We start from the raw sequence: 144,179 nt of genomic DNA, 5'->3' as shown, positions 1-144,179 counted from the left end.
GGCATACCAACATACATACATACAAGTGTGGCTGCGCCTGGTACTGCCGTTCAGCTTCAGATAATGACTTTTGGCCAGATTTATGGAACTCTAGATACTCCCAAAGTCTAATTTACCTGCAGAATTCTGTTCCAGACAGGGGCAACTGAGTATTTAATCAGTTGGTATCTTAGGATTAATCCAATAGATAATGGCTGGCAGTGGCTTTGGCTAAATGTTATTTAGGGGTCTGTATTTAGTTTAGGGTATAAATATATTTTGAGGTTCTGTCTAGGGTCTGAATGTATTAAGAGTTCTGGTTTTGGGTTTTAATTTATGATGAGTCTGGTCTAGGGTCTAAATAAATTTAAAGGTCTTGTCTAGGGTTGGAACTAATTTAGGAGTTTACACGGGCAAACACAGGATAATTTAATTCTGAAGCTATGGCCAGATTCAAACAGTTGCGCATACTGCACTCCCTCCACTCCCATTCTTATAGTTCCTACTACAGCAGGCTGAGCAGAGGATGTGGCTGCTGCTTATTAGGGAGAAAGAAGACTGGGAAAGGAGACAGTATTAGTAGCCAACAAGTGTCCACTCCTGCACAAGGTCCAACAGGGAAAGCTGTGCAATACAATATACCCCGTTAATAGAGAATTAGTCTGCCAGTGTTTGTAAAGAATAGCAGGCACCGAGCCTTCTGTACTGTACTCAGCCTCTAAATAATAATCATACAGTTACCAGAAAATACCACTAAACAAGGGCCAACTAATACCTCAACACTTTGACCAACAAACAGTGACTGAATAAGACCACCATAATGTTACTGAATAGAAACCACTATACATAGACCAATATTACTACCATACAGTGACCCTATAGTGGTGGATATCAGATCTACACTGTTGCTATTCATACCGTACTATTGAATACAGTTAAATCCATTGACTGACAGGTGACATCTTCTCTAACTGTAGCTGTTTACTTTCTCATTTCTTCTCCATCTGGCCTAGACCACCACTCCTTCCAGCCACTACTTCTCTGCAGAGATTGCTTATCAGACATCTATGGCATCTCACTTTTCAAGCACCCTCTCCATCTATTTACCCTCTACACAAATTAGTGATTCTGCATAATACAATGCCCCCTTACTGCCTCCACACTTTGATGTATGCACTGATGTACTGCTTCCTCTACACAGTAAAGAGTGCTCTTCAGTCTCTTAGTGCCCCACACACATGCTAAAAGTCCTTCATTAGTGCCCCCACACAGTGAAAGTACCCTTGTAATCTAGTAATATATTAAGTACTTACCTAAACCCGTTCCTATGATGAACAGAGTGATAGTACAGGGTTTTATTTATTTTTGTCTCCAGTCTGGGTCTGAATTTATTTGCAGGATCTGAATTAATTTATGGTCTGGTCTCGGGTCTGTATTTATTTTGAGCTTTAGTCTCAGATTTGAGATTGTTAATGGCTCTCTTTGGGGTCTGAATTTAATTTAGAGGTCTTGTCTGGACTCTGGACAAAAACACTTATTGGACCCAGATAGGTAGAGGGTATCGGTAAATGCAAATACACCAAGCCACCTAGTCTCCAGTTTGGGGGGTTCTGATTAGGACTTACTGTGTTGTGCTCTAACTCCATAGCTGAAGAACCTGTGATGAGAGTAGTCGGAAAAGACCTGTGAAGACATCATGCCATGGAATGAATATGAGAGAGTCAGCGAAATGCGGCGAGATATCGTTCTCCCCTATTATACCTCCTCCCTGCTTAATGGGAGGGAAGTATGTTGCTGTAACTGGGATTCTGTTAGAAGGGCTGAAGGGAGGGGAGGGGTGTTATTTATATGGAACTGTATGTTACAAAAGACTTTAAGGAAGAGATGTTATTTACATGGGACTGTATGTTATAGAAGACTGGAGGGAGATGACTGGTGTTATTTACATGGGACTGGATATTTTAAAAGACTGGATGGTAAGGAGTGATGTTATATACATGGGACTATGTGTGGGACAGGGCTGAAGGAGGGGATTTAAGTTATTTACATGGAACTGTATGTTATAGGAGACTGTATGGAAGATATGTTATTTACATGGGACTGTATGGTATCAAAGATTAGAGGGAGAGGGCTGGTGTTATTTACATGGGACTGCATGGTGTAGAAGACTGGAGAAGGAGGATGGAAGTTATTTACATGGGACTGCCTGGTATAGAAGACTGGAGGAAGATGAATTATTTTATTTATATGGGACTGCATGGTATAGAAGACTGGGGTGAGAGGAGTGATGTTATTTAAATGGGACTGTATGGTATAGAAGACTGAAGATTATAACACCTGAGGGTACTGCAGGGGGCATTATAATTACAAGGGGCACTGCAGGGAACATTATAAATACTGTGGGCAATGGTGGGAGGCATTACGACTACTGAGGGCTTTATAGGAGTGCCTTATAGATTGGCCTTATTTCTATTAGAGGTGACCTATAGGGGGGCTTATTAGTACTGAGGGCACTATAGGGAGCGTTCTTACCACTAGTGGTACTATGGGGGGTAATTTATACTGATGGTTCAATGGGGGCATTATTATTATTATTGGGCTCAATATGGAGAGCATTAATACTAAAGGAGACACTGTTGGGGAGCATTATCACTATTGGGAGCACTGTAGGGGCTCCATTACTAATACAGCCACTCTGGGAGGGAATGACTATTGGTAGGATTTTAAAGACCACTTTTACAGTATTACATTATTGACAGCAATATGAGAGGACTATTACTATGGGGAGACTATATGTATGGCACTATTATTTCTGCAGTATAGTGTATGTGAGCATTGGGGAGCACAGCAGGCACAGTATTGGGGGTAGTAGCTGGATAACCATGTCAGGGCACCAGGAGGGGGGTTGAAATTGAGGAATCTAAGATGTCTGTGTTGCAAACTCTGCAGAGACAAGACGTGGCTGAAAGATGTAGTCATGGCAGTGTTGGCTGAATGGAGAAGATGAGGAAAGGTAATGTCTGCAGTAGAGGAGACATCACTGAATGTAAGAGGTATGTGGTGCTAAGTGTTAAGCTGAATAGTTGAGCAGCAGTGAGTGAAGGATGTGGGAAGCCGATGTATGAGGTGACACAGTGGTGGGGGGCACATGTATGGGCAGCATAACTACTGTGAAGGGGGCACATATCTGGGCATAATTACTGTGAAGGGTGCACATATCTGGCATAGCTACTGTGAAGGGGGCACAGATCTGTGCATAACTGCTGTGAAGGGGGAGCATATTTGGGCATAACTGCTGTGAAAGGGGCACATATCTGGGCATAACCTCTGTGAAGGGGGCATCTCTGGGCATAACTGCTGTGAAGGGGGCATATCTGGGCATAGTTACTGTGAAGGGGGCACAGTGTGGGCATTACTATTGTATGAAGTGGGAATAATTCCTATGTGGGGACATTAACCCTTTCAACCCTGGGCCAGATTTCACCTTCCTGCCCAGGCCATTTTATGTGGTAATAATAAACGCTTTTACTTATACAGGTCATTGAGAGATTGTTTTCTCTTCACATATTGTACTTCATGGCAGTGGTAAAAATGAGTCAAAATATTTTCATTTTTATTTATATAAAAAATACCAAATTTACAAAACATTTGGAAAAATTGGCAAATTTCCAAATTTTTATTTCTCTACTTTTATAATAGATAGTAATACCTCCAAAAATATTAATTAATTTACATTCCCCATTTGTCTACTTCATGTTTGGATCATTTTAAAAATGACATTTTATTTTTTTGGAATGGAGTAAATCCCAGCGAGTGCTTGTAACAGTCTTCAATTCTTTATTTTATGTCAAAATAATACATATTAAATGGACGCATTTTAGCCCGTCCAGCCTTCGTCAGCATGAATGCATAAAATAAGTCTACATTCTTATATAGCAATTCAAATCACACATGCAATGACGTCAGACGCCCATCTAGGGCGGTAAACCACATGATATCAATAAAGCAATAACCACACGTCATGTCTTAGTTACAAATCAACAACTAACTCCATAAATGATAATAAACAAATAGCAAAACTTGATCTAACACATATTTGCCATGTGTCATCTTTGATTCGCTATGTGCAAGACAAATGGAAAAATAGTAAAAAATCAACATTCATTGCAATCTACATCCGCATAATCTCATACTCTCTATTGAGTCCCTTAGGTTGTAAAATACTAAGGGTTTGTATCCAATATGCCTCTCCAATATCCCCACTTCTCCTGTCGCTTAACTTGTTCCAACACCTGAAAACTTAGTTGGGAGATTGAATAATGGGATTTGCTGAAATGTGGGGGCAATCTCCCAACTAAGGTTTCAGGCTTTTGGAGGACAGATTTTGCAGGATTGGCTTTTTGGAGCTATGTCGCATTTTGTGAAAAGTGATTCATGTAATTGACTGTGAAAATTAAAAAAAATTCCATGAAAAATGGACTTTAGGCCCAAATTTTTCACTTTCACAAGGGGGAACTGGAGAAAATGAACCCTCTAATGTATTGCCCATTTTCTCCTAATTACAGCAATACCTACATATGTGCTTGTATACTGCTATATGGGCGTACCACAGGGGTCAGAAGGAAAGGATTACCAAATGGCTTCTGGGAGGCAGATTTCACTGGAATAATTCACAGGCGTGGGGAGAGAAAGGCAATTCCAAAGAAAAAAAGGAGAGTGTTAGTTAGAGAACTCCCTGGAAAAAAGACAGGAAGGTCAGAGAATAACCACAGGGCACCAGAGGAAGGAGAGACAGTGTTGGGAAGGTGAGGGAGGAAACAGAGTTTTAGAAAAGAGATAAAGGCTGCCGTTCGTGGCTGTATATGTGGAGTGCACTCCTACATACGTGTTTGCAATTCAGGGAAGAAAAAGAAGAAAAAAAAAAACACGATATAGACTCCAACCAAATGTACAATGTTGATAATCCGTGAAGGACAGGTGGGAACAGAAATAAACAAGGATATATATGTTGTGGTAAGGTGTACAGTGCTGGAGGGCATGTTGTCCCACTCGGTACCTCAGATGGGTGAGACAGATAAAATCCAGAGACTGGCAGTGGTGTCAGCAAAAGCATAGTTTGCTGAGACAGTTTTGTATATATTTTCTGGCCTGGATTTTACTTGGACTGGCAGTTAGGCTTGGTAGAGGGAGCTTCCAGTCCACACTCTTCCGGCACGGATATTCCTTTTCACCTGAGGTGATCGCAGGCAGGGGCGGACTGAAAACCCTCAGGACCCCCGGGCAAAATAGATCAAGGGCCCCCTTCCAGGCCCCACCCATGTTCCGCCTCTAGCCATGCCCATGTTCCGCCTCCAGCCACACCCATATCCCACCTCTACCCCCCAGTCGCGGTCGCACCGCGATCATTATGCCCCTGATCCCATCACTACAGAAATACAGCGCCCCATACCTCTTACATCCAGTGACGTCTCCTTTGATGTAGATGTTCTCTGTCCTCGTCTTCTCCTTTCAGACAAGACCACCATTTTGTTGCCATTTTCCGTCTCTGCAGTTTGACAACTAAAAAATTTTTTTGTTTACTACTTTTTCATCATCCTCGCATCTTCTGGACAAATCATCCTACTACCCCCAATACTGTGCCACTGTACTCCCCAATGCTATACTGCAGAAACAGATAATACCCCTGATAATACTAGTAGCACACAGAGCCCCCCATTTAAAATACCCCTTCTTTGTGGCCTCAGTAGAAGCCCCCATAGTGCTCCATAATAATGTGCCAGTAACATGTGCCCCCCATAGATGACCCCCAATCATGTGCCAGTCACAAGTGCCTCTCTTCCCCCCATGTGCCAGTAAAAAGTGCCTCTCCCCCCCCCCCCCAATATACCAGTAACAAGTCATTGCGCCGCCTGCACCGGCCTCTGATCGGCTGCAGGCCTTGTGCCAGCAGCCTATCAGAGGAACAGGGAAGGAAGACGCCTCTCCCTCCCCTGCCCCACAGCACAGCCATCTGTATCGCTGTCTGAAGACGGCGATACAGATGACTATGGAGATGAACGATTCCACAATGGAAGCGTTCATCTCCCTGTGACCTGCCGCCACAGGCCCCCTTCCTGGCCGGGCCCTCGTACCACGTCCGAAGTGCCCGACCGCTCAGTCTGCCCCTGATCGCAGGTGAGGCCTGCTCTAATTAGGCTGCGATAAAGCACCTCCCAGTGTGTCAGTCAGAGGAGTGTGTATTATCAGAGATTCATTGTGCAACAGAGGCCTGCTGGAGTCTTTGGGAGAGTGGTCTCAGCTGGGCTGGCTGAGGAACCACGGGGATAGGTGTTAGCCGGAACATTGGGGGACTCTGCGAAGGACCGGGAACCGCGAGGTCCGGGAAGTGATTGTTGCAAGGCCAGAGACAGGCGGACTTCTGGGCCACAATCCCCCAAAAGGACTGGACTTTGTTACAGCCTAAGAAGTGCTGGAGCACAGGCTGGAAAATACATTTCTACTGAAGAGATGTTCGTGGCTAGTAGTTAACATATTCAAGAGATTTGTTTAATCCGAAAGGAGAGAGAGTATTCAACCGGTAAATCCAGTATATTTCCTTCCTAGATAACTGTTGGTAAGGCTACTTTCACACTTGAGACAAGACGGATCCGCCAGGCTGTTCACCCTGTCGGATCCGTCCTTCCACTGATTCGCCGTGCCGCCGGACCCCACTATAATGGGGAAGGGGCGGCGCTCCGGCGCAGTACGGCAGTGCACGGCGAAAGGTCGCCAGCCTAAAAGTCCTGCATGTCCAACTTTTTAGTCCGGCTGCCTTTGACCACGAACTGCCGTACTGCGCCGGAGCGCCGCCCCCTTCCCCATTATAGTCAATGGGGACGGAGCAGCGGTCCGGCAGCACGGCGAAACAGCGGAAGGACGGATCCGACAGGGTGAACAGCCTACCAGATCCGTCCTGCCGCAAGTGTGAAAGTACCCTTAGAATGTGGGATCCACTCTAGGGGGGTGATTTTCAGGTGAGAGGGATTTTTGTCGTGGTGTTCTGAAAAGTGCCAGGAGACGCTATGCGTCAGTACTCGACGGTTGATATTGGAGCAATGTTTGTTCATCCTCTCTCGGAGGGTTTGGGTTGTTCTGCCCACATACTGTAAATTACACGAACATTGTAACAGATAAATGACATTCCTAGTGCCACGATTAATTTCATGTTTTAAGGTAAATACTTCCTTAGTAGAGGGAATGTCAACATCTTTTCTATTATGGGTGATCATATTGCAACACTTACATCTTTTAATGCCACATTTAAAAGCCTCTTTTCTAAAATTAACCTTCACCTCCATGGAGGAGTTTTTATATTTTTTATCCTTTTTGTTCTTGGGGCAGGAAGGTGCAATAAAGTTCTTCTGTAGATGATTGAAGGGGTATTGTATCTTTCAAAATGGGGTATTTTTGTAATATCCCCCAGTGTTTCTTTAATACCTGTCTGATCTCTGTATGTTTAACATTATATCTGGTGATTAGATTAAATTGGGGGACTTTCAGGCTTTTCTGTTTTTTTGGGTCTGCCAATTTTGGTTTGAGTGAGTCTTTTTGGCTCTCTTTCATGGTTCTTTGTATAGGGTCACTGATGAGTACTACATGGCTGAAGCAAATAGAATACTTTCCGATCTTGAATATTATAGGGTACTTGACGATGATCCCACTGGGCTTTTTAGAAAATCCCTTACAGAACTCATTGATTTTGGGTACACATCCAGTATTATTAACAAGACAGAGAAACAGTTCCTTTCGACACCACATCTATCCTTGTCCCGTTTCTATTTTTTTACCCAAGATCCATAAGTCCGTAGACAACCACCCAGGGAGACCCATTATATCCTGCATTGATTCGCTCACATCAAATCTCTCAGCATACGTTGACAAATTTCTCAAAAAATATGTCCTACTACTTCCATCACATCTTAAGGACACCTCCCACCTTATTGATCTTCTAGATTCATTCCAATGGCAAGAGGAGTTTCTATGGGTGACTTTAGAAGTATCCTCCCTATATAGCAACATCAAACACGATCTAGGCCTCCCAGCTATAAAATACTTCCTGGAGACTGATCCTATCATGCCCTTCCTCCAAAAAGAATTAATTTTGAGAGCCATTGAATTCATATTATACCATAACTATTTTATTTTTAACAAGTTTTTAGAGGTGGGACGAATCCAATTTTTTTCGAATCCAAAAAGGTAAAATATATTGAATCTTTCAAATCTCAAATCCTATGAATCCTGTACATAAGAATTGTGTGAATGTTGTAAGAAACAACTTTTTTAATAAAGCATTTGTCAACACAGAAAGAAAGTAACCTTAAGGACAACTGAAATGAGAGTTTTATGGAGGCTGCCATTACTTGAGCAATAACAGTTGCCTTGCTGTCCAGCTGATCCTCTACCTCGAAAACATTAGCCATAGGCCTGAACAAGCATGCAGCAGATCAGGTGTTTATCAGACATTTTTGTCAAATCAGATAAGATTACCTGCATGTCTGTTTCTGGTGTGATTCATACACTACTGGAGCCAAATAGACAAGCAGGGCTGCCAGGCAACTGGTATTGTTTAAAAAAGGAAAAACATGGCAGCATCCATATACCTCTCACTTCAGTTGTCCTTTAAAGCATCTGAAGTGAGGGGGATTTGGAGGCTGACATGTTTTCTAAACAATACCAGTTGCCTGGCTGTCCAGCTGATCCTCTGTCTGTGATGCTTCTGTGAGCAACTATACCAGGCTACCTAATACTGTAGGCTACTATACCTGGCTACCTATCCTGGGGGCAACTGTACCTAGCTACCTACAAATGGCTGAAGAGGCTCAAACTGCGTCAGTTTGTCTGAACCTCCTCCCCCTCCCTCTTTTGTGGTCGGAGAAAAAAAACTTGGCAGGAGAGCTGTGCAAACAAGTCCAGAGAGTGTCACCCGCTGCCCGGGCACGGCAGAGGCGGCAGCCCTGGACCTGAGGTGAGTGCAATGCTTGCTTAGGGTTTTACTACGAAAAGTTCACAGGTAGGGAAATAGCAGGCGTCTTGGGAGGCAAGGGGACGTGAAGTAGCGGCGGGATTCGTCGGATTTTAATTTCATAAATTACGTCTGGATTCGAGTCCACGAATCCCACAAATCCAGTAAAATACGAGGAATTCATGGATTCGTTGTCCCACCTCTAGTTTTCTACATTCAGAACAAGGGAACCGAGATGGGGACAAAATTTTACCCTTCATACGCTAATCTCTTCATGGGGCTTTTTGAAGAGAAACATGGCCTACTATCCCACCCCCTCAGTCTCCTTCATGGTCACATAGCCCTTACACAACCTGGAGGTGTGTTTGGGGTCATTGTCCTGTTGAAAAATAAATGATGGTCCAACTAAACGCAAACCGGATGGAATAGCATGCCGCTGCAAGATGCTGTGGTAGCTATGCTGGTTCAGTATGCCTTCAATTTTGAATAAATCCCCAACAGTGTCACCAGCAAAACACCCCCACACCATCACACCTCCTCCTCCATGCTTCACGTTGGGAACCAGGCATGTAGAGTCCATCCGTTCACCTTTACTGCGTCGCACAAAGACACGTTGGTTGGAACCAAAGAGCTCAAATTTGGACTCATCAGACCAAAGCACAGATTTCTACTGGTCTAATGTCTATTCCTTGTGTTCTTTAGCCCAAACAAGTCTCTTCTGCTTGTTGCCTGTCCTTAGCAGTGGTTTCCTAGCAGATATTCTACCATTAAGGCCTGATTCACACAGTCTCCTCTTAACAGTTGTTCTAGAGATGTGTCTGCTGCTAGAACTCTGTGTGGCATTGACCTGGTCTCTAATCTGAGCTGCTGTTAACCTGCGATTTCTGAGGCTGGTGACTCGGATGAACTTATCCTCCGCAGCAGAGGTGACTCTTGGTCTTCCTTTCCTGGGGCAGTCCGCATGTGAGCCAGTTTCTTTGTAGCGCTTAATGATTTTTGTGACTGCACTTGGGGACACTTTCAAAGTTTTCACAATTTTTCGGACTGACTGACCTTCATTTCTTAAAGTAATGATGGCCACTCGTTTTTCTTTACTTAGCTGCTTTTTTCTTGCCATAATACAAATTCTAACAGTCTATTCAGTAGGACTATCAGCTGTGTATCCACCTGACTTCTCCACAACGCAACTGATGGTCTCAACCCCATTTATAAGGCAAGAAATCCCACTTATTAAACCTGACAGGGCACACCTGTGAAGTGAAAACCATTTCAGGTGACTACCCCTTGAAGCTCATCAAGAGAATGCCAAGAGTGTGCAAAGCAGTAATCAAAGCAAAAGATGGCTACTTTGAAGAACATAGAATATGACATATTTTCAGTTGTTTCACACTTTTTTGTTATGTATATAATTCCACATGTGTTAATTCATAGTTTTGATGCCTTCAGTGTGAATCTACAATTTTCATAGTCATGAAAATAAAGAAAACTCTTTGAATGAGAAGGTGTGTCCAAACTTTTGGTCTGTACTGTATATAGTGGGGATTCGCTCTGGTAGGCAGGGTAAGCGGACGCAGAACAGCGGCAAAAAACTGTTTGTAAAACAAAACTTCAGTGTTTATTCACACTCGAGGCAAAAACAAAGCGACATTTTTCAGTCTTAGTGGTAACTAAGTCCAAAGAGCAAAACAATCACCTTGTTAGTAGCTTTTTTTACCCAGCGGTCCACGACAGGCTTTAAGGGGCCTGTTTCCCCGCATGATGCTCTCAGCACCATGCCTCAGATCCCAAAGCAGACACCTTGCTGCTGAACTAAGCTGCCCTTTAAGGACAGCTAGGTGTTGTCAAAACCCGGACCGCACTTAAAGGGAGTCTTTCACGCAGATTTACCCTATTAACCTAATAACAGTGTTAAGTCCACTGCATTCCCCCTATTAAAACGGTGCTTACCGTTTGTTCCTTGCTAGCATCGTTGTGGAGAAAAACACTTTTAATCCACATGCAAATGAGTCTGTGAAGGTGCCCAGAGGCTGCGTTACAACGGCCGGTGACCAGGTCCCTGGGTCATTTTCTTACGAAGGCACTCCCCCTCTGCCGCGTCTGCCCACTCTTAGTCTGTTCTAACCTCCCTTCTCCCATCCGTAATCCCGCGCACGATAAACTGCGATGCCCTGGCCCAACAGTGCTCATTCAATGCGCACACGCCGATATCGCTGTCATCGGTGCATGCGCGGGTGCAAGTGCGGATGCGGTGCGATTTTCACGCATGGTTGCTAGGAGACGATCGGGATGGGGACCCGATCTTTATTATTTTCCCTTATAGCATAGTTATAAGGGAAAATAATAGAATTCTGAATACAGAATGCATAGTACAATAGGGCTGGAGGGGTTAAATAAAAATTAAAAAAATTTAACTCACCTTAATCCACTTGTTCGCGCAGCCGGCATCTCTTCTGTCTTCTTCTTTGAGGAATAGGACCTTTGATGACGTCACTGCGCTCATCACATGGTCTGCCACAAGATCAATCACCATGGCAAAAGATCGTGTGATGGACCATGTGATGAGTGCAGTGACGTCATCAAAGGTCCTTTTCCTCAAAGAAGAAGACAGAAGAGATGCCGGCTGCGCAAACAAGTGGATTAAGGTGAGTTAAACATTTTTATTTTTTTTTAACCCCTCCAGCCCTATTGTACTATGCATTCTGTATTCAGAATGCTATTATTTTCCCTTAAAACCATGTTATGAGGGGAAATAATACAATCTACACAACCTTGAACCCAAACCTGAACTTCTGTGAAGAAGTTCGGGTCTGGGTACCACATTCAGTTTTTTATCACGCATCCGGACCTACCTAGAATTGATTTCTATGTAAGGGTGGTTTCACACTAGTGTTATGGAGTCCGTTATGGCTTTCCGTTATAACAGGGTTATAACGGAACATAACAGAATTCATAAGACAGAAGGACGGCTCCGCTTTGCTGCCCATAGACTTTCATTATGACGGAATGCAAAATGGACGCCTTTAAAAGGCATTCTGTTTGCTCTCCGTCCTAATAGAAGTCTATGGGAATCAAAACGCATGTGTTTGGTTCCCGTTATGCAAGACGGAAAACAAAGTCCTGTCGAGAGAACTTTGTTTTCTGTCTTGCATAACAGGATCCAGACAGACACGTTATGTTTTCCCATAGACTTCTTTAAGGACGGAGCAAAACGGAATGCCTCTTAAAGGCCTCTGTTTTGCATTCTATCCTACGGATTCCGTTATGTTCCGTTATAAGCCTGTTATACCGGAAAGCCATAACGGACTCCATAACGCTAGTGTGAACCCACCCTAAGGCTAATTTTTTTTTTTCACACAAAAAAATTAAATAAAACTGAGCACAAAAGCAACCAGTAGAATTTTTATTTATTTATTGGTGCTCAGGGCTGCAGAACGCACGCAAGCTGACGTTTGGTGCGTCCGTGCAGACGCTGCAGTATGAAAAAAGAACACTAGCTAAAATTAACATATATATCTATATATATCTATCTATCTATATATATATATATATGCTTCTAACTATTACTTCTAAAAAAAAAAACTGCATAAATATCTGTACCCCAAAAATTTGCCCAGGTCTGAACAGTGAATTACGGACTGATCAGCGCTTGGCGTTCACAGTTCGCACACAGAAAAAGTGGTGCAGTACAGGAAAACAAGATACCCAGATAAAAGTGACAAAAAAAGTCACAATTTGCTTCCGGCGCTGCAGGGGGCAATGACCGGCCAATAGCAGCGCTTGGAGCTGCAGGGGGGCGGAAATGCGCGATGCTGCTCTTGCTTGGCATGGATGCCTGCCATCTGAATTGAAGGAAACACGGCAAATCTCGGGCACGCTGACGTGTGACATCAGCACGCTGGCCTGGCGCGGTGGCGTCATCAGTCAATCAAGATGGGCGTGACTGCCTCTCTGTGATCAAATGGATGAGGTATGCTTCTTTTTGGCTTTGGTTTTTTAGCCCCTGATTAACCCCTGAAGGGCCTCAATGTGACTCTCAGATGCGCCTGTTACATACAATGGAATGCAATTTGTGACAAAGTACTTCGAAGAAGCAGCCAAATTGAATTTCATCACTAGTGACTATACCACAAATTCACAGCTTTCATAAAGCCTTGTTGCCTTTGGAGACTGAACTTTTACTTCTGCAGATGGAGACAGACACCTTGTCTGCTAAGGGGATTTAATGTATAACAGTACTTCTTACATCTCCAGGGCGTCCTGAAGCCCAGAACTGAGCTGTATATTCCACTATTATTTTGTACTGTAGAAATATGCCATCACCATTGAAGTCATTGCCTGTAGCTGCCTAGGTGACTATGCCCATGCCCTGGCCAGAAGTAAACAAGCTCGGACCCAGAGTATGAAGAAACAGGAGCTATCGTAGTATGCAGGACTGGAGCAGTGGGAGTATGTGAATAAGTACGAATAGTTCAATAGGTGAGGCAGACTAGGGACTTTCAGTTAATACTCTTTTAAAGGAGCATTCCAGTTAAAAATATAAAAAATTATACATCACATGGTATACGTGTTCCCTACTTTTACATTTGTTCAAGTTTTGTGCTCCTTTTATTTCCCGTTACTGCATCAAGTGGCTGCTAACTCCATGACTCATGTATGTCAATGGGCAGCTGCACACAAATAAGTCCCTCTCATGGAGGTAAAAGTGTGAAAATGGATGTGTCAAGGAGCCTGAGAAACATAAGTCTGAGGTAATTTTTCATCTTAAAGTTATCAAAGCCCCACCATCACTGCTGTTCTGCTAGTATCCCGCAGGGGAGCCTATATTTCTTATACTAATTCTGAGGTGACTTCTGTTGTTATGTGAGGCGTCAGCTTCGGCCTAGTAGAGAACAGCAAGGGATATCTGTAATGGTACCATTCAGGTGAATTAAACTTTGGGAGCATGCACAGCTCCATGACTTTAGCCAAATAATTAATTTTAGTTTTTTGCCTGGAGTGACCCTTTAAGGTAAAGTACTCCAGTATATAGTCCCTTATGAGTGCTTTCAAGGGCATCTGTCAGCAGGTTTGTACCTATAAAACTGGCTGACCTGTTATATGTGCGCTTGGCAGCTGAAGACATCTGTGTTGGTCTCATTGTTATATGTGCCCGCAGTGCTGAGAAAAATGAAGTTTTAATAGATGTAAATGAGCCTCTAGGAGCAACGAGGGTGTTGTCATTATATCTGCAACTGCTGCACTCTCTCCACTTTGATTCACAGGACCAGGAGCAACGCCGTTTACACTGTCTGGCCTATCAATCAAAGTGCAGAGGGCGCAGCAGTTACAGAGATAACTAAGCATCTAGATGTAACAGCAATGCCCCTGTTGCTCCTAGAGGCTCATTTATTTATACAAAAAAACTTGTTTTCAGCAATGTGGGCACATATGAACATGGGACCAAACAGATGCCTACTGCTGCCAAGCCCTCATACAACAGGTCAGCCAGTTTCACAGGCACAAATCTGCTGACAGATGCCCTTTAAACATTTCTTTCAGAATGGAAGTTAAAGGGGTTGTCTCACTTCAGCAAGTGGCATTTGTTATGTAGAGAAAGTTAATACAAGGCACTTACTAATGTATTGTTATTGTCCATATTGCTTCCTTCGCTGGCAAAATTCATTTTTCCATCACATTATACACGGCCCATTTCCATGGTTACGACCAGGACTATCAGAAACTGGTGCTGTTTCCATGGAAATGAGCAGTGTATAATATGATGAAAAAATGAATCCAACCAGCGAAGGAAGCAATGTGAATAACAACAATACATTAGTAAGTGCCTTATTTTCCCTACATGATAAATGCAATTTGCTGAAGAGACACAACCCCGTTAAGCTATCTGGTCTATAATTTACACTGCAGCAGTCACTAGAGAATCTCTTAAAGATTAAGAATAGGGGTACATCAACAACTAAACTCAGCACTAAATTCATCTGGACTAGAGTTGCCACCTAGATGGAATTCTACTCAGACTGCCGGTACCATTGACTTGCCAGCGCTGCTTGGGAGTCCTTATTCTGTGTCTATATGGAGTCAGTGCTATGACCGTGGAGGGAGTATTCCCCTATCCATGGGACACCCCTGTGTATTTCACTTTCATTCAATGTCTATTTTTAAATGGTCTCAGCCAGAGACAAGGTCACTGATGATGATGATGATGATGATGTATCTGCAGGAAAGAACCTTACAAGACTTGCCACGCCTCAGATGTAGACATGATGTCATCGAGAAACAATACAGTGGAAAATGTCCCATGACCATGGTGGAGTGCAGGAAAACGGGGCATTACAGATAAACAATCACTATTAGTAAGTGATAGTATGTGTTGTTTCCTGTCAATTAAAGCTGAAAATTGCTAAACCAGAATAACCCTTTAAGAAATGTTAAATACACAAGACGTCCCCAACAGCAAAACAATTTTGTTTTATTTATAAAAAATATGTATATATGATCAAACATTGATGCCAAATAACACACTGTGTCAATCCACGCCCCAAACCATGCCCCCTTTTACCCTTGTAAACTTGGCAGGTATTTTTTGTTGGGAAAGGTGGCAACCCAAATCTGGACCTGAAGCCTTGTTCACATTTACTGTATGTAGCTTAGTTTAGACCATATGTACAGCATTTAAGTATATTATTGGATGTAACAGCCCTGGCACTCTCTTCTTCTGCATATACTGAGCATTAATATATTTAAAGGGCATCTGTCAGGAGATTTGTACCTATGAAACTGGCTGACCTGTTACATGTGCACTTGGCAGCTGAAGGCATCTGTGGTCTCATGTTCATATGTGTCCGCATTGCTGAGAAAAATATACAAATTAAACTCTAGGAGCAATAGGGGTGTTGCCATTACACCTAGAGACTCTGATCTGTAACTGCTGCGCCCTCTCTACTTTGACTGACAGAGCTAGGCAATGAAAATATCAAAGTGCAGAGCGCGTGCAGAGGTGTAACGGCAACGCCCTCATTGCTCTTAGAGGCTCATTTGCATATATTAAAACATAATTTTTCTCAGCAATGCAGGCAGATATGAACATGGGACAGATGTCTTCAACTGCCAAGCGCACGTGTAACAGGTCAGCCAGTATCATAGGTACAAACCTGCTGACAGATGCCTTTAAAAAAAAAATGGATTTGTTTGGCACTCTGGCCACCTGTCATTTATTTTGTATTTTGCAGATTTGTATTTTTAAACTGCCCTTTTTTGTCCTTTATTACCCTTTTTTTTACAATAACTGTAAGCCATGTGGAGTTTAATTTAGCCATTTATACTAGTTTACTGATGAGTGGATTGGGTTTGTTATGTTTTGGACGAACCCGATTCGTTCAGATCAATAACAGCATTTCATTAAAATTTCTCAGTATATGCAGTAAAATGTACTGGATCCGATGAGGCTGTTTAAAGATGGCTACCAATTTTGCTAGACTATCTTCTTCTCAGGCATCCAATGTTACTGTGAGTAGCGTCGCATGCATGAATATTTTTCATAATGAATCCAAAACCCAATTTGTAGCACTTGCCACAATCATTAAAAAAATCTGGGTTTGGATTTGCTGTGAAATACATTTATGCATGTGCTGCTACTCACAATAACCAGACATGCAACAAAATAAGAATAAAATATACCAAACTCAGGACGCACTCCAAGAGTTCAAACTTTATTGGGTCAATTTAAAAACGCTACAAATATTCCACGGGGGGAGGGGAGGGAGCGGGGTACCCTGGTGTGGAACCCCCCCCCCCCCCTTCCTTCCCACACACAAAATGCAGCAACAATCAAATCCAGTGAAAGGGAAAGCCCAAATCAGATTACCTTAAGGCTGGGTTGACACCTGAGCGTTTTACAGCGCGTTCCTACGCGCTGTAAAACGCACAACAGGCAAGAACCAATGATTCCCTATGGGAATGGTTCTCACCTGGGCGTTTTACAGCGCGTACGATCGCGCTGTAAAACGCCCGACGCTCAAACAAGTGCTTGAGCTTTTTTTTGGGCGTTTGTCGCGCGTTCCCGCACATAGAAATTCGGGAACGCGCGACAATGTGTGAACGCCAGTCTCTGTATGCGCGATTGTAAACGCCCGTACAATCGCGCATACAGAGCGCTCGTTTCAGAACGCTCAGGTCTGAACCCAGCGTAACACTGGTGAAATAAAGAAAACATGATTATAATATGCACAATTCAATCAATATGGAACCATAATAAGCCATCAGTATGCACTTAAAAAAAGTGGATGGAAAACGTATCTTTATGGCAAATAAATCAAAGGCACCTGATCAAATAGTGATGTAACCCTCAAAATAGGTATAAGCATCTATCAATAAATAACCATGATAAAACATCAAGTGCAAACTATAAAAAAAAAACGCACCAAACCCCGCAGCACAGCAAGGACAGCTGAACTTTGTACACATGGGAAGCACTCCAGGTTGTATTTAGTACTTATTGCCACACTCCTTAGTAGCTAAGATAGTCGGCCATTAATGGCGATAACGGTGGCCATTGAAGCCTCATTGAAGCCAATACATTTTACTGCATGTGTGGAGGGTTTTTATGACATTCAGTTCAGACAATATGGGTCTCTTGATAAGTTAGGCATATCTCTGACTCTCTATGCACCAGAAAGTCACATCTAGACCTGCTATGAGCTGGCATAGATTTAAACCATAATTTAGACCAGTTTCTGAAGGCCATGCCACACCTACTAAAAAAAATTATGATCACAGAGTAAACTTTGTGATTTTGCTTTTCTGGAAAAAGGGGGTGGGGAGGTTAAAAATTCCATCTCTGTCTTGTATTGAGTCTCATTCACACGTCAGTGTTTAGTCAGTGATTTCCATCAGTGATTGTGAGCCAAAACCAGGTGCGGCTCTAAACACAGAACAGGTGCAGATCTTTCCCTTATACCTTATGTCTGTGAAGGCTCCAGTCCTGGTTTTGACTCACAATCACTGATGGAAATCACTGACCAAAACACTGACATGTAAATGAGGCTTTGGTCAGAAATCTGCTGGATGCCACTGGAATCATTCAAAAATTTTTGTGCTTGCGTTTTCTGCATTAAAATAGTGAACAGTGCCTGTGGTAAAGATTCAACGCTACAAGTCAGCAACATGCTGTTTACAGACTTTGAATCTCCAAGAAAAGGTTAGAACTAGGAAACTCTTATTGTAACTGTAAATGTAGCTCTGGGTGAAGCTGGTGATGATTAGAGTTGAGCGAACACCTGGATGTTCGGGTTCGAGAAGTTCGGCCGAACTTCCCGAAAATGTTCGGGTTCGGGATCCGAACCCGATCCGAACTTCGTCCCGAACCCGAACCCCATTGAAGTCAATGGGGACCCGAACTTTTCGGCACTAAAAAGGCTGTAAAACAGCCCAGGAAAGGGCTAGAGGGCTGCAAAAGGCAGCAACATGTAGGTAAATCCCCTGCAAACAAATGTGGATAGGGAAATGAATTAAAATAAAAATTAAATAAATAAAAATTAACCAAAATCAATTGGAGAGAGGTCCCATAGCAGAGAATCTGGCTTCCCGTCACCCACCACTGGAACAGTCCATTCTCAGATATTTAGGCCCCGGAACCCAGGCAGAGGAGAGAGGTCCCGTAACAGAGAATCTGGCTTCATGTCAGCAGAGAATTAGTCTGCATGTCATAGCAGAGAATGAGGCTTCACGTCAGCCACCACTGCAACAGTCCATTGGCATATATTTAGGCCCAGCACCCAGGCAGAGGAGAGAGGTCCCGTAACAGACAATCTGGCTTCATGTCAGCAGAGAATTAGTCTGCATGTCATAGCAGAGAATGAGGCTTCACGTCAGCCACCACTGCAACAGTCCATTGTCATAAATTTAGGCCCAGCACCCAGGCAGAGGAGAGAGGTCCCGTAACAGACAATCTGGCTTCATGTCAGCAGAGAATTAGTCTGCATGTCGTAGCAGAGAATGAGGCTTCACGTCAGCCACCACTGCAACAGTCTATTGGCATATATTTAGGCCCAGCACCCAGGCAGAGGAGAGAGGTCCCGTAACAGACAATCTGGCTTCATGTCAGCAGAGAATCAGTCTTCATGTCATAGCAGAGAATCAAGCTTCACGTCACCCACCACTGTAAGAGTCCATTTTCATAAATTTAGGCCCAGCACCCAGGCAGAGGAGAGAGGTCCCGTAACAGAGGATCTGGCTTCATGTCAGCAGAGAATTAGTCTGCATGTCATAGCAGAGAATGAGGCTTCACGTCAGCCACCACTGCAACAGTCCATTGGCATATATTTAGGCCCAGCACCCAGGCAGAGGAGAGAGGTCCCGTAACAGACAATCTGGCTTCATGTCAGCAGAGAATCAGTCTGCATGTCATAGCAGAGAATGAGGCTTCACGTCACCCACCACTACAACAGTCCATTGTCATAAATTTAGGCCCAGCACCCAGGCAGAGGAGAGAGGTCCCGTAACAGACAATCTGGCTTCATGTCAGCAGAGAATTAGTCTGCATGTCATAGCAGAGAATGAGGCTTCACGTCAGCCACCACTGCAACAGTCCATTGGCATATATTTAGGCCCAGCACCCAGGCAGAGGAGAGAGGTCCCGTAACAGACAATCTGGCTTCATGTCAGCAGAGAATCAGTCTTCATGTCATAGCAGAGAATCAGGCTTCACGTCACCCACCACTGTAAGAGTCCATTTTCATAAATTTAGGCCCAGCACCCAGGCAGAGGAGAGAGGTCCCGTAACAGAGGATCTGGCTTCATGTCAGCAGAGAATTAGTCTGCATGTCATAGCAGAGAATGAGGCTTCACGTCAGCCACCACTGCAACAGTCCATTGTCATAAATTTAGGCCCAGCACCCAGGCAGAGGAGAGAGGTCCCGTAACAGACAATCTGGCTTCATGTCAGCAGAGAATTAGTCTGCATGTCATAGCAGAGAATGAGCTTCACGTCAGCCACCACTGCAACAGTCCATTGGCATAAATTTAGGCCCAGCACCCAGGCAGAGGAGAGAGGTCCCGTAACAGACAATCTGGCTTCATGTCAGCAGAGAATTAGTCTGCATGTCATAGCAGAGAATGAGGCTTCACGTCAGCCACCTACTGCAACAGTCCATTGTCATATATTTAGGCCCAGCACCCAGGCAGAGGAGAGAGGTCCCGTAACAGACAATCTGGCTTCATGTCAGCAGAGAATCAGTCTGCATGTCATAGCAGAGAATCAGGCTTCACGTCACCCACCACTGTAACAGTCCATTGTCATAAATTTAGGCCCAGCACCCAGGCAGAGGAGAGAGGTCCCGTAACAGAGCAATCTGGCTTCATGTCAGCAGAGAATTAGTCTGCATGTCATAGCAGAGAATGAGGCTTCACGTCAGCCACCACTGCAACAGTCCATTGGCATATATTTAGGCCCAGCACCCAGGCAGAGGAGAGAGGTCCCGTAACAGACAATCTGGCTTCATGTCAGCAGAGAATCAGTCTGCATGTCATAGCAGAGAATGAGGCTTCACGTCAGCCCACCACTGCAACAGTCCATTGTCATAATTTAGGCCCAGCACCCAGGCAGAGGAGAGAGGTCCCGTAACAGACAATCTGGCTTCATGTCAGCAGAGAATTAGTCTGCATGTCATAGCAGAGAATGAGGCTTCACGTCAGCCACCACTGCAACAGTCCATTGGCATATATTTAGGCCCAGCACCCAGGCAGAGGAGAGAGGTCCCGTAACAGACAATCTGGCTTCATGTCAGCAGAGAATTAGTCTGCATGTCATAGCAGAGAATGAGGCTTCACGTCAGCCACCACTGCAACAGTCCATTGGCATATATTTAGGCCCAGCACCCAGGCAGAGGAGAGAGGTCCCGTAACAGAGCAATCTGGCTTCATGTCAGCAGAGAATTAGTCTGCATGTCATAGCAGAGAATGAGGCTTCACGTCAGCCACCACTGCAACAGTCCATTGTCATATATTTAGGCCCAGCACCCAGGCAGAGGAGAGAGGTCCCGTAACAGACAATCTGGCTTCATGTCAGCAGAGAATTAGTCTGCATGTCATAGCAGAGAATGAGGCTTCACGTCAGCCCACCACTGCAACAGTCCATTGTCATAATTTAGGCCCAGCACCCAGGCAGAGGAGAGAGGTCCCGTAACAGACAATCTGGCTTCATGTCAGCAGAGAATTAGTCTGCATGTCATAGCAGAGAATGAGGCTTCACGTCAGCCACCACTGCAACAGTCCATTGGCATATATTTAGGCCCAGCACCCAGGCAGAGGAGAGAGGTCCCGTAACAGAGCAATCTGGCTTCATGTCAGCAGAGAATCAGTCTGCATGTCATAGCAGAGAATGAGGCTTCACGTCACCCACCACTGCAACAGTCCATTGTCATATATTTAGGCCCAGCACCCAGGCAGAGGAGAGAGGTCCCGTAACAGACAATCTGGCTTCATGTCAGCAGAGAATTAGTCTGCATGTCATAGCAGAGAATGAGGCTTCACGTCAGCCACCACTGCAACAGTCCATTGGCATATATTTAGGCCCAGCACCCAGGCAGAGGAGAGAGGTCCCGTAACAGACAATCTGGCTTCATGTCAGCAGAGAATCAGTCTGCATGTCATAGCAGAGAATGAGGCTTCACGTCACCCACCACTGCAACAGTCCATTGTCATAAATTTAGGCCCAGCACCCAGGCAGAGGAGAGAGGTCCCGTAACAGACAATCTGGCTTCATGTCAGCAGAGAATCAGTCTGCATGTCATAGCAGAGAATGAGGCTTCACGTCAGCCACCACTGCAACAGTCCATTGGCATATATTTAGGCCCAGCACCCAGGCAGAGGAGAGAGGTCCCGTAACAGACAATCTGGCTTCATGTCAGCAGAGAATCAGTCTTCATGTCATAGCAGAGAATCAGGCTTCACGTCACCCACCACTGTAAGAGTCCATTTTCATAAATTTAGGCCCAGCACCCAGGCAGAGGAGAGAGGTCCCGTAACAGAGGAATCTGGCTTCATGTCAGCAGAGAATTAGTCTGCATGTCATAGCAGAGAATGAGGCTTCACGTCAGCCACCACTGCAACAGTCCATTGGCATATATTTAGGCCCAGCACCCAGGCAGAGGAGAGAGGTCCCGTAACAGACAATCTGGCTTCAGTGTCAGCAGAGAATCAGTCTTCATGTCATAGCAGAGAATCAGGCTTCACGTCACCCACCACTGTAAGAGTCCATTTTCATAAATTTAGGCCCAGCACCCAGGCAGAGGAGAGAGGTCCCGTAACAGAGGATCTGGCTTCATGTCAGCAGAGAATTAGTCTGCATGTCATAGCAGAGAATGAGGCTTCACGTCAGCCACCACTGCAACAGTCCATTGGCATATATTTAGGCCCAGCACCCAGGGAGAGGAGAGAGGTCCCGTAACAGACAATCTGGCTTCATGTCAGCAGAGAATCAGTCTGCATGTCATAGCAGAGACTGAGGCTTCACGTCACCCACCACTGCAACAGTCCATTGTCATAAATTTAGGCCCAGCACCCAGGCAGAGGAGAGAGGTCCCGTAACAGACAATCTGGCTTCATGTCAGCAGAGAATTAGTCTGCATGTCAAAGCAGAGAATGAGGCTTCACGTCAGCCACCACTGCAACAGTCCATTGGCATATATTTAGGCCCAGCACCCAGGCAGAGGAGAGAGGTCCCGTAACAGACAATCTGGCTTCATGTCAGCAGAGAATCAGTCTTCATGTCATAGCAGAGAATCAGGCTTCACGTCACCCACCACTGTAAGAGTCCATTTTCATAAATTTAGGCCCAGCACCCAGGCAGAGGAGAGAGGTCCCGTAACAGAGGATCTGGCTTCATGTCAGCAGAGAATTAGTCTGCATGTCATAGCAGAGAATGAGGCTTCACGTCAGCCACCACTGCAACAGTCCATTGGCATATATTTAGGCCCAGCACCCAGGCAGAGGAGAGAGGTCCCGTAACAGACAATCTGGCTTCGTGTCAGCAGAGAATCAGTCTTCATGTCATAGCAGAGAATCAGGCTTCACGTCACCCACCACTGTAAGAGTCCATTTTCATAAATTTAGGCCCAGCACCCAGGCAGAGGAGAGAGGTCCCGTAACAGAGGATCTGGCTTCATGTCAGCAGAGAATTAGTCTGCATGTCATAGCAGAGAATGAGGCTTCACGTCAGCCACCACTGCAACAGTCCATTGGCATATATTTAGGCCCAGCACCCAGGGAGAGGAGAGAGGTCCCGTAACAGACAATCTGGCTTCATGTCAGCAGAGAATCAGTCTGCATGTCATAGCAGAGAATGAGGCTTCACGTCACCCACCACTGCAACAGTCCATTGTCATAAATTTAGGCCCAGCACCCAGGCAGAGGAGAGAGGTCCCGTAACAGACAATCTGGCTTCATGTCAGCAGAGAATTAGTCTTCATGTCATAGCAGAGAATCAGGCTTCACGTCACCCACCACTGTAAGAGTCCATTTTCATAAATTTAGGCCCAGCACCCAGGCAGAGGAGAGAGGTCCCGTAACAGAGGATCTGGCTTCATGTCAGCAGAGAATTAGTCTGCATGTCATAGCAGAGAATGAGGCTTCACGTCAGCCACCACTGCAACAGTACATTGGCATATATTTAGGCCCAGCACCCAGGCAGAGGAGAGAGGTCCCGTAACAGACAATCTGGCTTCATGTCAGCAGAGAATCAGTCTGCATGTCATAGCAGAGAATGAGGCTTCACGTCACCCACCACTGCAACAGTCCATTGTCATAAATTTAGGCCCAGCACCCAGGCAGAGGAGAGAGGTCCCGTAACAGACAATCTGGCTTCATGTCAGCAGAGAATTAGTCTGCATGTCATAGCAGAGAATGAAGCTTCACGTCAGCCACCACTGCAACAGTCCATTGGCATATATTTAGGCCCAGCACCCAGGCAGAGGAGAGAGGTCCCGTAACAGACAATCTGGCTTCATGTCAGCAGAGAATCAGTCTTCATGTCATAGCAGAGAATCAGGCTTCACGTCACCCACCACTGTAAGAGTCCATTTTCATAAATTTAGGCCCAGCACCCAGGCAGAGGAGAGAGGTCCCGTAACAGAGGATCTGGCTTCATGTTAGCAGAGAATTAGTCTGCATGTCATAGCAGAGAATGAGGCTTCACGTCAGCCACCACTGCAACAGTCCATTGGCATATATTTAGGCCCAGCACCCAGGCAGAGGAGAGAGGTCCCGTAACAGACAATCTGGCTTCATGTCAGCAGAGAATCAGTCTTCATGTCATAGCAGAGAATCAGGCTTCACGTCACCCACCACTGTAAGAGTCCATTTTCATAAATTTAGGCCCAGCACCCAGGCAGAGGAGAGAGGTCCCGTAACAGAGGATCTGGCTTCATGTCAGCAGAGAATTAGTCTGCATGTCATAGCAGAGAATGAGGCTTCACGTCAGCCACCACTGCAACAGTCCATTGGCATATATTTAGGCCCAGCACCCAGGCAGAGGAGAGAGGTCCCGTAACAGACAATCTGGCTTCATGTCAGCAGAGAATCAGTCTGCATGTCATAGCAGAGAATGAGGCTTCACGTCAGCCACCACTGCAACAGTCCATTGGCATATATTTAGGCCCAGCACCCAGGCAGAGGAGAGAGGTCCCGTAACAGACAATCTGGCTTCATGTCAGCAGAGAATCAGTCTTCATGTCATAGCAGAGAATCAGGCTTCACGTCAGCCACCACTGCAACAGTCCATTGGCATATATTTAGGCCCAGCACCCAGGCAGAGGAGAGAGGTCCCATAACAGACAATCTGGCTTCATGTCAGCAGAGAATCAGTCTTCATATCATAGCAGAGAATCAGGCTTCACGTCACCCACCACTGTAAGAGTCCATTTTCATAAATTTAGGCCCAGCACCCAGGCAGAGGAGAGAGGTCCCGTAACAGAGGATCTGGCTTCATGTCAGCAGAGAATCAGTCTGCATGTCATAGCAGAGAATCAGGCTTCACGTCACCCAACATTGGAACAGTCCATTGGCATATATTTAGGCCCCGGCACCCAGACAGAGGAGAGGTTCATTCAACTTTGGGTAGCCTCGCAATATAATGGTAAAATGAAAATAAAAATAGGATTGAATGAGGAAGTGCCCTGGAGTCCAATAATATATGGTTAAGGGGAGGTAGTTAATGTCTAATCTGGACAAGGGACGGACAGATCCTGTGGGATCCATGCCTGGTTCATTTTTATAAACGTCAGCTTGTCCACATTGGCTGTAGACAGGCGGCTGCGTTATTCTGTAATGACGCCCCCTGCCGTGCTGAATACACGTTCAGACAAAACGCTGGCCGCCGGGCAGGCCAGCACCTCCAAGGCATAAAAGGCTAGCTCTGGCCACGTGGACAATTTAGAGACCCAGAAGTTGAATGGGGCCGAACCATCAGTCAGTACGTGGAGGGGTGTGCACATGTACTGTTCCACCATGTTAGTGAAATGTTGCCTCCTGCTAACACGTTGCGTATCAGGTGGTGGTGCAGTTAGCTGTGGCGTGTTGACAAAAGTTTTCCACATCTCTGCCATGCTAACCCTGCCCTCAGAGTAGCTGGCATTGACACAGCTGCCTTGGCGACCTCTTGCTCCTCCTCTGCCTTGGCCTTGGGCTTCCACTTGTTCCCCTGTGACATTTGGGAATGCTCTCAGTAGCGCGTCTACCAACGTGCGCTTGTACTCGCGCATCTTCCTATCACGCTCCAGTGCAGGAAGTAAGGTGGGCACATTGTCTTTGTAGCGTGGATCCAGCAGGGTGGCAACCCAGTAGTCCGCACAGGTTAAAATGTGGGCAACTCTGCTGTCGTTGCGCAGGCACTGCAGCATGTAGTCGCTCATGTGTGCCAGGCTGCCCAGGGGTAAGGACAAGCTGTCCTCTGTGGGAGGCGTATCGTCATCGTCCTGCCTTTCCCCCCAGCCACGCACCAGTGATGGACCCGAGCTGCGTTGGGTGCCACCCCGCTGTGACCATGCTTCATCCTCATCCTCCTCCACCTCCTCCTCATCCTCGTCCTCCTCGTCCTCCAGTAGTGGGCCCTGGCTGGCCACATTTGTACCTGGCCTCTGCTGTTGCCAAAAACCTCCCTCTGAGTCACTTCGAAGAGACTGGCCTGAAAGTGCTAAAAATGACCCCTCTTCCTCCTCCTCCTCCTCCTCCTCCTCCTGGGCCACCTCCTCTTCCATCATCGCCCTAAGTGTTTTCTCAAGGAGACATAGAAGTGGTATTGTAACGCTGATAACGGCGTCATCGCCACTGGCCATGTTGGTGGAGTACTCGAAACAGCGCAACAGGGCACACAGGTCTCGCATGGAGGCCCAGTCATTGGTGGTGAAGTGGTGCTGTTCTGTAGTGCGACTGACCCGTGCGTGCTGCAGCTGAAACTCCACTATGGCCTGCTGCTGCTCGCACAGTCTGTCCAGCATGTGCAAGGTGGAGTTCCACCTGGTGGGCACGTCGCATATGAGGTGGTGAGCGGGAAGGCCGAAGTTACGCTGTAGCGCAGACAGGCGAGCAGCAGCAGGATGTGAACGCCGGAAGCGCGAACAGACGGCCCGCACTTTATGCAGCAGCTCTGACATGTCGGGGTAGTTGTGTATGAACTTCTGCACCACCAAATTCAGCACATGCGCCAAGCAAGGGATGTGCGTCAAATTGGCTAGTCCCAGAGCTGCAACGAGATTTCGCCCATTATCACACACCACCAGGCCGGGCTTGAGGCTCACCGGCAGCAACCACTCGTCGGTCTGTTGTTCTATACCCCGCCACAACTCCTGTGCGGTGTGGGGCCTGTCCCCCAAACATATGAGTTTCAGAATGGCCTGCTGATGTTTACCCCGGGCTGTGCTGAAGTTGGTGGTGAAGGTGTGTGGCTGACTGGATGAGCAGGTGGAAGAAGAGGAGGAGGAAGCCGAGAAGGAGGAGGTGGCAACAGGAGGCAAAGAATGTTGCCCTGCGATCCTTGGCGGCGGAAGGACGTGCGCCAAACAGCTCTCCGCCTGGGGCCCAGCTGCCACTACATTTACCCAGTGTGCAGTTAGGGAGATATAGCGTCCCTGGCCGTGCTTACTGGTCCACGTATCTGTGGTTAGGTGGACCTTGCTACAGATGGCGTTGCGCAGTGCACACTTGATTTTATCGGATACTTGGTTGTGCAGGGAAGGCACGGCTCTCTTGGAGAAGTAGTGGCGGCTGGGAACAACATACTGTGGGACAGCAAGCGACATGAGCTGTTTGAAGCTGTCTGTGTCCACCAGCCTAAATGACAGCATTTCATAGGCCAGTAGTTTAGAAATGCTGGCATTCAGGGCCAGGGATCGAGGGTGGCTAGGTGGGAATTTACGCTTTCTCTCAAATGTTTGTGAGATGGAGAGCTGAACGCTGCCGTGTGACATGGTTGAGACGCTTGGTGACGGAGGTGGTGGTGGTGGTGTGGTGGTACATCCCCTGTTTGCTGGGCGGCAGGTGCCAACGTTCCTCCAGAGGCAGAGGAAGAGGCCGAGGCGGCAGCGGCAGAAGAGGTAGCAGGGGGAGCCTGAGTGACTTCCTTGGTTTTAAGGTGTTTACTCCACTGCAGTTCATGCTTTGCATGCAGGTGCCTGGTCATGCAGGTTGTGCTCAGGTTCAGAACGTTAATGCCTCGCTTCAGGCTCTGATGGCACAGCGTGCAAACCACTCGGGTCTTGTTGTCAGCACATTGTTTGAAGAAGTGCCATGCCAGGGAACTCCTTGAAGCTGCCTTTGGGGTGCTCGGTCCCAGATGGTGGCGGTCAGTAGCAGGCGGAGTCTCTTGGCGGCGGGTGTTCTGCTTTTGCCCACTGCTCCCTCTTTTACTACGCTGTTGGCTCGGTCTCACCACTGCCTCTTCCTCCGAACTGTGAAAGTCAGTGGCACGACCTTCATTCCATGTGGGGTCTAGGACCTCATCGTCCCCTGCATCGTCTTCCACCCAGTCTTGATCCCTGACCTCCTGTTCAGTCTGCACACTGCAGAAAGACGCAGCAGTTGGCACCTGTGTTTCGTCATCATCGGAGACATGCTGAGGTGGTATTCCCATGTCCTCATCATCAGGAAACATAAGTGGTTGTGCGTCAGTGCATTCTATGTCTTTCACCGCTGGGGAAGGGCTAGGTGGATGCCCTTGGGAAACCCTGCCAGCGGAGTCTTCAAACAGCATAAGAGACTGCTGCATAACTTGAGGCTGAGACAGTTTCCCTGGTATGCATGGGGGTGATGTGACAGACTGATGGGGTTGGTTTTCAGGCGCCATCTGTGCGCTTTCTGCAGAAGACTGGGTGGGAGATAATGTGAACGTGCTGGATCCACTGTCGGCCACCCAATTGACTAATGCCTGTACCTGCTCAGGCCTTACCATCCTTAGAACGGCATTGGGCCCCACCATATATCGCTGTAAATTCTGGCGGCTACTGGGACCTGAGGTAGTTGGTACACTAGGACGTGTGGATGTGGCAGAACGGCCACGTCCTCTCCCAGCACCAGAGGGTCCACTAACACCACCACGACCATGTCCACGTCCGCGTCCCTTACTAGATGTTTTCCTCATTGTTATGGTTCACCACAACAACAAAAATATTATTTGGCCCAATGTATTGTATTCAAATTCAGCGGGATATAAATTTGAGGCCTAGTATTTAGGCGCTGGGTGACCGGTATGGATTTAGTGACAGAATTAGACTTGGAAATGCACAGTAGCGTGTGTGTGAAGTTATTCTGAATGACCCTATGTGCACCTTGAATATTATATACCCTTTTAGGGATAGATTTCAAATAGCTCTGATATAGCAGAAACCACTAAATTATGAAATTGCTAAATTGGGAATTGTATTTCAACCCAGAACAAAAAATGTGCTTTGACGGACACTAAATAACTTTCCCAGCCACAACAGGACAGCGGTAACGAGAGATTTAGCGGGATATAAATTTGAGGCCTAGTATTTAGGCGCTGGGTGACCGGTATGGATTTAGTGACAGAATTAGACTTGGAAATGCACAGTAGCGTGTGTGTGAAGTTATTCTGAATGACCCTATGTGCACCTTGAATATTATATACCCTTTTAGGGATAGATTTCAAATAGCTCTGATATAGCAGAAACCACTAAATTATGAAATTGCTAAATTGGGAATTGTATTTCAACCCAGAACAAAAAATGTGCTTTGACGGACACTAAATAACTTGCCCAGCCACAACAGTACAGCGGTAACGACAGATTTAGCGGGATATAAATTTGAGGCCTAGTATTTAGGCGCTGGGTGACCGGTATGGATTTAGTGACAGAATTAGACTGGGATATGGCCAAAAAATAACCACACTATTGCTGGTTAAATGCACTTGGTGACGGGCGCAGCTTGCCCCTGATGTAGTATATGGCCAAAAAATGAACAGACTATTGCTGGTTAAATGCACTTGGTGTGATAGCTTGACGAACCACACTACTGAGGGTTAAATGCACTTGGTGACGGGCGCAGCTTGCCCCTGATGTAGTATATGGCCAAAAAATGAACAGACTATTGCTGGTTAAATGCACTTGGTGACGGGCGCAGCTTGCCCCTGATTTAGTATATGGCCAAAAAATGAACAGACTATTGCTGGTTAAATGCACTTGGTGTCACAGCTTGACCAACCACACTACTGAGGGTTAAATGCACTTGGTGACGGGCGCAGCTTGCCCCTGATGTAGTATATGGCCAAAAAATGAACAGACTATTGCTGGTTAAATGCACTTGGTGACGGGCGCAGCTTGCCCCTGATTTAGTATATGGCCAAAAAATGAACAGACTATTGCTGGTTAAATGCACTTGGTGTCACAGCTTGACCAACCACACTACTGAGGGTTAAATGCACTTGGTGACGGGCGCAGCTTGCCCCTGATGTAGTATATGGCCAAAAAATGAACAGACTATTGCTGGTTAAATGCACTTGGTGACAGGCGCAGCTTGCCCCTGATTTAGTATATGGCCAAAAAATGAACAGACTATTGCTGGTTAAATACACTTGGTGTGATAGCTTGACCAACCACACTACTGAGGGTTAAATGCACTTGGTGACGGGCGCAGCTTGCCCCTGATGTAGTATATGGCCAAAAAATGAACAGACTATTGCTGGTTAAATGCACTTGGTGTCACAGCTTGACCAACCACACTACTGAGGGTTAAATGCACTTGGTGACGGGCGCAGCTTGCCCCTGATGTAGTATATGGCCAAAAAATGAACAGACTATTGCTGGTTAAATGCACTTGGTGACAGGCGCAGCTTGCCCCTGATTTAGTATATGGCCAAAAAATGAACAGACTATTGCTGGTTAAATACACTTGGTGTGATAGCTTGACCAACCACACTACTGAGGGTTAAATGCACTTGGTGACGGGTGCAGCTTGCCCCTGATGTAGTATATGGCCAAAAAATGAACAGACTATTGCTGGTTAAATGCACTTGGTGACGGGCGCAGCTTGCCCCTGATTTAGTATATGGCCAAAAAATGAACAGACTATTGCTGGTTAAATGCACTTGGTGTGATAGCTTGACCAACCACACTACTGAGGGTTAAATGCACTTGGTGACGGGCGCAGCTTGCCCCTGATGTAGTATATGGCCAAAAAATGAACAGACTATTGCTGGTTAAATGCACTTGGTGTGATAGCTTGACCAACCACACTACTGAGGGTTAAATGCACTTGGTGACGGGCGCAGCTTGCCCCTGATGTAGTATATGGCCAAAAAATAAACAGACTATTGCTGGTTAAATGCACTTGGTGTGACAGCTTCACCCTGATGTAGGCTTTAGCCAAAAAACAACCACACCATTGAGGGTTAAATGCACTTGGTGACAAGCGCAGCTTGCCCCTGATGTAGTATATGGCCAAAAAATAAACAGACTATTGCTGGTTAAATGCACTTGGTGTGACAGCTTCACCCTGATGTAGGCTTTAGCCAAAAAACAACCACACCATTGAGGGTTAAATGCACTTGGTCGCAGCTTGTGCTGGCCGCCGATCACCCCAGAAAAATGTGACTGACAAACGGTCTGGGCAGCCTAAAAACAGTGAGCAATTGAGTATCAGCAGCTCAATGACCCACAGCTGCAGATCGATCAATAATCAAGTCCTTTGGAGGAGTTAATCTGCCTAATCTCGCCCTACTGTCGCAGCCGCAACCTCTCCCTACGCTAATCAGAGCAGAGTGACGGGCGGCGCTATGTGACTCCAGCTTAAATAGAGGCTGGGTCACATGGTGCTCTGGCCAATCACAGCCATGCCAATAGTAGGCATGGCTGTGATGGCCTCTTGGGGCAAGTAGTATGACGCTTGTTGATTGGCTGCTTTGCAGCCTTTCAAAAAGCGCCAAGAAAGCGTCACAAAAGCGCCAAGAAAGCGAAGAACACCGAACCCGAACTTTTACGAAAATGTCCGGGTTCGGGTCCGTGTCACGGACACCCCAAAATTATACAGTTCGAGTTCGCTCATCCCTAGTGATGATACCACTTAAGATTATTACAAACTAAGACAACAATTTTTCAACATTTTCAACATTTTATTTCCATTCTCTACATCACTGGTCCGAAGCCTGTAGCTTTGCAACATTTAGAAAGCTAGAACTTTCAGATGTTTGGAGTTTCCTAACAGTTGGAGAGCCATAGGCTATAGACCATTGCTTTGTGTTATAGCCACTAGGTCTACTGGAATATCATAAAATAGATCTGCACATCCAATTCAAATATTTTTCGTATAGATTAACACACATAAACCTCTTTTCATACTGTGTTTTGCAGTGCCATCCAACGTTTCCATTGGGAGGATTCTACACAGACTCTTCAGACGTATACCTCTGACAGATGTTACTGTATGGCATCCATCATACACAGGCTCCCATACTAAAGAAAAAAAGCCTCTGTATGGAACAGCTCAGTCCATACAGTATAGTAAAATGGTATCCTTGATGTATACCAACTAGAGATGAGCGAATCGAAGCTGTAGAAAAAGAAAAATATATAAACACTTCACTGTTGCACTTATTTGTGGTGAAAGCGTTTAGTGGAGTATTTCAGTAGAAAAATATAAATATATTCTCAGTTCACTTTTGCAGTTATATGTGTTAAAATCCTTTAGTGGCCTATTTCAGTACAAAAAGAAAAATATATACGCACTTCACTGTTGCAGTTATTTGTGGTGAAAGCGTTTAGTGGCCTATTTCAGTACAAAAAGAAAAATATATTCTCAGTTCACTTTTGCAGTTATATGTGTTAAAATCCTTTAGTGGCCTATATCAGTACAAAAAGAAAAATATATACGCACTTCACTGTTGCAGTTATTTGTGGTGAAAGCGTTTAGTGGCCTTAAAGGGACAAAAATAAAAATATATTCTCAGTTCACTTCTGCAGTTATATGTGGTGTTTCTGCAGTTATATGTTGAAAGTGTTTAGTGGCCTATTTCAGTACAGAAAGAAAAATATATACGCAATTCACTGTTGCAGTTATTTGTGGCAAAAGCGTTTAGTGGCCTATTTCAGTACAGAAAGAAAAATATATACGCACTTCACTGTTGCAGTTATTTGTGGCAAAAGCATTTAGTGGCCTATTTCAGTACAGAAAGAAAAATATATTCTCAGTTCACTTCTGTGGTTAGATGTGTTGAAAGCGTTTAGTGGCCTATTTCAGTACAAAAAGAAAAATATATACGCATTTCACTGTTGCAGTTATTTGTGGTTAAAGCCTTTAGTGGCCTATTTTAGTACAAAAAGAAAAATATATACGCACTTCACTGTTGCACTTATTTGTGGTGAAAGCGTTTAGTGGCCTATTTGAGTACAAAAAGAAAAATATATACGCACTTCACTGTTGCAGTTATTTGTGGTGAAAGCGTTTAGTGGCCTATTTCAGTACAAAAATAAAAATATAGTCATCACTTTTAGGGGAGTCCTATCGTGATGGCGTCCTCACACACCTCTGATGCCATATATTTTTCAATGTTGACTCTAAGCTTTTTCCATGATGACTGGGAACTCGTGATGTTTTCCCTGACAAAGAGACCAGGGGCTGGTAGTTATGGTTTGAATCTTAATGAACTTCGTGACTCTTCTGGGCTCCAACCAATCTTGACGCTTTGTCTTCTCATTGTCTGTAGCTACTAGAGGCCTGTTCATGCCAGGCAGGTTCCCCCAGACGTGTCTGGCTTGATGAGCAGCCGATACCGCACTTGCATCAATCTTGACAGGATTTGTCTCCAGGTGGAGAGAAATGTTTTTTTGGAATGCTTTCTCCATCGCAACCATGTCGTCGAATAACCAGAAGACTGGCTGATTCTCTCCTGTCTTAGGCAACACTTCATTTTTTTATTACATTTATTAAATATTTAATATTAAATGGAACCAAAACTTGATCAAAATTATATCAAACTAAACTTAAATTCGGCAATATATTATCCCAATCTTCAATGGAAATTGCCAGAGAACGTGTATTATTAAATTGTGCAGAGCCAAAGTGACCCCCTCATGCTGCTGACACCTCCACAATCTCTCGTCGTCATGCCACTCTGTGGCTTCCTCATGCTGCTGCCACCTCCACAATCTCTCGTCAATGTGATACTCTGTGGCCTACTCATGCTGCTGACACCTTCACAGTCTCTCGTCGTCGTGCCACTCTATGGCCTCCTCATGCTGCTGACACCTTCACAGTCTCTCGTCGTCGTGCCACTCTATGGCCTCCTCATGCTGCTGACACCTCCACAATCTCTCATCGTCGTGCTACTCTGGCCTCCTCATGCTTCTGCCACCTCCACAGTCTCTCGTTGTTGTGTTACTCTGTGACTTATTCATGTTGCTGCCACCTTCACAATCTGTCATCGTGCCACTCTGTGGCCTCTTGATGTTGCCGCCACCTCCAGACTCTGTCATTGGGCCATTCTGTGGTCTCCTCATGCTGCTTCCACCTCACCACTATGTCATAGGTCCACTCTGTGGACTTCTCATGCTGTTCCCACCCTCCCCACTTTATGACTGGTCCACTATTTTGGCTTTTGGCCTGGCTGAAATCATTTATTTGACCTTTCTTCTGATCTGTCAGAAGGAAGGAAAAATGAGACGCACAACGGAATCCTGTCTGTGTAGCAGCTGTAAGGCCTGTATGGTCCCATCAGAATTGGCTTATGATTTGGTAGCAAAAAGCAGGAGTGGGTACAATACACAGAAGACATGCAAATATTCCATTAATGTGTCATCTCTGTTTTAGATCCACTCCAGTTTTTTTTGCATTAGGAATACTGATGGATTACTGAGCAAATGCTTACCGAGTGAAGGAGTATGCTCCACAGACAGGATCCGGTTTTTGTGGGTTATTGCTCTGACGGATCAGAGGAAGGGCAAATTAATCAGTGACGTCAACACAAACTTACTGCTGACACCCTCTCCACTCTGTCCAGGGGGGGGGCTCTACTTGTATACGCGCTTAATAGAACAGGTTCTGTACACATCTATGTGGAATTAGCTGACGACGGTGTAAAAGGAGTGCGCTTCTTCTTGGCGTTAAAATTGACCTGTAAGGCTGAGTTCATATTTGAGCTATTTGGTCAGTTTTGGCCCCGTCACTACCCAAATAAGTTAAGTATGCAGTGATTCTAAGAGCGACGCCTGTCATCTGCATGTCATACAAACTCACAGTATTATTTCACTACCAAAACAGACTTCCTATGCGTGTTACTGCAAGGCACAGTGTTCTATACCACTATAATGGTTCTCTGCAGCCAGGAAATAGCCGTATTTTAACGTAATATGAATCAAATTTTTGAAAAATTCTCTCATCTCTAATACCAATGCAACGAAAGCCAAAAAGACACTCGTATGCATGTTATTGAGAGCCTATGGGTATTATTGACATATCTAGCAGGAGCTTTCCTGTGCAAATATCAACTTGGTACTGTGAAAGTAGTATAATAGATAACAGATGTAACAGAAATACTGTATGTTCATGAGACAGTGCAACATTTTTTTATCTAGGACAATACATCACTTCTCAGATTGGAGGAGTGTTAAAATATGTGAACTTTTATACTTATTTTGTTATATGTTCACTTTATGGTACTATGCTTAACCTGCGCCAGGTAAGTAAGCTTCCTTTACCAGGTCTGGTAAAGTGGGGGGTTTGCCAAAACTCCCCCCCCCCATACTTGCACAGGCCCTTTATGATGGCATCTCTTTACACCTTTCTTTTCCTTTAGCCTACTGTGTTGCATTTCTGTGTTCCATAAAGTGCCACTGCATCTATTTCTGTGGTCTGATTAATTTTAAGAGTCCTAGTACTGATCAATGTCAGGGACTAGTTTGGAATGTGAATTATTTAGGATGCTGTTCTGGAATCTGATTAATAGTATGGCTCTGGTCTCAGCTCTGATTAAAGGGAACCTGTCATCTGGATTTTGGGTATAGAGCTGAGGACATGGGTTGCTAGATGGCCACTAGCACATCTGCAATACCCAGTCCCCATAGCTCTGTGTGCTTTTATTGTGTACAAAAACGGATTTGATACATATGCAAATTAACCTGAGAAGAGTCCTGTCCCTGACTCATCTCAGGATAATTTGAATATGTTTCAAATCGTTTTTTTTACACAATAAAAGCACACAAAGCTATGGGGACTGGGTATTGCGGATGTTCTAGCGGCGATCTAGCAACCCATGTCCTCAGCTCCATACACAAAATCCCGGTGACAGGTTCCCTTTAATTTTAGGGGCTGGATTGGAGTCTAATTAAGTTTTGTGGTTTGTCCTGGGGTATGAGTTAAATGTAGAGGTCTGTTGTGGATTTGATTAACTTTAGTGGTACCGTTATATGCAAAAGCTTTAGGCAATTATGGAAGAAATCTAAATAAAATCAATATTTGGTTTGACCACCCTGTGCCTTCAAAAAAGCATAAATTCCTCTAGGTATACTTGCACATAGTTTTTAAAGGAAAGAAAAAGGGAGGTTGTTCCAAACATCTTGGAGAACTAACCACAGATCTTCTGTGGATGTAGGTTTGGTCAAATCCCTCTCTTCATATAAATCCAGACTTGTTAATGTTGAGATGAGGGCATTGTGGGGGCCATATTTTAGGGCTCAAAGTGTAGGGATAGTTATGTGCCTTTTGCAACTCCCTGGGAAGTCAGAGGCTGCTGTATAGGCGATCAATCCCAAAACACACTAGGGTCAATTTCATGGGAAGTCAACTTGCCTATTTGTATATTTTTGGAGTGTGGGAGTAAACTGGAGTACCTTGAGGAAACCCACGCAAACACAGGGTGAATATACAAACTCCATGCAGATGTTGTTCCTGATTGGATGGAAACTCAGGACCCCAGTGCTGCAAAACACCAGTGGTAACCACTGAGCGACCGTGCTGCCCTTTACTAAGAATAATTTATTATCTCTGGTCTAGTGGTTTTCAATAAAAATTGCAGTCCTGAAACATGCCCGTTTCCATGATCGCATCTTCTCTTACATTTCTCAAGTTCTGAGAACCTCCAGAGCTAGTTACCCATGAGTTAATGATCTTAGAAGCTCTCTTGTCAGATTTATAGTGTTCCTTTAAACTTCTTGAATACATTACCATTACCAGTGTGTGAGCACTGCGTAGAAAGTAAGTCTTCTTCACTATGCATCCTATAATACATTTCATATATCCAACATCTTCATTGCTATTTCAGAGAGCTGTTGGATTTTCCAAAATCATGAACCCTTGAAGTGTTTTAAATAATGTTTTATTCAATATATGGCTTTGGATTCGATAAGTTGGTCTGTTTTGATGACTTGTGACAAAGCAGTCTTTTGTTCTTCCCAGCTATACAGATTTGGATGCTTATCTTCTGATGATGGGGCTTCCCAAAATGTTATAAAAGAATATGCTGCTCCACCTGCCATGCTGAAACATAAGAGAAATAAAACCCAAATTAACTGTTGTTATTCTCACAACATTCTATTTATGTGTACAAAAATGGACCTGTCCTAATTGATGCAATATATTATTGAAAAAATTTGAATAAACGGAAAAAGAAAAAATGAGTGCAACACTGTACTAATTCATAACTTCAGAAAAATGCATAGGGATACTTTTTGGGTCAGTAGCATCGCTGATTATATATAAAAAAAAAGTTTAACATGTTCTATATGTCTGCATAAATTTAACCTAAAACTACATCAGATAAGTCCTGAAAGTAGATAAAGATGACCAAATCAAACAAATGATTTGAAAATATTAGCTATGATCTTTTATTTATTGAGGAAAATTGTATCACACCTGTGATTGGCAGAAGTATGTGAACCTTTCGTATTACCAGATAATTTGAAGTTGAGAATAGAGTCAGGTGTTTTCAATCAATGGAATGATAGGTGAGAGTGGGCGATTTGATTTATTTAAAGAACTGGGATCTATTAAAGTCTGATCTTTACAACACATGCTTATGGAAGTGTATCATGGCATGAATAAACGAGATTTCTGAGGACCTCAAAGGAAGAGTTGTTGATGCTCATCAGCCTGGAAAAGGTTACTAAATTATCTCTAAAGAGTTTGGACTACAACTAGAGAAAATTCAAGACTACTATTACCCTCCCCAGAATGATCATCCAACAAAGATCATGCCATCAGCAAGGCATGTAATAGTCTGCAAGGTCAAAAAGGAATACAAGGCAACAATTAAGCAACAAAAGACCATTCTCACTAATGTTAATGTTCATGAGTCCAATATCACCCGATGGCTGGAATGGCAGCCCAATGGCCTACACAGACATTGGGGCTTGCCTCCTACAGAAGTCTGTGAGACCCAGCTTCCAGGCTGGGTCTCATGTGCAGGCTATGAATGTATTACACTGACAGTCAATGCATTACAATACACATGTATTGTAATGCATTGTACAGGGGATCATACCCCTAAAAGTTTAAGTCTCATAGTGGGACAAAAATAAAAAGTAAAAAAAAAGTGTTTTACATAATAAAAATATAAAAGTTTAAATGTTATATAAAATTGCAAAAAAAAAATAAAAAATTTAAAATAGACATATTACGTTTCACTGCGTTCATAACGACAGGCTCTATTGAAATATTACATGACCTACCCTGTCAGGGGAACATCGTATAAAAAAAAAAGTGTAACACCAATTAAAAAAAAAGTCCCCAAAACGGTACCAATCAAACCGTCATCTCATCACACAGAAAATGAGCCCCTACATAAGACAATTACTCAATAAAATTTTAAAGTGTACCAAGCAATCAAAAAGTTATATGCACCCCAAAAATCAAGCCCCCACATAAGACAATCGGCCGGAAAAAATTGAAAAAAAAATAAGTCTCTCAGAAAACTGCAACACAAAAGGATTTTTTTCTTTTAAAAAATGCTTTTACTATGTAAAACTTAACAAAAATACACTTTGGGTATTGCCGCATCTATAACAACCTGCTCTATAAAAATATCACATGATCGACCCCATCAGGTGATGAAAGCTGTAAAAGAAATAAATAAAAGCAGTGCCAGAACAGTCATTTTTTGTCACCTCGCCTTACAAAATGCGTAATATTGAGCGATCAAAAAGTCGTATGTACTCCAAAATAAGCCCACACATATAAAAAAAATGTGCTGAAAATTGCAATGCAAAAACATGCTTTTCTTTATAAAAATGTTTTGGGTAAAAGTGGTAAACGTAATATATATATACAAACCGGATTCCCAAAAAGTTGGGACACTATACAAATCGTGAATAAAAACTGAATGCAATGATGTGGAGGTGCCAACTTCTAATATTTTATTCAGAATAGAACATACATCACGGAACAAAAGTTTAAACTGAGAAAATTTACAATTTTAAGGGAAAAATATGTTGAATCAGAATTTCATGGTGTCAACAAATCCCCAAAAAGTTGGGACAAGGCCATTTTCACCACTGTGTGGCATCTCCCCTTCTTCTTACAACACTCAACAGACGTCTGGGGACCGAGGAGACCAGTTTCTCAAGTTTAGAAATAGAAATGCACTCCCATTCTTGTCTAATACAGGCCTCTAACTGTTCAATCGTCTTGGGCCTTCTTTGCTGCACCTTCCTCTTTATGATGCGCCAAATGTTCTCTATAGGTGAAAGATCTGGACTGCAGACTGGCCATTTCAGTACCCGGATCCTTCTCCTACGCAGCCATGATGTTGTGATTGATGCAGAATGTGGTCTGGCATTATCTTGTTGAAAAATGCAGGGTCTTCCCTGAAAGAGATGACGTCTGGATGGGAGCATATGTTGTTCTAGAACCTGAATATATTTTTCTGCATTGATGGTGCCTTTCCAGACATGCAAGCTGCCCATGCCACACGCACTCATGCAACCCCATACCATCAGAGATGCAGGCTTCTGAACTGAGCGTTGATAACAACTTGGGTTGTCCTTGTCCTCTTTGGTCCAGATGACATGGCGTCCCAGATTTCCAAAAAGAACTTCGAATCGTGACTCGTCTGACCACAGAACAGTCTTCCATTTTGCCACACTCCATTTTAAATGATCGCTGGCCCAGTGAAAACGCCTGAGCTTGTGGATCTTGCTTAGAAATGGCTTCTTCTTTGCACTGTAGAGTTTCAGCTGGCAACGGCGGATGGCACGGTGGATTGTGTTCACTGACAATGGTTTCTGGAAGTATTCCTGAGCCCATTCTGTGATTTCCTTTACAGTAGCATTCCTGTTTGTGGTGCAGTGTCATTTAAGGGCCCGGAGATCACGGGCATCCAGTATGGTTTTACGGCCTTGACCCTTACGCACAGAGATTGTTCCAGATTCTCTGAATCTTCGGATGATGTTATGCACAGTTGATGATGATAGATGCAAAGTCTTTGCAATTTTTCGCTGGGTAACACCTTTCTGATATTGCTCCACTATCTTTCTGCGCAACATTGTGGGAATTGGTGATCCTCTACCCATCTTGGCTTCAGAGAGACACTGCCACTCTGAGAAGCTCTTTTTATACCCAATCATGTTGCCAATTGACCTAATTAGTGTTAATTGGTCTTCCAGCTCTTCGTTATGCTCAAATTTACTTTTTCCAGCCTCTTATTGCTACTTGTCCCAACTTTTTGGGGATTTGTTGACACCGTGAAAATTTGAATCAACGTATTTTTCCTTTAAAATGATACATTTACTCGGATTAAACGTTTGATCTGTCATCTACGTTCTATTACAAATAAAATATTGACATTTGCCATCTCCACATCATTGCATTCAGTTTTTATTCACAATTTGTTTAGTGTCCCAACTTTTTTGGAATCCGGTTTGTATATATATATATATATATATATATATATATATATATATATATATAAACTTGGTATCTATGTAATCGTACTGACCAGCAGAATAAATATAACATGTCATTTTTCCCGCACAGTATACACCACAATAACAAAACCCCAAAAGAAATGGCAGAATTGTTGCATTTCTTTATTCTGCTTATTATAAGGTTTTTTTTCTCCTGTTACCCTTGGGTAACCCTTTGGGGCTAAAGCAACATTTTATTGGAAGAAATGCATTTTTTCATTTTCACAGCCTAGTATTTCTAAATTCCGTAAAACACCTTTGGGGTCAAACTGCCAAGTACACCCCTTACTAAATTCCATGAGGGGTGTAGTTTCCAAAATGGGGTCATTTTTTGAATATTTTCACTGTAGGAGTACCTCAGGGTCTCTTCAAATACAACATGGTGCCCAAAAACCATTTCAACAAAATCTACCCTCCAAAAACCATATAGGCGCTCCTTCCCTTCTGACCACTGTCATGTGCCCATAGAGCAGTTTACAACCACATATGGGGTGTTTCTGTAAACTGCAGAGTAATAAATATTGAGGTTTCTTTTGCTATTAACCCTTGCTGTGTTGCAAAAAAAAATGCATCAACATAAAAAAAAACAGCAGAAGAAAATGACTTTTTAAATTTCACCTCCATTTTTCTTTAACTTTTGTGGAACATCTCAAGGGTTAACAAAGTTTGTAAATCAGTTTTGAATAATTTTAAGGGTGTAGTTTCTAAAATTGGGTAATTTATGGGTGGTCTCTATTATGTAAGCAATTCACAATACATTATAACTGAATTGGTGCTTTAAAAAAAAGGTTGAAAATTTAAAAAATTGCTTCTAAAATTCTAAGCCTTCTATTAAATAAAATGACGTTTACAAAATGGTGCCAACATAAAGTAGACATGGGAACTGCTGATTGATAACTATTTTATTAAATAGTTTAGTTGACTGCCTTAAAAGTAGAGAACTTCAAAATTAGAAAATTGTGAATTTTTAAAAAAAAATTGTGAATTTTGATTTTATTTTTTATATATAAAGGGAAAAAAAATATTGACCCAGATTTACCGCTAACATGAAGTACAATATGTCACCAGAAAGAAAGATAAGTAAAACCATTCCAAAGTTATTACCACATAAAGTGACGCATGTCAGATTTGCAAAAATAGGCCTGGGCAGGAAGGTGAAAACTGGCCTTGGATAGAAGGGGTTAAATGGGAAATGTTATGTTTGGACAAAGCGAAAGTTGGTGGTGGTAATATCATGGTTTGGGCCTGTTTTGCTGCATCTGGGCCAGGACGGCTTGCCGTCATTTATGAAACAAAGAAATCTGAATTATACCAGGAAATTCTGAAGGAAATGTCAGGACATCTGTCTGTGAGCTGAGTCTTAATAGAACATGGGTCATGCAGCAAGACAATGACCCTAAGCACACTAGTTGTTCTACCATAGAATGGTTAAAGAAGGATAAAGTTAAATATGGAGACTTATCAAACTGGTGTAAAGTAGAACTGGTTTAGCAGCCCATAGCAACTAATTAGATTCCACCTTTCATTTTCCAAAGTAGCTGTGAAAATGAAAGGTGGAATCTGATTGGTGGCTATGGGCAACTAAGCTAGTTCAACTTTACACCAGTGTGATAAATCTCCCCCAAAGTTTTGGAATGGACAAGTAAAAGTCCTGACCAAGATGACAGGCCGAACTGGATGGACAAATGTCTTTTTTCGGCCTTATATACTATGTTAAACCACAAAAAGATCCAAACCGTTGTGTCACAATGGTTTTACCGCTGCGGATCCCAGGAGTGAAAGGGGCTCAATTCACAATATCAACATGCGTTTTTTTGGGTCCACGTGATTTGTCACTAATTCCTCCTCCCTCAGAAAAGATCTTCCAATTATGCAAGCACTAGTGGGATGCCATATACTCCAAATAGTCCTCTTTCCACTACAGCTCCTGTAGGAAACGCGCACCAATAGTGTAGCCCAGTAAATGCTTCTCACCTGCACCTTTCCCTATTATACTCACAGGGGCAGGTGGAAATCAGGCACCTCAGACACAGTAGGCACCACAATTCCTCCAATGTTCTTTTCCTTAATGGCTCTATATGACATAAAAGCTCCAATAGTGAAGAGCCGCTATTCAGTATATAAAACCTTTTTTAATAATACTCACAAATGTAGGTGGACACACAAGCAAATAAATTGCTCCTGCTCCTGGCAGGAGCAATAGGCTGCTAATTGTTTTATTCGCTTGTGTGTCCACCTACATTTGTGAGTATTATTAAAAAAGGTTTTATATACTGAATAGCGGCTCTTCACTATTGGAGCTTTTATGTAATACATGTTAGTCAGCCAGAAACACGAAAAACTGTTGGTTTGGCTAGCTTTCATTCAACGCATATGTGCAGCCTACACTTCTCTGCTGACTTTCACTTTTTTATCACTTTTCCAACTCTTTTTTTTTAATTTTTTATATCCAGTTTATCAATTCATGGTATTTTACTTTACTATGGTATTCCTCTTGGTAGCCTGATTGTTCTATTTTAATACAAGTGTTTTTAGAAATGTGTTTTTGCTTTTTTTAAATAACAATTCTGTGATAAAATTAAATCAGTCTGCAATGCTTAAAATTATCAGTCTTACAATGAACAATCACTTTCTAGATTGATTTTTATGTAACCTCTTTTAGGACATCTCTTGTTGTGTTTAAGGCTGATATGTTTCTTTGGTGGACCTTTAAGGTAGTTGAGGTAGTATGCACCCCAGTCTGGCCTTTTTCTTTTCTTTCCCTTTTACCTTCTTTCTTTTTTCATTTTTTTTCTTCTTTTCTCATTCTTCTCTTTTTCTCCACTTTTCCTTTCTTTCTCTCCCCTCTTTTTTTCCTCCTTTCTCATTTTCCCCCTTTTTTATCCCCTTTTTTCCATCTTCCCCACTTCCCCATTCATGCTCTTCGCCCCTAATTTTTTTCCTCTCTCTCTTCCATCCCCTCCTTCCTTTCCTTCTTCCCCCCTCTCCCGCTACCTTTCCTCTAACCTCCCCATTACCTTTTTTCTCCTTTTCTTCTCTGTTCTTTTGCCCTCCTCTTGTCCCTCTTCCTTTGTTTCTGAATACATATATGCTACTTTTTCTTGGTTTCCCTTCTGGGCACCACTAATCCTCCACTATACTCCCTATTTTTTTTTGTCTGATTCCTCACCTCTTTTTTTCCTACTCCTTTCCAATCTGTTATCCTCTGATTTCCTTTACTGTTCCTCACACCATTCCTCCACTGTATCTCACTATTAGCACATCTCCATCCTGCCAAAAAATAGAACAAGGCCTATTCTTGTCCATCTTGAGGACAAGAACAGGCATTTTGACAATGGAGCCTGTGGTAATTGCAGGATGCACGAGGCTGGCATGTATATTTTGCACATCTGCAGTTTGCAAAATATATACAGCAGTGTGCATGAGCCCTAAGGGTACTTTCACACTAGCGTTTTTGTTTTCCGGTATTAAGTTCCGTCACAGGGGCTCAATACCGGAAAAAAACTGATCAGTTTTATCCTAATGCATTCTACATGGAAAGCATTCCGTTCAGTATGCAACAGGATGCATTAGTTCAGTCCCTCTTACATTTTTCGGCCGGAAAAAATACTGCAGCATGCTGCAGTTTTCTCTCTGGCCCAAAATCCTGAACACTTGCCGGAATGCCGGCATTAATTTCCATTGAAATGCATTAATGCCGGATACGGTTTTGCAGTCTGCGCATGCGCAGACCATTAAAAATGAGAAATAAATAAATACCGGATACGTTTTTACAGATGACAACCGGAAAGACTGATCCGATATTGCAATGCATTTGAGAGACGGATCTGGAAATGCATCCGTTTGCGTCCGGATTGCCAGATCTGGCAGGAAATTCCGGCGACGGAACTGCCTGGTGGAATCCTCTGTCACAAGTGTGAAAGTACCCTTACTTGCCCTTTTCCTATACTCCCTACTGCACTGCACAAAAGCACTTTACCACGCAGGTGCCCCACGCACCCTGTCCCTGCAGTGCGAATCTGCTGGTCTATAAATGCCACTTGCTTCTCTCTTTTTTGAGTTTTGAAACCTTTTTGTTTCCACCGTATAGGTGATAAATATTAGATCAGAGGGGAGCTGCAAGAACAGGGGTCTTCCATTGCACTTCTAACACCAATCTTAGAGGATGGAATACCCCTTTAAAAATCTAGGCAAAGTAATGTCATGCTCATCTTGGGTCATTTAAAACAAATTCAAATATTTACACACTGTAAATGCAACTACAAAAGTTACAGTATAATAGGTTTCTAAACTATGGACTGGTTTCTAACATGAAGGCATGGATATCTCAATGTCAAAACACATTAATATGCAGTATTTGGAGGTTTTGAGGGAAAAAAACCTGATTGAAATCGAAATTTAAAAGGGTACCCGAGCCCAAAGCAGTACTTCTGCCAAACACATGCTTACATGATAACTAATAGCAGCCTGTCCTGGTAACAACATGTTTTTCATGAAAGAGACAATATAAAAGAACATCTGCCTGATTCTTTTCTGGCTAAGCACTGACAGATAATTATAGTGTTACATTCTTTTTTTTTTTTCTTTTTTTTTTTTCATTAAACATTATCCTTTTGGGAATCTGAAATGACACTTTGTTTCCGAACTTTCCAAATAGACGAAATGTGCAAATGGTTCCATATTTTGTACATCTTCAAAAGCTCTGGCATTATCATTGTAAAGAGCAATATTACACAATGCTTGACATAATTGTCTTATTTACAATAGCTCTGCCCCCCCCCCCTCCCCAATTGCTTATAGTTACAAAAGATGTATGAAATTAGATGTTCTATCCCATACCTAAAGTTTGTAGGCATAAGCTCTACCACCAAGATCGAATTTCTGCATTATTCTTTGTGGGACATTTTCATAAATGTGTACCTCTCATTTCATTTACTTTACACAAGATGATAAATCTGCACCATTCCTGACCACAGACATTGGGCATCATCAGTCTTCTATGGGGGTCATTTATTATCCAGAAATACACCTATATTAGGCGTATTTCTGGTGAAGATTGTGGCTCAAGGATTAGATGCACCGCAATTCGCTCATGCAAGGTTTAAAAAAGTGAGTAAGGTGTGGGCGGGAAAGGGGACCGGACGGCAGGCCTGCTTTTTTTTTTTGTTTTTCTCTTTGGTACACGTTCTCAAAAAAATTTATGCAAACACAAAACTTTTACCGTTTTTCTTAGAAATAGGGCAACGGCATGTAGTTGAGTATGACAAGGTATAATGATGCCCAGTAAAGCCTAAGGTGTCATATACATTGCAGAAGAAATCTCCCCTTTGAAGTGATGCTTTTATAGGAGAATATATATATATATATATATATATATATATATATATATATATATATATATATATATATATATATACAATATAGAGGACTGCTGGGGAATATGTGCCATACAGCCTACTTTCAGGGATCTGCTGTTATAACAATATTTCAATATACTGCTTCAATTAATGAATATGATACTTTCCTGATATGTCTTTTGAACATGTGAGATGGGGAAACAGCTCTCCTTGTCTGAACACTGTGTAGATTAAATTAAATGTTCAGGACTGACATTCTGCTGTTTCCTAAACACAGCTGCAGACTGCACTTATATCTCCATATTCATAAGAGTTGGAGTTACACACAGAGCCTGGACAGAAGAGAAAGACAGAGCAGCCATCTTAAAGGGAGGTGAAGCTAAGGAACTGTGTGAGCATAGAATCTGACGGCATCCAGGTGTGAGAGCATCCCTCAGTGACCAGAGCTGCAGCTAAGCAAAGCGAAGCTGATCGTGTCCAAGACCCTGATCCTGTCCAGAGGAATGAGGATTGCTGCCAGGAACACTGATGAGAGCAGAGGAACAAAGTAACATACACTGCGGTACCACATGCTTGTTAGAGAGACATTTGTTCTGTTCAGAGTCACCAGCAGATCCAAAGCATCTTATCACAGTGTTGGCACCTAGAGACTGAGACCAGGCCTGTAGTTAGTTAGGGTTTCTGTTTGTGTCAGGCCACAAATGTTACTCCTGTCCATTTCACATTGAGGAGATGATAAAATTCTCACAAACTCAAGCCAGCCTGGTGTTTTCTTGCTCAGGAGGAATACTCAGGCACGTGCTAGAGGACCAGTTATGGGAGGGGGAATACTGTAGAACTTGTTAAGATTGTAAGCTGTTGTGCTGCACCGCAGGATAGCCTGTAATACACACCCATACAGTGGTTCTTGTTTTTAGGGTAATAACAGGCAAGGTGTGGCAGCTTAGTTGTGCCCCCCAGCAGGTAAATTACTTCACTTTTCTCCTTCATCCATCTGAGGGCGCCGTGCTGTGCAGCACAAGGGTCTCAGCCTTTGGGTTGGGTCTATGTAAATTGATTGTATGTTCTCAGCATTTGTGGTTATGTTTATTGCCACATTTAAGTAAAATTCTGTTTTGGCAAAAGCTGGTGTTGGGGTTGCTTTCCTCGTTCATGACTTCACTGTATCCTGGGAAGCCCACCCCAGTACACGGCTTACAAACACACTGAGCACACAGTTGAGAGATTGTGACGGAGCACACAGCTGAGAGATTATGAAGTCGATCTATCTATCCTATACCCTGCCTACTAAAGCTTGTTAACAGCTGTTTCCAGGGTCTGCAGTCAGTATATAGCAAACCAGCGATTCGCTATTTTCCATGGTTCTATAAAAATGAATGGAGGGCGGCTGCGCATGCGCAGTGGCACCCACCACCACCTTCGCCTCTCCATTCTCGGCGTAGGTGTGGGTCCCAGAGGTGGAACACGCACCTATCAGACAATGAGGACATATCTTAGCGATATTCCCCCATTGTCTGAGAAATACCCCTTTAATTCTCTTAGGATATGGTGTTGTAGGCCTCTCTGCGGAGAGGGGTGTATTATTAATTATTTTTTTAACCCCTGATTAACCCTTGAACAGTTTAATGTGATTCACAGATGCCACAATCAGTGTTAAACGTGGCATATTAGGGGTTAAATGACGGAGGGCACGCAATAGTTATTCCCTATCTTTGTCTGGAAAGAGATTCATGGCAAAGTAATTTGTAATGAACCAAATTTCTTGTTGAAGTTCGGCAAAGCAGCCAAACTGAATTTTAGAAAACTTTGCTCATCTTTACTATTAAGCTACAGGTGCAAACTAAATACATTAGCCTAAATTTACTATTGTGTCTGCACCTAGAAATTGTCTAAAAAGTGGCACAATTTAGGGCAACATTTTTTCGCATTGCCCAAAAACAGGGTGGGGGTAACAGGAAGGGTGCCAAGCTTCACTGGAAAGGGCATATTGCCTAGGATGCACCATGTGCCAAAACTGTGCATTAAATCTGGCATAAAATTCTGTCCAACCAATAGTTGTTAGTGTTAAGTAGGCCAACCAATAGTTGTTAGACAAAGTTTCTAGTCCAGCACCACATTTATCATCGAGCATAAACCATTGTAATAAATGTTATGAAGGTCTAGACATCCTAAGATTAGATAATGTATAGGATTGGTAAATCTGAGCCACTGCATTATATTCCGTCTTGGGTAGTAAAGCTGTAACTGGATGGATAAGTAGCATTGCTAAATGCTTCAAGCAGCCCAGGTCTAAGGCTGGGTTTACATGTTGCTTTTTATATTTGTCACTGTAAAAACCACAACAAAAACTGTATTGTTAAAAACATGTCAATATTTTCCAAAATTTCCAGGGTCGGACTGGGAAGTTAAAGTGGCTCTAGAAAAAAGTGGCCTCATGTTGTGGGAGGGTCCAAATTAGGGTGGCAAGACATCCAGTTTTAGGCTGGACAGTCCGGCTTTCAGACTCCCTCGCCTGGATGGACGCAGGGATGTCCTCCTTTTCAATAGCTCACATTCAGACAGCAGCACTGTGCTACAGTATCTGAGAGTGAGCTGCAGCAACATATTAACTGACTGAGGCTTCTCTCATCCCCCAGTCAGTCCCTAGAGCAGGCAAACATGTCTCCATGTGGCTGATTGAGGGGGAGAGAAGCACCCCGGCTGCCCTCAGCTCACCTTCCCATCAGAAAGTTCTCCCCCCACCCTCTTTTTTGGCTGGCGATTGGGGCGTGGCTTCACTGAACTGGGGGTATGTTTTAGCTATTTGGGGGCGTGGTCGGAGAGGTGCGGCTTTCTGGGGGAAGACAGTGGCCACCCTTGTCCAATTTGACAGAAGGTGGGCCAATATAAGTAGGCAGGGCCAGCAATATTATATTGCAGGACAAAATACTGCCTTAATAGAACCAGATACCTTAGTGCGGCACTAAATACTGCATCAGCAGAGCCAAATACCACAGTAAAGCAGAAAATACTGCCACCCACCCCACAATATGAAGCTGTATCATCATCCTGAGGACGCCACTATCTTTGAATTCAGGAGGGCACCTGCGGCCACTGGCCAAGTGCACAAGTGCCTGATGCTCCTACATTAATTAATGCTGAGAGCTTCAGATCTTTATGTGCATTGCAATTGCTGTGGCTTTGCAATGCAGTAATTTCCCACACAGTTATTTCAAGTGAAACACATTTATATAACATGTTTCACCATAAAAAAGCAGTTAAATGCACTCACCCAGTCTATACAATAAAGTTTTTGTTGCATTTTTACTGTCAGTAGGAAGTACAGCTGCATCTTTAAAAGATTAAAATAGACAAATCACCAGGTCCAGATGGCATACACCCCCGTATCCTAAGAGAATTAAGTAATGTCATAGACAGACCCTTATTTCCATAAAGTAATTAACACAAAAGAGAACAGTATACTGCTACAGATGGACCAAATGGCAAAACACTGGGTAACACTGACAAGGAAAATGACTTAGGAATTTTAGTGAACAGCAAGCTAAACTGAAGAAACCAGTGTCAGGCAGCTTCTGCCAAGGCCAATAAGATAATGGGTTGCATCAAAAGGGGCATAGATGCCTGTGATGAGAACATAGTCCTGCCACTTTACAAATCACTAGTCAGGCCACACATGGAGTACTGTGTACAGTTCTGGGCTCCTGTGAACAAGGCAGACATAGCAGAGCTGGACAGGGTTGAGAGAAGGGCTAATAAGTAATAACTGGAATGGGGGGGACTACAGTACACAAAAAGATTATCACAATTAGGTTTATTCCCTTTAGAAAAAAGACAACTAAGGCGAAATCTTATAATTATGTATAAATATATAAGGGGTCAGTACAGAGATCTCTCCTATCTTCTATTTATCCCCAGGACTGTGACTGTGACGAGGGGACATCCTCTGCGTCTGGAGGAAAGAAGGTTTGTACACAAACATAAAAGATTATTCTTTACGGTAAGAGCAATGAGACTATGGAACTCTCTGCCTGAGGAGGTGGTGATGGTGAGTACACTAAAGGAATTCAAGAGGGGTCTGGATGTATTTCTGGAGTGTAATAATATTACAGGTTATAGCTATTAGAGATGGGTTGTTGATCCAGGGAGTTACTCTGATTGCCTGATTGGAGTCGAGAAGGAATGTTTTCCCCTAAAGTGAGGAAACTCTTTTTGTCTTCTACCTCACAGGTTTGTTTGTTTTTTGCCTTCCTCTGGATCAACTTGCAGGACAACAGGCTAAACTGGATGGACAGATGTCTTATTTCAGGCTTATAAACTATGTTATTGTGGAGGCTTCACTACTGGTTCTGGCTCACAATAACTTATGGAAATAACAGACCAAATAACAGAAGTGTGACATCAACCTTACTATGTAAAAACCACAATGTGTAAACAGTCTTAAGGATAATGTTCTATGGATAAATAAACCAGCATCCAGTTATTCAGTGTACTGTTCAGATACTGTAGGTCAGGGGTAGGCAAACTCCGGCACTCCAGCTGTTGCAAAACTACAACCCCCAGCATGCATACTTGCTCTGCTCTTTTAAGAACTCTCATAGAAAGGAATGTAGCATGCTGGGAATTGTAGCTTTACAACAGCTGGAGTGCCGAAGGTTGCTGATCCCTGCTGTAGGTGATAGGAAAGATTATTTTGTTTCTTAAATTCGGTATGTCCACCTTTGCAACCATTTTTTTTACTGCGTTAAAAATAGAAAAGAAAGCAGCTTTGTACAAATGGTGTTAATTGAAAACATCTGTCTACAGCTCCTGTGCTTACCCATGTGTCTTCATGGTTACAGACTACCAACATCCTGTGGTCATATTCCCGTTCTGTGCCCTTCTTACTACTTGTTAATGGAACCATTAAATGGTTTATATTATGTACTGAGAAACTATAAAAAAAAAAATATTTGTGGGGTCATTTATAGGGGTTTCTATCACCTATGCCCTCAAAGTCACTTCAGAACTGAATTGGCCCTAAAAAAGTAGGTTCTGTAAATGATCTTTAAAATGTGAATAGACCAGCTGCTTGAGTTATAAAAAATGATGATTACAAAATGATGACAACATAAAGTTACAGACTAAAAACGATCCCAGAGTAGTCTGATCCTGTAATCATATTCCCTTTCGGTGCCCTACTTGCTACAGAATGTACATTACTAGCAAAAAGGAAAGGACAGACAAAAGCAGTTATAATAAAATCACAAGTGCTGGAATGATACAAAATTTGATTGCAAAGGTGGACATAGATGTTAATAAACCCTTAACCCCTTAAGGACTCAGCCCTATTTCACCTTAAGGACTTGGCAATTTTTTGCAAATCTGACCAGTGTCACTTTAAGTGCTCATAACTTTAAAACACTTTGACTTATCCAGGCCATTCTGAGATTGTTTTTTCGTCACATATTGTACTTTATGACACTGGTAAAATGAAGTCAAAAAAATTATTTTTTTTGCATAAAAAAATACCTAATTTACCAAAATTTCAGAAAAATTTGCAAATTTCAAAGTTTCAGTTTCTCTACTTCTGTAATACATAGTAATACCCCCAAAAATTGCGATGACTTTACATCCCCAATATGTCTACTTCATGTTTGAATTATTTTGGGAATGATATTTTATTTTTTGGGGATGTTATAAGGTATAGAATTTTAGAAGCAAATATTGAAATTTTTCAGAAATTTACAAAAACCTAATTTTTGGGGACCACTACAGCTCTGAAGTCACTTTGCAAGTCTTACATAATAGAAATGACCCCATTCTATAAACTACACCCCTCAAGGTATTAAAAACTGATTTTACAAACTTCGTTAACCCTTTAGGTGTTGCACAAGAGTTATTGGCAAATGGGGATGAAATTTGAGAATTTCATTTTTTTGCCTAATTTTCCATTTTAACCCATTTTTTCCACTAACAAAGCAAGGGTTAACAGCCAAACAAGACTGTATCTTTATTGCCCTGACTCTGCCGTTTACAGAAACACCCCATATGTGTCCGTAAACTACTGTACGGCCACACAGCGGGGCGTAGAGTGAAAGGTGCGCCGTTTGGTTTTTGGAAGGCAGATTTTGCTGGACTGTTTTTTTGACACCATGTCCCATTTGAAGCCCCCTGATGCACCCCTAGAGTAGAAACTCCCTAAAAGTGACCCCATCTAAGAAACTACACCCCTCAAGGTATTCAAATCTGATTTTACAAACGTTGTTAACCCTTTAGGTGTTGCACAAGATTTAATGGAAAATAGAGATACAATTTCAAAATTTCACTTTTTTGGCAGATTTTCTATTTTAATATTTTTTTTCAAGTAACAAAGCAAGGGTTAACAGCCAAACAAAACTCAATATTTATGGCCCTGATTCTGTAGTTTACAGAAACACCTCATATGTGGTTGTAAACCGCTGTACGGGCACACGGCAGGGCGCAGAAGGAAAGGAAGGCCATACGGTTTTTGGAAGGCAGATTTTGCTGGACTGGTTTTTTGACACCATGTCCCATTTGAAGCCCCCCTGATGCACCCCTAGAGTAGAAACTCCAAAAAAGTTACCTCATTTTAGAAACTACGGGATAAGGTGGCAGTTTTGTTGGTACTAGTTTAGGGTACATATGATTTTTAGTTGCTCTATATTACACTTTTTGTGCGGCAAGGTAACAAGAAATAGCTTTTTTGGCACCGTTTTTTTTTTGTTATTTATAACATTCATCTAAAAGGTTAGATCATGTGGTAATTTTATAGAGCAGGTTGTCACGGACGCAGCAAAACCTAATATGTATACAATTTTTTTATTTATGTAAGTTTTACACAATGATTTCATTTTTAAAACAAAAAAAGTTTTAGTGTCTCCATAGCCTAAGAGCCATAGTTTTTTCAGTTTTTGGGCGATTATCTTAAGTAGGGTCTCATTTTTTGCGGGATGAGATGGCTGTTTTATTGGCACTATTGTGGGGTGCATATGACTTTTTGATCGCTTGCTATTGCACTTTTTGTGACGAAAGATGACAAAAAATAGTTTTTTTAAACCGTTTTTTTTTTTTTTTACGGTGGTCACCAGAGGGGGTAACTCATGTGATATTTTTATAGAGCCGGTCAATACGGACACGGCGATACCTAATATGTATACTTTTTTTTATTTATGTAAGTTTTACACAATGATTTCATTTTTGAAACAAAAAAAATCATGTTTTAGTGTTTCCATAGTCTAAGAGCCATAGTTTTTTCAGTTTTTGGGCGGTTATCTTGGATAGGGTCTCATTTTTTGTCGGATGAGATGACGGTTTGATTGGCACTATTTTGGCGTACATGCTTTTTTGATCACTTTTATTACCTTTTTTGGGAAGTAAGGTGGGCAAAATTTCAATTTTCTCATAGTTTTTTTTTTTTTTATGGCGTTCACCGTGCGGGTAAATTAACATGACCGTTTTATAGATCAGGTCGTTACAGATGCGGCGATACCAAACATGTGTAGGGAATTTTATTTTTTTCATTTTTAATCAGTGATAAATGTGTTTTTTGATTTTCACATTTTTTTCACTTTTTCTTACTTTTTTTTTTACCCAGACCCACTTGGTTCTTGAAGATCCAGTGGGTCTGATGTCTGTATAATACAGTACAGTACAATATATATTGTACTGTCCTGTATTTTACTTACACAGACGGGGAAGGGTAAGGACTGGGGCTCCCTCCCTCTGTCACCCCATCCTGTCGGGGGGCTGCAAAGGCACAGCCGCATCTTACTGGTAACTCTTTCCATACAGCGGTCCGTACGGACCGCTGTATGGAAAGGGTTAAAAGGCTGACATCCATTCACAGATGTCAGCCGTTTATACCAGGGTGTCAGCACATTGCTGGTATACCCACTAGAAGCCAACAATTATTAGTCGGGAGGCGGGCGGGGGATCGCGATCCCACCTGCCGCACCGCCTGCCGCCCGCAACACCCCCCCTGCACCTCCCACCAGGCTAAAATCATGCAGGGGTGCCGGTACGTCATGGGTCCTTAAGGATTCGGGATCCATGCCGTACCGGTACGTCATGGGTCCCTAAGGGGTTAAAGGACCAAGCACATTTTGGGGGGATGTTTTCATTTTTCCCCTCCCTGCATTCCAGGAGTAATAACTTTTTTAATTTATTTTTTAGACTGCTGTAGTACCTTTAATGGTTTATATAATGCATCGAGAAATTGTGAGGAAAAAAAAACATTTGTAGGGTAAACATGGGAAACTCACAATTATGCCTTTTTTTCTATTAACAGCTATGCGAATGCTGTTTTTTTTTGTTTTGTTTTTTTGCAAGATGAGCTGTATTTTTATCAATATTATTTTATTTCATTTTTTGGCAGTCAAGGTGACCAAAAATGACTATTCTTGCCTTGGGGATTTTTTTTCTTATGCTGTCATTAATAATTTTTTAATATTTCAGACATGGCGATACCATGTACGGTATATGAGAAGTGGGAAAAGGGTTTTTTATTTTAATATTTTCCTTTTTAATATTTTTTAAACTTTATTCACCTGCTTTTTACTTTTTTTTTTATTAGTCCACTTATGGGACTTGAAACTCAGATAGTTTGATATCTTGCATGGCTGCACAGCAGTACTCCTGCATTGCTGAGAATAACTATTTTACCAGTAGTCTATTATATGCTACCAGAGGCATAAGCTAATACCAGCCATAACATGGCAGGTCTGGCAGACTTCAGAATGTCCCCGGCAACCATTGCAAACAATAGTCACCCCACAATTGTGTTTCTGGTTGCTGATCAGAGGACAGAGGGCGTGCACTCCCTTTGTCTAACCGGCCAGATGCTGTAGTCACTGTTGCCTGTTTGCTAAATGAATGGGTTGAGAGACAACTGGATGTACCGTATGTGTTAGCTGCGTAACAGCCAGCATCCGCCATGTATGGATTGGCCTAAGCTTGTTAGCCTGCTCCATACTTTCCTTAACAACCAAAGGCATGCATGCACATTCATTGATTGTGAAGAGATTAATTAAAATGCTTGTTGTATGTATGCAGGTTTTTTTTTTTTAAATAAAATGGTCTTATGGCCTATGGTCAAATTTAAGTGAATGGGGCGGAACTGCAATACCAAGCACAACCGCTATCCAATGGATGGCGCTGAGTATTGTAAGCCGAGTGGAGGCCACAGCACTCATGGGACCACCACGGCCACCTTTAACAGCTAAACAGAGGTGCCAGGTGTCAGACCCCCACAGATCTGATATGCATAATCTATCCTATGACCCCTAAAGGCCCTATTACATGGGCAGAATATTGTTAGGCTCGTTAGCGATCGTCTGGCAGTGTAATACTACAGCAAACGCTCGTTCATCGGGTAATCAGGATCTTTTAACATGTTAAAAAATCCTGGTTTGCCAGTGGCAGATGACGCCGTATAATAGGTGTTCTGCTGCCAGCAAACAGACAGTATAGGGATGCATTAGCGATTGCTCATCCCTATACTGAGCATGCAGCGATCTCTTCCTCTGGCGAGCAGGCGATTGACAGAAGGGAACACTTCCTTCCCGACAATCGTCTGCTCTATATGCCTGTGTAATAGGGCCTTTATGGTCACATAAAATTCTTTTTATCAAAAATGTTAGATAGAACAGTACTTCTGAGTTGAAATGTGAACACACAAATAGTTAATGAAGTTGTTATCACTGACCTGCCAAGACATGCGATAAGTTCCATGTTAGAATTAAAAAAAATAATAAGATCCAACTATATTGATAGATGTTAAACCCATAGAAGGATAAAAAATTTAGGAAGTAGATTCTTTAAATACAATCTAGTTTGTTTCTCAGACGAGGAATGTGGACACCAAACCAACATTAGACTTCGCATTTTAAACTCTAAAAAGTCCTGTTTTTTTTTTCACTATTGAGGTTATACTTTACAAAATCTTTGCATATATCATAGTGAGTCTATTATCGGACATTCCTTGATTTTTATTAAAACAAAAAACATAGGAAAGTGTGATTTAGGTGCAATGAGCTGGTAATAATAAAACATGCATGGTACTTACCAAATATTTAAACCTATGAAGTTTAGCCAAGAAAAGATATAATCTCCTCCAATAAAAATTCCAATGTAGGCAATTGATACATTCTATAAAACAAAAACAAAACAAAAAAATGTCAGAATGGTCCTTAAAGGGTTTTCCCATCTTAGACATTTAGGGCATATCCCATCTGACTTCTGCAAAGACTGGATGAATAGGTAATCACACATATGATCTGCTCTCCATGGAAGTTTATGAGAGAAACAGCCAAGCAATATCCTGTATATGCCATAATTGTCTAAAACAGAAACACAGGGGGCTATTTATGTACTGATATATGCCACTTTTGTGGCGTATATCAGTCACAGATTTTGTCGCAAGCCATTTTGCAACAAAATCTGTGCCTTTTCCCTGCTCATGCCCTTATCCGGTCTGCAGGTCTTAAAAAAAGGAAGCATGGAAGAGGATCGTCCAGCAGGCCTGTCTCATTCATCATTTTGTATGTCAGTTATCGGCGTACAAAATTATTTATATCTACACCAGCAAGGGAACTCAAGTAGATTTTAGATTAACTCACATCCTGCTGGGGGAAGTGACAAAGTGTCACGATCATGGTCATGGTCGTGACTCCTGGATCCGCATGCAGTTGACTGCGATTTGGTTTATTGTCAACCACATGGTGAGGGCGGCTGGTATGTTGTCTCACATGTGGTTGCCGCTGGCAACATGTTTTGCACTTGGCAGTATAGCAGCCTGAGCTGTTGCTGGGCAGCTTGCTGTCAAGTGCATGCGGTTACTCCTGGCAACCTCTCCTTGTATGTATGCACTCTGTATGTCAGGTGTGCACGAGGTTTATGTAGGTGTGCACTGTGACACTTCCCTTCACTTGTGGCTGCCCGTGACAACGTGTTGTATTGTGTACATGTGGTGGCAGTGTCTCGGCCTTCGGGCTAACTCCCAGGACATGGCTGCCACGCATGTCGTTGCCTGCGGTAACAGCTGCAGTGTAATTGTTTTTTGTACACTTCCCCTTTATATGGCTGTTTTCCCATGCCTGGTGTAGGAAGGGTTAACTCCCTTCTGTGTGTGTGTGTGTGTGTGAACACTGGGTGTGTCTGTGGCTACATGGGCTATTTAGCCTCTGCTGAGAGCATTAGTCTGAGGGGTACTTCGGCCATGGTCTGCTGGAGTCATCCTCCTACTTATATACCATCTGCCAGTGGGGGCCACCCTTGTGGTCATAAGTTTAGTTTATGTATAAGTTTAAGTTATACATGATGTTATGAAGGTGTGTCTTTGGTCTCTTTGTTTATTGCAGCTTATGGTCCTGGGTTCCTGTGTATGTGTGGTTTGTGCTGTGTCCATTTGTGTTCTTGTGGACAGCAGCACTTGTACATGGGTTTCAGGCTTTGTGTCTGTGGCAGGTAGGTGTTGTAATTGTTACATTTACCTGCCATAAGCGGTTTATATTCCCCTTTCTTTGTAGCTTGGCCAGTGAGACTCCTGTTCGTCTGTATCTAGGAGGAACAGGTCGTCTTACTCTGCTCCTAGTTAAGGGCAACCCTGAGGGCTAGTAGGAATCTTAGGTTCTGGAGTATGAGCCCTCCTACCATCAGGGTCAGCTCTGACGGCTAGGAGACAGGGTCAGAATTAGGGATGTGATAGGAGGTGACCTGCTCCCTGATTCCTGTCCTGGCCTTGCAGCAACCATCATCCTCTGTCATCGTACGGCTGAGGGTTTTCCCCATCCTCAGCCGTGACACAAAGTTATGTAGAGGCCTGCTCCTCCACATAACTTTGGCGCTTCCTCCACCAGTACAGGCACAATTAAGACTGGCGTCTAAATATGCGGTCTTAATTGTGCCCCACATTCTTTAAATTGTTAATATACAGATTAACCTTGGGATTTAGCTCAGTTGTTTCATTAGTGAATTCTACTGTGTCAAATGGCAATTCCAGTCACTATGGTTGAACATGCATAATTAGTGTATATGTCATTAAGCCCCATGTACATTGCATCTCTCTTTGATTCTTCCTACTTTTTAGATCAACAATGTCTTGGAAATGCCATATATTTCTCATCCGGGGCAAAGCTACAGAGAGTGGAACAGGGAGAGTAAAAGCAACACTGGGCCCCAGTGACTTGGAGGAGCCCTAGGCACCTCAGCCACAAAGGAAGACACCAGTATTAAAGGGGCTGACCACTGTTCAATAATTTTCCAAAGGTTCTGGATACAGCACACGAAGTAACTTACTAATATATAGAGAACACCTGCCCTTATTCTCTGCTTTCAAAACAGCCGCCTGATGGGTTACAGTGGTCTGCATTCCATGCTGTAGGGTGTTCTGGTCCAAAATGGCCACTGATGGAGGGTCATGTGATCTGATCAGTCCATCGGAGGCTTTCACCGAACTGCAGCGTACATGTCAAGGAAAGGCAATGTCTGCGCACTACCATAGGAGGCATTAATGTTCTCCATACATTATATTAGTAAGTTACTTTATGTGCTATTTCCAACACATTTTGGAAAATAATTAGAGAGTGGACAACTCCTTTAAAATGTCACATGGCAATTATGTGGCCTGTTACAGACTTTTGCAAATCTGCTTACTACTAAAACTGCCTACTTTAATGTACTGTAATTCAGGAAATCAGAAAATTATAATCAATACAGAATTTAGATTTAGATAATATATAATGGTTGGCACTCACTATCTGGTGCTGCATGGAATAGACATAAGCCCAAAGGTCAAAAAAAATTACAACATTTATTAATATACATAAAACCCTGTAAAAAAAAAACTAAAATAAGAACAATAAAAATATCCTAATATTTGAGATACTGCCTTGTAGTGATTTACAATGGAGCACGGGCTAGTAATCAGTAAGTATCTCAAATAAGAGCAACAAATCATATATATAAAAAAGTACAATATATCAACAAAAAATATCACAAGATCATATATTCCCTGCTCAGATTGAGTTAGAGCCACTGATTACTGTCAATTTTGTCAGAATTTAGATTTACCTTGAGGGCACCAACGACTGTAGTTGTAAGTGCTGAATTGTGGTAACTGCAGAGTACTATCGCATAAAGTAGAATAAATCTGTCATGGAAAAAAGAGCAGAATATGGAAGGATTTGGTAGTTAATTGAATTGATCAACACACTTATAATGAAAATAATGTATAGATGCCCATAGTAGTGAAAACCTTAGGATACTGAAGTGCGAACAAATAATTTATATCGTTCCTAGGGCAGGAAAGGTTTTTAGTCTAGAAATGGTATGAGTAAATAATTACCTACAAGGGGTTTTCTGGTTTTAGTTTAGCAATGCTTAACCCCTTACTGACCAGCCTGTTTTGGGTCTTAAAGGGGTTGTCCCATGAAAAATATTCTTCATTTTTCAAACCAGCACTTGGATATGAATACTTTTGTAATAGCATGTAATTAAAAATGTAGCATATTCAATAAAAATGTATCTGTATAGCACCACCTGTTGATTGGTATTTTTTCTAATTTCTTTGACCTGCTGGCTGAGAAGGCCGCACATGCTCAGTTTCATCCTTCAACTTCCTCCTGAGCTGTGATAGGGAGAGCTGAGACACACCCCCTTAGCTACAGCTTAAAGGATACTCCCCTTGAGCTGCCAGTTTGATATAAATCTAGCAGAGCAATGAACGTGGAGATCTATGGATCCATGTAAGGTACATGGCTAGTTCTAGCTTTGTTAGAAAGAGATTGTCATGTGTAGTGCCCTAGAGAAGGGAGTACTTTGACATTTGCCTATATGCCCTATGCAGAGTTAAAACTTCTTACTGTTTAATACTGTGTACCTGCATTTTATAAGTTGTGATACATCACCTGTTCATTATCACTGTATTTACATGGCTCTGTGGAAAGGGTTAATGAATACTGAGGGGCTTTGATTGAGAAGCTGGTAATTTTTCACAACTGCCATAGGGTTTAAAGAAGACCATGTTTTGGAGGGAAAAACCAAGACTTGTTTACCACCCTGTTTTGGAAGAAAAAAAACAGACTTGTCTATCACCAAAAGCAGACAGCCTGAACTTTTAAATGTCTGGTTTTAGCTATGTTGTTATGTCTGGAAACTTGTTTTTGTCTGGAAAACCTGCAGTGTCATTGCCATTGAGTATCATTGAAGCTTTAATGAAAGTCTATACCAGACGGGAGCTGAAACAATGTATCTGTCTGTGCTGAGTTTCTCCACTCCACCCCTCCCACTAGAAGGCTCTAGTCTAGCAAAAAGTGTATATAATGAGAGCAGGCATAGCCCCTAGTGTGCTGAAGTTAGGGAATAGTGCTTGTAAGAGGAGACTTTGCCAGACTACTGAGTGACCAGAAGAAGACGCTGAGATGGGGATACGCTGCCACAGACCCTGGTTCACCAGCCTTGGACCAGGGTACCAGCCTTCTGAAGAGAAAGAGGGAAAGCTAGCTCAGCCCTTTCCTCAGCAACAAACCCTTCTTCTGCCAGGGAGGAGACTGGAGAAGCCAGCCCAATGCCTCGCCTGTATTGTTTTGTACCTGAATGCACCACGCCTTACCATCTCTTCCAGAGAGCAGCAACACGTGGTGACACTTCGACAGTGTCCGGGGGACCCAGTGTACGGTTTGGGCCACCCTAAACCTGGACACTGCACATGTACTATATAACGTCTGATTTTTATTTTTTACATTAGTCATGGGATAACCCTTTTAATGACCAAGCGTTTTTTTTCTCATTTTTTTTATCATCGCCTTCCAAGAGCTATAACTTTTATTTTATTTTTCTATCACAGCAAAGGGGCGGGGAAGTGGGCGTAGTTATATTGACTTGAAGCAAGGAGACTGCTGCCCCCTTGACTTCAAGCATGACTAGAGAAGCGCGCCGGCAGGTGATATAACGTTTTCTGAGCTTTAGCCGAATCGGCCTTCAGGAAGAAAATTATTGGCGGAAACACGCTGCTGGCTACTGTCAGGTACTGCTGGCAGCTTGGGATGGTTTTTGGAGGTGACAGGTTCCCTTTAATCCATTCCTGGCTTTTGCTTCAAAACCTGATCAAAACCCAAACAAGTAGTGGCACAGCAAAGGGTAGTCAGTAAGAGGCCATAATAATTTCAAACTCACAACAGGTACATTCAATGTACATACAACTGCTGATAATAGAAAGAACAGTCCCAATGTGAAGATTTCAGTTTTAAGGGTATGCCCTAAGTATTCGTTATTCATAACACGTGAAATTGTCAGTCTTATTTAAATATTGGACTGGCTCTAGACCATATCCATACAATGGTTTAATTTAGTTGATGGCAAAGGCCGAAAACTGAACTTTTACCTGCAAGTTAAGGCCCCTTTACACTGCCCAAGCATCAGGCAGATAATCTCTAACTATAGCAATGATTTGCCAGTGTAAAAGTGCTGCCAATTACCTAATAAACAAATGAAACCTCGTTCATCAGGTAATATGATCGTTTGTGCAGTCACCTGAATCGTTGTTTGCCGACAGCCTCTGCTGCCCACAAACAATTATTCTCTATAGGAATGAGTGGGGGAAATTGCGATCACTCCTCCTTCCTTCCCAACAATTGTCTGCTTAATTGAGCAGTGTTAGGTGGTCTTTAATTTTAACATTTTCCCAATGGAAAAGATAACTAGGAGCTCAACGGCCATCTTCTAGCTGAATGATGAATTAGATGTGCAATAGAGCTGCTGGCAGTACGTGTGTCACTAAATTCGGGGCTTGTTTATTTTTTTTCATAAAAGCCTTAGGCCTCTTGCACACGAATGTGATTTGGTTCCGCATCAGAGCCGCATTTTTTGCTCTGTTGCGTGGCCCCGCAAAAATTATAGATCATGTCATATTCATCCGTTTTGCGGACAAGAATAGGCATTTCTATATTGGGCAGTCTGTTCTGTTCCGCAAATTGTGGAAGGCACACGGGCAGCATCCATGTTTTGCGGATCCGCAGTTTGGCACGTTTGTGTGCAAGAGGCCTTAATGGGAATGTTTTGCTAATTAAGGATTAATAGGACAATGCTATATACATAAGTTATATTTCTCATTGTTGTCAAAACATTTCTAACTACTCACCCCATCATGCAGGCAAGGAGAAATTGGAAAGCAAAATAAATATTTGTCCACTTGCTAAAATGTATAACCTAAAAGAATAGTGCATATTTATTAGCTTCATACAATTCTTGTAGTAACAAGAGGAATTATACTTAGCATTTTTGTTTTCACCATTAGATAAACCTGAAAGATTAGTAGTATTTCATAACTAATGCAGTAAATAAACATAACCATTCATTACTGTAAAGGCTAAGTATAGTTTTTGCTCATTTTTTAAATTTTTTTTAATCCAGGCCTATTAATTTATTTATTTTTTCTACATTTTTATTTTTTAAACCAAGCAGTGTTTACTCCGCACATATCATTAAAGAGGTTTTCCAGGAGTAGGATATTGAAGACCTATCCTCAGGTAGGGTCATCAATATCTGATCTGTGGGTTTACAACAGCTAGCACCATTACAGATGAGATGTTTAAAGAGGTTGTGGCAGCCCAGTGACCGCTGTGACCTTCTCATAGCTGACCAAGTACAGCTCCGTACATTGTAAAGCAGCTGAGCTTGTTAATGCAGCTCAGGCCCATTCACTTGAATGGGACTGAGCTGTGCCTAGACCATGTGACCGATCAATGTGATATCACTGGCCTTGGAAGAGGCTGCAGTGATCACAGGATCTCTGCATCCTCTTCAAACAGATAATCAGCAGGGGTGCCAGGAGTCAGACCTCCACTTAATCAGATACTGATGACTTATCCTACCCCTGGAAAAAAAACTTTAATAAAGTCAGCCCACATTAATAATACCCTAGTCCCAATTCAAATAGGGTTGTCATCTGCTGGACCTTTGCTGCCTTGCTGTATTAGGGGCCTATTAATGTGTCACAGGGTTTAGGCTTATAAGTTCTATATTTTGCGTTTCTCATGCAGCCCTGGCTCTAAAGAAGTGAATGGGACGGGAGTGAAAAACGGAAGGCAACCAAATACAATCTGGGTGGAATACTTTTGTCACTGATGGTTGCTGGGAGATGTAGATTGTTATTCTTCAGTTTTTCTTCACAATGTGAAAAACGCATGCAATCCGGATACAATCCGGATGGAAAAAACGCACAAGCTGAACGCAATAGAAGACAAAACTGATTGAACTTATGTGCAAAACCAACTGTATTTTTCTGAACATTGCTCATGTGAAAGAGGCCTTACAGCTTCATGGGCGATAGCACACAAATGCTTGTACATATGGGCCTGGAACATACAGATGTGCCACAAGATCATTGTGTCAGACCTATCGTGTGAACTTATATTTCATTTGCCCTTTGATCCCCTGAAGAACCAATTATCACCGGTGGAAACATGTTGGGACTTCTGACAGGTGACAAGGATTTCTGCTTTGTGTATAGGATCACAAAGGTAGAGCACAGGGATTAGCCACTTGTAGGCAGGGATGTTGAAAAGGACATAACAGGGTGAGATTACCATGGCCTCAGGCTCGTATGTACAAGCATTTGTAGGATATCCTTCCCAAAACTGTAAGTAAGACAGGTCAGTACACAAGTTTGCACTGTGATTACTCCGCTAAGTCCCCAATCACTGTAATTTTCTTCATGATCATGGTTGTTGAAAATGTATTGCAGATCGCAAGATCGCAACATGATGCTTAAGGCACATATTTTTATCTGAGAATATATCTCGCAGATATTTATTTGCAATTTTGGCATTTTTCTACTTGTACATTTTAATTTCTTATTATTGAAAGTGACGCTTTATCAAAGTGGCGATGGTGGTGGTGGTGGGGCAATAAATCACTGCCTGGCACTTGTTGTTACTAGTTTACATTGGATTACATTATTCAATAGTGGATGTCACCATTTAAATTTTTCACATGAGCGCATCATGTTGCTGGATGTGCTGAACATCAGGGAAGCACATGGAGCTGGAGAGGGCACTAGGGGCCAAAGGGGGGCGCAGGGAGAACATAACCACTGTGAAGGGGCACAAAAGCAGGCACAAAGATGGGCATAACTATTGTTAAGGGGCACAGCGCTCTATGTGCACCGATTAACATTTGCCTATTTGTGTAAATTTCAGTAGAACATGTGCAGGTAGGGGATTGTGATCCTTAATCATTGTCCGGGTGCAGGAAAACCTAGCTATACCTCTGCTATCACTGACCTGCGATCCCAGGTGGGTGCAGGCACCACTCCTCTCTCCCTGTGCGCATTGGGACTAGTGCTCAGTGAATTTCCTTTCAGCACTGTGAGAGTTAATCCTTTCCTCTTGCTCCTTGTTAAGTTGCTGATCAGTCTCCATTAGCTGAGCTATGGTCCCATCTCCTCACCAGAGCTTTGAGGTTTTCTAGTCTCTAGTAACCAGTGAAGTTGTGATCTCTTGTCTGACTACCTATGTACTGTACCTTGCCTGTCTACTGATTCTGCTCCTTGCTGCCTGCCCTGACCTTGGAACTGCTACCTGGACTGCGCATGTACTCAGCCTTCCCCGACTTAGAATTGCTATCTGCAATATGCAGGTACTCAGTCTGCCCTGATCTTGGACTGTGTTCACACTACACCTTTTGCCCGAGTCGTTGGTGCTTCTCACTGGTGTCTATGACCCCTGTGGGTCAGCTGTCAACTACACCAGGACTACTCCAGAAGGTAGCAGCCAGGTTGTTTCCCTGCGAAGAAGTCCAGATCCTTGTATAGAGGATATCAGGGAACCGCCAGGACAGCACCCTTAGGTTTAGCCCAAATTCTAATTGTTTAGTTGGCACAGTGGGTCCACACCCACTGCCTGTTACATTTATGTGGCTGAGCACCTACCCTATTTGTTTAGTTAGCGATTTTGGAACTGAAAACTCCCTTTGATCTTGCTTTTTTTTGGGGGGGGGGGGGGGGGCAGATAACTATTCGCTGCCTAAAGGCAGTGGAGTACCTTTAATGGAGGCAGACCACATGACTGCTATGGGTCCCAGGATGAGGAGGGGTGGGCACTAAACTCCATATTTAGTCTAAACATAAAAACACTACATTTTCATGCAGCCACCACTAGGAGGACTTCTATGCAATGAGATCTTACAGCTTCCATTGCAGTCAATAATAACTGCAGAAATTCCTATGCACTGAGCTTCTTCAGGCATCCAGTTTTATAACATATTATGTAAGGGCAGCAGAGGATTCAGAGCTGCTTTCTTCTTCGGTTTGATAAAAAAAATAATAATCAGAAAGTCATTGAAAAATGGGGTGTCTCTCTGCTCCCCGTTGCCTGGGAAACTGGGTGGTGGGGGGGGGCTGTACTTAGTTTTTCTATTGGGCCCTATGAGATCTGTGTATGCCCCCATCTAAAGGGGTTAATTCATATCAATTTTGAGCCAAGTATGCAACTTATAAAACTATTAAATTAATGTTACTTTTACTACGCATGAACATATTTGTAGGCATATTAAAAAAAGAATGCAAGTAAAAAAATTACCATTTCAAATTCCCCAGTCCATATAGTGTAAAGCAATGTAGGTAAAATCATGAAAGCAGCATTATAAAAAAGGACACCATATTTTCCCAATTCCTGTAAAGTAACACAAAATATAAATCAGAAACAGCAGAAAAAACTGTACGTCTACATCAAACCAAAGGCTGCAAATCTTTTGGACTATGGTGTTACTGTTACCAGCAGTGCACAACCTTTTCTGGTCTGAGGGTCACATTGTAAGATTGCATCATTCTTAAAGGTAATACATAACAAACAGGTTAATAAGTAATACACTTTAAAGTGGTTATCTTAAAATTTTAACTCATCCTCTATACAAAGGATAAGGGTGGGGGTCTGACAACAGGGATCCCCACCGATCATGATAATGGCAGTCTCTGAGATTCCAGAATGATTGAAGCTGTAAATCGAGCATGCACACTGTGGCTACATTCATTCTTTATTGGATCGCTCAGCTATCTCTGGCAGTCCCATATAGAATAAATGGAGTGGCAACTCTGGTTCTGCACTCTTTAGGCTACATGCACACGACCGCTGTGTGTTTTGCGGTCCGCAAAACGCGGATGGCGTCCGTGTGCATTCCGCAATTTGCGGAACGGCACAGACAGCCTTTAATATAACTGCCTATTCTTGTCCGCAAAGCGCAAACAAGAATAGTACAGGTTATTTATATTTTTTTTGCAGACCACGGAACGGAGCAACAGATGCAGACAGCACATGGAGTGCTGTCCCCATCTTTTGCGGCCCCATTAAAGTGAATGGATCCGCATCCGAGCCGCCAAAACAGCAGCTCGGATGCGGACCAAAACAACGGCCGTGTGCATGAGGCCTTAGACACATTTTTCAAACTAATGTCTCATGATAAACATTCAATTTATATTTTTGTCTACTTTCTAAATGTTTTTCTAATGGAGATTCAAAGACCAGAACATTATGATGGCTGGGCCTTGATATTCGTTATACCATAATTTATAAAAAATAAAAATGTTTAAAATAAAACAATAACATGAGACAAAGCTACAGTAACCAGGGGTGCCAAGAATAAGATTTCGAGCAAAATGATATTAATGGCATGTCATGAAGATGGGGTATCAATCATTTTAACTCAGAAAACCTAGTAACCTAAGCTAGTTACTTCTTCCCTGTCATCAATAAACTACAATTTTTCAATATTTACTGTTTTAAAAATGTTTAAAAAATAATATGAAAGCTATAAAATGAGGAATGCTATGATATTTCTGATGCCTCATTGTTTCATACTCTACATCTATAGATTCAAACATGACACTGTGTAGGTATGAAGAGAAGTACGCTGAACCTTAAGTGGAGCGTGTGGACTGCTAGGGGCGCACAAAACAACCGATCAAAGACAGTGTTTTAGTTTCAGCAATGTTCCATTTATTCGTAAGACAACGCGTTTCGGGGAGCTAAAGTCCCCTTTATCAAGTCTGAGCCGGGAGGCTAGGAGAGTGTCACTGCTCGTCTGGAGAGGCGCGTGTGGGACGCTCTCACACGCGCCTCTCCAGACGAGCAGTGACACTCTCCTAGCCTCCCGGCTCAGACTTGATAAAGGGGACTTTAGCACCCCGAAACGCGTTGTCTCACCCAACGGAACAGCCTGTCGGAGGTCTGTGCCGCTTGCAGCGTTCGGGTGTCCGCCTGGCCGTGCGGAGGCAAACGGGGGACGGATCCGTTTGAAGTTGACACAATATGGCTCAATTTCAAACGGATCCGTCCCCCATTGACTTTCAATGTGAAGTCTGGACGGATTCGTCTGAGCAACTTTCACACTTAGAATTTTTTCTAAACTATAATGCAGACGGATCCGTTCTGAACGGATCCCATCGTCTGCATTATAGGAGCGGATCCGTCTGTGCAGACACCAGTGTTAAAGTAGCCTAAGCCCTAAGTAGAACTGCCCACATGCTACCTATGTATTAAATGAGAGCAGAGATTTAAATGTGTAAATTACAGGTTTTACTGAATCTTTTCCCACAAAATGATATATCAATCTGCTCAGCTCCTCCTGCTCTATAACATGCTGCCTACAGCTCAGATACCATGTTCAACATGACAGGGTCCCTTTAAGAAAGTAAAAGTAGAAACAAGCATTTTACTTTTCTGGCATAAAAATCTAGAAGATGCATGCAGTTTTTGACAAATAAGTTACCGGTATTTTCTTTAATAATTACCTTGGGATTAATTTTTTCTTTAGTATAAACCCCATAGGCCGCTGTGAATAGGTCATTCAACAGCACAATGATGTATCCTTCCAAATTAAAAGAAAGATCAAAACTGAAAAACAAATACTCGTTTTAAACAGTAGGTTGATAATGCTCAATGGGTGATAAAGCATTAAAATATTAAGGGAGAGAAGGGGTTTTCCAAGGTCATATCGTTTTTTTTAAATACTCCCCAACCCAGTGGTACCTGTCGAGGAAAACATACTTACCTGCTCCCAAATGCTCAGTTCTGGCACATCACTGTCTTCACTGGACTTCAGTCCCCACATGTAAACTTCTGGCATTGATGGGGACACGTGCGCCATTGCAGCCAATGACTGGCCACGGCAGTGTCATATCTATGGGTCGCATGCCACTTGGGGACACATCACTGCTGCGGGCATTCATAGACTGCAGTGGTGCACATGTCCCTACCTATGCCGGCAGTTTACATGTGGGAACTGAAGTGCAGTAAAGACAATGATGGATCCACAGATCTCAAACTGAGTGTCAGAGAGCAAGTAAGTATGCTTCCCTAGACAGATCCTGCTGGGTTGGGGGATTTAAAAATCTATATGAAGTTGGACCCCTCTAAGAATATATAGTGTGCTACTGACCAACAACAGAGATGTAAACTGAGGTTTAGTAAAATGCCTAAATTCTTTATTATTAAAGACAACCTGTCGCCATTAAATGCCTGTTATAGAGCAGGAGGAGCTGAGCAGATTTGTTTTGTAGGAAAATATTCAACTTGCAATTTATTCATTTAAAGTAGATTCTCCAAAATTGGGAACCACTTTCACACTGGTAGGAAAGGGGACAGGAGCTAGGGGTAAAAAAATATAAATATTCCTTTCTCCTCCACTGATGACCCCCAGATTGGTGGGGGTTATCAGTATTTATGTCTTGGGCATCTTCTTTAGGCCTCTTTCACACGACCGTATGGCTTTGGCCTCCTGCACATGATCGTAGTTTTTTTTTCAGTTTACGGGCCGTTTTTTGCGTTCCGTATACGGAACCATTCATTTTAATGGTTCCGCCCAAAAAAATGGAATGTAATCCATATGCATTGCTTTTACATATTTCCGTTTTTCCATTCCGTTGAAAGATAGAACATGTCCTATTATTGTCCGCAAATCACATTCCGTGGCTACATTCAAGTCAATAGGTCCACAAAAAAAACGGAACAAATACGGAATGTACTCCGTATGTCTTCCGTATCCGTTCAGTTTTTTGTGGAACCATCTATTGAAAATGTTATGCCCTGCCCAATTTTTTCCATGTAATTACTGTATACTGTATATGCCATATAAAAAAACAGAGCTGAAAAACTGAACGGAAACACAACCGGAACAACGGATCCATGAAAAACGGACAGCAAAACACTGAAAAAGCCATACGGTCGTGTGCAGAAGGCCTTTTTTTAGTGTTTTGCGTTCTGTTTTTCACGAATCTGTTGTTCAGTTCTTTGTTTCCGTTTCTGTTCTGTTTTTCCGTATGGCATATACAGTATACAAAAATTACATAGAAAAAATTGGGCTGGGCATAACATTTTCAATAGATGGTTCCGCAAAAACTGAACGGATATGGAAAACATACGGATGCATTTCCATATGTGTTCTATTTGTTTTTGCGGACCCATTGACTTGAATGGAGCAAAGGAACGTGATTTGTGGGCAATAATAGGACATCTTTCAACGGAACGGAAAAACGGAAATACGGAAAGCATACAGAGTACATTTCGTTTTTTTTTGGCGGAACCATTGAAATGAATGGTTCCATATACAGACCGCATATGGAAAGCAAAAAACGGCCCTTAAACGGAAAAAAAAACGGTTGTGTGAAAGAGGCTTTACATGAATAAATTTCAAATACTGGATCTTTTCCCACAACACTATATATCAATCTTCTCATCTCCTTCTGCTCAATAACATGCTGCCTGCAGATTACACTGCATTTCATGGTGACAGGATTGTTTTAAATAGCAGTACCTACACTATATGGACACAACTATTAGGACACCTACACATTACACCTACAGTTGCAAGAAAAAGTATGTGAACCCTTTGGAATGATATGGATTTCTGCACAAATTGGTCATAAAATGTGATCTGATCTTCGTCTAGGTCACATCAAAAGTCTGCTTAAACAAATAACACACAAAGAATTAAATGTTACCATGTTTTTATTGAACACACCATGTAAACATTCACAGTGCAGGTGGAAAAGTATGTGAACGCAATATTCTTGGGATGTCTGGTGTGAATCGCTTTCTTGAGGTCATGCCACAGCATCTCAATCGGGTTGAGGTCAGGACTCTGACTGGGCCACTCCAGAAGTCGTATTTTCTTCTGTTTAAGCCATTCTGTTGTTGATTTACTTCTATGCTTTGGGTCGTTGTCCTGTTGCAACACCCATCTTCTGTTGAGCTTCAGCTGGTGGACAGATGGCCTTAAGTTCTCCTGCAAAATGTCTTGATAAACTTGGGAATTCATTTTTCCTTGGATGATAGCAATCCGTCCAGGCCCTGACACAGCAAAGCAGCCCCAAACCATGATGCCCCCACCACCATACTTCACAGTTGGGATGAGGTTTTGATGTTGGTGTGCTGTGCCTATTTTTCTCCACAAATAGTGTTGTGTGTTTCTTCCAAACAACTCAACTTTGGTTTCATCTGTCCACAGAATATTTTGCCAGTACTGCTGTTGAACATCCAGGTGCTCTTGCAAACTGTAAACGTGCAGCAATGTTTTTTTTTGGACAGCAGTGGCTTCCTCTGTGGTATCCTCCCATTAAATCTATTCTTGTTTAGTGTTTTACGTATCGTAGATTCGCTAACAGGGATGTTAGCATATGCCAGAGACTGTCACCGCCACTTCTGTGAGAAGGTCTGACAGACGTCCTTCTCTACCTCTTGCATGATGTTCTTTGTTTTGGTTTCACTTTCTCATCTCATTTCCTTCTCCCAGGTGTCACCTATTTAGACTAATCCTCTTTCCTTTATATTCCCTCCCATACTGCCTCACTTTGCGGTTTATACTACTTCCTGGATTGAAGTGTTCACTGCTGGAGGCTTCTGCTGCTGCTTGTTCAGATAAGTCCTTTCATGAATTGTGTTTCCTTGTTGGCTTGATTCTAAGTGACCCTGACTCCCTCCGTATGAAGTGCAGGGAGCCGGTGGTCATGTCCCCTCACTATTATAGGGTTTTCAGGTGTCACACAGTCTTAGGTACGGGGGCATACAATCGTCTACCTTTGAGACCCTTGTATGTGCTTAGCAGTCAGGGTGAGCTCTTAGGGTTTTATAGAGGTCACCTATATGCTCCTTAGTTTGGGATCAAGCCAGTTGGACATTTATTCATAACTTCCAGCTATCTGCAACATTATCCGTGACAGATACTTTTGTAAGTCTTTAGCTGACACTCTGGGATTCTTCTTCACCTCATTGAGCAGTCTGTGCTGTGCTCTTGCAGTCATCTTTAGGGAGAGTAGCAGCAGTGCTGAACTTTCTCCATTAATAGACAATTTGTCTTACCGTGGACTGATGAACAGCAAGGCTTTTGGAGATACTTTCATAACCCTTTCCAGCTTTATGCAAGTCAACAATTCTTAATTGTAGGTCTTCTGAGAGCTCTTTTGTGCGAGGCATCATTCACATCAGGCAATGCTTCTTGTTAAAATCAAACCCAGAACTGGTGTGTGTTTTTTATAGGGCAGGGCAGTTGTAACCAACACCTCCCATCTCATCTCATTGATTTGACTCCAGTTGGCTGACACCTCACTCCAATTAGCTCTTGGAGATCTCATTAGTCTAGGGGTTCACATACTTTTTCCACCTGCACTGTGAATGTTTACATAGTGTGTTCAATAAAAACATGGTAACATTTAATTATTTGTGTGTTATTAGTTTAAGCAGACTGTGATTGTCTATTGTTGTGACTTAGATGAAGATCAGATCACATTTTATGACCAATTTGTGCAGAAATCTATATCATTCCAAAGGGTTTGCATACTTTTTCTTGCAACTGTATACTAGCTTTCATGGCATCTCATTCCAAATCCATAAGCATTAATATGGAATTGATCCCCTAGATCCAGCTAAAACATCTTTCACGCTTCCGGGAAGGCTTTCTACTTGATTTTAGAGTGTGTCTGTGTGAATTTTTGCCCATTTATCCAGAAGAGCAGTTGTGAGGTCAGACACACTTATGTTCAATGATACGGCCTGGCTCACAATCTCTTTTCTAGATTATCCCAAAGATGTCCGATGTAGTTGAGGTCAGGGCTTTGTGCAGGCCAGTCATGTTCTTCCACACCAAACTTGCCCACTATGCCTTTCTGGACCTAGCTCTGTTCATTGAGACAGAGTCATGCTGCAACAGAAAGAACCCCCCCCCCCCCCCAAAACCGTTCCCAAAAAGCGTACAATTGTCCAACATGTTTTGATATGCTGAAGCATTAACAATTCCCTTCACTAGAAATAGTTCAGTGGTGGTGTGATTTATACTAATCCATCCAACACTTGGCACTTGTGCTTGGTGATGTAAGACTCCAATGTAACTGTCTGGCTATGGAAACATGCCATAAAACTCTCGGTACACAGTTTTTGTGCTAACGTTAATGGCAGAGGGGGATTAGAACTCTGCAGTTATTGAATCAGCAAAGCGTTGGCAACTTTTATGCACTATTCACCTCAGCACTTGGGGAACCCAACTCTGAAACTATATATGGTCTGCCACTTCATAGTTGAGGCAGACTGCATGGCAAGGTGCTTGATTTTATGCACCTGTGGCAATGGGAGTGAAATAGCTGAATTCAATTATTAAACGACGTGTTTCTTATAGTGCATATCAATAAAGCATTTCAGGACAATTCTTTTCCCTAGTAATTTCTTAAATAAATTAGATCTAATTTCAAAATATTGCCAGATAGAAGTCTGCATCATTATTATGAGCGCAAATATTATTTTGTGTTATGAGGGTTTAGTAGGAGTATCAAAGTGACGGTAAAAAATAAAATGATAAAAATGTATTTAAAAATCAAGAAAACTGAAGGACATCTGTATCAGCGGAACATCTATGAAAGAGTTAATATCTGTACTACACCGAAATAAGAAAACTCACAAGTTGTATAAAAAGCAGACATGTTTAAAAAATGTGATGCCAAAATCTTACCTTGCTGCTATGAAAGCTCCAATTACAATTGCTAATATACTCAGTGTAACAGATAATGAATATCGTTTCCTGTGAGAGAAAATATGCAGACAGGGATTTGAAGGCAGTCGGATAGTAATACATGTACTAAATTCTAAATGTACGAAATAAAGTAGAAACGTTTTAGGCCGGTGTGGAAGAAATGCACCAAAGTATGAATGCTTTCAAAAACAGAAGCGTTAATAGTTTATTTTTTCAATCCTTTGCCTTCAAAACAGCATCAGTTCCAGGTACACTTGCACACAATTTTTGAAGGAACTCGGCAGAGAGGTTGTTACAAACATCTTTGAGAACTAACTGAAGATCTATGGATATAGGCTTGCTCAAATCCTTCTCTTCATGTAATTCCAGACAGACTCTATGATAACTTCCAGGACTCCTTGTTCTTTTTTTACGCTGAAGATAGGTCTTAATGACATTGGCTGTATGTTTGGGGTCATAGTCCTGTTGCAAGGTAAATTTGGAGCCAGAGGCCTCCCTCATAATATTACATGATGAATAAGTATCTGCCTGTATTTCTCAGCATTGAGGACACCATTAATCCTGGCCAAATCCCCAACTTAATTTACTGAAACGTAACCCAAACTTGCATGGGACCTCAACAATGCTTCACCGTTGCCGACAGGACACTCATTATTGTACTGCTCTCCAGCGCTTTGGTGAACAAACTGCCTTCTGTTACAGACAAATATTTCTAATTTTTACCTATCAGTCGAGAGTACCTGCTGCTATTTTTCTGTGCCTTAGTTCCTATGTTTTCATGCATTGTTGAGTTGGCTTGGCCTTGTTTCTTCATCAAAGGTACGACTTCTTGGATGCAACTCTTCCATGAGGACTGCTTCTGGCCAGACGTCTCTAAACAGTAGATGATGTACCTGGGTCCCACTGGTTTTTGCCGGTTCTGTGCCAGTGGCAATGCTGGACATCTTCTGATTTTTAAGGAAATGAAAGAAGTTTTCCAAGATGTTTTCATTGATAACCTATCCTCAGGATAGGTCATCAATATCAGATTGACAGAGGTCTGACACCCAGCACCCCCGCCAATCAGCTGGATGAAGAGAAGTCGCTCTCCGTTCCAGAACAGCTTTCCGTTCATTGTTTACCTGCTCACCACCGACATCATAGTGGTGAGCAGGTGTATTACAAGAAGCTGTCAGATTCATTTCAATTGGACGGCTCGTTCCTATACCAATCTATACTACAGAGCCGTCCTATTAAAGTAAATGGGAGGGTTTCTTGCAATTACAGCTGTTCACCACTGCTATGTCGACGGAAAGCAGGTAAACAATAAAGGGAAGGCTGTGCTGGCACAGCGCACACCTTCTCTTCAACCAGCTGATCGGCAGGGGTGCTGGCTGTCAGACCCCTGCCGATCTGATATTGATGACCTATCCTAAAGATAGGTCATCAATAAAAACATCTTGAAAAACCTCTTTAAGCAATGTGTCAGCAAATTGAGTTGGAGATTTTGTGGTTTGTGGTGTCCCCAGAGCCCTAATCTCAACATCATCAAGTCTGTCTTTGGATTTAAGTAAGCCTACATCTGCAGAAGATCTGTAGTTGGTTATCCAAGAGGTCTGGAACAACTTCCCTGCTGTGTTCCTTCAAAAACTGCGTGGAAGTGTACCTTTAGGAATTGATGCTGTTTTGAAGGCAAAGGGTGGACACACCAAATATATTCATTTTGATTTTCATTTCGTTCATTAACTTTGCATTTTGTTAAATGATAAAAATAAATTATCACATTATTAACTTCTATTTTTGCAGGCATTCTTACTTTACATTGTTCCACCACCCTTTTTCTTTTTACAGCATTTTATCTATAGCTGTTCTTGAAAGAAAAACTACAACCAGATAGAACAGTAATTCTACTCTATGAACAGCAGATGTCGCCCTTTATTGCAATTTAGAAATGTCCTGTAAATTCTTCTCAGGGACTATCAGTAGATGCAAGGCATGAGAAGCTGCTTTAGGAGGTTATAGAGCATATTCCAATAAAACACATTATAGTGAGGGGCTCTCTAAATTGCATCTGGATCTTCTATTGACCTTTCAGTGGTTCTCAGCTCAGTGAGGGAGTTATTCACACGTCAGTTATTTGGTCATTGAGTTCCATCAGTGATTGTGAGCCAAAACCAGGATTGGAGCCTCCACAGACATAAGGTATAAGGGAAAGAGCTGCACCTGCACTGGGTTTAGAGCTTCACCTGGTTTTGGCTCAAAATCACTGATGGAAATCACTGACCAAAACACCGAGTTGTGAAAGAGGCTTCAGTATCACTAGTTCAAGGATCTCACTGTGCAGTGGTGAAGCAAGAAAACCTGTGATGTCACTCAGTGGTTGCACATCAAGAGCACCCACTGCCGGTTATGTTTACAAAACTATCTGAAGCCCATATACAAGGACATCTAACTATACTGTACAAAGGACCAGGGACACTGCAAGTTCTAATGTGTATGGGGGCCTACCAACAACACGGGTGGCAGTTGTCCGAGGAGAAAAGAATAGGGCTTTCGGATTTCAACATGCTGAATCCTTTTGTTCTCAGAAGAGATAAGCCCCCACTAGGTGTTTAGCAGAACACATTCAACCGATTTCAACCATTGTTACAAATGTCTCTCTAAATAAACACAATAGAAAAGACATAAACTATTGAAATTAAGTGGCCTGGATGTTACAATATATGACGTACAATTATAAAGTTGCAGGTGGATGGCCACAACAGCGCTAAGGTAGGTGGTGCAATTAGCAGTTCTTTACTGCAGAAAATATAACACAGAAATGTAATATGTGAAACCAGCACACAACTAAAGGTCTTAAATATACAGTATATATGAACAGTGTCTAGAAGCTATGTGGGAGATTTATCAAACTGGTGTAAAGTAGAACTGGCTTAGTTTCCCATAGCAGCCAATCAGAGTCCACCTTTCATTGTTGACAGCTACTTCTGAAAATGAAAGGTGGAATCTGATTGGCTGCTATGGGCAACTAAGCCAGTTCTCCTTTACACCGCTTTGATAAATCTCCCCCTATATGTGATTGCCAGGGAGAACCACAACAACGCAAGACTGTCAATATACTCCTATAAGTCAGAGTTCAACAGTCCTTACTCCAGGTGCCCTTTTAAACTTAATGGGGGGATTTATTAAACTGGTGTAAAGGAAAACTGGCTTAGTTGCCCATAACAACCAATCAGATTCCACCTTTCATTATTCAGAGCTCCTTTGGAAAATGAAAGCTGAAATCGGATTGGTTGCTATGGACAACTAAGTCAGTTTTCCTTTACACCAATTTTGATAAGTCTCCCCCAATGACTTGGACTGGATAGAAAATTGTCACCAAAGGTGTACATAGGCTTTAAATATACAAATTACATGTTTTACTGAATCTTTTCCTACAAAAATATACATCAAACTGCTTAGCTCCTCCTGCTCTAGAACATGCTGCCTGCAGATTGCACTGCATTTTGTGGTGACAGGTCTTCTTTAAATAAAATGTTTTAAAAAATGGACTTGCTAATATAAATTTGATATGCATCATGTCATCTGTTCTGATTCAGAATCCCTCCAAAGCTAAGCTTTCACATTTATTCTGACACAGACTATGTCCATGATCTGTATGAAGATGGGTGGCAGCCAGTCCCTTTCAAGCATGCCACTTATATAGCCTGTATTGGAGTGAATGCCTTCACCGCCTAAGGGCTCATGCACACAAACGTATTTTTATTCCGTGTCCGTTCCGTTTTTTTTGCGGACGGTATGCGGAACCATTCATTTCAATGGGTCTTCAAAAAAACGGAAGGTACTCCATGTGCATTCCATTTCTGTATGTCCGTTCTTCCGTTCCGCAAAAAAATAGAACATGTCCTATTGATGTCCACATTACGGACAACGATAGGACTGTTCTATTAGGGGCCAGCTGTTCCGTTCCGCAAAATACGGAATGCACACAGACCGTATTTTTTGCAGATCCCTTTTTTTTTTGCGGCTCGCAAAATACATACGGTCATGTGCATGAGCCCTAAATCACTGAAGATGTTATAGACCACCAAGGTTCTTACTATTACCTCTTCACCCCCATAGACCTCTAGGGAAACAAAATGTTGTCATATCAGGAGGTAGGGAAATTCTATGAGCTAACTCACAGTTGTTAGGAGGAATGCAAAAAATAAAATAATACATTTTATTGGGATATTTGGTTAAAATGAGTCTGTCACCTCCATATGGCCATATACAGTTCTTACATTGTCCTATAGCACACCTATACATTAATGTATTAGTACCTTTGTATTTTTCTTTACACTTGCAGAAGCTGGAAAATCGAACTTTGATTCGTATGCAAATGAGCCCTCACAGGTGCCCATGGGCGGTGTTCACTTTTTTCATTGCTTCCCTGACCCAACCTCTGCCTATACCCGCCCTCCTTTTCCCTTGCGTCATCCTTTGGTCCTTCCGAGATCTCGTGCCTGCGCACTGCCTCGCTGGGCCAGGGCATGCACACTGCGAGGTCCACTGTTGGCACGGCATCGCTTTAACTACTGCGCATGTGCCGGCGAACGGCGCAAAACCAGCAGCAATGTGGCATTTGCCAGCGCATGTGCAGTAGTTAAAGCGATGCCGTGCCCACAATGGGCATCGCAGTGCGCATGCTCCGGCCCCGCGAGGCAGTGCACAGGCGCGGGATCTCGGCCGGACAAAAGGATAGCGCAAGGGAATAGGAGGGCGGGCATAGGCGGAGGCTGGGGCGTCGAAACAATGAAAAAAGGCAGAGCAGCCTGGGCTCCAACACAGTGAACGCTGCCCCTGGGCACTTGCGAGTGCTCATTTGCCTATGAATTAAACTTTGTTTTTCCTGCTTCTGCAAGTGTAAAGAAAATAACAAAGGTACCGTTACATTCATGTAAGGTGTGCTATAGAAAAATGTAAGCACTGTATATGGCCATACCGTGGGTGACAGACTCCCTTTAAAATGGAACGGGATAAGAACATAATTATCAAATTATATGGATCCCATACCGAATATCAAATCAACACAAGATGCACTACTGGCCAGGTATTTGCGTTACAGTGCCTCTTTTACTGTTTCTGTCTATATTTGGTATGACTAGTGAGGGTATGCGTGGGGGTATTGATGCACTCGCTAATAGCCACCCCCAAAATTACTGATGCTATCTGGATAACCTCACCCACCCCTAATTCACTTGGTTGAATGTATTAGTCTGCTTGTCCCTCACTACTAAAGGCTAAAGTACACAGTGCCTCTGTTATCTGTTATAAATAGCTGACTAGAACATATTAGAAGCTCAGGCTCGATGCGTTTCTGGCTTCCAATAAGCCCTCATCAGGAGCCCTGTTTTAAACAAAATAACAAACAGACAAACTAACAAATCAAAGCGCACGCTACCTCTCCATGTGGCAGCGCTACTGGCACTATTGCGGCCGTAAGGTAACCACTGAAACAGAATCATTTAAATGCCCTAACTCCACCAGTTGAGGTCCGGCCAATCCACTGACGCCGCTCGGGATTTAGGAGTGCTCACATGAGACACACCCACCCCCCCCCCCCCCCCCCCGAGCGGACGTCAGCAGTCAATCAACATTGGCCACCACCGTGATTAGACATACAATCACATCATATTACCGGGATATACAGGCGGATTTGTAGTGACAGGTAGGGACACCATAGGATACAAATAAATCAAGAGAGTATATGGAGCAAGAAAGTATACATGAAGATGAGCATAAACCAATCAAAAAGGAGGACCTCTCTAATAAAGGAACTAGACTGTATAATTACTAATTAAAGATGAACATTAATATGATGACTATTGGTGATCATAACACTGCCTGAGGGACTCTAATATAGAGGGGTCATCGTGTCCCACTGTATCTCTTCATTCACTGATGTGACATAAAAGAGCGAACGTATGGGGTAGGAGGATAAATGACCAAACTCCTATAACTGAATCCAAAGTTATAATATCTCCATATTAGAGGAAGCAGTTATAGGAGATATGATTGTTAAGGCCGTTTGGTCGCACAGTTGAGAGGCGGAATGTCCATTGACATGGGATCCTTATAATTTGATAATTATGTTCTTATCCCATTCCATTTTAACCAAATATACCAATAAAATGTATTTTATTTTTACCAGTGACGCAATTGTTATTTGTTTGATATTGTGGTGACTTATGAAATTCTATGAGCTACCCCGATTTATCTTGTAATATTTATCTGGACTGTGAATAAACATATTTGGGTGTCATATGGTAACATTTATCTGGTGTTTTTTCACATCTGACTTAAAGGGAACCTGTCACCCAAAAATCGCCTATTAAGCTGTTTACAGTACCTTATAGTGCTGTATAGTCGTTTCCTGATGCACTTTTTGTTAGTTTTGCAGCATGTATGCTCAGTCAGAAATCGATGTTATATTCAGCTGCTGCCCCGTGCTTCAAGTCAGGCTTGAAGTCACGGGGGCAGCGGCCTCGGCGTCTTACATGGCCCTCTCCCCGCCCCCTGCCTCTGTGACTGACAGCCGAAATCCGATTCCGGGACCGCGCTCAACGGCCGCATGCGCAGTAAAGGGCGGCAGGAGCGCGGTCCCGGCTGCCGCGCGTACTACGCGCCGTCTTACTTTCGCCGCACTGCGCATGCGCCCGACATCCTGTATCAAACGCGCCCGCGCCCGGCATCTGGGCGCGGGCGCGTTTGATACAGGATGTCGGGCGCATGCGCAGTGCGGTGAAAGTAAGACGGCGCGTAGTACGCGCGGCAGCCGGGACCGCGCTCCTGCCGCCCTTTACTGCGCATGCGGCCGTTGAGCGCGGTCCCGGAATCGGATTTCGGCTGTCAGTCACAGAGGCAGGGGGCGGGGAGAGGGCCATGTAAGACGCCGAGGCCGCTGCCCCCGTGACTTCAAGCCTGACTTGAAGCACGGGGCAGCAGCTGAATATAACATCGATTTCTGACTGAGCATACATGCTGCAAAACTAACAAAAAGTGCATCAGGAAACGACTATACAGCACTATAAGGTACTGTAAACAGCTTAATAGGCGATTTTTGGGTGACAGGTTCCCTTTAAAGGGAACCTGTCATCATAAAAATGAAAAAAAATCTGCAGGCAGCATGTTATAGAGAAGGAGGAGCTGAGCAGATTGATATATAGTAGATGGGAAAAGATTCAGTATAACTTATAATTTATTCATTTAAATTCCTGCTGATTCTAGGCTTTGAAGTCAAGGAGGCGGTCCTATCAGTGATGGACAGCTATCTGTGTATTCATGGTGATAGAGGACAGGCTGTCAATCACTCATAGGACCTCCTTCTTGACTTTAAAGCCCAGAATGTGTAAGGATGTGGGGCAAGGGAACCTGTCACCAGAAAAACGGATACTAAACTGTTAATAGTACCTTATAGCGCTGCAGAGTAGTTTCCTAATGCACTGTTTGATTGTTTAGCCGCATGTAGCCTCCTGGAGAAATCAATGTTTTATTCAGCCACTGCCCCCTGCTTCAAGTCAGGTTTGAAGTCAAGGGGGCAGCGGCCTAGGCGTCTCGAATGCTGCTCTCCCCGCCTCCTTTATTGACATGCCGGATCTCAGTGCTGGGACCACGCTCCAAGCCCGCATGCGCAGTAAAGGGCTGCTGTAGCGCGATCCTGGCTCCAGCTCGTACACTCAGCCGGCTTCAGTTTCGCTACTGCGCATGCGCCCGGCATCTTCTGTAACTGCTAGTATGCAAGGCTGGCGGGCGCATGCGCAGTAGAAACTGAAGCCGGCTGAGTGTACGAAAATGTAATGTACTGTACATAACAAAAACTATTTTAATTGCATGTATATTGCAACACTGATGCATGTGAACGCCCTTTCATTGTATATAGGATAACCCTAAGAAATGACACTGTTGAAACTAGCTCCGATGCTGGAATTCCTACACTAGTACAGCTACGTTCATATCCGTGTCAGAGGCTCCATTACAAAGTCCAGTAAAAGAAGCAGGAAATAGCAGAGAATATTGTGTTATTTTGTCTTGTAAAATGCCGTGACAGTCCCAGCCCTCCTTTTTTTTTGTTCTTAGAACGAACAGAAAAGTGGAAAAAAAAACAATCCAGATATGAATATGGCCTAATAACTATTGTTCTTGGTCTGCTAAAACAAGCTGCATTGCATCTGTTTACCTTCCATTTTTCATGTAAGCCCCATTCACTTCTATGGGGTCAGCCGCTGTGTGAAAAATGCACAATATAGAACCCGCTGCGATTTTTCCTGAACGCAGAAATGATGAGTGAAAAACGAATGGGCCAGGATTCAGTCCGGATGCCATTCATTCACTACATGTCACTTATCCAGATAGAAAACTTACTGATATGAAAGAGCCCTAAGTGTCTGTCTCAGCAGTACTGGTTCTCCTTAGGCCCCTTTCACACGAGCGAGTTTTCCACGCGGGTGCGTTGCGTGAGATGAACGCATAGCACCCGGCACTGAATCCTGACCAATTCATCTCAATGGGTCTGTGTAGATGAGCATTTTTTTCACGCATCAGTTCTGCATTGCTGTGAACAACACAGCATGTTCTATATTCTGCATTTTTCACGCAGTTCTGGCCCCATAAACCTGAATGGGGCTTAAGTGAAAAACGCATTGCATCCAGAAGCCTGTGCGGATGCAATGCGATTTTCACTGAAGGTTGCTAGGAGATGTTTGTAAACCTTCAGTTTTTTTTATCACTTATGACAACTGATGCAACAGGATCCGTTTTTTTTTTTTTCTCTCTCTCTCTCTTCTTCTGACGGATCAGAAGAACGGAAAGCTAAACGGTGATGTGAATGCACCCTTACTTCCTTCTGGGCGAGAACTGATTTCCTGAGATACTATTACCATGTGTCATTTTCTTTTTCTGTCAAACTTACCTTAAAATGATTATTTCAAGGAGGAGTGTAAACAAAATGGAAAATTTCCGAAGAACGGTAAACATCGGCAAGCTGCAAGAACACAGTAAAATATACAGGGGTAAGGTCGATACATTTTTGGGCAGATTATGATTTCAGAGCTAGAACAAGTTAAAATATCTCAGTTTCCCTCATGCTCAGTCAGATATGTTAAATGGATTTTCAGTACACTTTCAACCCTGCACAAATGAGGAATGTTTGCTCAGCGTCAAAGTAAATGTTTAGACAGTATTTCATTTGTTAACGCCCTCTGTAGGTGACATTTTTTGATAAGCCATTAAAAAAAAAAAAATGTTATACCTATTTTTGTCAAAATCATACATGAAGCTTGTGTGCAAAAGGGAAAGTTCTGCTGTCTGTGACTCCAGGGCAAGGCCTAGATAAGGGCTGATTTACACTTGTGGAATATAATAATATATTATAACGGAATATAATGGAATTCCCGGACGGAATGTAAAACTGAAGCCTTTAAGAGGCATTCCATTTTGATCTGTCATAATAAAGATCTATGGGTAAGCATAAGGCCCCTTTCACACGGGCGAGTATTCCGCACGGATGCGATGCGTGAGTTGAACGCATTGCACCCGCACTGAATCACGACCCATTCATTTCTATGGGGCTGTTCACATGACCGGTGATTTTCACGCATCACTTCTGCGTTGCGCGAAAATCACATAACGTAGGCCCCATAGAAATGAATGGGGTTGCGTGAAAATCACAAGCATCCGCAAGCAAGTGCGGATGCGGTGCGATTTTCACGCACGGTTGCTAGGAGACGATCGGGATTGGATACCCGATCATTATTATTTTCCCTTATAACATTGTTATAAGGGCAAATAATAGCATTCTGAATACAGAATGCATAGTACAATAGGGCTGGAGGGGTAAAAAAATAATAATAATAATTTAACTCACCTTAGTCCACTTGATCGCGCAGCCGGCATCCCCTTCTGTCTTTACCTTAGCTGTGTGCAGTAACAGGACCTGTGGTGACGTCACTCCAGTCATCACATGGTCCATCACATGATCCATCACCATGGTAAAAGATCATGTGATGACCGGAGTGACGTCGCCACAGGTCCTGTTACTGCACACAGCTAAGATGAAGACAGAAGGAGATGCCGGCTGGGCGATCAAGTGGACTAAGGTGAGTTAATTTATTTATTTATTTTAACCCCTCCAGCCCTATTGTACTATGCATTCTGTATTCAGAATGCTATTATTTTCCCTTATAACCATGTTATAAGGGAAAATAATACAATCTACAGAACACCGATCCCAAGCCCAAACTTCTGTGAAGAAGTTCGGGTTTGGGTACCAAACCCGAATCACACGTGTTCCCGCAACGCACCCGCACATTTTCCCGCAACGCCTGTGTGAAAGGGGCCTAAGGGATCGTCTGGTATCCGTTATGCAGGACGGAAAACAAAGTCCTGTTGACACGACTTTTTTTCGTCCTGCATAACGGAAATCAGAAGGAACCGTTATACTTCCCCATAGACTTCTATTATGACGGATCAAAATGGAATGCCTCTTAAACGCTTCCGTTTTACATTCCGTCCGGGAATTCCATTATAAATGGAATCTACAATTGAATTCCCTAACCCAAGTGCGAACCCGCCCTAATCTAACCACTACAATTACTTGACTAATCCTGTGAAGGGAGCACTGCAGGTGCTGGTAAATGACGGAAAGAGAACCTGTCATCAGGTTTATGCCTCTGAACCATTGGCAACGTAAAATCCTGACAGGGTACCTCATAACAGAGAGTCATGTTTTATTCTAAAACCCAGTGGTTTTTAACAGAAATATTGGGAGTCATTTATGAAGACAGGCATTGCCAGCCCGTCTTGATATCCCCAGAGGATTCACATAATTTTAAGCGAAGTGCATCCTCTGGCAGTCTGTTTGCAGATTTCAATCATCATTTACTGTACATTAGTAAACTGTCATAAATTATGGTAAATGTGCCAGTGCTAATATCCCGCTCACAACACCCCCCCGCCACCCTCTTCTTGGAAAGTGCTGAGAACAGCGTAGAAACGCCACTTGAATTTCCTAAATTTAGTCCTGCTCAGCTTGATTGATAGGTCTCTCTGTATACACCCCATACCTAGGCTTGTCAGTCAAGCTGAGCAGGGCAGAAGAAGTCATCTATCCATGCCTGGAATCTTCCATCGTTGTCTGCCTTGTTTTTAAATCTTCATAGCAAAACATTGCTCTCTGTCATGAGGGACCATGTTGAGGTTTCGTGCTGCCCATAGTTCAGGAAGCATGAATCTGGCTACGGGTTTCCTTTAACCCCTTAACGACCTGTTCTGTACATGTACGGCGCAACTGGACGTGACTTAAAGCCCAGCGCCGTACTTATACGGGGAGCTGATCAGGCTGGTGCAGGAGCTGCGCCAGCCCGATCCGCGGCAGGGGTCCGGCAGTCAGTGATAGCCAGACCCCTGCTGTATGCATCGGCATCAGTGAAAACACTGATGCCGGCGCATTAACCTTTGATGTGCCGCAGTCAGTGCTGACCACAGCATGTGCGGTGTCCTTGCCTTCCTTAGGCCTCTTACAAACAACTGTTTTTTTTCCCGTTTACGGGCCGTTTTTTGCGTTCCCTATACGGAATTGTTCATTTCAATGGTTCAGAAAAAAACGCGGAATGTACTCTGTATGCATTGCGTTTCCATATTTACGTTTCATTGAAAGATAGAACATGTTCTATTATTGCCCGCAAATCACGTTCTTTGGCTCCATTCAAGTCAATGGGTCGGCAAAAAAAAAGGGAACACATATGGAAATGCATCCGTATGTCTTCCGTATCCGTATCCATTTTTGCGGAACCATCTATTGAAAATTTTATGCCCAGCCCAAAAAAATTTTATGTCATTTTTATGTTAAAACGAAACGGAAAAACGGAACAGAAATGGAAACACAACAGAAACAAAAAACGGAACAACGGATCCATTTAAAATGGACCCCAAAACACTGAAAGAGGCCTTAAGCATTGTGGCTGCCTTCCCTGACAGCCTGTGTGATCCAGTCCTCTAGATCTCACAGGCAAGCAGGCTGAAGTGTATTACATTCAGTAATACACTTACAGCCAATGCTTTATAATACAGAAGTATTGTTAAGAGGATCAGACCCCCAAAAGTTGAATTCCCAGAGTGGGACAAAAAATAAAGTGAAAAAAGAAGTAAAAAAATAGTTTTCTAAAAAAAAATATAAAGTTTCAAGTATAAAAAAAAGCATCCTTTTACCAAAATAAAGTTAAAAAAATTGCAAAAAAAGACATATTAGGTATCGCCACGTCCGTATCGACAGTCTCTATAAAAATATCACATGATTTAACCCCTCAGGTAAACCTGGTCAAAAAAAATAAACTGTGTCAAAAAAGCCATCACAAAAAGTGTAATATCAAGCGATCAAAAAGTCATATGCACCCTAAAATAGTACCAATCAAACCGTCATCTCATACCACAAAAAATGAGAGTCTCTCAGAATATGCAGACACTAAAACATGATTTTTTCTAAAATGCTTTATTATGTAAAACTGAAACAAACAACCAAAAAGTATACATATTTGGCATTGTCGCATCCGTAACATCCTGCTCTATAAAAATACCACATGATCTAACCTGTCAGATGAACATTGTAAATAACAAAAAAATAAAAACAGTGCCAAAACAGCTATTTTTTGTTACCTTGCCTCACAAAAAGTGTAATATAGAGCAACCAAAAATCATATCTACCCTAAAATAGTACAAAAAAAACTGCCACCTTATCCCATAGTTTACAAAACAGGGTCTTTTTTTGGGAGTTTCTACTCTAGGGGTGCATCAGGGGGTCTTCAAATGGAAACAGAACCGGCAGCTTAAAATTATCCCAGTGAAATCTTCCTTCCAAAAACCATATGGCATTCCTTTCCTTCTGCGCCCTGCCGTGTGCCCCAACAGAAGTCTACGACTACATATGGGGTGTTTCTGTAAACTACAGAATCAGGGCAATAAATATTGAGTTTTGTTTGGCTGTTAACCCTTGCTTTGTTAGCGGAAAAAAATTGATTATAATGGAAAATCTGCTAAAAAATTCGGAAATTTCATCTCTATTTTCCATTAATTCTTATTGTCTGTGAAGGTTCTCATTTATCCAGGTCATGTATATATCTGTAAAGAATAAATCAAGGCAACTGGACGTACTGTAGATTTCTTGAAAACGTTTCACTCGTTCTTCCAACAAGCTTTCTCAATTCTGAGTGATTGTACAATAATTCTGGGAATAAATATGTAACTGAATCCACATCTGGTAATTATACCCAGCATTGGGTCAAAGGTGTTGATTCTACACAATCTACAATCTACACAACTGACTCCAATTAGGATAATGGAAGCAACACCTTTGACCCAATGCTGGGTATAATTACCAGATGTGGATTCAGTTACATATTTATTCCAATAATTTTTGTACAATCACTCAGAATTGAGAAAGCTTGTTGGAAGAACGAGTGAAACGTTTTCAAGAAATCTACAGTACGTCCAGTTGCCTTGATTTATTCTTTACAGATATTAATTCTTATTGAACACCTAAAAGGTTAACAAAGTTTGTAAAATACATTTTTAATACCTTCAGAGGTGTAGTTTCTAAATTGGGGTCATTTTTGGGTGGTTTGTATTATGTAAGCCTCACAAAGGGACTTTAGACCTGAACTGGTCCTTAAAAAGTGGGTTTTAAAGAAAAAAAATTTTGGAAACTTCTAAGCCTTCTAACGTCCCCAAAAAATAAAATGGCATTCACAAAATGATCCAAACATGAAGTAGACATATGGGGAATGTAAAGTAATAACTATTTTTGGAGTTATTACTATATATTCTAGAAGTAGAGAAATTAAAAATTTAGAAATTAATTTTTTTTTACTTAATTTTACCACTGTCATGAAGTACAATATGTGACGAGGAAACAGTCTCAGAATGGCCAGGATAAGTAAAAGTGTTTTAAAGTTATAGTGCGGATGCGGTGCGATTTTCACATACGGTTGCTATGAGATGGGACGGGATGGGGACCCGATCATTATTATTTTCCCTTATAACATGGTTATAAGGGAAAATAATAGCATTCTTAATACAGAATGCATAGTACAATAGGGCTGGAGGGGATAAAAAAAATAATAAAAAATTTAACTAAATCAACTTGTTCGCACAGCCCGCCTTCTCTTCTGCCTTCATCTGTGGGGAAAAGGACCTGTGGTGACGTCACTGCGCTCATTACATGGTCCATCACATAATCCAGCACCATGGTGATGGATCATGTGATGGACCATGTGATGAGCGCAGTGACGTCACCACAGGTCCTTTCCCTCACAGATGAAGGCATCAGAAAAGCCGGGCTGCGCAAACAAGTGGATTGAGGTAAGTTAAATTATTATTATTATTTTCTTTAACCCCTCCAGCCCTATTGTACTATGCATTCTGTATTAAGAATGCTATTATTTTCCCTTATAACCATGTTATAGGGGGAAAAAAATACAATCTACACAACATCTAACCCAAACATGAACTTCTGTGAAGAAGTTCGGGTTTGGGTACCAAACATGGCGATTTTTCTCACGCGCATGCAAAATGTATTAGCATGTTTTGCACTCGCGCGGAAAAATCGCACATTTTTCCGCAACGCACCCGCATCTTATCCAGGCCAAAAACATGACGCCCGTGTGAAAAAGCCCTTACTTTTAAAGCTCCGTTTTTCCCTGTGACAGGAATGGTCATGATAGCCCCAGTTACAGGGCAAAACAGCCCTGAAAAGAATCAGAGCTGGTTCACAAGAAATCTATTTAAGGGTCCATTCACACATCCGCAAAAATGGCTCTGCAATTTTGCAGAACAGGTGCGGACCCATTCATTTTCAATGGGGCCGCAAAAGATGCGGACAGCACACAGTGTGCTGTCCGCATCTGCACTTCCGTTCTGCAGCCCCGTAAAAAAATAGAACATGTCATATTCTTATCTGCAGACAATTCATACATGTCTCTTGACTAAGCATCTGTCCCCCATCTTTACATGTAATAACAAGGAACGATTTAAAAGCGAACGAGTAACGACCGCAAGTACGAACGATTATATGTATAATAAGCTAAATTATCGTTAACGAGTCGCTACATCTTCAATCATTTATCAGGCAAGAAAAGTAATTTCCATTATAGTGCCGGCCATGTGCGGTCTGCAAAATGAACATGGCCGGTGTCCGTATTTTGCACATCTGCAATTTGCGGACTGCAAAACACTTGCAGACGTTTGAAAAGAACCCTAACAATCACATAATCGCTAGGATAGAGGCACGGACACAGAACATGTATTCAGTAGATGACCTATTCTTTGTTCTGCCAATCATGACCAGTAGGATTCTTGGGAATGTGAGTCCCACCAATTATACATTGATGGCTTATCCTGAGGGTACTATTACACCACCAGATGTAATACAGAGCCCGATAAACGATTGAAGATGTAGCGACTCGTTAACGATAATTTAGCTCATTATACATATAATCGTTCGTACTTGCAGTCGTTACTCGTTCGCTTTTAAATCGTTCCTTGTTATTACATGTAAAGATGGGGGACAGATGCTTAGTGAAGAGGCATGTATGAATTGTTAGCGAGTAGTCGACATATTATACGAACGGATCTATTAACGAGAAGCGATAATTTTTTTTCATGCTGCAAGATCACAGTGGATGAGAAAAGAGCGATTTGTCGCTAATCTTTGAATCGTTCATACTTAGTACCTCATACAATTCTCGTTCATTTTCGCTTGCATGCACGAGAATCTGTACGATATTCGCTCCGTGTAATAGGGCCGTAAACATGGGCTCTCAAATGTAAATCACAGAAAAACACTTTAAAGATTGAGAAGGTAGAAAAAGGTGTCAAAAAACACTGGGGGGATTTACTAAGCTAAATGCGCCATAATTCTGCTAAAATTAGTCACACTAAGGAAGAAAATCACTGCATATTTTTTATCAAGGGAAAGTTACAGCTAAGGCCTCATGCACACGAAAGTTGTTCTGGTCCGCATCCGAGCCGCAGTTTTTGCGGCTTGGGTGCGGACCCATTCACTTCAATGGGGCCGCAAAAGATGCGGACAGCACTCCATGTGCTGTCCTCATCCGTTGCTCCATTCCGTGGCCCCGCAAAAAAAATATAGCATGTCCTATTCTTGTCCGTTTTGCAGACAAGAATAGGCTTTTCTACAATGAGCCGCCTGTTCCGTTCCGCAAATTGCGGAAGGCACCCGGGCGGCTCCCGTGTTTTGCGGATCCACAATTTGCGGACCGCAAAAAACGTAACGGTCGTGTGCATGAGGCCTAAGGGTCTAGTGTTCACAATAGATCTGGCTTTTCTTGCGTACATTTGGGATTAAATTCTTTGCTGCTTATGTCAATAATATAATGGATTCTGATGTGTACATGTCCCTTGTCGTCCTACCATAGCAATTAGACAGCCACACTGCAACCCCATTCAATGGCTGCACAGCGATCTTTAGTTGTGAGATGGGTGTCGTGGCCAAGATGGCCATGTAGCCTCTGCCTTAGGGCTTGTTCACACGACCGTATGGCTCTTTCAGTGTTTTGCGGGCCGTTTTTAACGGATCTGTTTTTCCGTTCCTTGTTTCAGTAGTATTTCCGTTTCCATTCCATTTTTTCCGTTACATTTTTCCGTATGGCATATACAGTATACAGTAATTACATTGAAAAAAATTTCAATAGATGGTTCCACAAAAACGGAGCGGATACGGAAGACATACGGAGTACATTCCGTATGTGTTCCGTTTTTTTTGCGGACCCATTGACTTGAATGGAGCCACGGAACATGATCTGTGGGCAATAATAGGACATGTTCTATCTTTGAACAGAACAGAAACAGAATGCATACATTCCGTTTTTTTGCAGAACTATTGAAATGAATGGTTCTGCATACTGACCGTATACGGAACGCAAAAAACGGCCCGTATACGGAATGCAAAAAACGCTTGTGTGAACGAGCCCTTACGTTCATTGACAAGGGCGGATTTCAGAAGGCCCCTGGCAAACATCACTGAATGAAGCTGAAGTTTCTATGGTGTTTACATTGTCAAGATTAGAACTAGATATTTCCTATTTGACATGTACATGACTTTATATAGATGAAGGCTCAACTCAGCTAGGTCAGAAAATGGAATGGTTACCCTTACCTTAGTTTCTGTGTGCTTGATAATCCTGTTAAATGATTACCAATGTATAATAAAGGTAAAGGAAATAACTGCAAACAGAAGGAAGTGACAATCAGTTTAACCAGTTGACGTAACTGTTGACGTTAATTTACACATTGGTTTTATAATACATTTGAATTCTGTCAGCACTGGATCTGAGCAGTTCACCACATTAGATGAAGGTTTGATAATAGTAACATAGTATATAAGGCCGAAAAAAGACATTTGTCCATCCAGTTCGGCCTGTCATCCTGCAAGTTGATCCAGAGGAAGGCAAAAAAAACCTGTGAGGTAGAAGCCAATTTTTAGTGAAAAAAAAAAATTCCTTCCCGACTCCAATCAGGCAATCAGAATAACTCCCTGGATCAACGACCCCTCTCTAGTAGCTATAGCCTGTAATATTATTACACTCCAGAAATACGTCCAGGGCCCCTCTTGAATTCCTTTATTGTACTCACCATCACCACCTCCTCAGGCAGAGAGTTCCATAGTCTCACTGCTCTTACCGTAAGGAATCCTCTTCTATGTTTGTGTACAAACCTTCTTTCCTCCAGACGCAGAGGATGTCCCCTCAGTCCTGGGGATCAGTAGATGATGGGAGTGATCTCTGTACTGACCCCTGATACATTTATACATTATTATTAGATTACCCCTTAGTCATCTTTTTTCTAAAGTGAATAGCCCTAATTTTGATATGTACCCAGTGTACTTCCTAGTGTAACTAATTTATAAGCATTTTTGACAGTTGTTATATATTTTTTCTTTATTATATGTCGCAGATTTGAAAATTCATTGAATTAGGTTTTCAATGTCAATTTTCTTGTATTGCACTGTACTATATTGTGGATTTTCATGCCAAAACCTACACCACAGATCTACAACAAATCTGCCACGTCTGAATATGGCCTTCGGGTGGCAGATTTGTTGCAGAAATGTCTACGATTGTCCCGTAATGAATGGGGTTTGTAAATGAACATCCATATACTTAAAAAACAACCCCATTCTAATGTATGCAGCCGATTTCTCATGGAACAGAGAAATAGGAAGATTTCTGCACAGCCTACAGATATTATGCTCCTTTTAATACAGTATCAAACGCTATTGGTACAGGGGCAAAAACTCATACCTATTTGGAAGATGGGAATGATATCCCATAGGGGAACATATTGTAGTTCCCATCATTTACTGCTTACCGCTGCAATGTCGACGGCGAGAAGGTAAACCGTGATGAGAATGCAGTGCTCACAAGAGCACCGCGTTCTCTTTAGACAGCTGTTCAGCAGGGTGCTGGGAGTCGGACCCCCACCGATCTGATATTTATGACCTATCCTGAGGTCAATGGGATCCATCAGGCATGATTGGTATCTGTCATATGCCAGAACTGGAGCTTCTGGTTTTCTGTTCCTATAACAGAACAGAAAAATGTAGCAGCACTGCAGATATGAACCTAGCCTAGGTTTATTTTTACACTAGTGCTTGTACATCCGGCAGGCTGTTCCAGCAAGGAAAAGACTGCCGGACCTCTCGGTATTCTGGCCTCGCTAGTGCTAGAGTTAAACTAGCCTAAGGGTGCTTTCAAACACGCTGCAGTTTATGTGTTTTTAATGCAGTCTTTTGAGCCAAAGCCGGAAGTGGATTCAAAAGGAATGAGAAATATTAAAGGGGTTGTCCCACTTCATAAAATAGGTTTTATCTAATCTATTTACCCCCACACAACATATCTTCCTATCCATGTTATTATCCAAAAGCTACCTTTCATTCAAAAAATCATGTAAAGCGATTCCTTTGTTGTTTTCTGTATCCCATGGATACGGCCTCTTTCGTCCGGCCGCATCGCTGTGCCGCGCCTGCGCACAACGGCTGAACAAGTACTCGGGCCGCCTCTCCATTCCTACAAGTACGCGCACGCCCGCGCATGCGCAAATACAGCAGGCGGGTGCCGGAATCAAATAGCCGGCACCCGACCTCTATGACAGGGAGCGGGACCTTAGGGGTTAACTGCCGCTGATCGCAGCCCCCTATCATAGAGGTCGGGTGCCGGCTATTTCACTCCGGCACCCACCTCCTGCATTTGTATTAACATTGGTGGCGCAGTGCGCCCCCCCCCCCCCAGTATAATATACATTCAGTGCGGCCACCCCCCCCCCCCCCCCAGTATAATATACATTCAGTGCGGCCACCCCCCCCCCCCCCCAGTATAATATACATTCAGTGCGGCCACCCCCCCCAGTATAATATACATTCAGTGCGGCCACCCCCCCCCCAGTATAATATACATTCAGTGCGGACCCCCCCAGTATAATATACATTGGTGGCGCAGTGGGAAGTGCCAATGAGGGTTAAAAAAATAAATAAAAAATTAACTCACCTCCTCCAATTGTTCGCGCAGCTGCCGGTCTCCTGTTCTATCTTTAGGACCTGTGAAAGGACCTTTGGTGACGTCACTGAGCTAATCACATGGTCCATTACCATGGTGATGGATCATATGATGTACCATGTGATGACCACAGTGATGTCACCAAAGGTCCTTTCACAGGTCCTAAAGATAGAACAGGAGACCGGCAGCTGCGCGAACAATTGGAGGAGGTGAGTTAATTTTTTATTTATTTTTTTAACCCTCATTGGCACTTCCCACTGCGCCACCAATGTATATTATACTGGGGGGGTCCGCACTGAATGTATATTATACTGGGGGGGGGGTGGCCGCACTGAATGTATATTATACTGGGGGGGGTGGCCGCACTGAATGTATATTATACTGGGGGGGGGGGTGGCCGCACTGAATGTATATTATACTGGGGGGGGGTGGCCGCACTGAATGTATATTATACTGGGGGGGGGGGGTGGCCGCACTGAATGTATATTATACTGGGGGGGGGGCGGCCGCACTGAATGTATATTATACTGGGGGGGGGGGGGCGCACTAAATGTATATTATACTGGGGGGGGGGGGCCGCACTCAATGTTTATTATACTGGGGGGGGGGCGGGACCTCACATACGGCTCCATGTGGATGACCTCATACACATGAACGAGCACGCAGGGTGAGTCATGAGGAGGCGTGGCCTTCACTCAACTGCCTGAGAACCAGGAAGTTATCAGGACATCTACTGCTGATAAGATTAAAAAAGCAAAGTGGGACAACCCCTTTAAGGAACTTCTTCTTTCTACTGGATCCACTTCTGACTTTAGCTCAAAAACATTGGATCAAAAACGATACTGGCTTAAAAAAAAAGGTTTGAAACCAACCACACAATATCAATTTGGTGTGGTGTTTTTATGCTGCTAAAAAAAGCCAAAAAAACTGCATATATTTTGATGCCTTATATTTTACTGGCCCTTTTTTCTTTACACGTGTGAAAAGTGCATTATTCAAGCATTTTACCCTATAGAGGTAGAAAAATGCCTGAAAACAACACCATTGCTACAACATGCTGCGATAAAAAAAAAAAAACAGACACAAAAAACACAACCCAATTGAAAAATTGCCACTATGAAGAAAACGCAGGACTGTGTTACATTTCAAAATTTCCATGGACGTTCAGCACCAATAAGTGCGGTCAAAATGCATAAAAAATGCATCAAAAGCTGCCCCAAAAAAACGGTGTGAATCCTGCCTTAAGGGTACATGACCGTATGTGTTTTGCAGATTAAGGATCTGCAAAACACGGATTCTGCATTTTGCGGAATGTAAACGGCAAGCCCCATTATAGAAATGCCTATTCTTGTCAGAAATTACAGCTAATAATAGGACATGCTCTATATTTTTTGCGTGGCCGTAAAAAGGACATATAATTATGGACAACACAAGGTGTGCTGTCTGCATGTTTTGCAGCCTCATTGAAATGAATGGGTCTGCATCCGTTCCGCAAAATTATGGAATGGATGCGAACCCTTAAATACAGTCTTGTGAATGTACCCTAAAAGGGGTTTTCTTGTTTTATGTAAATAAAGATTAATCATTGTATAATGAAAGGTTCTGCCACTTTCTTCTATATGTGTATGTATTTGAATTCCTTATCAGTTTGAGATCTGTTTCCTGGAGGCGAATGGAAACATTCTTGGTTCCTTACAGAGGATGAAAGCCTGTGCTGATGTAATACTTACAGCACCTAATACCTTGCTACAATTGTATCTAGACTATGGCCTAATTCACTCACTGGTAGTGTTGAGAGAACTTCTGTTTTCAAGTTCGGCGTACAAGGTTCAGGTTCTAAGAATTCTGTTATGGATTCCGCTACCACGTTCCACAACTTATGGTCTGTGGTAGCGGAATCCATAATGGAATTCTTAGATAACCCGAACACAGACCTTGTACGCCGAACTTGAAAACAGAAGTTCGCTCATCTCTACTCACTGGGAGTCATTATTAAGACCAGCTTTTTATGCCGGTCTTTGATTCCCCCCTGCATTGCCATAAGATTCTGCTAATTTATGACGAGGCGAGGAAGATTAGGTGGATCTACAGCAGACGTGTGCAAGGAGAGAAACCACTCCACTCCCTGGGGGCCACTATGGGGGACATTATGAGGTCACTATGGGAGGAATTACTTTAGCAGGGATCAACTATGGGGGGACTTTAGTAATTCTTGTGGCCAGTAAAGGAGACATTATAACTGCTGGAGACCACTATGGAGACATTACTAATGGTGGTGACCACTATGGGAGACATTACTACTGCTGGGGACCACTATGGGAGACATTATTACTGCTGGGGACCACTATGAGGGACATTATTTCCCACCGAATGTAGGAGGGAAAGGGGTGAAGGCAAAAAAGGCCTGGAAACTAGGGAAAGGAGCAGGTCACCTGAGAAACCCTAATCAAAGTCATGACTAACTGCAAGTATGAACTGACCCCAGAGGTAGGTGAGTTCATACACAGGAACCTAAAAGCCTAACTCACCCTGTAGGACCCTGGTATTAATGTCAGGACAAGAGACAACCTGTTCTTCCAAACGGTAGGACGAACTGGAGTCTCCTCAGGCCTAAACACAAATGACAGGGAAAAGAGCAACACAAGAAAACCCAAACAATAAACAAAAGGGGAAGAAGAAACTTAACTTCAAATAGCTAAGGAAGCACAGGAACTCCGCCAAGATCCAAACACCAGCAATCCAAACTAGGCTGAAACTATAAACTGCACAGCATGGTGGGAGAAGCCACAATAAATAGGGAAGGTAAAATGACCACATAAGCAACACCTGCGGTAAGGGGTGTGGCCATTACCAGAAACACAGATACGAATTGATCCACAAGGAACCTGTTAGATCAAACCACATGTTGCCAGTCTCACTGATCTCCTGGCCCCTGTCACAGGAACGTCAGTGACACTGCCTCTGAGGGCAGCATAGTGTAGTAAAACAGGGTTCCTCAACTCCAGACCTCAGGGCCCACCTTCCAATCATGATTTCAGGATTTCCTTAGTACTGATCAGGTGATATAATTAGTGTCAGTGCATCAGGACTTACCACCGGTATTCATTCTGCGGGATATGTGCAAATTATGGGCCCTGAGGACTGGAGTTAAAGGGGTTATCCAATACTATAAACTGCCCCTCCATATGCCGGGCCCCTCACAGAGAATATAATTACCTGGCTCCCCGCGCCGCACCTGGTCCCCATACCGCCGCTGCTGCTTCTCACCGTGCACGGATGAAAAAATCTGGTGTCGGGAGGGAGCAGCCAATGGCAGACAGGGACGAGCCTCCGTAGCATTGCGGGTGATGCTTGGGAGGCTTGTGCTCGTCCCCGCCTGCCCCCCCCCCCCCCACCCCGGATGTTTTCATCCGAGCACAGGAAGAAGCAGCAGCGGTGCGGGGACCAGGAGGGCTGCAGTTAAGTATATTCCCCATGAGGGGCCCGGCATATGGGGGGGGGGGGGGCAGTTTATAGTATTGGATAACCACTTTTAGGAACACTGTAGTAAAAGACCTGCTGATTTCAGTGGTCTGTCAGTAGTGTGCTAGCATGAAGCAGTTTTATAGAACTTCGGTTTGAAAGTCACGCAGCTAGCGCTGGCAGAAATGACTGCAATGGTATGCACAGTCCCAGATCTCTGTTTGATTATGGCTACATGCACACAAACGTATTTTGTTTCCGCGTCCGTTCCATTTTTTTTGCGGATAGGATGTGGACCCATTCATTTCAATGAGTCTGCAGAAAATGCGGACAGCACACCGTGTGCTGTCTGCATCAGTATGTCCGTTCCGTAGCCCCGCAAAAAAAATAAAACATGTCCTATTCTAGTCTGTTTTAGGCATTGTTGCAATGGATCCTTCAAAAAACTGATGGAATACGGATGTCATCCAGTTATTTTTTTTGCGGATCTGCAATTTGCAGACCGCAAAACACATACGGTCATGTGCATGTAGCCTAACAGTGTTTTCCTATGCACAACAGGGAAAAAACAGTCAATCATTGTCCAGAGGGTGGAGGCAGCTTGCATTTCAAGCATATCAGAGAAATCAACTAAATTCTTTAAAACTGCTTCCTGTTAACTGAAATCCGTGGGGGTCATTTACAAAGAACAGCTTTTTACGCTGGTCTTTTAACTCCCTTTTTGCGCTGGCTTTGCTGACAAAAATGCTCCTAATTCATGACGAGGCACACATTTAGGCCTCCTGCACACGAACGCATTTGTGGATCCGCAATACACGGGGGCCATTCCGTGGGCATTCCGCATCACGGATACTGACCCATTCACTTCACGGGGCGGACAAGAATAGGCATTTTCTATGAGAGTAACAGCCATGTGCGGGCCACAAAACACATACGGCCATCTGAATGAGCCCTAACAGGCACGCGATGCTGGAGATGCGCCTAATTTAGAACAAGGTGCTTGTCTCATCATAAATTAGGCACAAGCTACGACCGCGCATCGGAAAAAGGCGGTCTTTATAAATGATCCTCAATATTGCTCACATAATTCCCCATTGCTGGTGGATAATAAGTTACACATTTATGTCAACACGACCCTAGATTTTATTCACATGCATTAAAACCTTTGCAGAAAAGGTGATATGGTAAATAGTGAATTAAAGCAGGAAAATCTTGAGACATTATGTGCATGCAAGCTCCTTCAGGATCAGGAGGTTCACAGGTTCAGGGGAAATACTGACCTTTTTCGGGATCTCTCTGTTAAAATCTGGGAATGTGATTATTCCTTTAACCTTTCCTATGTACAATATAAGAAGTGTGAATCCCATCTAATAAAGCAGAGACATAATTTTAGTGACTATTACACAGTTAATGCATCTTTTCTCAATATTTAATGATAAACACTTGGGGTGTGTTCACGTGTGTGAAATTGGCATATTTCAATAAGTAGCATGCTACATACTTTCATGGCAGTGCCAACCATGGCCAACATCCAAGGGTCAGACACAGAATTCTGTTTCAGTTTCCACAATAGAAATATACAACGTGTATTTTTCTGACGTGATTTCTGATTTCCACTGTGTGAACATGTACAAAGAGATCCGTCCACCTATTGTGGCATCTCCAGTAGATTTCATTAGTAAGCAATTCCCATGCCTTTCACATTGCCATTACAAGGTAAGAAATACATCGACTGAATTTTGAAAAAATATACGACCAAGTTCAAAAATGCTAAGGCCTCCTTAACACATCTGTGTAAGGCCTCTTGCACACGACCGTGTGTCCCCCGTGGCCGTATTGCGGCCGGCATATGGAGGGTCCACAATGCACGGGACACCGGCCGTGTGCATTCCCCATCACGGATGCATTCCCCATCACTAGAATGGGTCCGCAGATCCGGAGATGCAGTGCGGAACGGAACCATGGAACGGAAGCACTATAGAGTGCTTTTGTGGGGTTCCGTTCCGTGCTTCCGTTCCACAAAAAGATAGAACTTGTCCTATCTTTTTGTGGAACGGACAGATTGCGGACCCCATTCAAGTGAATAGGGTCGTGATCCGCATGCGGCTGACCCACGGTCGGTGCCCGTGCATTGCGGACCGCACCGTGGGCCCGTGCATTGCAGACCGCAGCACACGTTCATGTGCAAGAGGCCTAAGAGATGACATTCGTGAAAAAACGGTCAGTGTTTCAGCTGTGAACGTTCTGTGTTTATTCCCATGATGGCCCTCTTTGTGTCAGGCTACATTCACACAACTGGAGGTAAGTTAAGAGAAAAATGGATGGGCACTCTTATTAATGGAATCACATAGAATCAATAAAACTTTTATTAGAATTGGATATAATAGATAAACAATAAAAAATAGACTAGATAAAAGTAAAACTGTATATAAAAAAATATAAAATATGAAATAAATGGATAAAACAATATACAAAATGTCTAGTCGACTGGTACAGGTGATGGTAAACTTTGAGATTGAGTGGGTCCGGATGGTGGATTGCGCCAAAAGTGGTGCGCTGTAGGATTGGCATCGATATGATAATAGAACAGCTATTATGGTAGCACATATAAGTGAGCAAAATATAGATGAGCACAAAGTATAAGTCCTCTTAGGAAGAACTGAGTGGAATTTATATATTCCCAAAATAGTAAATATTCTGGTATCTTGTAGTCAGGAATTACCAATTGTTCTGTATTAGTCACTGCCACTCATTTGGATCTCGTCATTTATATGGTCCAACCCAATCTGTTTAATTGGTTGTAAAAGGTCTCCTTCGAAAGAATATCTCTAATTTGGTGTTGGTAGTATTAATGTTAGCACACAGTAATCTCAGATACTATTCATGTGCTTCTCTAATATTCATTCATTGGTCAGAATACATTTTCAGACTTAATATGGTGGTGTCTGTTAGTACTCACAATTTCAGAATCAGTGTTCATTCGTGGCGCCCCACGTGGAGTACCTGAACGATAAGCTTACCTCTGTCTGTGCACTATGTCTGTGCACTGATGCGCCAATCCTACAGCGCACCACTTTAGGCGCAATCCACCATCTGGACCAACTCAATCTCAAAGCTTACCATCAACTGTACCAGTCGACTAGACATTTTGGATATTATTTTATCCATTTATTTCATATTTTTTATATACAGACGTGGACAAAATTGTTGGTACCCTTTGGTCAATGAAAGAAAAAGTCACAATGGTCACAGAAATAACTTTAATCTGACAAAAGTAATAATAAATTAAAATTCTATAAATGTTAACCAATGAAAGTCAGACATTGTTTTTCAACCATGCTTCAACAGAATTATGTAAAAAAATAAACTCATGAAACAGGCATGGACAAAAATGATGGTACCCCTAGAAAACACAGAACATAATGTGACCAAAGGGACATGTTAATTCAAGGTGTGTCCACTAATTAGCATCACAGGTGTCTACAACCTTGTAATCAGCCATTGGGCCTATATATATGGCTCCAGGTAATCACTGTGTTGTTTGGTGATATGGTGTGTACCACACTCGACATGGACCAGAGGAAGCAAAGGAAAGAGCTGTCTCAAGAGATCAGAAAGAAAATTATAGACAAGCATGTTAAAGGTAAAGGCTATAAGACCATCTCCAAGCAACTAGATGTTCCTGTGAGTACAGTTGCACATATTATTCATAAGTTTAAGATCCATGGGACTGTAGCCAACCTCCCTGGACGTGGCCGCAGGAGGAAAATTGATGACAAATCTAAGAGACGGATAATCCGAATGGTAACAAAAGAGCCTAGAAAGACTTCTAAAGAGATTCAAGGTGAACTTCATGCTCAAGGAACATCAGTGTCAGATCGCACCATCCGTCGTTGTTTGAGCCAAAGTGGACTACATGGGAGACGACCAAGGAGGACACCATTGTTGAAAACGAATCATAAAAAAGCAAGACTGGAATATGCCAAACTACATGTTGACAAGCCACAAAGCTTCTGGGAGAATGTCCTGTGGACAGATGAGACAAAAATCGAAGTTTTTGCCAAGGCACATCAGCTGTATGTTCACAGACGAAAAAATGAAGCATATCAAGAAAAGAACACTGTCCCTACTGTGAAACATGGAGGAGGCTCTGTTATGTTCTGGGGCTGCTTTGCTGCGTCTGGCACAGGGTGTCTTGAATCTGTGCAGGGTACAATGAAATCTCAAGACTATCAAGGAATTCTAGAGAGAAATGTACTAGCCAGTGTCAGAAAGCTTGGTCTCAGTCGCAGGTCATGGGTCTTGCAACAGGACAATGACCCAAAACACACCGCTAAAAACACCCAAGAATGGCTAAGAGGAAAAAATTGGACTATTCTAAAGTGGCCTTCTATGAGCCCTGACCTCAATCCTATTGAGCATCTTTGGAAGGAGCTGAAACATGCAGTCTGGAAAAGGCACCCTTCAAACCGGACACAACTGGAGCAGTTTGCTCATGAGGAGTGGGCCAAAATACCTGCTGAGAGGTGCAGATGTCTCATTGACAGTTACAGGAAGCGTTTGATTGCAGTGATTGCCTCAAAAGGTTGCGCAACAAAATATTAAGTTAGGGGTACCATCATTTTTGTCCATGCCTGTTTCATGAGTTTATTTTTTTACATAATTCTGTTGAAGCATGGTTGAAAAACAATGTCTGACTTTCATTGGTTAACATTTATAGAATTTTAATTTATTATTACTTTTGTCAGATTAAAGTTATTTCTGTGACCATTGTGACTTTTTCTTTCATTGACCAAAGGGTACCAACAATTTTGTCCACGTCTGTACATTTTTACTTTTATCTAGTCTATTTTTTATTCTTTATCTATTATATCCAGTTTTAATAAATGTTTTATTGATTCTATGTGATTCCATTTATAAGAGTGCCCATCCATTTTTCTCTTAACGTACCTTCATTTTGTGACCAGGGTGTAGCACTAGTTTGGAGCACCAACACATCTCCAGGCAAAAGTAGAGCCGTCCTTCACGTTTCTTTCCTTATACATTCACACGACTGTAGTGTTTTGCAGATCCACAAAACACGGATACCGGCAATTTGCAGACTGCACATGGCCACTGCTATCATAGAAAATGCTGTTTCTGTCTGCAATTGCTGACAAGAATAGGACATGCTCTATATTTTTTCATTGAAATGAATGCATCTGCACCCATTGAGCAAAACGGCGGAACTTTCGTCTGACTGAGCCCTCATCCACATTCCACGTGCACTGTTAGGCTGAAAAGAGGACTTCCAGAGCATCTCCTATACATGGTCCCTCAAAAACTACTGACTGAAAAAGATGCCATCCAAGTTCTGTCAGTGGTTTTCATGGACCCATAGACTTCAATGGGCGTTTGGTCTACAACACAAACCAATGTAAGGGTCCATTCACACGTCCGTTTTTTCTTTCCTGATCTGTTCCGTTTTTTGCGGAACAGATCAGGACCAGATCAGGACCCATTCATTTTCAATGAGTCCTGGAAAAAATCGGACAGCACAATGTGTGCTGTCCGTTTCCGTTGTTCCGTTCCGCATGTCCATTTAAATATAAAACATGTCCTATTATGTTCCTGAAAAATCGGATCCTGGTACAATGCAAAGTCAATGGTTCCGCAAAAAACGGAAGACTTTCGGATGTCATTCCGTATGTCTTCCGTTTTTTGCGGAATCCGTTCCTGGAAACACATAGCAAATTTTTTTTTCAAAGAAATCCAAACAACTTTATTTGATTATTGAAATGTATACATGTTTCCGTTTTTTGCGGATCTGCAAAAAACGGATGACATACGGATGACATACGGAAACATTTTCAGGAACAACGGATCCGCAAAAAACGGACCGAAATTCGGATTATAGAAAAATACTGACGTGTGAATGTAGCCTAATGCATGACACTACATGGCCGTGATTCACTGATGTGTGAAAGAGGCCTAAAGAAGTGCTCCTGAATCAAAATTTGTGTTGAGTACTTCCTATTTTCCTATAGACTAAAGCAGTTTTCACACAGTCAGGGGGAGATTCATCAAACTGGTGTAAAGGAAAACTGGCTTAGTGGCCCATAGCAACCAATCAGATCCCACCTTTCTAGCAGAGCAAATGGAGCAGTGAATGTGGAGATCGCTAGGAAGATATTGTATGTATTATATGTTGGATTTTCATTTTTTACATCAATCAGGGTACAACCCCTTTAAGGTTATTTGCAGACCTACCTGGCCCACTCCAAGAAATGTTGAAGATGGAAACCTTGATAAGAAAAATAAAGAGTTTTTAATACATAGAATACATCTAGGAAATAAATAGGATCAAATCAATAACAAATTATTATCAACCTAGGATTTGATATTTCTATTTGTCACTAACATCAATTGCTCCTATCCTATGGGCTCATGCACATGACCGTTGCCTGTTTTGTGGTCGATAAATTGTGGATCCGCAAAACACGGATACTGGCCGTGATCAATCCCCTTTTTGCGGAACGGAAGGGCGGGCCCCTGATAGAACAGTCCTATCCTTGTCTGTAATATGGACAAAAATAAGGCATGTTCTTTTCTTTTGCGGACCGGCCGTGCGGACATACAGAAACGGAATGTACGTGTCATTTATTATTTTTATTTTTTTAATGGTTCTGAATACAGGCCGCAAAAATAACGGAACAGACACAGAAAAAAAATATGTTAGTGTGTATGAGCCCTAAAGCCTCATTCACAGGTCAGTGATCCAAGTACGTGTTCTCCACGCACAGTACTAGCAGGGATGCACCACCAATGAGGCAACGGTGATGGGCAATGAGCGCTTTCTTTGTGGCAAAGGGTATACAATAAAAATGAAAATGTCAGTCCTGTGTCCCAAAACACGGACACTTATCTGCGCTGCTGGTTCCGGTGTAGTGTGGTGGGTATTCACACTGAAAGTCAAGTAGTTAAAGGTTTGAAACCGCGCTGCTAATGGTTCAGTCAGACGCTGCACAAGTGACAGGAATAGGGTATTAGCCTTCGTCCTCCTCTCTCAAGGATTCGATCCTCCTCAGACCGCCTCCTCTGTAGGATTAAATGACCAGCATATAGTGAAGTACCCTCTTAGTTGTTAATAAGAGGGTCCACGGAAAAAAACGGAAAACGGAACAATGGCCGCGGATGCACACAACGGTCGTGTGCATGAGGCCTAAGGTTAGTCTACTACAAACCCCATACATAAAGAGAACGCTGTCTAAGGCCCCTTGCAGACAAGCGTGTCCGGATGCGTTCCGTTTGCATTGCGGCAAACCCGCAGAGTAGGTACGCAATTGCAGTCAGTTTTGACCGAGATTGTGATTCGTTGTTCAGTTTTTATCGTGCTGGTGCAATGCGTTTTACACACGCGTGATGAAAAACTGAATGTGGTACCCAGACCCGATCTTCTTCACTGAAGTTCAGATTTGGGTTCAAGGTTTTGTAATATTTACAAGATGTAAATATTTTCCCTTATAACATGGTTATAATGGAAAATAATAGCATTCTTTAATACAGAATGCTTAGTACAAGGTCAATTAAAAATAAAATTAACTCACCTCCTCCAATTGATCGCCCCGGTCTCCTGTTCTTTCTTCAGGACCTGTCAAAGGACCTGTGGTGACGTCACTGAGCTCATCACATGGTCCAATCACATGGTCCATCACCACGGTGATGGACCATGTGACGTCACTACAGGTCCTTTAGCCGGCAGCTCATGATTAAAGAAGTAAGAAGAGATCGGCAACTACGCGATCAACAGGAGGAGGTGAGTTAATTTAATTTTTTTTTAACCCTCAATTGACCTTCTACTAAGCATTCTGTATTAAAGAATGCTATTATTTTCCCTTATAGCCATGTTATAAGGGAATATAATACAGTGAATAGACTGTCATCTTAGCAACCATGCGTGAAAATCACACCGCATCCGCACTTGCTTGCGATTTTCACGCAGCCCTATTCATTTCTATGGGGCCTGCGTTGCGTTATAAACGCACAATATAGAGCATGCTGCGATTTTCACGCAACGCACAAGTTATGCATGAAAATCACCGCTCATGTGCACAGACCCATAGAAATTAATGGGTCCGGATTCAGTGCGGGTGCAATACGTTCACCTCACGCATTGCACCCGCGCGGAAATCTAGCCCGTGTGAAAGGCCTAAAACTAAGGGCGGTCATACACATACGACAGCTGTCAATTCCCTCGTACACATGCCATCCATATTACATCACTACCCAGCAACAGGCACTCTGAGTTAAATATTCTTAGCATGGATTCCCATACAGCATTTCAAAGGTAGTCTGTTGCTGCCAGCAAGCACTATTAGGGCTGTTTCACACGAGCGAGTCAATTGCCGGAATCACGCTCCGTGTGTGAGCGTGATCCTCCATTCTGGACTTGAAGGAGCACACGGCATTATACTGATTTATAATGCTGTGTGCCTCTGCTTCACCTTACTTCTACAGGATCATAAACTGCAAGTATGATCCTGCCATAAATCATGATAATGGCATGCGCTCCTACAAGTACAGAACGGAGGATCACGCTCACACGGATGGAGTTGCTCATGTGAAACAGCCGCAAAAGGGGCAGTCCGGATGTTACACAGGATAGGGGATAACTATTAGATCGGTGGGGTTCCCACCGCTGGGACCCCCACTAATCATGAGAATGGGGGCCTATACCCTCTGCAGCCCCGTGAAATATGTACACTCCTTTCACACGAGTGAGTTTTCCATCGGGGTGCGATGTGTGAAGCAAATATATAGCATCCAGACTGAATCCTGACCTGTTTATTTGAATTAGTTTTCACGCATCATTTCTGCGTTGAGGAAAAAAAATCAGCATGTTCTATATTCAGTGTTTTTCATGTAGCTCTGGTTCTATAGCGGTGAATGGGGCTTGTGTGAAAACCAGATGCAACACGTTTTTCAATGATGGTTGCTAGGAGATTTACGGTACTTTGTAATTCTTCTTTTTTTTTTTTTATCTGCGTGAAAAATACATCAAAAACTGATTGCACCCACACAGAAAAAACTTTTTTTCCTGAACAGATCCTGACAATCCCCATTATTCATGTGAAAGGCCATAGTCTGTTTTGTTTTCCACCTGCAGTGGCTAATCCAGCTCCAGTGCTCCTTAGGCCGCACAGGCAGCTGTTCCTCAGCCATCCTGGAACTGCAGGACAGCTGTGGAAATCCGGGACTGTCCATTGCCAGTCTCTGACTCATTAGCTGTGTTCCTGGTACCTGTGCTTATTGGATTGCTTGTTCCTCTGACCTTGGCTTGTCTTGTGACCACTCTCTGTCTTTGTACTGTGCATCCCGTCTGGTTCTGAGCTCATCTCTGTCTCCCACTGCATTGTCCGCCTGATTCTGACCTATTTACATACGACTATCCCTGTGTGTTGTGTTTGGCTGTCTCTGCACCTTAGTAGTAAAGGGACTGTCGACCAGTTGCGATCTAGCTACCTAGGGCTCGTACTGCAAGTAGGTAGGGTAAGCGGGCTGGGCTCCAGGTCAGGGCTCACTGTCTGTGTCTCTCCCTATCTACAAGCGTTACAGTAGCATAAAACTGGTGACAAATGGTGACTGAGATATTGAATAGTATAATACATAATTGTAAACTCTCCTGGAACATCCAGGAGGCTTCTGTACCTTATCCAGACCTCCCAAGAGTGCCACTTTTGGAGGGACAGTCCCTATTTTTTACCCAAGTCCCTCATTACTCCATAAATGTCCTTTTTTGATCTGCGATATAGATTTAAATTTTTGTATTTACAATATTGATCCAGAAAGTGTTTGGCTGGTTCTCATATGCCTATTAGAGCCCGCCTTGTATATTATTTCATTATTTGATGCAATGTGAATTTTTTTGAAATTTCTATATTCAGATCATTTTTGTGCTATTTCGTATAAGAAAACTATTGAAGTGTATAGATATGCAGATAAAATGGATCTTTCACACAATGAACCATAAGTGTCCCTCTTAAAACATCCAAAAAGTTAGGAGGTACCATATATCTTATACAAAGGGTGGGCCCACCAAAAATAGAACCCTGTTTTTCTTGTGTGGTTTGTACAGGATCATGGAAGAATGCCGAATGTACCCATTACAGTAGATAAAGTGGTTTCTGCCAGCACCTGTGTAACGTATGCCAGTCTTATGTCCAGGAACACCTCCTGTACCAACTGTTCCAAATTCCAGACATAAATTTAAATGTTTTGTTTCATTTTGGGCACTGTTGTACCCAAAGCTGCGCACCAAATGCTAATTTTAGATCACAAAGTGGCTGTTTGTGCAGCTCATGGGAATTTTCTCTGTGCCAGTCCCTGTTGTTTTTCTGTGCGCCAGTCCCTGTTGTTTTTCTGTGCGCCAGTCCCTGTTGTTTTTCTGTGCGCCAGTCCCTGCTGTTTTTCTGTGCGCCAGTCCCTGTTGTTTTTCTGTGCGCCAGTCCCTGTTGTTTTTCTGTGCGCCAGTCCCTGTTGTTTTTCTGTGCGCCAGTCACTTTTTGTTTCTTTCTGTGTGCCAGTCACTTTTGTTTCTTTCTGTGTGCCAGTCACTTTTGTTTCTTTCTGTGTGCCAGTCACTATTGTTTTTTTCTGTGTGCCAGTCACTATTTGTTCTGCAATTTACACACCCGGTTAGGAGTAAGGACGCTTCATATAAAACATGAGGTATTGCAGTGCGCCCATATGTTGGTCATATCCAGTATCTAATTACAATCCGCCACACACTTCTGTTTGCCCCTTCCTGTAACTCTTGCACAGCGGACACTTGATCTGGATGTGGAACTATTTCAGTACACGTCAACATGTTCTGCAGGAATAATTCTTATATCGAATCCTCTCCTGGATTTCTGCTGTGACAATGGATGTCCAAACACATGGTTGTCTTATGGTTCTTTGCAATAGCCACAGATACTTCGGGAGATTTATCAAAACCGATGTAAAGTAGAACTGGTTTAGTTGCCCATAGCAACCAATCAGATTCCACCTTTCATTTTCCAAAGGAGCTCAGAAAAATAAGTGGTGAAATCTGATTGGTTGCTATGGGCAACTAAGCCAGTTTACCTTTACACCAGGTTTGATTAATTTCCCTCATGTACCTCATATGGCACTTTTGCACCAAACCATATATACTGCTTTTTGCTGGATTGGAAAATGTGAAAATTGACCAGCAAATAGCCCTGTGTTTCTTTTTACGAGCCTGTGTGTTATAGGCCTCCACTATCGCAATTCTTTGTTCAATTGAATATGACATGTTGGACACAACACTACTGCCCTCCGCAAAGTGCACCACTCGGCGGGCAGGGAAGCATAACAAGGGTCACATCCATCTCTTAAACTGCTCAGGTAAAGTGAAAGCTGAGCTCTGATTGGTTGCTATGGGCAACAACCACAGTTTTACTGTCAGTTCTGTCCTGTCCAAACCACACAATAAAATCAGGCTTCTGTTTTTTAGGTGTCACGGTTACTTTTTTTTCAGTTAATATTCACTATGGTGACACAGAATACTTGAATGTTATAAGAGGAGCTGTCACCTCTCCTGACATGTCTGTTTTAGTAACTACTTGCATTCCCCATGTAACCACAGTTCTGGAACATCTATTCTTATGGCTCAATATTGTGCCATTCCTGTACTATTCCTTCTAGAAGTTATGAACGAATTATCAGCAGTCTGCTATAAAGGTCCAGATGGGTGTTACCAGCTGGAATGTGACCCAACACAGTCTGACAGTGGCAGCATTGACTGGATAGTGTCAGGCACAATAAAGGAATAGCATAAGAATAGATGCTCCATTATTGTTACTTTATGGCCAATATAAGTAGTTAGTAAAAGCAGACATGTCAGGAGAGCTTACAGATAGCTACAGGAGGTGAGAGAGCTGTGGGTCTGTAAGAAGCAGGGTGGACAGCAGTGAGGACAAAATGGAGCTGGAGAGAGAGGCTGGGTGGGGGTTAGGTCATCAGGACAAAAGGTAATTTAGGTTAGATGATTGGCTAGTGGTAGTGCGAGGGGGGGGGGGTCTAATATATAAAAGGTGAAGCTGGGGAGGTCTCAGAGAGAGGGTGGGTTATTCCAAAAGGTGTCCTGGCTGTTTTTGGTTAGGATGCAAATAATATTGCAGCTACAGTATGTAAGGCTGGAATTGCAGTGCTTCAACCAGCTAGGCGGTACCAGGCGATACCTGGCAGACCCCGCGTACCAGCTGTTTGTGAGGGTCAAGTAGTCGCAGGTAGCCAACGGCTGATGCAAAACCTGGCTTTGGATGAGGTAGTCGAGCTGACAAGTAATTGAGTGGAGAAACAGGTTTCTAAGAGGACTGGCCATGTATGGATAGGCATTGGGCAGCTTAGTAGTAAAAAGTTTTAGAAGGTAATTGAAAACAAACTTACACAACTCACCTGTCCCAGATGTATTTCCTGCCTCTCCTTCACATCCTTCAGTACAGTATAGTTTACAGACTCCATTAATGTCCCCACTGCCTGCAAGATTTCAACAAAACTGCTTGCTTATGCAGTTTGCTGAATGTCCTCCTGGCATATATATATATATATATATATATATATATATATATATATATATATATATATATATATATATATATAAACATTTCTATACATTTATTTTTTTATATCTTTTTTCTACAGTTTTATGTTGGGCCTTGTGCTAAAAAAATTAATAAAAAAAATCCCATTATTCTGTACTCAAGATTTATTAAAAAGGAAAATCTTGCACTGAAGATTGCACTGAATCTAGCATAAAGCCTCCAGTCTTTTTGGGTATGATGCCACAAGGTTTGCACAGATTTGGGGATTTTCTACCATTCTTCTTTGCAGATGCTGTCGAGCTCTGTCCGGTTGGATGGGGAATGTTATTGAGAAGCCATTTTCAGATCTCTCCAGGGCTGTTTCAAGTAAGGGCTCTGTCTGGGCCACTCAAGAGGATTGTTCCCAAGCCACTCCTGTGTTGTCTTGGATGTGTGCTTAGGGCCACTGCCTTGTTGGAAGGTGAAGCTTAGGCCCAGTCTGAGGTCCAAAGCATTCTGGATCAGGTTTTCCTTAAGAATATCTCTGTACTTTTCTTTATTCAGCTTTTCCTCAACCCTGACCAGTCTCCCTGTCCCAGACACTGAAAAACACCCCACAGCATGATGCTGCCTCCACCATGCTTCTCTGTTGGGATGGTATTGGGAATTTGATAAGTGCCTGGTTTCCTCCAGACATTTAGAATTGAGGCCAAAAAGTGCAATCTTGGTTTCATCAGACTAGAGAATCTTCTTTTTTACAGTCTGGGAATCTTTTAGGTGTTTCTTTGCAAACGTCAGGTGAGCTTTCATGTGCCTTTTACTGAGAAGAGGCATTTTTTCGCACCCTGCCATAAAGCCCAGATTGATGGAGTGCTACAGTGATGAGCGGCAGGGGCAATATTAGAATTCGTTATATTTAACAAATATTTGGGCGAATATTCGTCATATATTCGCGAATTTGTGATCTGCGATAAAAATTCACAATATGAAAATTTGCGATCAACACTACTCCAAAAAGTCAAAGATATTGCAGCCTTCTCATTGGCCCACAAGCAAGAAGCAGTGAGGGATCATGGGTAATGATTAAAAAAATCTAGAATATTCGCGATTACGAAGATATAGCACTATATTCTAGATATTCGTGAATTCTCAAAGTGCCAATATTAGCTATAAAAGTGCTACAGTGATGGTTTACCTACTGGAACTTTCTCCCATCTGTATCCAGGATCTTTGGAGCTCAACCAGAGTGACCATTGAGTTCTTGGTTACCACTCTTACTAATGTCCTTCTCCCCTGATTACTTAGTTTGGTAGGGTGGCCAGCCCTTGGGAGTGTCCTGGTTGTTCAAAACTTCTTCCATTTTATAATTATGGAGGCCACTGTGCTCTTGGGAACTTTCAGTGCAGCAGAAATTTTTTTGTACTCATCTCCAGATTTGTGCCTCCACACAATCTTGTCTATGAGCTCTACAGGCAGTTATTTTCTCCTAATGGCCTGGTTTTTGCTCTGATATGCATTGTCAGCTGTGATGCCTTATATAGACAGGGTGTGTCTTTCAAAATCATGTCCAATCAACTCAATCTACCAGAGGTTGACTCCAATCATGGTGTAGAAACATTTCAAAGATGATTAGGTAAAATGGGAGGTCCCCAGAGCTAAATTTCAAGTGTCACATCAAAGGGTTTGAGAATTTTTGGTTTTTCCTTTTTTAGAAATTTGCAAACATTTCTAAAATGTTGTTTTCACTTTCTCATCATGGGGTATTGAGTGCAGATGGGGAAATAACAGATTTTTTTTAATTTTAGCAATAGGCCGCAACATAACAAAACGTGAAAAAAGTGAAAAGGGTCTGAAGACTTTCCAAATACACTATATATGTTATATATAGATAAGGGCAGATAAACTATTGAAAATGAACCAGTGTTTGGTGCCATTTGCACAAAAAACTGGGGTACATGCTTCATCAGACAAGGAGTCAAAAAAGTTTTTAAAAAAAGTGTCTAAAACTCTTGATACATGCAGTGCGCATGTATCAAGAGTTTTAGACACTTTTTTTTTTAACTTTTTTGATTCCTTGTCTGATGAGCGGTGTCACTTTGCAGAAGGGCATAGTTTTGCGGGAGAAGACCCGTGGCTTAATGTGCAGCAAAAAAAATGCTCCAAAATTTGCTGACATATGTGGCAAGGATGAGCGAAACTGAAAGCCTGTTCTGCCCTGCATAATGGAAACCAGACGGATTCGTTATGCTGCCCATTGACTTCTATTATGATGGAATGCAAAATGGAATGCCTCTTAAAGGCTTCCGTTTTACATTCCGTCATAGAATTCTCATCAACGGAATCCATAACAGAATTCCCCCACCGCCCGAACACCGAACCTGAAAATGTTGAGTTCGCTCATCCCTCATAGGTGGTTTAAAGTTAGACTACGAAGTCTATAGGTGCACCAAATTTATGATCCAGCATTAGATATTGTGATAAATGGTGTGAACGAAGTGAATGGGAGCAGCACTGCAGTTACCAGCTCCTTCCACTACACTTCTGGTGCCGAAGCTACTCCCGAACAGCTGACCGATGGGTGTGCGGGCTGTTAGACGCCTGCTGATCAGATATTCAGGCCTCTCCTGAAGACAGCTTAATCAATATTAAAGGAGTTGATGCCCCCTTTACGGGGGAAGGGGTAGTACAACGTTCACACCCACTCTTATTGGTCTAGTATGTGGTTTCTATTTGATTCAAATGTCATGAGTTTGAGGCATTCCCTACATAAATGGCTGGAGCATATGGAAAAAATATGTTTCTGTCATTGGCACCTCCTGATGTGTCTTCTCAAAAGCTGGATGGTACAGGTCCTTCTAAAAAAATTAGCATATTGTGATAAAGTTCATTATTTTCTGTAATGTACTGATAAACATTAGACTTTCATATATTTTAGATTCATTACACACCAACTGAAGTAGTTCAAGCCTTTTATTGTTTTAATATTGATGATTTTGGCATACAGCTCATGAAAACCCAAAATTCCTATCTACAAAAATTAGCATATCATGAAAAGGTTCTCTAAACGAGCTATTAACCTAATCATCTGAATCAACTAATTAACTCTAAACACCTGCAAAAGATTCCTGAGGCTTTTAAAAACTCCCAGCCTGGTTCATTACTCAAAACCTCAATCATGGGTAAGACTGCCGACCTGACTGCTGTCCAGAAGGCCATCATTGACACCCTCAAGCAAGAAAGAAATTTCTGAACGAATAGGCTGTTCCCAGAGTGCTGTATCAAGGCACCTCAGTGGGAAGTCTGTGGGAAGGAAAAAGTGTGGCAGAAAACGCTGCACAACGAGAAGAGGTGACCGGACCCTGAGGAAGATTGTGGAGAAGGACCGATTCCAGACCTTGGGGGACCTGCGGAAGCCGTGGACTGAGTCTGGAGTAGAAACATCCAGAGCCACCGTGTACAGGCGTGTGCAGGAAATGGGCTACAGGTGCCGCATTCCCCAGGTCAAGCCACTTTTGAACTAGAAACAGCGGCAGAAGCGCCTGACCTGGGCTACAGAGAAGCAGCACTGGACTGTTGCTCAGTGGTCCAAAGTACTTTTTTCGGATGAAAGCAAATTTTGCATGTCATTCGGAAATCAAGGTGCCAGAGTCTGGAGGAAGACTGGGGGAGAGGGAAATGCCAAAATGCCTGAAGTCCAGTGTCAAGTACCCACAGTCAGTGATGGTCTGGGGTGCCATGTCAGCTGCTGGTGTTGGTCCACTGTGTTTTATCAAGGGCAGGGTCAATGCAGCTAGCTATCAGGAGATTTTGGAGCACTTCATGCTTCCATCTGCTGAAAAGCTTTATGGAGATGAAGATTTCATTTTTCAGCACGACCTGGCACCTGCTCACAGTGCCAAAACCACTGGTAAATGGTTTACTGACCATGGTATTACTGTGCTCAATTGGCCTGCCAACTCTCCTGACCTGAACCCCATAGAGAATCTGTGGGATATTGGGAAGAGAAAGTTGAGAGATGCCAGACCCAACACTCTGGATGAGCTTAAGGCCGCTATCGAAGCATCCTGGGCCTCCATAACACCTCAGCAGTGCCACAGGCTGATTGCCTCCATGCCACGCCGCATTGAAGCAGTCATTTCTGCAAAAGGATTCCCGACCAAGTATTGAGTGCATAACTGAACATAATTATTTGAAGGTTGACTTTTTTTGTATTAAAAACACTTTTCTTTTATTGGTCGGATGAAATATGCTAATTTTTTTAGATAGGAAATTTGGGTTTTCATGAGCTGTATGCCAAAATCATCAATATTAAAACAATAAAAGGCTTGAACTACTTCAGTTGTGTGTAATGAATCTAAAATATATGAAAGTCTAATGTTTATCAGTACATTACAGAAAATAATGAACTTTATCACAATATGCTAATTTTTTTAGAAGGACCTGTATAGTGAAATGTTAAAGATTTTGCAGGGAAACAGGATTAACTGGTTACACCGCAGTCAGCCATAATTCACTGGAGAGAGGGGCGTTGGAAGTCCTCTCCTCATGAGTACATAACCTTGAGTTTTCTTTCATCTCCTCTATTAGCCAAATGGCTCAATATTTTTCCCCCTTTTGGGCGAAGAGAAGAGTGGATCTCTCTCTCTCAAATAAGCTGCCTTATATAGGGCAATATATTTAGGTGACAGATCCTCTTTAAGGCTACTTTCATATCCGTGCTTTTACTGTCCGGTTTTGAGATCCGGAAGGGGATTCTTTTCTGTATCCAGTAGAATTGGTGCCGCTATGGTGGCCTTAATTATACAGGGGGCCCTATTGGGGGCATTTTATATACAGGGGGCACTATTGGGGGAGTGTATATAGGGTGGCACTATGGGGGGCCTTATATATAATGGGGGTACTATGCAGGCATTTGGACATTGTGGGCACTATAGGAGGCCATTATAAATACTGGGGCTACTATGAGGGCATTATAGACATTGGGGCACTACAGGGGGGTATTATAAATACTGGAGCTACTATGGGGGGCATTATAGACACTGGGGGCACTACAGGGGGCCATTATAAATACTGGAGCTACTATGGGGGCATTATAGACACTAGGGGCACTACAGTGAGGGCTTTATAGATACTGGGGGCACTGCGGCGGTGTACTTGCGGGCACTGTAGGGGTTTGGATGCAAAGAAAAATATATGTAATTCAGCTGTCTTTCATGGCCATTTTTAACGGCCATTAAAAATGAGCAAACAGCCAGAAAATGGATGCAGAATGGCTATGAAAAACTGACAGTAAGGGCTCATGCCCACGACCGTTGCCCCGTCTTGGCCATATTGCGGCCCACATATGGAAAATCCGGAGATGCTGTGCGGAACGGAACCACGGAAGTACTTCTGTGGGGTTCCGTTCCTTGCTTCCATTCCGCAAAAAAGTAGTGCATGCACTACTTTTTTGCGGTGTGGGCCGTCGGATGAGGATCGTGGACCCGATTCAAGTAAATGGGGCCATGATCCGCATGCAGCTGCCTCACGGTCGTGCCCCTGCCTTGCGGATTGCAATTTGCGGTCTGCAGCACAGACCCCAAGCTCTTACGCGCGTGAGCATGAGCCCTGAGTCTGTTTTTAATGGCCGTGTGAATGTAACCTTACTGTAATGAGGTTACTGAGCAGAGATCTTGGATAGTTGTGGTGCAGTTTGTGTGTATACATATATCCAGACAACAGACCCTATGCCTGAGCTGGACACATAGAGTGAACGCAACAGATCCACAGAATCTGCTGCACATATACTGTATGTGTCTGTAAATACAGAGTAGATAACACAGTCCCGTTCCAGTGCTCCAGGAGACATCAGCTCAGTGAATACATTTCAGAATTTTTTTCCCTAACAGATCTTTTTGGTCCTGATATCCACTGTGCTGGAGGAGGGTGCACTTCATTTATGACAAGACACAAGCTTCGTCATAAGTGAAATACATCCCCCGGCAGTCTGTGCTCCTGAATGAAGTATGTCAGCACTTACCTGGGGTAGATTTTAAAGTCAAGATTTACACCACAAAACTGCGTAAATTATAATAAATGTGCAGGGGCCAATGACCCTATTCAGAGAGTGGCAAGGGTAGTGTAGAGCACAATAGCTTGGATTTGTGACTTTTTATGGCCGAAAAAATGATGTATTGGGATGATCAATAGCCCCCTATCTTTTTAGATTTTTAGGGAAAATGGGGAGGGGGGGCTCACAAAAATATGCAGCTTGATTTGTTCAATTAAATTCCTACAATCTCAACATGTGTGCTGGACCATTTAGTTGTTTTTGTTTTGCAGATTCCTCTTGACAGGTGAGAAAAATTTTATAGCAAAAGAAAAATGTATTGTAGAGAAATAAAGCCCTGCTATTATCTATAACAAGGTTTCCGATTATTGCTTCACTATACCATTATTGTAATAATCAGATCATTAGATGTGTTGAATTCTGCAATTGTACCTTTAATCTGACATAAACCCAGATAACATCTGTAGTTCAGCCTCCTTGTATCAGAACGTTTACTACTCTAGCAATCCCCGCACATAATATCATTTACTACTGTACAACAACCCCCGCACTTTCACAATATTACTAACACGGATTACCTGTAGCTGGTGAGCACAGTCTTGTTAACCAGGATAATCAGGAAGGAGGTCACACCATAGAAAAGAGCTGAGAGGAGCCGTGCTCTCCAGGAGGACGCAGCTTCTATTTTGGCTGACATGTTGTTCTGGGTGAAGGTCCGGCTAACCCAGGACACTGTCTGCCTTATAGTTTTGGCACGGCCATCGTAACTAAGTAAAGTGACAGAGTGAGAACACACACTGCAGTCACCTGGCCCCACCTTTATTGGACAGGTGGTATGTAAAGGGCGGAGGGAGTGACTCACAAACTGGGAGAAAGAGGAGTGAAACAGGACAAATACTCACAGAGCAATGCAGCACTTAACATAGTGAAACACGTCTCATGTACAACATCTCCCAGATACCGCACTTGTGCCACCTTCTGGAAGTGGCTCCCTATGAGTCAATGTCTGACTTTTTAACAAGCCTTTGAACACGGCAAGGGGAAATTTAGATAATAGCCAAGCCATATTTCCTTTTGCAGACAGTTGTTTTGGGGTAGGATTCTGGCTGGCTGAGTGAGATGCCTTAGGGCCCTATCACATTGCCCAAAGTTTGGGCAGGAAGAGGACCAGTGGACAGTAAACAATTTGATTGGCGCTTTTTTGCACCTTTCGTGTGTTAGGCTAGTGTCACGCTGCCGACACAGCCTTCTGGCAGGCTGTTCCGGCAGAGAATGCCAGGAATTAGCCAGACACAAATCGGTATTTGTCCAGCCAATTCTCTGCACCGGACCTCATTATAGTTAATGGGGCCGGACAGCATTCCGGCACCATATGGCAGTGATGTAAAACAGCCTGCTGGATCTGTAAATTCTAGTGTGGAACTAGCCTTATCCTATTATTGTCCCAAAAATGCAACTTTCTGAAGCCAGTAACAGATTTATCAATTGGGTGGGGGGATGCTAAAATAACAGTCACATTCAATATGACTTTAAGTATAACAATATGACCCCCTGCCTCCCTTCACATAGCATAGGACTAGGGGGAGCTTAGTGCATGCAAATTTATACAGCTACCAGTGAACTCCGTGAAAGTTGTAAAAATTTCTGTGTCAGGGAGCAGAAGTTCAACTCGTGGGCCTCCTATTACCACAGACCACACATCAGTGGAGTGATCTACCTCTATAGTGAGTACAACACTGTGATCAATGGCAGATTCTCCTCTCTACTACTGGAATGGTAGCTAGAGTGAAGTTATTACGGATCAATGTGTCTGGTCATAGGAAATAAGCTATATAGAGTGTGTTGCCAATGGCAGTGCCACACAAATGTTTTCCTAATCAGTGGCATGGCAAATAGGGTCAAACAGACCTTCCAGTTTTGCCGTTGGAGGATATTATTCTTATTACTTGTTGTCTTACAAATAGTTTTGGTAAATAAGTATATTGCAAAAAAAATATATAAAAAAAATATATACTCATATATATGAGTATTACACTCACACGTAATCCGGTTTCCTAGAAGTCTCCATGACAGCACATCCTGAGACTGACTTCCTCTGATAGGACAGGAAAAAACACAGAGAGGTTTAAAAACCCCACCCCTACCTCTCATCGCTGGTGTATTTTAACAGAACCAGGAAAAGGGGTAAAACATAAACCAAAGTAAAATTATCAACAAAAGGGTAGGAATATATGTGCTGTCATGGAGATTTCTAGGAAACCGGATTACCGGTGAGTGTAATACTCATTTCCCCAGTCGTCTCCGTGACAGCACATCCTGAGAACTAACAAAGTAAACTTTAGGGGGACACAACAGTACCTAGGACCCTGCGTCCAAAGGCCATGTCCTCATTGGGAAATACATCAACCCTATAATGCTTGGTAAAGGTGTGAGCCCTCTTCCAAGTGGCTGCTCTGCAAATTTGTTCTAAAGATGCAGAGGCTATCTCGGCCCAGGAAGTAGAAATGGATCTTGCTGAATGGACTTTGAGGGACCGAGGAGCTTCTTTACCGGAGGCTCTATAGGCCTCAGAAATGGCACACCTAATCCAGCGGGATATTGAGCTTTTTGCCGCTTTTTACCCTTATTTGGGCCGGAAAACTGAATAAATAAGTTTTTATCTATCCCCTAAACGCGTATTTTTTGATCCCCATATTCCAGAACCTACTCTCAACATTCATGGATAAAATCAAGTGCCTTTGCATCTAATAAGTAGAAGCGCTTCTCTTATATGAACTTTTGTACTACCTCCGATACCCAGGACCCGACCACATAGCCGGAAACCAACATACCTGATCATGTGGGACGCCGAGCTGCCACCTCCAGGACCACGCAAGGTATTGCAGTTGGAACATTGCAGACAGTATATCTGGACGGTGAAACATCATGGCTGGAGTCATCTGCAGGAGGGAGGTAAAACAAGTCAGGTACTGACCGTTCCGTGGGACACCACGTGGTAGCAGAGGTACGGGCTGCTAACAAGTTATTTACTATACAGCAACCAACAAGTTATTTACTATACAGCAACCAACCTATATATGCACGAACATATGCACTTTACTAACCATAAGGAAAAACAGGCGAATTGTACTAATAAGTAATCATCTGCATTACCTATATTATCTATCATATCAGCACATAGAACTGCCACCAATGAAACTAAACTAATACTCAGTATCCAATGCAAACAGAATAGCTATTCAGCTGTTCATACGATACATTAATGTCGACCGCAGACTAATAAACTGAGGATTATATTATTCGTCATCTCAACCAGTTACTTACCTCAGATAAAAATTATATAACAAACTCAGGAGGCTATTGATTAAGAGGCCCCATTAGCCCTCATTTATAGGCCTAATTCCAGCGGTGACCATCAATAGAGGGCCATTTTGGATGAGATAACTATATCTGGACCTGCATGCTAGTGAGTCATTTTAACATATGCGATTCTGTGTGCAAGTTTTTAGAGTTATTTTATGAAGTGGTATTTATTTTATGAAGTTCCATTTATGTACAATTTCATGTGTCCTAAAATTGAAGTTTTACGGTAATCTACACCTCCACATCTTCACTGTATGGTACTACAAGTTGAGTGCCTGCCGCTACATTTCTTTTTAAATTATCCTTTATATCCTTTGACTAGGTGGGTCAACACGCGACTACAGCACCTATCCACACCTACAGGTGGGTGAGCCTCTACCCATCCTTTTTGTATCGAATATGAGCTTGTCTTCAAACACTCTAAGGAAGGGCTCCTGGATAGATAAAGCCTGATGCTCACAAACTCTTCTCGCAGAGGATATTGCCACTAAGAAAGAGAGTAAGCCACTTAATAGTCAGGGAGTCTAGAGGCTCAAATGGAGAATCTGACAAACCTGTAAGAACAGTATTCAGGTTCCATGGAGCGATCATATTTTTAATTCTGGGTTTCAATCTATAAGCCGCTTTTAAAAACCTACACACCCAGGAGACCTCATAAAGACTAGTGTTATATAGGGCACCTAATGCGGAAACCTGTACCTTAAGGGTATTCGGGGAGAGACCCATATCCAAACCGTCCTGGAGAAATTTCCAAACCTTAAGATATGGCATAGAGGTATTAGATTTTCTACTGAACAAAAGGGTATTTACAACCCTCTGTGATATACCCAGACCTAAGAGGATGGATTGCTCAGTAACCAGGCTGACAGCTTGAGAAGACTGGGGTTCGGATGAGAGATTGGACCCTGCATTAGAAGATCTTTCCTCGGGGGGGGGGGAACAGGATTGGATCTTCCTGGCTGAGGGATTTTAAGAGACCGAACCACCCCCTTCTGGGCCAAAAGGGGACGACCAGGATTAGGACACATCTTTTGGATTGGAATTTCTGCAGAACCTTTGGGATATTGTTGAGCCGAAATGTCGCTGTACCACATAGGTGAATAAAAGGTTGAGAAAGGTTCTGCAGAAATTCCAATCCAAAAGATGTGTCCTAATCCTGGTCGTTTGTTTTGTATTTCTTGGAGTGCTGCCCGTTTTTTCTAATATATATATATATCCAGAAAATGGCAGGGCAGCACTCCTAGCTTCAAGTGATTCAGGTGCCAGCGTTTTTTCCTTGGTCCTGGGGTCCAAACACAATCCAAATAAATGTAACGCAGCACTCCTTGGATAAAAAGTTAAAAAATACGATATTTATTCAACACATAGCGATTATCAAGCCAAGTGAAACACACAATAAAGTGACTGTGCATATATAGAAACATTTCAGGAAGTAATCTGTGCTAATTTCCTGATTAATTACATACTGGAAATTATGTAATTAATTCATAGTGTAGCAGCCATCCAATACCCTCAGGTATAGTGCATCACTTTTCCGTGATTATCTTCAATTTCATAGTGCTTCATATAATTTCATAGTGCTTCATATAATATATACTCCCCAAATGGTGATAGTGGTTAAAACATCCATGGCTTGCTCAAACACAATTCACACCTGTAAGAAAACCGCAACACAGGAATCCATGAATTTCAGTTAGCTTATGCTTTCACAGGACTATATAAAAAATGGAGCGTCCCCCCCATCTCGGCGTGTCTCTTTGTATACTGCGCCTGCGCTACCCTCGTACTGTAGTGCATCATCACCCGGTGTTAGAGGCAGGCCGATCTCGCAATGTACTCTCAATAGCGCTATGTTAAAGATGGAGCATTCCCCCAGCTCGGCGTGTCTCTCTGCTTACTATGCCTGCGCTGCCATCGCACCGCAGCGCATCACAAACCCGACACTCGGGGCGGGCCAATGTCGCAACATGCAGATGCCTAACTCAGCATCCTGCCCTGCATCCTATGTGTATAACAGGGCAAACACCGAAGCAGCACCAAGGTCACCAAATGTGGAAACTTGGTCAACCATCAGTATTACATCGCGCAACACCTTCATATCACCTAACATTATCTATATTGGATCCACACATCCAAGCGCTGTATTCACTAAAGGCAGCAGTAAAAACCTTGTACTGACCCCAGCCTGAGTTTCACAATCATTATAATCGTTACCTATATTTATTGAGGACTACATATAATATTGACCACAGCTTATATACCCCCGGAATACTTCCCTGTATATTAGACACATAAGCATTTGCATACATATACTCACATATTAAAGTCCCTCTGTAATAATGGTAACGATTAATATTATAAGGTAACTGAAATGGATAAAACCTGGAAAAGCGATCTCTCCCACAGGTGTCCACAACTCTCAATAAATAACTGCGGAAGTTGCACAATCCTTATATTATAATGCATCATATACAATGACTCCAGTGTTGCCAGACACCTGGGTCGCGGCAATTTGTGGGCCATCCACTACATACCTCAGTTAATAATTCCTGAGGTCACTCTAAATTCTATATTTAACCCTTTAGGTTTAAGTGTGTCCAAACAATGAATCCACCATATATTCTCCCAGATTTTCTAACCTAGCAGGTAATATGAATAGTTAACACTTAATCCCACCACACCTATTTTGATGGGTGTACAGCTGATCTATATCACCTACAAAACCAGCTCCATTTAGTAGATCTCAAGAACCCGTATTACGACTTCTTTTGGTAGCCTGGGAACACTCAAATGTTAGTTGGATATATACGACCACATCACATCAGTAAATGACTAATCAGGATGTGCCACATTACAGTCAAAGGCTAATATGTGGAGCTTCCTGGAGTTTGCTTGCCTACAGTTAGTTTGTTGCACCTGGTCTCTGAATTAGCCCCTACATAATATGGCAGAAGGCTACTCAGAATTTTAATGTTCTACACTGGATAGGTCATTCTTCTTAATTGGAAACCCCCTAAATGTCCCATAGTATCCCAGTGGATACAACTGATTAATTACTGATCTTTCACTTTATAAACTGACCTATGCTACTAGTAGAACCCATGACCATTTTCTCCAGATTTAGGATCCTTGGATCCAAGCACAGATTAATCTGGCTTTAAACTAGTGTGAGTGTGTTGCGATTTACTCGAGAGAGAAAGTAGGAATTAGTCCTACCGGTAATTGGTTTTCCAGGAGTCTAACATGACAGCACCACGTGGAGGTTGTTCTTATTGGCTGGAGTAGTACCAGATTAGACTACTCAGGGTGTAACTAGAGCCTTTACGTTCAATAAATTCTGTCTATAGTAACTACAAAACATGTGGAAACTGAACCATGTAGCGCCTCTACATATGTGGTCAACTGTAGCCTTGGCTTTTTCAGCCCAAGATGTTGCTACTGCTCTTGTACAATGGGTTGTAATGTCTAAGGGACATGACAAGTACTGAGAAGTATAAGCAACATGAATAGTGGATTTTAGTCATCTTGCCAAAGTTCCTTTTCTAATCTTCTTTCCTTTATTCCTCCCTGAAAACTATATGTAAAAATCCTTCCTCCAAGTTTCAATTGTCTCCAGATATCTAATTGCTGTCCTTTTTAAATCTTTACACTGCTCAATTGGGCAAATGATTGCCGGGAAAGATGCGTTCCTGCTTGTCAGTGAAGAAGAAAGCTGGATTTACATGCAGCCATCTCCTCCACAGTATAGGGAGGAGCAATCGATAATGTCATCAATCATCATCCTCAGTGGCGTAACTAGAGCGTTATGGGCACCAGTGCAAACTTTGAATTGCCCCCCCCTCCCATTTTTACAAAGAGGTGGCAGATTTAGGTCTGCAACTAAAAAGCTGTTTGATCATTTTCATCTAATTCCATGTATTTTGGTGTGCTGAAAACAAATAAAATAGACGTCAAAATTGTCTTCAAATTTATCACATATTTTTATTTTTGGTATTTTTTTCTATTATGGGGTTTTAACTAATTTTAAAGTCCAAATTACTATTAATTAATTCACATAAGTGCATTTAAGATCTAAAATGCAAAAAAAAACTTAAAGGGGTTATCAGAGTTATGTAAAAAAAAAATATAGCACTGTAAATCTGATGGTCAGCAATATAAACAAACTAAGCAAGTTTTAGGGGGGAAAAATTATATTTCTTCATTTCCCTAGTTCTCTTCTTGGCCCTTTGTTGTTATTTTTAAGTAAACAATCTCTGCAAAGGGGGTGACATGTGTGACCAGGGCCGTCTTTAATATTGATTGGACCCTGGGCAAAAATTTACTTGGGCCCCCTGGATCCCGCCTTCCCACACCTTAGCAGGCAATCACGCCCTCCACCACAACACACACACAAAAAATCCACACATCTGGTAGAGTACAGTGAATGACTGTAAATACTTCCAGTTCTGAAGACTCCAGCGGCTCACGATCAGTGCTCTGGGCAGCTGGGCTCAGGCTGGAAGTGAGCACCGCTCTGCAGGAAGGAGACCAAGGCTCGGCTCATCCTAGTGTTACAGTGCAACCCGGCACCCCACAGTATGCAGTATAGCACCCTATAGTATACAGCAACCCACAGTATGCAGTATAGCACCCCACAGTATATAATAGAGCAGTATAGCACCCCACAGTATAAAACACCTCACAGTATACAGTAGAGCAGTATAGCACCTCACCATATACAGCACCCCAAACTATACACGATACAGCACCCACACTATAGTACAGCAGTATAGCACTTCACAATATACAGCACCCACAGCATACAGTATACAGCCCCCCACACTATACAGGCCCCCCACACTATACAGCACCCACAGTATACAGCCCCCCACAGTATGCAGTATAGCACCCTATAGTATACAGCACCACACAGTATGCAGTATAGCACCCCACACTATACAGTACCCCACAGTATATAGTAGAGCAGTATAGCAGCCCACAGTATACAGCACCCCACAGTATACAACACCTCACAGTATACAGCACCCCAAACAATACACAATACAGCCCCCCACACTATACAGTACAGCAGTATAGCACTCCACACTATACCGCACCCTCAGTATACATTATACAGACCCCCACAGTATACAGTACAGCAGTATAGCCCCCCCACTATACAGCCCCCCCTACTATACAGCCCCCCCACACACTATACAGCCCCCCACAGTATACAGTCCCCCCACAGTATACAGGCCCCCCACAGTATACAGGCCCCTCCACAGTATACAGGCCCCTCCACAGTATACAGGCCCACACAGTATACAGCCCCCCACAGTATACAGCCCACCACACAGTATACAGCCCCCACACAGTATACAGTCCCCACACAGTATACAGTCCCACACAGTATACAGTCCCCACACAGTATACAGCCCACCACACAGTATACAGCCCACCACACAGTATACAGCCCACCACACAGTATACAGCCCACCACACAGTATACAGCCCCCCACAGTATACAGCCCCCCACAGTATACACCACCCCACTATACAGTAGTGTACAGTATATTAACATAACAGCCCCTGTCACCTTTTTCTGATGTAACCTTCACACAAAAAAGCTCCACAGTTAACTTCTGCAACACTCCTGATAGGACCTGTGATGACCTCATAGCCATGTGACCAGTTATTGCTAGGTTACTGGTCACATGGTGATGATGTCATTAAGGTCCTAAATCACAACTTTAACACAGTACGATCATGATGCCTGGACTCCTGGTAGAGCTGACAGCCTGACACCTGGGGCAGTGGCTAGCAGGGCTCAAGAGGCAGCTGCCTTGGGCCCCCCAGGAGCAACTGGGCCCGGGGCAGCTGCCCCTTTTGCCCCTTGGTAAAGACGGCCCTGTGTGTGACATGTCTGACTACTGGGATACTCAGCAGCATGCTGTATGTGTAAGCCTCAGCCCTGAGTCTGTGCTTCTAATGGTAGAAGAGGTTAATCTTTCCTGAAGAATCCAGTGGGAGGGATTCTCTCCTGCAGTCCACACTTGTGCACGAATCATCATCAGGTTCTTGGTTCTAGGCTGTTCACACTTTTTCATCGCAGTTTGTGTTAGCTGGTCATTCTTCAACCGTTATGCTATGGCTCTGCAAAAGTGTATTAATTCGCCAGACAGTTTCTGTTTAATCTGTGGTGAATATACATTGTTGAAGCAACAGCAGAATATTACAGGCTTTGTGAAAAAAGTATACTTTGCATTCTTTGGACTAAAAATAGGAGATCAAATAAAGTTTGGGCGCCTCATAAAGTGTGCAAACGGTGTGTTGAGGACTTCCGAAACTGGTTCAAGTGTAAGAAAAAATCTTTCCGTTATGGGATTCCTAGGGTATGTAGAGAGCAAAAGAACCATAGTGACGACTGTTACTTTTGTTCATGCGATGTGAAAGGGTTTAATTCCAAATGGAAGCATTCCATTTCATACCCCAATCTTCACTCAGCAATTTGTCTCATCCCCCATGGCACAGATATACCAGTACCCAAGCCCCCTGCTACCTTGGAAGAGATGCCTAGCTCCGATGAAGGTGAAGTCATACCTGAACCAGATGACGAATCAAGTTCTGACTTTAAAGATGATACAAGACCAAAATAGTTTTCTCAGGAGGAGATGAATGATTTGATAAGGCTGGTTTCACACGGGCGTGACGGATTTGATCCGGATGCGTTCAGGGTGCGTTCAGTGAAAATGTTGCGATTTTGGCACTAAAACAAGTTTTGTCTGCGATTGCGTTTAGTTGTTCAGTTTTTTCCGCGCGGGTGCAATGCGTTTTGATGCGTTTTTCACGAGCGTGATAAAAAACTGAATGTTTACAAACAACGTCTCTTAGCAACCATCAGTGAAAAACGCATCGCACCCGCACTTGCTTGCGGATGCAATGCGTTTTTCACTCAGCCCCATTTACTTCTATGGGGCCTGTCCTGCGTTACAAACGCAGAATATAGAACATGCTGCGATTTCAAAGCATTGCAGAAGTGATGCGTGAAAAAAAACGCTCATGTACACAGACCCATTGAAATGAATGGTGCCGGATTCAGTGCGGGTGCTATGCGTTCACGTCACTCATGGTACCCGCACGGAAATCACGCTCGTGTGAAAGGGACCTTAGAGACTTGAATCTTCCCAAAGATGCCGCTGAGTTACTCAGATCAAGGCTGAAAAGCAGAAATGTATTGTTGCCACGAGTGTCATCTTCATGGTTCAGACATCGTGAAAAGGAGTTTGTTATTTACTTCACCCAGGAAGACAAGTTGGTTTATTGCATCGATGTCGAAGGTCTGATGGGACAATTTAAAATCAATATGATTCAGAGCAATGGCGTCTTTTTATAGATTCTTCAAAAAGAAGTCTCAAAGCAGTTTTACTCCACAACGGTGGTTTTTACTCTTCCATACCTGTAGGTCATTCCGTACACTTGAAGGAAACTTACGAGAACTTGGACTTGGTTCATCGTAAACTTAAATATGAAGACCATGGTTGGCAAGTGTGTGGGGACTTGAAGGTCTTGTGCATGCTGCTCGGGCAACAAGCTGGGTATACCAAATACTCTTGTTTTCTGTGTCTATGGGACAGTCAAAACCGACAAAATCACTGGACCAAGACGAGTTGGCAGCCAAGGGTACTACAGTCAGTGAAAAAAATGTCCTTCGAGAAACTTTGGTACCTTCTCATAAAGTTCTTCTGAAGCAATTCGTAAAATCACTTCCAAGAGATGGAGAATGCTTCAAATATTTGGTCACCAAGTTTCCAGGCCTGTCGGAGGCAAAATTGAAGGAAGGTGTGTTCGTCGGACCAGACATTAGAAGGATTATAGTTTATCAAGAGTTTGTCAATACCATGACGGATCCTCAAAAAGAAGGGAGGATTGCATGTAAAGAAGTGGTACAGAAATTTTTAGGCAATAACAAATATCCTCACTACAAAAAGATCATCGGACGAATGCTGAAAGCATTTCAAGCTTTAGGTTGCCTGATGAGTTTGAAAGTGCATTTCCTCCAGTCCCACCTATGACAAAATGGAGGTCATTTTCGGATTCAGTGCACCAAAAAACATAAAGATTACGTGGAATAACCAAAACAGCTCTTGAAAACCTTTTTTTTGCAGACCTATGTAAATTTTCTTTACACTAAGGGTTCTTTCACACGAGCGGATGTCGTGCGGGTAATCCACTGCGGGAACGAGAGCCAAGCCCCGTTTCGGACAGCAGAGACACGGAGCATTAACATAATTGATAATGCTCCGTGTCTCTCTGTGATCTTTTTACCACAAAATCACAGTGAGATAAAGTTGTTACCATGATTTTGTAGTAAAAAGATTACAGAGAAGGACGGACCATTATCAGTCATGTTAATACTCCGTATCTCTGCTGTCCGGAACAGGGCTTGGTTCTCTTTCATGCAGTGGATTACCCACACAGGATCTGCTTGTGTTAAAGAGCCCTAAGTCCAATGCATGGCTACACTCACCCAGTCCTAATAAAATCTGGTCCTACCTTATCCAGGGTGTTGCTAGAGTCGGCTTGATGTCCGCTGGATCCAGAACAAGGTCCCTGTGGTCATAGAGAAAAAAAGAATAATCACATAAGGAAGGGATGGTGACTGCCCCTGTGAAATCCCCAGCTCGGGGCGCTGTGCTGGCCTGTAAGACTGAGCCATGCCAATGTATAGCAGCGTAATCTAGGACATTTCCCCTAAATCCTACTACACAGTACTAATGCCCACCTTGTGGCCCCTCACAGTACTAATGCCCACCTTGTGGCCCCTCACAGTAATTATACCCACCTTGTGGTCCCTTCAAAATAATTATGTCCTCCTTGTGGCCCCTCACAGCAGTTATGCCCACCTTTGTTCCTGTAGTTATGCCCAGATATGTGCCCCCTCAAAGTCATTATGCCCAGATATGTGCCTCCCTCACAGTAGTTATGACCAGATATTTGCCCCCTCACAGTAGTTATGCCCAGATATGTGCCCCTCACAGTAGTTATATCGAGATATGTGCCCCCCTCACAGTTCTTATAGTCATATTATGTGCCCATCACAGTGGTTATGCCAGATATGTGCCCCTTCACAGCAGTTATGCCAGATATGTGCCCCTTCATAGCAGTTATGCCAGATATGTGCCCCTTCACAGAAGTTATGCCTGATATGTGCCCCTTCACAGCAGTTATGCCAGATATGTGACGCCTCACAGTAGTTATACCCAGATATGTGCCCCTCACAGTAGTTATACCAAGATATGTGCCCGTCACAGTAGTTATACCCAGATATGTGCCCCTCACAGTAGTTGTCCCCTTTTTGCAGCTTTATAGAAAAAAAATAATACCTTCTTCCCTGATGGCGCGCTTCCACACTTACATTGCGCTGCTGGCTGTGCTGGAGGCCGATTCCTGGGCCTTCAGCGCTTCTCCCACAGCCAACAGTGCTGTGTGTGGCCTGCAGGGGGAGCACCTGAGCTCTAAAGAACAGTGAAGCAGGGAGCGGAGAGGTCTCCCTGCTTCACTCTAAAAACAAATAGCACAGCAATGACAAGAACTGCCGGGAGATTGCGCCCCTCCCCTCCTTGTGTCTGCGCCCCCTCGTGTTTAAAGAGCGCTCTGACGGGGTCCGGCATTCTCGCTGTACTTCATGCCGGGCCCCGTCAGAGCACTCCCATTACACGTGAGTGCAGCGGACCCCGCCGGCCCAGTCGTGGTCGCACCCTCTGCGACCGCAACACCCCTGGTCCTCATAAAAATTCAATGTTTGCCAGCAGCAGAGTGTGAATTCACATGCTACAATTTTCAGACAGACGCATGTTGTCCTTCATCATGGTCATGCAGATAGATAATAGACAGACAGATAGATAAACATAATGATGAATTTTGCTGTAACAAATGATGGACATTAGCACAAGTTGTCTGTTATAAATCAAGTTACACAGAGCATTTTGAATATGTGGAGGTAGAAAATGAACTAGTTAGGCCTCATGCACACGACCATTGTGTGTTTTGCGGTCCACAAATTGCGGATCCGCAAAACATGGATGGCTTCTGTGTGCGTTCCGCAATTTGCGGAACGGCACAGACAGCTATTGATATAACTGCCTATTCTTGTCCGCCAAATGGACATAAATAGGACAAGTTATATTTTTTTTCCGGACCACTGAACGGAGCAACGGATGCGGACAGCACACAGAGTGCTGTCCGCATCTTTTGCGGCCTCATTAAAGTCAATGGGTCCACATCCAATCCGCAAAAACTGCGGCTCGGATGTGGACCAAAACAACTGTCGTGTGAATGAGGCCTTAGTGTCACATGGTTGGCTGATGTTAGGTCACATCTCACTACCCTAAGGCATGATGGAACAGCAAGTAGGATTCAAGCATGGGGGGAGGGGTAAAAGAAAACTACAAATGAGCTAAATCTAAAACAAATAAAAAAAAATTAAAACTCCAAGGAGGAATGTGAGATAGAATTCTTGATGAACTTTACGGTGAAAGGTAATTGACGGCATAACCTATTTAAGGCCAAAATCTGAACCTTTAAGGTACTACACCTAAGTATCTTGAAACCTGTTGTCTGATTCAGAGAACCTTTTAGGTGCACAGCTGAGATTGATGGAACAGTTCTCTCTGCCCAGCTAAAGATCTGGTCTGCCAAGGACTGCAGAAGATGAAACTGTCATGTTCGGGTGTGGGAGGAAAACACCACACCGAACATAGGAGGGAAAGGGATAAGGGAATAAGACCTGGAAACTAGGGAAAGGGAATGGACACCTCCTAGTAAAACCCTAATCAAAGTCCTGACTAACTACCAGTATAAACAGCCCATAGAGGTAGGTGAGTTTATACACCGAAATACCTAGTGTCCTAACTCACCATATAGGACCCTGGTACTAATGTCAGGGCTGAGACAACCTGTTCCTCCAAAAGGAAGGAAGGACGAACAGGAGTCTCCCTCAGGCCTAAATACAAATGACAGGGAAATTCAACACACAAAATAACCCAAGCAAAATACAAAAGGGAAAGAAACCCCTTAACTTCAAGTTGCTGTGGCAGCACCAGGAACTCAGCTGAGATCAACACACCAGCTATCCACAACTCCAACAGAATCTATAAACCATATAGATTAGTGGGAAAAACAACAATAAATAGAGAAGGTAAAATGACCATAATAGCCACACCTGGGGAAAGAAGGTGTGGCAAGCGCCAGAAAGAACACATATGTCATTTGATTCAAATGGAAAACATGTCAGATCAAATCACGTGTTGCCAGTCTCTCCGATCTCCTGCCACCGAGGGAACGTCTGTGACAGAAGCCTTGTAACTCCCTGAAGTCTCAGAAAAGATACGGTTGTCATATTGTCTGACAGAATGCATACTTGTTGAGCTGTTAGGTGACACTCTGTGTCACGGAAGGTGTACAGAAAACTAGAAGAAACAAAATGAAGATCCGACTGACTGGATCCAAAACTAAGGAACAAAATGGAGAGCCCTGCAACAGACCTGGCTCTCTCCCTAACTGCTCAGCCTATACGAAAATCTCAATGGTAGATGATCGCATATCCTCGTACCTCGACTGTATAACACCTGAACACCCTATAATAGTGAGGGGACACGACCACCGGCTCCCTACACTTGATACGGAGGGAGTCAGGGTCACCTGGGATCCAGCAAATAGGAAAACACAAATGAATGAACAAAACTTATCTGTAGAAGATTCAATAGTAGCATCAGCATGCACACACTCCAGGAAGTAATATAAACTGCAGAGTGATGCAGTATGGGAAGGGATTTAAAGGGATGCAATCAGTGCAACTACATGACAGCTGAGAGAGGCTAACGAGATGAGAAAATTAAAGCAAAACAAAAGGAACTTCAAGGAGGAGGTTCTGAAGGACGTCTGTCAGAGCTTCTCAGATGTCTGGTGGTGACAGTACCCCTCCTTCTACAAGTGGACTCCGGACACTCAGAGCCCACCTTCTCAGGATGGGACCTATGGAAAGCCCTGATGAGACGAGTGGCCTTAATGTCAGTCACTGGGACACACATCCTCTCCTCAGGACCATAACCCTTCCAATGAACGAGGTACTGGAGAGAACCGCGGACAACACGAGAATTCACAATCCTAGAGACCTGAAATTCAAGATTACCATCAACCACAATCGGAGGAGGAGGCAAAGACGAGGATACAATGGGTTGGACATAAGGTTTTAATAAGGACTTATGAAAATCATTATGGATCTTCCAAGTCTGAGGAAGATCAAGACGGTAGGCAACAGGATTGATGACGGACAAGATTTTGTAAGGCCCAATAAACTTAGGACCCAACTTCCAGGAGGGAACCTTCAATTTGATATTCTTAGTAGACAACCACACCAGATCACCAACATTCAGGTCCGGACCAGGCACACGTCTCTGATCCGCCACACGCTTATATCTCTCACTCATGCTCTTTAGATTATCCTAAATCTTTTGCCAAATAGATGACAAAGACGAGGAGAATCTGTCCTCATCAGGTAAACCAGAAGACCCCTCTCCAGAGAATGTCCCAAACTGCGGATGAAACCCATATGCACCAAAAAATGGTGACTTATCAGAGGACTCCTGACGACGGTTATTAAAACAAACTCAGCAAGGGACAAAAAAGAACACCAATCCTCCTGATTCTCCGCCACAAAACAGAGCAGATATGTCTCCAGATTCTGATTGACGTGCTCTGTCTGACCATTCGACTGCGGGTGGAAAGCAGAAGAGAATGACAACCGAACCCCCAAGCGAGAACAGAAAGCCTTCCAGAATCTGGAAACAAACTGCGTGCCCCTATCAGAGACTATGTCTGAAGGAATACCATGCAATTTGACAATGTGATCAATAAATGCCTGCGCCAGCATCTTAGCATTGGGCAAGCCAGGAAAAGGAATGAAATGCACCATTTTGCTAAAACAGTCCACCACCACCAGAATCACAGTCTTCCCCGAGGAACGAGGCAGGTCCGTAATGAAGTTCATGGACAGATGTGTCCAAGGACGGGAAGGAATGGGTAACGGAAGGAGAGGACCTGATGGCCGTGAATGAGGGACTTTGGCACGAGCGCAGGTCTCGCAGGCTGCCACAAAACCCTCAACCGACTTACGAAGCGCCGGCGAATCTCCGAGCGATGAGATCCACTGTGGCTCTTGCCCCCGGGTGCCCAGCAAGGACAGTATCGTGGTGTTCCTTAAAAATCTTGTGTCTTAAAGCGAGAGGCACAAACAACCTCCCAGGAGGACAAAGATCAGGAGCCTCTGACTGGGCTACCTGAACCTCTGCCTCCAATTCAGGATAAAGAGCAGAGACCACCACACCTTCAGCCAAAATGGGACCCGGGTCTTCAAAATTCCCACCTCCCGGAAAACAACGTGACAGGGCATCCGCCTTCACATTCTTAACCCCAGGGCGGAACGTGACAACAAAATTAAACCTTGAAAAGAACAAAGACCATCTGGCCTGTCTCGGGTTTGGACGCTTGGCTGACTCCAAGTAGGCCAGATTCTTATGGTCAGTAAACACGGTAATAGGGTGTCTGGCTCCCTCTAGCCAATGGCGCCATTCCTCAAAAGCCAACTTGATGGCCAACAACTCCCTATCTCCCACATCGTAATTTCTCTCTGCGGAGGAGAGTTTCTTCGATAAAAAGGCACGCGGTCGCCATTTGGCAGGAGAGGGACCCTGAGACAAGACCGCACCCACACCCACCTCAGAAGCATCAACCTCAACTATGAAGGGTAGAGAAATATCAGGTTGTACCAAGATGGGAGCGGAAGCAAAACTCTCCTTGATATTAGAAAAGGCCTTACGCGCCTCTACCGACCAGGAGGAAAAATCTACCCCCTTTCTAGTCATATCAGTGAGTGGTTTAACAACAGAGGAATAATTCAAAATAAACTTCCTGTAATAATTAGCAAAACCCAAAAAACGCATCAGCGCCTTCTGATTCTCAGGAAGCTCCCACTCAAGCACAGCGCGGACCTTCTCGGGGTCCATGCGAAAACCAGAAGCGGAGAGAAGAAACCCCAGAAATTGAATTTTTGGAACCGCAAACACACATTTTTCCAGTTTAGCGTACAATTTATTCTCCCACAGGATGAGCAAGACCTGACGTAAATGTTCCTTATGAGTTTTGAAATCAGGAGAAAAAAATCAAAATGTCATCTAGATACACTAATACAAATTTCCCCATTAAATGATAAAAAATGCTGTTCACAAAATGCTGAAAGACGGCTGGAGCATTCATCAAACCAAAAGGCATAACCAAATTCTCAAAATGGCCCTCAGGGGTATTGAAGGCAGTCTTCCATTTGTCTCCTCCTCTGACCCTGACCAGGTTGTATGCCCCTCTTAGATCCAACTTGGAAAAAACTTTAGCCCCAACAATCTGGTTAAACAGGTCCGGGATCAGAGGAAGCGGATAAGGGTCACGAATTGTGATACTGTTCAGCTCCCTGAAATCCAGACATGGTCTTAAAGAACCATCTTTTTTCTTAACAAAGAAAAAACCAGCAGCAACAGTTGACTTCGAGGGTCGTATGTGTCCTTTTCTCAGACTCTCAGAGATATAAGCACGCATAGCGACCCTTTCAGGTTGGGAGAGATTGTATAAACGAGATTTAGGCAGCTTGGCGCCTGGGGTGAGATTAATAGGGCAATCGTACTCCCTGTGAGGGGGCAAGTCCTGAACACCACTCTCAGAGAACACATCCGAAAATTCAGAGAGAAAAGATGGTACAGTCTTAGTAGAAACCTCAGAAACAGATGTCGTGAGGCAATTCTCTCTGCCAAAGTCACTCCAACCATTTATTTGCCTCGCTTGCCAATCAATGGTGGGGTTATGTTTAGTGAGCCAGGGTAGCCCCAACACTAGAGGAGTAGGCAACCCGCTTAGGACGAAACATGACACATCCTCAACATGAGTATCACTCACAATCAAACGGATATTGTGAACTATGCCCTTTAATGATTTCTGAGAAAGTGGAACGGAATCAATAGCAAAAACAGGTATATCCTTTCCCAAAGTGCATACCTGGAAACCATGAGTTATAGCAAATTGATTATCAATGAGATTGCACAAAAAATGTTCTTGCTCTCTAGCGCCACCCTGGCAGGTAGAACAAAACGGGAACTACAAGCAAACGGAAAACCTTCAATTTCCGCATCAACCTTGCCAATAGTAACAGATGGAATATTTTTAGAGGATTTTTTTATTTTTGTTACTTTATTACTCTCAAAAAACTGCCTGAATCTCCTAGAGGGACAAACATTTGCCAAATGATTTATACCCCCACAACAGAAACAAACCTTCCTATGAGGGCTGAATCTTCTATTGTCAGAGGCAATCAAACCCAGCTGCATGGGCTCCTGCTCAGACGGGATTGAGAGCGACTGAGACCCCTGTGCACTGAATGAGACCGCCGCACTGTCCTTGGACTGAGTATGACAGGAAGGAGTGATCTTTCCTCTCTCTCTAAGACGCCTGTCAATACGAACAGCCCGAGACATGGCAGAGTCCAAGGAGGTAGGTCTCTCATGAAAGGCAAATGCATCTTTCAATCCCTCTGAAAGACCATGGCAAAATTGACTTCGGAGTGCAGCATCATTCCAACCAGTATCAGCTGCCCATCTCCGAAATTCTGAACAGTATATCTCTGCGGACTGTTTACCCTGGCATAAAATACGTAGTCTAGACTCAGCCAGAGCAATACGATCCGAATCATCATATATCTGACCCAGGGCTAAAAAAAATTAATCCACTGAACGGAGGGGCCGTGCCCCCACTGGCAGCGAAAAGGCCCAGGACTGAGCATTATCCCTGAGCAGCGAGATGATGATCCCCACCCTCCGCTCCTCATCACCAGAGGAATGGGGAAGTAGGCGAAAATGGAGTTTGCAAGCCTCTCTAAAACGAACAAAATTCTCACTACCCCCGGAGAACGTATCCGGGAGCGAGATCTTAGGCTCAGAACAAACTCCATGAACGCAAGCTGAACCGGTCACCTGAAACTGAGAAAGATTCTTACGGAGATCTGCTACCTCCAATGAAAGACCCTGCATGTGTTCAGTCAAAAGTGAAACCGGATCCATGCTTGACGGTTTTGGCGGTTTATAATGTCACGGAAGGTGTACAGAAAACTAGAAGAAACAAAATGAAGATCCGACTGACTGGATCCAAAACTAAGGAACAAAAGGGAGAGCCCTGCAACAGACCTGGCTCTCTCCCTAACTGCTCAGCCTTTGCGAAAATCTCAATGGTAGATGATCGCATATCATCGTACCTCGACTGTATAACACCTGAACACCCTATAATAGTGAGGGGACATGACCACCGGCTCCCTACACTTGATACGGAGGGAGTCAGGGTCACCTGGGATCCAGCAAATAGGAAAACACAAATGAATGAACAAAACTTATCTGTAGAAGACTCAGTAGTAGCATCAACATGCACACACTCCAGGAAGGAATATAAACCGCAAAGTGATGCAGTATGGGAAGGGATTTAAAGGGATGCAATCAGTGCAACTACATGACAGCTGAGAGAGGCTAACGAGATGAGAAAATGAAAGCAAAACAAAAGGAACCTCAAGGAGGAGGTTCTGAAGGACGTCTGTCAGAGCTTCTCAGATGTCTGGTGGCGACACTTTGCCTGTAGTAAGAACCACTCTCAATTCTCAATTTGATAACCTGCTGCTGATACTCTGGGACCAAGAACCCTGGAGTTAAAGTCTTTGGTCTAAACCCCCCAATCTGTTTTGCTGGCATCTGTCGTGATCAGGACACAAGGATTTAGGTTCAAGGGAACCCTCTGTTGTAACTTTCGTTGGCAGGTCCACCAACTGAGACTTTGTCTCACTCTGAAGGGAAAAGGTATGAAGACTTTTTGGATCTCGATTCCAGAAAGAAAGGGTCAATCCCTGGAGTGGTCAAGAGTCGAGAGTGACACTGACATTAGACCTAGAATCCTCATAGCTTGTCGTAGGGAACAAGACTTATTCCTCTGGAAGGTTGTTACTTCCTGCTGAGCTGGAAGAAAGGACCTTTGAACAGCTAAATATAGAAGTGCCCCCAAAAAGTTATTTCTGGTGTCTTGAAAGAGATCAGATTTTTGAAGATGATCACCCATTCTAACTTCTTTAGAAGAGACAGGGTGTAACTGAGATGCTAGCAGAAAGTCATCCAGGTATGGGACGATGATTATTCCTCTCTCTTTCCTTAGATGAGACATCATTTCTACCATCATCTTCGTGAATACATGGGAGCCGAAGAGAGGCCAAATGGAAGGCACTGAAACTGGAAATGCTGAATTGTCGAATCCTCTTGTATCACAAACCTGAAGTATTACTGATACTCAGGATGAATTAGGATATGACAGTAGCCATCTTTCAGGTCTATGGTACACATTTCCACATGATGGGGAAGTAGTTGAACTGTAAACTTGAATGACTCCATTTTGAATCTTTGATACCTGACCCACTGGTTCAGGAATTTTACATTTATAATTTACCTGAAAATTCCATTCGTTTTTTTCACTAGGACAAGACCCAAGTAATGACCATGAAACATTGTTCCAGAGGTACTGGAACAACCTAGATGGAGAAGTTTTGAATGTCTTCTCGCAGGCTTAAAGGAAATGTGTCACCAAAATTTGTATCTGCCAGTTAAAATCAGATAGTGTCTACTTTTTAAAAAATCTGTTATTATTTTCTGATTGATTTTTTTTTTTTATTCTATTTCCTGAACATTATTATGGAGGCTGCCATCTTGCCTGAGCTGTTCTTAACAGTATCTACAAAGCTTTAAAAAATCGCTTTATGGCAGCCCCATGGACAATAGACACAATGGACAGAAAGGACCCTATTGACTTACATGGGAGAGTTTTCTAGGCATGTTCTGTGACCTGTGCAGGTTATTTCAGGGCTGGTTTTAGACAAAATGTGGCCCTGGGCAAAATCAAAAGTGGGGCCCAAAATCTTGTGATAATGTACTAACAACACAGTTACATTCTGTCGATTTCAGCCCTCCCTCACAAATTTACACCCCATAAAGCTCCTCACACAGTTCTTCACCATCATGGCCTCAGAATATGACACATGCCCCCTCCCCTCACAGCAATGAGATCCCCTTACTCATGACATCTGAGAGTGTTAAAAACCGGAAGCATGGGATTCCTCTTCAGGCGCACTTTCCCCCAGTGGAGATTAGGGAAAGCACCCTGTTCTATAAATAAGCTGTAGCCTGTACTAGGCTTCCAGGCTCATTATTACTACATCCCAGTTCAGGCCACTAGATAGGAGCACTGAACTGTGATATAGTGATTTAACCACCTCAGCTCCCCTAGCTCCCCACCTCCTTTTCTTCTCACTAATAGAGCTTTCATTTGGTGGTATTTCATTGCTGCTGCCATTTTTACTTTTTTTGTTATTAATCGAAATGTACCTAAATTTTTGCAAAAAAATGAAATTTTTCACTTTCAGTTGTAAAATTTAAAAAAAAAAAACGACATCTATATATACATTTTTCTCTAAATTTATTGTTCTACATGTCTTTGATAAAAAAAAAATGTTTGGGTAAAAAAAAATATGGTTTGGGTAAAAGTTATAGCGTTTACAAACTATGGTACAAAAATGTGAATTTCCACTTTTTGAAGCAGCTCTGACTTTCTGAGCACCTGTCATGTTTCCTGAGGTTCTACAATGCCCAGACAGTAGAAAGCCCCCACAAATGACCCCATTTCTGAAAGTAGACAGCCTAAGACATTCGCTGATGGGCATAGTGAGTTCATAGAACTTTTTATTTTTTGTCACAAGTTAGCGGAAAATGATGATTTATTTTTTTTCCTTACAAAGTCTCATATTCCACTAACTTGTGACAAAAAATAAAAACTTCCATGAACTCACTATGCCCATCACAAAATACCTTGGGGTGTCTTCTTTCCAAAATGGGGTCACTTGTGGGGTAGTTATACTGCCCTGGCATTTTAGGGGCCCTAATGCGTGAGAAGTAGTTTGAAATCAAAATGTGTAAAAAATGCCCTGTGAAATCCTAAAGGTGCTCTTTGGAATGTGGGCCCCTTTGCCCACCTAGGCTGCAAAAAAGTGTCACACATGTGGTAACGCTGTACTCAGGAGAAGTTGGGCAATGTGTTTTAGGGTGTCTTTTTACATATACCCATGCTGGGTGAGAGAAATATCTCGGCAAAAGACATCTTTTCCCATTTTTTTATACCAAGCTGGCATTTGACCGAGATATTTATCTCACCCAGCATGGGTATATGTAAAATAACACCCCAAAACACATTGCCCAACTTCTCCAGGGTACGGCGATACCACATGTGTGACACTTTTTTGCAGCCTAGGTGGGCAAAGGGACCCACATTCCAAAGAGCACCTTTAGGATTTCACAGTGCATTTTTTACACATTTTGATTTCAAACTACTTCTCACGCATTAGGGCCCCTAAAATGCCAGGGCAGTATAACTACCCCAAAAGTTACCCCATTTTGGAAAGAAGACACCCCAAGGTATTTCGTGATGGGCATAGTGAGTTCATGGAAGTTTTTATTTTTTGTCACAAGTTAGTGGAATATGAGACTTTGTAATAAAAAAAAATAAAAAAATAAAATCATCATTTTCCGCTAACTTGTGACAAAAAATAAAAAAAAATTCTAGAAACTCGCCATGCCCCTCAGGGGGGTGTCTTCTTTCCAAAATAGGGTCACTTGTGGGGTAGTTATACTGCTCTGGCATTTTAGGGGCCCTAATGCATGAGAAGTAGTTTGAAATCAAAATGTGTAAAAAATGCCCTGTGAAATCCTAAAGGTTCTCTTTGGAATGTGGGCCCCTTTGCCCACCTAGGCTGCAAAAAAGTGTCACATATGTGGTATCGCCGTACTCGGGAGAAGTTGGGCAATGTGTTTTGGGGTGTCATTTTACATATACCCATGCTGGGTGAGAGAAATATCTCGGCAAAAGACAACTTTTCCCATTTTTTTTATACAAAGTTGGCATTTGACCGAGATATTTTTCTCACTGAGTATGGGTATATGTAAAATGACACCCCAAAACACATTGCCCAACTTCTCCTGAGTACGGCGATACCACATGTGTGACACTTTTTTGCAGCCTAGATGCGCAAAGGGGCCCAAATTCCTTTTAGGAGGGCATTTTTAGACATTTGGATCCCAGACTTCTTCTCACGCTTTAGGGCCCCTAAAATGCCAGGGCAGTATAAATACCCACATGTGACCCCATTTTGGAAAGAAGACACCCCAAGGTATTCCATGAGGGGCATGGCGAGTTCATAGAAGATTTTTTTTTTTGCACAAGTTAGCGGAATTTTTTTATTTTTATTTTTTCTCACAAAGTCTCCCTTTCCGCTAACTTGGGACAAAAATTTCAATCTTTCATGGACTCAATATGCCCCTCAGCGAATACCTTGGGGTGTCTTCTTTCCAAAATGGGGTCATTTGTGGGGTGTTTGTACTGCCCTGGCATTTGAGGGTCTCCGCAATCATTACATGTATGGCCAGTATTAGGAGTTTCTGCTCCTTATATTGAGCATACGGGTAATTATATATTTTTTTTTCGTTCAGCCTCTGTGCTGAAACAAAAAATGAACGCCACAGATTTCTTCATTCGCATTGATCAATGTGGATGAAAAAATCTCTGCTAAAAAAAAAAAAAGGAGGGGAAAGGCGTCTGCCAGGACATAGGAGCTCCGCCCAACATCCATATCCACTTAGCTCGTATGCCCTGGCAAACCCGATTTCTCCATTCACATCAATCAATGTGGATGAATAAATCATTGCCGGGATTTTTTTTATTTTTTTATATACAAAGTGTTTGCCAAAGCATATGAACACCACCTCCCCCTCAGCTCATAAGCCTCGGCAAACATATCTTTTACTGCAGAGGAGAAATCTCGTCTTGCAGTGCCGCATACACCGACTTTTGTGTAATCTGACAGCAGCGCAATGCTTCTGTCAGAATGCACATCAGTGCTGCAGCTAGTCGATCGGTTGGTCCACCTGGAAGGTAAAAAAAACAGGCCGCAACGCAATAAATTTATTAACTTTATAATAACATTTGAACGGAACATATAAACTTTATTTAACTTTTTGAACAGAACGTTAACTTTTTTGCTTACCGGTGATTTTTTTTTTTTTTTTTTTTTTTACCTTTATAGGACAAACCTCTCCTTCCCCATGGGACAATGTGCAAAGCGCAAAGCGCCCAAAGATGTGGCAAAGTACATTATGCACTTTGTCCCAGGTGAAAGGAGAGGTTTGCAGCAGCTGTGAGTGAAAGGGCCCTAATAGCCCTGTGTGCCTGTCCTGTGAAACGCAATCCCTATGCTAAGTGTACCTGTGTGTGCTACTTCCGGAAACACTCCCCTAAGCATAGGGCAGGGTGGTCAGGGCAGTCAGGACAGAAATAGCGGGTGTCACGCCTTATTCCACTCCTGCTACAGACAACATTTTTTTCGGGGTGGCGGTCGGTTTGAGGTACCAGCAACGACACTGGGGAAATGTCGCTCGTGTAGACGGCTCACTACACTGGTGGATGGGGCCACGGAACTTCCTGGATACAGGAGGCTCTCGATGATCTCTTCCTGAAATTTGAGAAAGGATCCTGTTCTCCCAGCCTTACTGTAGAGAAGAAAACTATTATATACAGCCAATTGAATTAAATATACAGACACCTTCTTATACCAGCGTCTGGTCCTGCGGGAAAGTAGATAAGGAGCCAACATCTGGTCATTGAAGTCCACCCCTCCCATGAGCGAATTATAGTCGTGGACACAGAGGGGCTTTTCAATGACACTGGTTGCTCGTTCAATTTGGATTGTCTGCGTGAATGGAGGAGAGCATGTAAACGTCACACTTGTCTCTCCATTTCACCGCGAGCAGTTCTTGGTTACACAAGGCAGCCCTCTCCCCCCTTGCAAGACGGGTGGTAACGAGCCGTTGGGGGAAGCCCCGGCGACTAGGTCGCGCGGTGCCACAGCAGCCAATCTGTTCTTGGAACAAATGCCTGAAGAGGGGCACACTTGTGTAGAAATTGTCCACATTAAGATGGTACCCCTTGCCAAATAAGGGTGACACCAAGTCCCAGACTGTCTTCCCACTGCTCCCCAGGTAGTCAGGGCAACCGACCAGCTCCAGGGTCTGATCTTTACCCTCATAGATCCGAAATTTGTGGGTATAGCCTGTGGCCCTTTCACAGAGCTTATACAATTTGACCCCATACCGGGCGCGCGGTAAAATGTATAAGGGACTCGTCTACGCAGATGTTTTGCTCAGGGGTATACAAATCTGCAAATTTGGTGTTGAAGTGGTCTATGAGGGGCCGAATTTTGTGGAGCCGGTCAAAAGCTGGGTGGCCTCTGGGATGAGAGGTGCTGTTGTCGCTAAAGTGCAGGAAACGCAGGATGGTCTCAAATCGTGTCCTGGACATGGCAGCAGAGAACATGGGCATGTGATGAATTGGGTTCGTGGACCAATATGACCGCAATTCATGCTTTTTGGTTAAGCCCATGTTGAGGAGAAGGCCCAGAAAAATTTTAAATTCGGAAACTTGGACGGGTTTCCACCGGAAAGACTGGGCATAATAGCTTCCCGGGTTGGCGGCTATAAATTCAGTGGCATATCAGTTTGTTTCTGCCACAACTAAGTCCAAGAGCTCCGCAGTCAAGAACAGCTCAAAAAACCCCAGTGCCGAACTGATCTGAGCTGTCCAACCCGAACTCCAGACTGGGCAGTGAAAGGGGGAACTGTTGGGGCGGCTGAAGTTGGGGGCTGCCAATCTGTGCGGTGGCTGCGACGGGGGAACTAATGCACGTGCCACCCTACCAGCTTCAACTGCCCTTCTGGTGCTCGCCACTTCACCATGTTGTACGGCAGTGCTGGTACTAGGTCCAGGATGGGCTGCGCTGCTGGTGTATGCCTCACCACATAATCCAACAGCACCAGCCCCCCTCTGCTGCCCTTGAAGCGGATCCTGCGCAACCTGTGGTCTAGCAACACGGGGCCGGGTACGCCTGGTGGTATCAGGGACCTCAACCTCCTCGTCCGAACTTTGGGTCAGACTGCCACTGCTTTGTACAGGTTCATATTCTGACCCACTGGATTCGTCAGATGAGGGTTCCCATTCCTCATCCGACTGGGTCAGAAGCCTGTAGGCCTCTTCAGAAGAATACCCCTTGTTTGCCATTTTGTCAACTAAGTTTAGGGGGTATTCACTGAGACTACCCAAGAAAAAAAGCAAGCCTGTCTTACAAATGGGAGGCTAGCAAAGTACCGGAGGCCGCTGCGATTGATAAAAAATATCGAAACTGATTTTTTTATTGCCGCAGCGCTTGTAAAGCGATTGTGCAGTGATCAAAAAAAAAAATAATGTTGTCACTGCGGCGGGGCGGGAGTGGGTGAACGCACGTGTGGGCAACCGATCAGGCCTGATCGGGCAAACACTGCGTTTTGGGTGGAGGGCGAACTAAGGTGACACTAATACTATTATAGATCACTTACAGATACTATAAAAGTACAAATGCTGATTAGCGATACGCTAATCAGCGAATCAGTGACTGCGGTGCGGTGGGCTGGGCACTAAACGATCGCTAACTACCTAACCAAGGGGCCTAAACTATCCTAAAACTATCAGTCAATACCAGTGAAAAAAAAAAAAGTGACAGTTTACACTGATCACTTTTTTCCCTTTCACTAGGTGATTGACAGGGGCGATCAAGGGGTGATCAAGGGGTTATTTGGGGTGATGGAGGGTGATCTGGGGGCTAAGTGTAGTGTTGGGTGTACTCACTGTGAACTGTGCTCCTCTGCTGGAACCAACCGACGAAAAGAACCAGCAGAGGAGCAGAGAAGCCATTTAACACATTATATTTATAAATATAATGTGTTAGATGGCTTCTGATTAGATTTTTTGAAAATCATCAGCCTGCCAGCGACGATCATTGGCTGGCAGGCTGATGACGAAATTGTCTTTTAACTTTTGCCGGCCCGCGATGCGCATGCGGCTTTGCCCGAAATCTCGCGTCTCACGAGATGACGCACCGACGCGCCGGCGCTCCCACTTGGAATAACAGGGCCGCCGCAAAGACACAATCCTGCGTACGGCGGTCCTGAGGAGGTTAAATACAGAATAATGGAGCAATTTACATCTGATGATTTTAAGCTATAGTCCACTTACAAAAAGTTAAAAAAAATAAAAATAATTTATATCACCTCCATTCCCCAAAATAAAAAGAAACAAAAAAAACTGCATTATGGGCATCGCCGCATGCGAAAACGCCCATACTATGAAAATATTTTAAAAAGTTAGCCCATATGGTGAAACTTTTTTTTAAAAAGGCCGATTCACATTTTTTTCATCACTTTATCTCCCAAGAAAATTGAATAAAAAGTGATTAAATCATACACATCCCAAAATGGTATTTTCAAAAACAACAGATTGTCCCGCAAAAAATGAGCCACCACACATCTCCGTAGACATAACACAGTGTGCTGTCCGCATCAGCATTTCCGGTCCACAGCCCCGAACTTCCGGTCCGCGGCTCCGCAAAAAAAAATAGAACATGTCCTATTCCTGTCCTCAGCTGCGGACAAGAATAGGCATTTCTATTGGGGTGCTGGCCCAGTGTTTTGCAAAACACTGCGGTCATGTGAATGGACCCTTAAGGAACTGTTGTATAGACTATGATTTACTACTTTATATATAAAGTACATTTCCCACAATGACGCAAAAAAAAAAAAAGACCAGCGTGGGTCTAATAGACGCTCAGCCAGAGGTCCTGGTTTAGAAGCAAGGCCAAATGTGGTGAGCAAATATCTAACAGCTACAACCTCTCCTTCAAGAACCCTCAATCCAAAGAAAGGGGGAGGAGGGATTAGAAGCTAATTTGGAAAGAAATATACAGTTAAAGGGAGTCTTTCACCTAAAATCACCATTATAGAACACTAACATCAGGATCTTCATTACATTCCCCATATTAAAATGCTACCTTTCATATTGCTGTCCATTGCTGTCCCCTTTCACCCCTCTGGCCCGCCCTAGGATCTTCTGATTACATCCTCCTCTTAGTGAGAAATCCAGCGCTAGCGCCGTTCAACAGATTCGCCGTTCCTGCGCACTTCATTCCCCATTATGGGCAATGGCACCAGAGCGTTTAATGCGCATGTGCCGGCCCATACATTCCGATCTAGCCGGGATTTCTCACTGAAGGGAGGAGGTAATCAGAAGAACCTAGGGTGGGCCAGAGGGGTGAAAGGGGAGGGGTTTGATATGAAAAGCGATGAGGGGCCCGGGCAACAACAACATGAACGCCGCCCCTGGACACCTATATATTGAATAAAAGTGCTTTTCTGAGAAAATTGGCGATGGACAGCAATATAAAAGGTAGCATTCTAATATGGGGAATGTCATGGAGATCGTGATGTTAGTGTTCTATAATGGTGATTTTAGGTAAAAAAAAACTCCCTTTAAATACTCTTATAGGGGGAAAAATGGATGTTGAAATATGCGATTCTGACCCGAGAATGGTGAAAGAAATTTTGTCTGTGGTTACAAGATTGGAAACTACGATGGAGAAAGTGGTAACACAGATAGGGGGAATTCAAACAGATGTGAGCCCAATCAGAGATGATTTGGTAAAACTATGTGACCGTATGCAAGAGATGGAGAGCAGACTATCACCTGTGGAGGACTAAGTAAACTTGAGAAAGACATAGTGAGACTCAAACAGATTAATGGTGCTATGGAGAATAAAATAGCGGATATGGAAGATAGGTCTAGAAGGGTGAATGTGAGATGGGTGGGAATACCAGAGGGAAAGGAGGAATCAGATTGTATTGATTTCATGGAATAATTGATTTTAGAGAATTGCAAGCCTGGGATATTGTTTAACACCTTTGCTGTAGAGAGAGCACACAGAGTTCCAAGCCAAATAAGAAAGCCAGGAGAATATCCAAGAACAATTTTGACCAAGTTTGTATATTATAAAGATTGTTAAGCTGTGTTTAAGGTCGGATGTCAGAGTTTCTGAGAAGTTTGCAATTGATGGAATAAGAATAAGAGTATATCTGGATTATTGAGAGGCTACTAGCGCTCAAAGGAAAAAATATGATGGTATAAAAAGGAGACTTAGGCAGTCAGGGATTAAATACAGTTTGGTCTTTCCAGCCAAACTGCGAGTATTGCATCAAGATAAAGTATTGTTTTTCTTACTGTCCAAAAGAAGCAAATGAATGGCTAGATTTGAATGGCTTGAGTGAAAAGTAGAGGTTTAAGAAGGAGAGCGGGGCGGGACATAAGGAGTTTATTATGCATGGAGAAGGGGCTCTCTGTTGGTATAATACGGGGAGCTGAATGGAGG

General features: G+C 43.0%; 1 protein-coding gene across 1 annotated transcript; it reads right to left on the bottom strand.

Moving 5' to 3' along the window:
• Positions 1-36,430: 36,430 nt before the first annotated feature.
• SLC35D2 (solute carrier family 35 member D2) lies at positions 36,431-126,332 on the bottom strand. The gene is made up of 14 exons (XM_044286609.1): positions 126,281-126,332; positions 117,217-117,324; positions 116,425-116,480; positions 102,023-102,056; positions 97,054-97,140; positions 89,917-89,984; positions 81,661-81,732; positions 72,711-72,779; positions 67,507-67,609; positions 65,300-65,392; positions 61,861-61,928; positions 58,794-58,872; positions 55,789-55,871; positions 36,431-36,946 (listed from the first exon to the last, which is right to left on the bottom strand). The coding sequence occupies exons 2-14, from the start codon at positions 117,322-117,324 to the stop codon at positions 36,790-36,792; spliced, it is 1,077 nt and encodes a 358-aa protein (XP_044142544.1). The 5' UTR covers positions 126,281-126,332; the 3' UTR covers positions 36,431-36,789.
• Positions 126,333-144,179: the final 17,847 nt, after the last annotated feature.

This window comes from Bufo gargarizans, chromosome 3 (assembly GCF_014858855.1).
Source record: "Bufo gargarizans isolate SCDJY-AF-19 chromosome 3, ASM1485885v1, whole genome shotgun sequence".
NCBI classification, from domain to species: Eukaryota; Metazoa; Chordata; class Amphibia; order Anura; family Bufonidae; genus Bufo; species Bufo gargarizans.
Note: the sequence above shows the minus strand (reverse complement) of the source record. Positions and strands in the feature narration are given on the sequence as shown.

Coding starts and splice junctions, on each gene's coding strand:
- SLC35D2 (XM_044286609.1), bottom strand. CDS start 117,324: ATGACTCCAGCCATGATGTTTCACCGTCCAGATATACTGTCTGCAATG. Junction 72,780..81,660: donor CTTGAAATAATCATTTTAAG/GTAAGTTTGACA, acceptor TTTCTCTCACAG/GAAACGATATTCATTATCTG. Junction 61,929..65,299: donor GGACTGGGGAATTTGAAATG/GTAATTTTTTTA, acceptor CTATTCTTTTAG/GTTATACATTTTAGCAAGTG.